Source organism: Eutrigla gurnardus, assembly GCF_963514095.1.
Source record: "Eutrigla gurnardus genome assembly, chromosome: 23".
Taxonomy (NCBI): Eukaryota; Metazoa; Chordata; class Actinopteri; order Perciformes; family Triglidae; genus Eutrigla; species Eutrigla gurnardus.
This window is the reverse complement of record NC_139934.1, coordinates 3,763,721-3,902,343: the sequence shown is the minus strand read 5'-3', so window position 1 is coordinate 3,902,343 and position 138,623 is coordinate 3,763,721. Positions and strand designations below refer to the sequence as shown.

At 44.0% G+C, this 138,623-nt stretch overlaps 13 protein-coding genes and 1 long non-coding RNA gene across 31 annotated transcripts in view; 8 read left to right on the top strand and 6 right to left on the bottom strand.

Moving 5' to 3' along the window:
* The window catches only part of LOC311009306 (RLA class II histocompatibility antigen, DP alpha-1 chain-like), an 18,652-nt gene extending 7,117 nt beyond the window's left edge, over positions 1-11,535 (top strand). The window contains exons 2-5 of one of the 2 annotated variants that reach the window (XM_084003390.1): positions 7,873-7,924; positions 8,014-8,262; positions 8,976-9,260; positions 11,312-11,535. In XM_084003390.1, coding sequence (XP_083859516.1) covers positions 7,873-7,924; positions 8,014-8,262; positions 8,976-9,260; positions 11,312-11,427 — 702 coding nt within the window. In that variant the 3' untranslated portion in view covers positions 11,428-11,535. Of the gene's footprint in view, positions 1-7,790; positions 7,925-8,013; positions 8,263-8,975; positions 9,261-11,311 lie in introns of those variants that run through there. The other variant, XM_084003391.1, reaches the window with a different exon arrangement.
* LOC311009300 (H-2 class II histocompatibility antigen, I-E beta chain-like) lies at positions 48-3,772 on the top strand. Its single transcript, XM_084003382.1, has 6 exons — positions 48-195; positions 282-554; positions 1,505-1,718; positions 1,935-2,002; positions 2,197-2,310; positions 2,513-3,772. The coding sequence occupies exons 1-6, from the start codon at positions 141-143 to the stop codon at positions 2,536-2,538; spliced, it is 750 nt and encodes a 249-aa protein (XP_083859508.1). The 5' UTR covers positions 48-140; the 3' UTR covers positions 2,539-3,772.
* Positions 7,747-36,985, top strand: LOC311009305 (H-2 class II histocompatibility antigen, A-U alpha chain-like). 3 transcript variants are annotated; one of them, XM_084003388.1, is made up of 6 exons: positions 7,747-7,839; positions 24,258-24,335; positions 24,389-24,473; positions 24,575-24,823; positions 25,332-25,616; positions 36,609-36,985. In XM_084003388.1, the coding sequence occupies exons 3-6, from the start codon at positions 24,404-24,406 to the stop codon at positions 36,728-36,730; spliced, it is 726 nt and encodes a 241-aa protein (XP_083859514.1). In that variant the 5' UTR covers positions 7,747-7,839; positions 24,258-24,335; positions 24,389-24,403; the 3' UTR covers positions 36,731-36,985. The 3 variants fall into 3 exon arrangements, with proteins under 3 accessions (XP_083859514.1, XP_083859513.1, XP_083859515.1); XM_084003387.1 differs by lacking the exon at positions 24,258-24,335 and having other exon boundaries at positions 7,812-7,884; positions 24,422-24,473; XM_084003389.1 differs by lacking the exon at positions 7,747-7,839 and having other exon boundaries at positions 24,255-24,329; positions 24,397-24,473.
* Positions 13,508-15,880, top strand: LOC311009302 (H-2 class II histocompatibility antigen, I-E beta chain-like). Its single transcript, XM_084003384.1, has 6 exons — positions 13,508-13,577; positions 13,646-13,918; positions 14,580-14,793; positions 15,268-15,335; positions 15,422-15,535; positions 15,737-15,880. The coding sequence occupies exons 1-6, from the start codon at positions 13,523-13,525 to the stop codon at positions 15,760-15,762; spliced, it is 750 nt and encodes a 249-aa protein (XP_083859510.1). The 5' UTR covers positions 13,508-13,522; the 3' UTR covers positions 15,763-15,880.
* A 2,695-nt stretch (positions 36,986-39,680) lies between the features above and the next one.
* LOC311009301 (H-2 class II histocompatibility antigen, I-E beta chain-like) lies at positions 39,681-43,294 on the top strand. The gene is made up of 6 exons (XM_084003383.1): positions 39,681-39,790; positions 40,507-40,779; positions 42,058-42,271; positions 42,540-42,607; positions 42,802-42,915; positions 43,118-43,294. Exons 1-6 carry the CDS (start codon positions 39,736-39,738, stop codon positions 43,141-43,143), a joined length of 750 nt encoding a protein of 249 aa, XP_083859509.1. The 5' UTR covers positions 39,681-39,735; the 3' UTR covers positions 43,144-43,294.
* A 1,822-nt stretch (positions 43,295-45,116) lies between these two features.
* Positions 45,117-61,372, top strand: LOC311008986 (uncharacterized protein). Of its 3 annotated transcripts, XR_014596596.1 has the most exons (18): positions 45,117-45,569; positions 51,210-51,246; positions 52,640-52,680; positions 53,175-53,256; positions 53,688-53,823; positions 53,910-54,060; positions 54,175-55,368; positions 56,911-56,976; positions 57,065-57,293; positions 57,425-57,713; positions 57,808-57,999; positions 58,076-58,134; positions 58,243-58,445; positions 58,559-58,587; positions 58,720-58,894; positions 59,099-59,187; positions 59,267-60,945; positions 61,308-61,372. XR_014596596.1 is itself a non-coding variant. In XM_084002955.1 (17 exons), exons 1-17 carry the CDS (start codon positions 45,479-45,481, stop codon positions 59,375-59,377), a joined length of 3,171 nt encoding a protein of 1,056 aa, XP_083859081.1. In that variant the 5' UTR covers positions 45,117-45,478; the 3' UTR covers positions 59,378-61,083. The 3 variants fall into 3 exon arrangements, 2 of the variants coding, with proteins under 2 accessions (XP_083859081.1, XP_083859080.1); XM_084002955.1 differs by lacking the exon at positions 61,308-61,372 and having other exon boundaries at positions 56,914-56,976; positions 59,267-61,083; XM_084002954.1 differs by lacking the exon at positions 61,308-61,372 and having other exon boundaries at positions 59,267-61,083.
* A 1,548-nt stretch (positions 61,373-62,920) lies between these two features.
* Positions 62,921-79,644, bottom strand: LOC311009298 (serine/threonine-protein kinase DCLK2-like). Its single transcript, XM_084003380.1, has 16 exons — positions 79,412-79,644; positions 77,711-78,873; positions 74,539-74,963; positions 72,530-72,656; positions 72,093-72,215; positions 71,912-72,000; positions 71,569-71,638; positions 71,382-71,487; positions 71,242-71,299; positions 69,849-69,968; positions 69,620-69,766; positions 68,887-69,020; positions 68,725-68,802; positions 68,530-68,626; positions 68,326-68,406; positions 62,921-68,122 (listed from the first exon to the last, which is right to left on the bottom strand). The coding sequence occupies exons 2-16, from the start codon at positions 78,138-78,140 to the stop codon at positions 67,997-67,999; spliced, it is 2,211 nt and encodes a 736-aa protein (XP_083859506.1). The 5' UTR covers positions 78,141-78,873; positions 79,412-79,644; the 3' UTR covers positions 62,921-67,996.
* A 3,294-nt stretch (positions 79,645-82,938) lies between these two features.
* On the bottom strand, positions 82,939-87,098 carry LOC311008687 (zinc finger protein 862-like). 2 transcript variants are annotated; one of them, XM_084002500.1, is made up of 13 exons: positions 86,519-87,098; positions 86,368-86,440; positions 86,214-86,279; positions 85,874-86,121; positions 85,611-85,786; positions 85,329-85,504; positions 85,070-85,254; positions 84,738-84,985; positions 84,410-84,661; positions 84,170-84,328; positions 83,859-84,095; positions 83,622-83,768; positions 82,939-83,537 (listed from the first exon to the last, which is right to left on the bottom strand). In XM_084002500.1, exons 2-13 carry the CDS (start codon positions 86,430-86,432, stop codon positions 83,436-83,438), a joined length of 2,061 nt encoding a protein of 686 aa, XP_083858626.1. In that variant the 5' UTR covers positions 86,433-86,440; positions 86,519-87,098; the 3' UTR covers positions 82,939-83,435. The 2 variants fall into 2 exon arrangements, with proteins under 2 accessions (XP_083858626.1, XP_083858627.1); XM_084002501.1 differs by lacking the exons at positions 86,214-86,279; positions 86,368-86,440.
* A 146-nt stretch (positions 87,099-87,244) lies between these two features.
* LOC311008686 (NLR family CARD domain-containing protein 3-like) lies at positions 87,245-106,812 on the bottom strand. 7 transcript variants are annotated; one of them, XM_084002493.1, is made up of 14 exons: positions 106,716-106,812; positions 106,054-106,174; positions 105,792-105,917; positions 105,586-105,666; positions 105,111-105,211; positions 92,335-92,455; positions 92,119-92,244; positions 91,913-91,993; positions 91,427-91,527; positions 89,491-91,261; positions 89,124-89,297; positions 88,809-88,982; positions 88,646-88,692; positions 87,245-88,571 (listed from the first exon to the last, which is right to left on the bottom strand). In XM_084002493.1, the coding sequence occupies exons 2-14, from the start codon at positions 106,158-106,160 to the stop codon at positions 88,051-88,053; spliced, it is 3,531 nt and encodes a 1,176-aa protein (XP_083858619.1). In that variant the 5' UTR covers positions 106,161-106,174; positions 106,716-106,812; the 3' UTR covers positions 87,245-88,050. The 7 variants fall into 7 exon arrangements, with proteins under 7 accessions (XP_083858619.1, XP_083858620.1, XP_083858621.1 ...); XM_084002494.1 differs by having other exon boundaries at positions 92,119-92,223; XM_084002495.1 differs by having other exon boundaries at positions 105,792-105,896.
* Positions 98,819-99,789, bottom strand: LOC311008688. Its single transcript, XR_014596549.1, has 2 exons — positions 99,747-99,789; positions 98,819-99,688 (listed from the first exon to the last, which is right to left on the bottom strand). It is a non-coding gene; the product is annotated as an uncharacterized lncRNA (long non-coding RNA).
* A 352-nt stretch (positions 106,813-107,164) lies between the features above and the next one.
* LOC311009295 (transmembrane protein 184C-like) lies at positions 107,165-114,395 on the bottom strand. The gene is made up of 12 exons (XM_084003372.1): positions 114,135-114,395; positions 113,229-113,366; positions 113,030-113,160; positions 112,852-112,888; positions 110,840-111,045; positions 110,685-110,759; positions 110,514-110,607; positions 109,732-109,844; positions 109,155-109,254; positions 108,863-108,940; positions 108,688-108,781; positions 107,165-108,050 (listed from the first exon to the last, which is right to left on the bottom strand). Exons 2-12 carry the CDS (start codon positions 113,343-113,345, stop codon positions 107,797-107,799), a joined length of 1,299 nt encoding a protein of 432 aa, XP_083859498.1. The 5' UTR covers positions 113,346-113,366; positions 114,135-114,395; the 3' UTR covers positions 107,165-107,796.
* A 645-nt stretch (positions 114,396-115,040) lies between these two features.
* Positions 115,041-121,683, bottom strand: LOC311009294 (endothelin receptor type B-like). The gene is made up of 8 exons (XM_084003371.1): positions 121,560-121,683; positions 120,070-120,839; positions 119,407-119,534; positions 119,107-119,305; positions 118,074-118,226; positions 117,846-117,979; positions 116,754-116,862; positions 115,041-115,774 (listed from the first exon to the last, which is right to left on the bottom strand). Exons 2-8 carry the CDS (start codon positions 120,694-120,696, stop codon positions 115,676-115,678), a joined length of 1,449 nt encoding a protein of 482 aa, XP_083859497.1. The 5' UTR covers positions 120,697-120,839; positions 121,560-121,683; the 3' UTR covers positions 115,041-115,675.
* ttc29 (tetratricopeptide repeat domain 29) lies at positions 120,487-128,105 on the top strand (the record flags this gene model as incomplete). 4 transcript variants are annotated; one of them, XM_084003375.1, is made up of 12 exons in its annotated part: positions 120,487-120,616; positions 124,616-124,742; positions 125,014-125,088; positions 125,195-125,254; positions 125,622-125,785; positions 125,957-126,133; positions 126,226-126,423; positions 126,515-126,600; positions 126,834-126,925; positions 127,273-127,396; positions 127,724-127,813; positions 127,905-128,105. In XM_084003375.1, the coding sequence occupies exons 3-12, from the start codon at positions 125,015-125,017 to the stop codon at positions 128,103-128,105; spliced, it is 1,266 nt and encodes a 421-aa protein (XP_083859501.1). In that variant the 5' UTR covers positions 120,487-120,616; positions 124,616-124,742; position 125,014. The 4 variants fall into 4 exon arrangements, with proteins under 4 accessions (XP_083859501.1, XP_083859500.1, XP_083859499.1 ...); XM_084003374.1 differs by having other exon boundaries at positions 125,011-125,088; XM_084003373.1 differs by lacking the exons at positions 120,487-120,616; positions 124,616-124,742 and having other exon boundaries at positions 124,878-125,088.
* A 321-nt stretch (positions 128,106-128,426) lies between these two features.
* On the top strand, positions 128,427-134,867 carry slc10a7 (solute carrier family 10 member 7; the record flags this gene model as incomplete). 3 transcript variants are annotated; one of them, XM_084003379.1, is made up of 13 exons in its annotated part: positions 128,428-128,814; positions 130,028-130,110; positions 130,204-130,340; positions 130,900-130,975; positions 131,060-131,098; positions 131,178-131,213; positions 131,288-131,371; positions 131,442-131,607; positions 131,684-131,735; positions 132,290-132,363; positions 132,636-132,781; positions 132,912-132,952; positions 133,365-134,867. In XM_084003379.1, the coding sequence occupies exons 1-12, from the start codon at positions 128,715-128,717 to the stop codon at positions 132,930-132,932; spliced, it is 1,014 nt and encodes a 337-aa protein (XP_083859505.1). In that variant the 5' UTR covers positions 128,428-128,714. The 3 variants fall into 3 exon arrangements, with proteins under 3 accessions (XP_083859503.1, XP_083859505.1, XP_083859504.1); XM_084003378.1 differs by lacking the exon at positions 132,912-132,952 and having other exon boundaries at positions 128,429-128,814; XM_084003377.1 differs by lacking the exons at positions 132,912-132,952; positions 133,365-134,867 and having other exon boundaries at positions 128,427-128,814; positions 132,636-132,823.
* Positions 134,868-138,623: the final 3,756 nt, after the last annotated feature.

Here is a 138,623-nt window from a genome sequence, read left to right as displayed (position 1 = left end):
ACTCTTGTCTGACTCGTCTGCCTGGTAACAGGTGATGATGATGATGATGATGATGATGATGCAGCAGGTCATGTGATCAGCTCCTCTGGTTGTTACAGCAGCTCTCAGTGAGACTGTCAGTTTGTGAGCTGAACAGGAACATGGCTTCAACTTTACTCAGCGTCTCCCTCCTCTTCATCAGCCTCTCCGGAGCAGGTAGGATCAATACCTGATCACTGATCAATACCTGATCACTGATCAATACCTGATCACTGGTTCAAACTGACTGTGTTTTCCTACAGATGGATACATGGAATGTAGAGTGTTCAGCTGTGAATTCAACTCTACTGATCTGAAGGACATGGAGTACATCGAGTCGTTCTATTACAACAAGATTAAGATCACCAGTTTCAGCAGCAGTGTGGGGAAGTATGTTGGATTCACTGAGCACGGAGTGAAGACCGCAGAGGCCTGGAACAATGATCCTTCTATACTGGCTGTCATGGACACTGTGAAGGAGACCTACTGTCTGAACAACGTTGGCAATGACTACAATAATGCTCTGACTAAAACAGGTGAGTTTGTTTTCATCACCTCATCATTTATTCATCATCAACAGCTGAAAGAACCAGAGATTCAACTTTAATCTGGAGCCTCAAGTCTCCACCTGCTGGTGGAACTCTGCTACTGCAACACACACACACACACACACACACACACACACACACACACACACACACACACACGCACACACACGCACACACACACACACACACACACACACACACACACACACACACACACACACACACCTGCTGGTGGAACTCTGCTACTGCAACACACGCACACATACATACATACATACATATACACACACATACACACACACTGATGGTAATACTACTAGTAGTACTGATAGTAATTCTGCTGATACTACTAGTACCGATAGTAATTCTGCTGATACTACTAGTACTGATAGTAATACTAGTAGTACTGATAGTAATACTGCTGATGCTACTAGTACCGATTGTAATACTACTAGTACTGATAGTAATTCTGCTGATACTCCTAGTACTGATAGTAATACTACTATAACTGATAGTAATTCTGCTGATACTCCTAGTACTGATAGTAATACTGCTGATACTACTAGTACCGATAGTAATACTACTAGTACTGATAGTAATTCTGCTGATACTCCTAGTACTGATAGTAATACTGCTGATACTACTAGTACCGATTGTAATACTACTAGTACTGATAGTAATTCTGCTGATGCTACTAGTACTGATAGTAATACTTCTAGTACTGATAGTAATTCTGCTGATACTACTAGTACTGATAGTAATTCTGCTGATGCTACTAGTACTGATAGTAATACTAGTAGTACTGATAGTAATACTGCTGATGCTACTAGTACTGATAGTAATACTACTAGTACCGATAGTAATTCTGCTGATACTACTAGTACTGATAGTAATTCTGCTGATACTCCTAGTGCCGATAGTAATACTATGTATTTCAGCGACGCCCTACGTCAGACTGCACTCGGTGGCGTCCCCTGGTGGTAAACACCCGGCCATGCTGGTCTGCAGCGTCTTCGACTTCTACCCCAAACAGATCCGAGTGAGCTGGCGCCGAGACGGGAAGGAAGTCTCCTCTGATGTCACTTCCACTGACGAGCTGGCCGACGGGGATTGGTACTACCAGATCCACTCTTACCTGGAGTACACGCCCAGGTGGGTCCACCGCCCATCCAGTTGGGTCCAGGTCCATTAGGTCCAGGTCCAGTTGGGTTAAGGTCCAGGTTCAGGTCCAGTTAGGTCCAGGCTCAGGTCCAGTTGGGTTAAGGTCCAGGTTCAGGTCCAGTTGGGTGGAGATCCAGGTACTGGTTCAGGTCCAGTTGGATTCTGGTCCAGGTCCAGATTACGGATGTGTTGTGTCGTGTCCTGCAGGTCTGGAGAGAAGATCTCCTGTGTGGTGGACCACGCCAGCCTGAAACAACCTCTGGTGACTGACTGGGGTAAATACCTGTCTCTCTGCTCACCTGTTGACCCGCCCCTTTACCTGTCTCTCTGCTCACCTGTTGACCCGCCCCTTTACCCGTCTCTCTGCTCACCTGTTGACCTGCCCCTTTACCTGTCTCTCTGTTCACCTGTTGACCCGCCCCTTTACCCGTCTCTCTGCTCACCTGTCTCCCCACCTGTCTGTCCTCAGACCCATCCATGCCCGAGTCTGAGAGGAACAAGATCGCCATCGGAGCCTCAGGACTGATCCTGGGTCTGACCTTGTCTCTGGCTGGATTCATCTACTACAAGAGGAAGGCCAGAGGTCAGATCAGGACCCTCTTTAGTTTAGGGTCCGTTTGGACTCACACCTCTTTTTCCAGACCGGGTTCATCAGAGTCTGGAATTATTTCATCTATACTAGTACTTCTGAAACCTGGTCTGGAACCAGTTTAGTCTAGTTTTAATGATGTGGTATCAGTATTTGGGCCTGACCCTGTCCTCGTCTCTGCTTTTGTTTTATCCAGGCCGGATCCTGGTTCCCAGTAACTGAGCCTGGACCTGGTCCCGGACTTGGTCCAGTAGCTGTTTGTGAGATGGAAGTAGAAACAGCAGCTGCTTGGACCTGCTTCTTGTTGTCAGTCATCATCATCATCATCATCATCAAAGTTTCCCACAGCTGCTTAGAGCACGGCAGAAACCGTCCTCATCATTGTTTTTAGGGGCCTGTTGTTTGGAAACCCCGAGTAGTTCTTCCACCTTCCTCCATCATCTTCTCTTGTCAAATAGTACTATTTTCTGTGTTGCATCATTTGGCATTCTACACACATGTGCTATGTACTTTAGAAACTGTATATTTCAATATACTTCAATGGGTTGCGATTTGGTCAGTTCGTACAGTTTACTGTTCGAGACCTTAAAGGCCCAATCCACATCACGATCGACTAGTGCTGCAGGATCAATCCCCTTTTTACGTTGGTTTAGGGGCGGGACATTCTTCCGTGCATCGCCGCCAGCTATCATCTTTCTCAGGAACCCATTCCAAACAGTACTCAGCTTTTGGAGTTCACTAGATAGTTCCCATGATTGTACACTATACAGTAGCCGGGACTGCACACATGCCGTTAGGATTCCCATGCGAGTGTTGAGATGTATTTCTTGGTCGGTCAGCACATGCTTCGGTTCGTTCCATTTTTCGTACGCTGATGCAATTTGGTGGTGTAGAAACTTTAATGACTTCCCATTACTGCTGATAAGATGACCAAGGAACCGGAATTGCCTTACATTCTTTATCTCGGCATTGTTGATAGTCAATAGGCTTGATTGTGCATGGGTATTTCCGTCCACATTAAAGGCCATCGTCTCCGTTTTTTTTATAGGACACCTGAAGTCCAAACCTTGAGAATGTTATCATATATTGCTAAGATCTTCCTAAGCTTGTCCAAGCTCTGGGAGAACACTACCACGTCATCCGCATATGTTGGAGCCATTTTTTGTTTGTTTCTAGTTACCTAGTTAAAGACGCTAGAAATGCCACCACCTGGTGTTGACCAGTGGTATTGACAGGAGGCCTTTATAATGAGGTCCCTGATTACACGCAGGTGTGCAAACCAACAGGTGAATGCTGAGAACTGAAGCAGCCAGTTAGAAAATGAGATTAGAAAAGCACAGGTTAATAAAGAAAGTGTAATCGCTGTATTTTTTGATGTTGAGAAGGCTTATGATATGTTGTGGAAACAAGGGTTAATGATCAAATTATATCAGATGGGAATAAAAGGAAAAATGTATAGTTGGATTAAAAACTTTTTAACGGATAGGTTGATAACAGTAAGAATAGGGAAAGAATATAGTAACAAGTATGTAGTGGAAAATGGAACTCCTCAAGGGAGTATAGTTAGTCCAGTACTGTTTTCAGTTATGATTAATGAAGTGTTTAGCAGTGTAGATAGGTCTATTGGAGTTGCATTATTTGCAGATGACGGAGTCATGTGGAAAAGGGGAAGGAATGTAGAGTTTATGGGTAGGAAAGTGCAAGAGGCAATAGGAAAAATAGAGTGTTGGGCACGGGAGTGGGGCTTTAGATTTTCAATAGCAAAGACAAAAGTAGTATGTTTCACAAAAAAGAAAATTCAAGATCAGATTCAGCTTAAAATGTATGGAGAAAATTTAGAGAGGGTAGAATGTTTTAAATATCTGGGTATTTGGTTCGACAAAAATCTTACTTGGAAAGTCCACATAGGAAAAATTATTGAAAAATGTAAAAAAGTACTGAATGTTGTTAGATATCTGAGGGGTAAAGAGTGGGGAGCAAATAGAGTGTCACTGAAAACCTTTTTACATTGGGCTAATCAGGGCAGTTCTTGACTATGGATGCACAATATACCAGTCTGCTTCAAGAACATTACTAAATAAACTAGACACAATTCAATATCAGGCATTGAGACTCTGCTGTGGAGCTATTAAAACAACCCCAGTGTCAGCCTTACAAGTAGAAATGAACGAAATGCCATTAGAAATGAGAAGAAACCAGATTTCACTTACATACTGGGCAAACTTAAAGGGCCATAAGGACAGTCACCCCACTCAGGACGTTTTTAAAAAATGCCAAGAAAAGGAAAAGAGACAGCTGAAGAGCTTTGGTTGGACGGTAGGAGATGCGGTAAAAGAAATAGGGATAGGGGAACTAGAGATAAGCCCCACTGTACTTTTTTCCACTGTTCCACCTTGGCTAATAGGGGAGATAGAGGTAGATATGCATATGTTAGAGAAGAAGAAAGGAAAAAGTATAAATAGGGATCAGGTAGATAGATATATAGAGAAACAATACTCATCATTTACTAAAATATACACAGACGCTTCAAAGACAATTAGTAACAAAGTAGGAGTAGCATTCATCATCCCAGAGTTAAATAGTATGTCAAGTAAAAGAATAAATGACAATTTATCAGTATATACGGGAGAAATGATAGCTATTCTGTTAGCTCTTGAGTGGGTAGAAAGAAATAGACCAAACAAAGTAATAATCGGATCAGATTCAAGCAGTGCATTAATCAGTCTCAAAAATATGAAATCAGAGTCAAGACAAGATATTCTGGTAGAAATAGCTCAAAGTGTATTTAGAATGACCAAAGTAGGAGTAAAAGTGAAGTTCACTTGGATACCAGCCCATATAGGTGTAGATGGAAATGAAATGGCAGACAAATATGCAAAAAACGCAACAAAAAAAGTAGAAGTTAATATGATAGTTAAATATAGTAAGGCAGAGGATAAAAGCATAATTAAATTAGAAATGAAGAAGAAGTGGCAGGAGTGTTGGAATAAGGAAAACAAAGGTAGAGTGTACTACAGTATCCAAAGGGAAGTAGGAAAGATGAGAGAAAATTGTCGAAATAAAAAAGAAGAAGATATAATATCAAGAATGAGATTTGGGCACACTGGACTTAATAATACAATGAAATTAATAGGGAAACATGAAACTGGCTTGTGTGAACACTGTAATCATACAGAAACTATTGAACATGTAATTATAGAGTGTCCTAAGTACCAGTATCAAAGAAGGTTTGCGGAAATGCACAAAAAGTTGTTTGCCAACCGCCATTAAAAAGAAGAAGAAGAAGAAGAAGAAGAAGAAGCAGCCAGGCTGAAAATGGCTGCTAATGACCTAACAGGAAGTGGAATGAAGATGGGGGGAAGGGAGGTGATTGGAGGAACACCTGGGAGCTGCAGGACAGTCAGTCAAACAAAGAGAGTGGAAGAGGACACAGAGAGGAGAGAGAGAGAGAAAGGATCCTCTTTCTTGGTGTCTTTTGCTGCAATAACTTGAGTGGAGATATAATTAAGAGAAGATGGGATCTATTGGACTTTCGTGGCTCAGGATCCAATAAGGCCAAGAAGGAGATGATCTGGCCTGGAACGGGCTTTGGGGTTTGGGTTCGGCCTACAGCACCGCCTGGACCTGGTTGGTTCCGGTCGTGGTCATCTCACTCGGGATTCGGACCTAATAGAGCTAAGTCACAGCAGTCTCTAGGCTCCCCTTGTACTGTGGCCTTCCACTTACACTAAACTTTTGACACATACACCCTCTCACACACACACACACACACCCTCACACCTCTGCTGTGCAATACTATTTGATGATTTACTTTTTACTTTACTTTACTTTATTTTGATTGAATTTTGACTGCATTGGGAATATAATAATGATTTTTTGTTGTGATTGATGCATTGTTATATCATTAACTTTTCCTCTTGAGTTGACTTGATGCTGATTTAAGTTATTTGAAAAAGAGAAGACAACTTGATGATGGTTGATGAATGTTTTTTCTTATTGTTTCATTGTAGCTAGGCGGCAGCTATCCGGGTAATGTTGAATTTAATTATGTACTACTTATTGACAGGGTGGATTCTCCCCTGTCTGGCGCCCACTTTAATTTTGAATCTGCGGATGTGAATGTATAAATAAACCTACGCTACAGAACGCACACAGATTTTACTGCTCCGTTTTGTTATCCGTTTTATCTCGATACCGACACACTTAGAACGCTACATTTTAGATATCGCAACGGATTGTGATATTAGCGTATGTTTTGTTTACTTGTACTTTTTAGTTTAATTCAATTGGTGCATGTTAGAGCTGCGAGCCAACACATGCACACACTCACACACAATCCACCCATAACCAACCGGACAGACTACAAGCAAAATCAACAAACAAGTAAGTGCTAACTTGAAGCAAGTAAGAATCTCTCGACAGCATAAAGGCTGACTCACTATGAGACAATATGTGAGGTGTGTGTATGATCAGAAATGCTGGATAGGAAGTATCAGAGATGTTTCAGATGAAGATGAAGATGTACTGGTTCAGTTCATGCACCCACATGACCCTGCCAAGAGATTCTACTGGCCAAGAAGAGAAGACATGTGCAATGTCCCACTGCAGCATAGAACTGCAAGATTTGATGTTCCCTCTACAGAAACTGGGCGCATGTATGCCATCAAAAAAGATGAGCACAACCGAGCAGAGATGTACATTAGACTATTTGTAAAGTGACTGCAAAATTAATGAATGTGACGAAGGAATTGGATCTAAAAGATGAAAAATGTGTGATCCCTCATAGTGAGCATAGAGACAAACTGTTATTCAATATCAAACTGGAGACTTTTCTACTGTAATGTAAAATCTTATGCACAAATTAAGATTATTATTTGATTTGGTTGTGTAATGTATGTACTTTAAGTATGACAAAATGTACAGTCTTCAATATTATGCGATGTTTGTTCATGGTTTAAGACATTAAAAGCTGCTTTCAGCATGTTTAACTCACATTCAAGGACTTATTGCCTCTGTAACTACAACTGTGCTACATTTTAATGTTTTCGTAAAGGCTAAATTTATCAGTAGCATTTAGGCACATGTAAGTCTTTGGTAAATGGTAAAAAACACAATTGAATTGCCCTCCTGTGATGTTAACTAGTAGGATATTAGGACATGCAGTACCAAAACCAGCCACAAAACCCCACCAATATCAGGATTTTCATCTTAAATAATTATAATAATACAATCTGCTGAAATATGCAAATCAAATGTGTATAAAAGAACATTTTCTTCCTCAGCAAAACATGAAAGAGACAAATATTATAAATATTTACATCTGTCATATTGTCCTCCGATAATCATACTGATAGATAAACATGTTTTACTGACGCCTGTCTACCTGGATACCGATGACATCACGCCATCCCTGCTCTCTGATTGGCTGTTGTCAGACAGGTTCAGGTCTACAGAGAGTCAGACGGGTTCAGGTCTACAGAGAGTCAGACGGGTTCAGGTCTACAGAGAGTCAGACGGGTTCAGGTCTATAGAGAGCTGATGAAGACCATGATGAAGACCATGATGGGGGTCCTCATACTCTCCAGTGTCTTCTGTGTCTCAGCTGACAGTAAGTTTGTCTGTCTGTCTGTTTTCTGACTGTCTCTTTACTGTCTGTCTGCCTGTTGACTGTCTGTCTGCTCTGGTGTTTCTCTTCAGGTCTCTATTCGGAAACTGCTTATGCTGGCTGTTCAGAGACTGATGAAGAGGCGGTTGATGTACTAGAAGGGGAAGTGAAGTGGTACGCAGACTTCAAGAACAATACAATAGTCGAGCCTCAGCCCAGTTTCATAAATCATATCATCCATCCGGATGACAGTTTTGAACTGGCTGAGGCTGAGCTACTGCTCTGCAGAATTTTCCTGAACATTGATCGTAAAGTCTTCAAGGACCTCCCATTGGAGCGTGGTAAGTATTCCCAGTGTTTCACTCAGCTTTCTGTTCTCCTGTTTACTTTGAACTCAACAGAAGGTTCTATTTGGACAAGAAGACGGGTTCCTCTCAAAACAACAACAACAACAACAACAAGCTTATTGTCTCTTCTTGTCAAACACACTGACGGTCTCAACAACTAACAGTGCAGTCAACCCCAGTCCAGGGACCAGAGTTCAGGGTCCAGTGTCCTTAGTCCAGGGGCCAGAGTTCAGGGGCCACAGTCCAGAGTTCAGGGTCCACAGTTCAGTGTCTAGAGTTTTATGTTGAACATGCTGGGTTTTCCCACCAGGTTACATTAGGATTAGTTAAACCAGATAACCTGGAGATGATCTGGATATGTCAAACTCACTTCCTAGTCCAGGCCTCTGTTGTGCAGCACCAGTTACCATGGTGATCTACCATAAACCACTGTCTTAGGCCTGAAAACCCAGTTAAACCTGAAGTTACCTCACTAACCCCAAATCCTGGTTTGAAGGACAGGACCCTGGACCCTGGACCCTGGACCCTGGTCCCTGCCTCATAGAGAGAGTACAACAGACTTAACCTGAATTCTAACTTGATTAAACCTGAACTGACTTGATGAAAGATGTGTTGCATTAAATTACTCGATGAATAGTTGGATAAATGAGTTTCACTGATAATAAGATATTATATGAAATATTAATAAGAGCTGTGTTTCTGTTCAGATCTTCCTTCTCGTCCAATCATCTACACCCGAGACGCCCTGGACCTGGGGGAGAAGAACACCCTCATCTGTCATGTGACTGAATTCTTTCCTGCTCCTGTAACGTTGTACTGGACAAAGAATGAAGAGAACGTGACCGAAGGAACCAGCATCAGTGTTCCCTACATCAACAAAGACGGGACCTTCAACCAGTTCTCCAGACTGGACTTCACCCCACAGCCGGGGGACGTCTACAGCTGTACAGTGAGCCATCTGGCCCTGAAGCAACCGCTGACCAGGATCTGGAGTGAGACACCTTAGAAACCTCGACACAGCAAACCCACAGCCAGCGCTTTACCTGCTGTTTGTCTCCAGATGTGCCGTGACTCTTAACTGTGTGTTTTCTGTCTCCAGATGTGGACGTGACTCTCAACTCTGTTTTCTGTCTCCAGATGTGTCGTGACTCTTAACTCTGTGTTGTCTGTCTCCAAATGTGGACATGACTCTTAACTCTGTTATGTCTCCAGATGTGTCGTTACTCTCAACTCTGTTTTCTGTCTCCAGATGTGGACGAGACTGTTAACTCTGTTTTCTGTCCCCAGATGTGTTGTGACTCTTAAATCTGTTTTCTGTCTCCAGATGTGTCGTGACTCTTAACTCTGTTTTCTGTCTCCAGATGTCTGACTTCTTCCCCCCGACGTCTCGTAACAACAACAACTGCGGCCTACGTGCTCGTAGCAGATATTCTGCTCGTAGCAGATATTCTGCTCGTTTGTACAACGCCGTATCAGGGCCACTGTATGAAAACAAACGGTGCCGAGAGAGGGGGGCGATATTCCGGGGGAAAAGTCACCGATATGCGACTTTATTACGATGCTAACAAACAACCGCTAGCTAACTTCCCATGAATGTAGGCATTTATTTGTCTAATTAATCCATCCCAACGTGTGACAACGCCTCATCAAGGTCCTTAGGGTGACGGCTGTTGATGCTTATTGTTGGTTTTATTTATACGGGCCAAATTGTCATCTTATGGGTGTTTATTGATCGGGTGGTCGGGCGGAGATTAGCCGTAACTCTCACGTGTTGCCATAGCAATGGCAAACATCCAGTCAAGCTCCGTCTCTTCTTCTGCGTTTTTGTAGCAGAAACAGCGCCGCATAAGGGCCTGGAATATGTACTACAGCGCGCTGAGTCGTTTTCAGTGGATTCATCTGGACGCGAATGTTCTTGAAACGACGCCAAGGCAAAACGGAGAAAAAAAGTTTGTTTTGCTTCGTCTGGAAGGCGCCTTATCCTGCATCAATGGGCTTGTCTGGCGACGCCCCTGGTAGCAAATGGTCCTGCAATACGCATTGAGGACAGACAGCCATTTGCCCACAGAAATACATGATTAAACAGGAATTTCCCTCACAGTCAACATTGGTCAAGATAGGGCTATCAGCCGAATGGCTTAGTACTGGCGTGATGGTACATTATGTATATCTGGAAAATTACCCCACTAATAATGCATGGAATGTTACCAAACTTCTGCAGTAGTACACATAGGGTCTGTACTCACAAAACGAGGCATTTGAAAGTTTGTAAGTACACCAGGAGTTTATTTAAAAGAACACTTAATATATAGCCTGATAGCTTCTATCCTCGGCTGCTAACGGTACCGCTGCATCAACGCCACTTCCGTGTTTACCCAGCTGTTTCCGCTGCTTGTATTATCAGGTCAACAAGTGTTGACAAGTGTTGACCTGATAAAACAAGCATTTATAAAAATGTGTTGACCTGATAATACAAGCATTTATAAAAATGTGTTGACCTGATAATACAAGCGTTTATAAAAATGTGTTGACCTGATAATACAAGCATTTATAAAAATGTGTTGACCTGATAATACAAGCGTTTATAAAAATGTGTTGACCTGATAATACAAGCATTTATAAAAATTCAGCAAAACTTTTTCATACTTTTGCGTGAAACTTGCGTCACAGAAACAGCTGGGTAAACACGGAAGTGGCGTTGATGCAGCGGTACCGTTGGCAGCCGAGGATAGAAGCTATCAGGCTATATATTAAGTGTTCTTTTAAATAAACTCCTGGTGTACTTACAAACTTTCAAATGCCTCGTTTTGTGAGTACAGACCCTATGTGTACTACTGCAGAAGTTTGGTAACATTCCATGTATTATTAGTGGGGTAATTTACCAGATATACATAATGTACCATTAGCGCTAGTACTAAGCCATTCAGCTGATAGCCCTATCTTGACCAATGTTGACCATCGCTAAAAATGCTTCTGAGGGGGTATTTGTTGTTTTTCTGTCTCCAGATGTGTCATGACTCTTAACTCTGTTTTCTGTCTCCAGATGTGGAGAAGCCCGGTATGGGACCCGAGGTCTTCTGTGGACTGGGTCTGACCGTCGGTCTCCTCGGCGTTGCTGCTGGAACGTTCTTTCTCATCAAAGGAAACGAGTGCAGCTGATCGGATTAATGATCCTCACATGAACTAATCCAGGCTAAACTGATCCTGCTAACTCTCATTGTGCATGCTCTTATTTTGAAATAAACACAACATGATGTTTTTCTCACAGTTGTGTATCCTGTAATTATGACTCAGTGCTTCATATATATATATATATATATATAGGGCTGTCAAAGTTAACGCGTTAAGGCAGCATCCTCTTAACGCCGTTAATTTTTTTAACGCGCGGAAGGTGCGTGTCCACAGGGGCGATTTTAAACGCGTGTGGACGCGCCGCTTCCCAGTATTGCACGCTTGGTGGGCTGCCACTAGAGGATGATTGACAGGCGCTCTCCTTTAAACAACAAATGTTTGCGAGCGTTCCCGAGGCAGCGAGTCGAGCCCGGCGCCTCTGATTAGCATAAAGTAGCTTTGACTTCAACTTTAGGCAAATGAGGAGCGGCCAACTCGCGCGCCGTCTCTCGACATTCGCCGCAACGCCACCAGAATGCATTGCACGGCTTTTCACATATGGTGCGTGTCCACAGGCAGCGGTGTTTCCCCGCGTCCCATTCATTGTCTAGGGACGCGGGGAAACACCGCTGCCTGTGGACACGAACCTTGAAGGTGCGTGTCAACAGGGGCGATTTGTGAACGGCAAATTCACCTTCAAAAGACTGCCAGATGGTTCAGTCGATAAGACCAAAGTCATCTGCGCGTACTGTGGGTATGAAATGAGCTACCATAGAAGTACGTCCAGTCTGAGATATCACTTGCAAGCCAATGCACTTATATCCTAACTGTACTTATCTCCTGTTACACTATCTCCTGTGACATGTTCACTTTAACTGTTTGTGATATATTCTTATAACCCTGTTTTGATCCCATGTTTTGGTAAGGGGATATTTGAAGTGTTAAATAAACATTTTCATAAATCAAGTATATTTGCCCTTATGTTGTTAAAAGTATTAAGAATATAAAAAAAATACATTAAGGTACATTTAGAAGAAAAAAAAGTGCCAAAAAATGCGATTAATTTGCGATTAATCGCGAGTTAACTATGGACAAAATGCGATTAATCGCGATAAAAAAATCAATCTTTTGACATATATATAAATATATATATATATATATATGAATTGAATGACGTGTACAGCTCCATGAATCTTAATAAAGTGTGTGATCAGTGAGATGGTGTCGTGGCTCCCTCTGATGTGTCTCTGAAACACTCAACAGTAGGTCATCCTCTGGACTCCCTGAGACTGGTCAGGAAGTCCTGGTTCTGAGGAGACACCATGACGGCCCCCCCATGTCTCCAGCAGCTAACACTGACATCAGGCGGTAGTTGAGACGGCTGGTCTGGAGTCGGTAACCTCAGAGAAGCTGGTGCTGCCGGCTCAGTCCTGGGGCCCGTTGCACAAAACTAGAATCAGTTATACACATTAAGTCGGGCTGTAAATGTCCGCCACAACAACTATCTCTACTTTGATGCAATTACTTTGGTCTGCTTTCTAAGGGTGAGCTTGTTTTCTACATAAACACTCAGTAATATCTAATAACTCTCCCGGTTGCCATGGTGAATCGTAGCATCGAAGCTCCATTGATGATGGCTTTGTAGAGTCGGCAGGCACGCGCGTAGCTCAGAGTTTACATACTCTTTGCCTTTGAGTCCACTATATAGTGCCCTCCATAGAACTACCCTATATAGGGAGTAGGGAGTAGGGAGTAGGGAATGATTTCAGACACAGCTACTGTTTATTGAACTAATTCAGAACTGCTGTTCTGGAACCGAAAACTCAGAGTTGGTTGAGCCTGCTTTCTGGAACGACCCCGTTCGCAAAAAATCTAAAGAGCTCTGCACAGAATCTGGATCATGTCCGCGATATGAAATGTTGAAAATGTCGGAGAATATATATACAATAGTAGTAGTAGTACTAATAGATGATTTCAGTGTGTTTGTGCTCCAGCAGCAGACTCTTGTCTGACTCGTCTGCCTGGTAACAGGTGATGATGATGATGATGATGATGATGATGATGCAGCAGGTCATGTGATCAGCTCCTCTGGTTGTTACAGCAGCTCTCAGTTAGACTGTCAGTTTGTGAGCTGAACAGGAACATGGCTTCAACTTTACTCAGCGTCTCCCTCCTCTTCATCAGCCTCTCCGGAGCAGGTAGGATCAATACCTGATCACTGATCAATACCTGATCACTGGTTCAAACTGACTGTGTTTTCCTACAGATGGATACATGGAATGTAGAGAGTACAGCTGTGAATTCAACTCGACTGATCTGAAGGACATGGAGTTCATCCTGTCGTACTATTACAACAAGTTGAAGTACATCAGTTTCCGCAGCAGTGTGGGGAAGTTTGTTGGATTCACTGAGTACGGAGTGAAGACCGCAGAGTCCTGGAACAATGATCCTTCTATACTGGCTGTCATGGACACTGTGAAGGAGACCTACTGTCTGAACAACGTTGGCAATGACTACAATGATGCTCTGACTAAAACAGGTGAGTTTGTTTTCATCACCTCATCATTTATTCATCATCAACAGCTGAAAGAACCAGAGATTCAACTTTAATCTGGAGCCTCAAGTCTCCACCTGCTGGTGGAACTCTGCTACTGCAACACACACACACACACACACACACACACACACACACACACACACACACACATACACACGCACACACACACACACACAACACACACAGACACACATACAAACACACTGATAGTAATACTACTAGTAGTACTGATAGTAATTCTGCTGATAGTACTGATAGTAATACTACTAGTATTCATAGTTATTCTGCTGATACTACTAGTACTGATAGTAATACTGCTGATGCTACTAGTACTGATAGTAATACTACTAGTACTGATAGTAATTCTGCTGATACTACTAGTACTGATAGTAATACTACTAGTACTCATAGTAATTCTGCTGATACTACTACTGATAGTAATACTGCTGATGCTACTAGTACTAATAGTAAAACTACTAGTACTGATAGTAATTCTGCTGATGCTACTAGTACTGATAGTAATACTACTAGTACTCATAGTAATTCTGCTGATACTACTAGTACCGATAGTAATACTACTAGTACTGATAGTAACACTGCTGATACTAGTAGTACCGATAGTAATACTACATGTGTATTTCAGCGACGCCCTACGTCAGACTGCACTCGGTGGCGTCCCCTGGTGGTAAACACCCGGCCATGCTGGTCTGCAGCGTCTTCGACTTCTACCCCAAACAGATCCGAGTGAGCTGGCGCCGAGACGGGAAGGAAGTCTCCTCTGATGTCACTTCCACTGACGAGCTGGCCGACGGGGATTGGTACTACCAGATCCACTCTCACCTGGAGTACACACCCATGTGGGTCCACCGCCCATCCAGTTGGGTCCAGGTCCAATAGGTCCAGGTCCAATTGGGTTAAGGTCCAGTTAGGTCCAGGTCCAATACATTCAGGTCCAGTTGGGTTCAGGTCCAATACATTCAGGTCCAGTTGGGTTCAGGTCCAGGTTCAGGTCCAGTTGGGTCCAGGTCCATTAGGTCCAGGTCCAGTTGGGTTAAGGTCCAGGTTCAGGTCCAGTTGGGTTTAGATCCAGGTACTGGTTCAGGTCCAGTTGGATTTAGGTCCAGGACCAGTTGGGTTCAGGTCCAGGTTCAGATCCAGTTGGGTTAAGGTCCAGGTCCAATACGTTCAGGTTCAGGTCCAGTTAGGTCCAGGTCCAGTTGGGTTAAGGTCCAGGTTCAGGTCCAGTTGGGTTTAGATCCAGGTACTGGTTCAGGTCCAGTTGGATTTAGGTCCAGGTCCAGATCACCGATGTGTTGGTTCGTGTCCTGCAGGTCTGGAGAGAAGATCTCCTGTGTGGTGGACCACGCCAGCCTGAAACATCCTCTGGTGACTGACTGGGGTAAATACCTGTCTCTCTGCTCACCTGTTGACCCGCCCCTTTACCCGTCTCTCTGCTCACCTGTCTCCCCACCTGTCTCTCCTCAGACCCATCCATGCCCGAGTCTAAGAGGAACAAGATCGCCATCGGAGCCTCAGGACTGATCCTGGGTCTGACCTTGTCTCTGGCTGGATTCATCTACTACAAGAGGAAGGCCAGAGGTCAGATCAGGACACTCTTTAGTTTAGGGTCTGTTCGGACTCGCACCTCTTTTTCCAGACCGGGTTCATCAGAGTCTGGAATTATTTCATCCATACTAGTACTTCTGAAACCTGGTCTGGAACCCGTTTAGTATAGATTTAATGATGTGGTATCAGTATTTGGGGCTGACCCTGTCCTCGTCTCTGCTCTGTTTTATCCAGGTCGGATCCTGGTTCCCAGTAACTGAGCCCGGACCTGGTCCCGGACTTGGTCCAGTAGCTGTTTGTGAGATGGAAGTAGAAACAGCAGCTGCTTGGACCTGCTTCTTGTTGTCAGTCATCATCATCATCAAAGTTTCCCACAGCTGCTAAGAGCACGGCAGAAACCGTCCTCATCATTGTTTTTAGGGGCCTGTTGTTTGGAAACCCCGAGTAGTTCTTCCACCTTCCTCCATCATCTTCTCTTGTCAAATAGTACTATTTTCTGTATGGCTTCATTTGGCATTCTACACACATGTGCTATGAAACTGTATTGTTACGGAACAGCTTCGGTGATGATACGCTGGCTGCATATATACTGGCCTAATCCTCCGGTCAGAGAAGACGCAGCAACTTCTCCACGTGAGATGACTTTATTGACCTCCAACTGCACAGGACACTGTAGTACACGGTAGTTTGTGCTTATGTGTGTGGTTTGTGATGTCTGCAGAGGACAACAATAATCAACAATATTAGTAATAATTAACCTACTATACGGTAGCATTAATAATAGAACAACCTGAATTACAATAGACATAAATAACGTGTCATACCGCAAATCAATGACAGGGGTCAGTGTAGGATCGTTAAACAACACTACAGCTTGGCGCAACAGGCAGGTCACGTGACCAAGCTAACATGAGACAGCCACGTCGGCTACTGGTCGGGCCAATTTGACACGCTAGCAACAATATGATAGCCGCCTCAATGAACGACAACTACATTGCTAAATAAACAGTCACAGAAGGAAATCAAATGTACGGTAATTAAGTTACATGTCGGGCCGTCCATGTTTCATGGGGTTCAGTAAGACATGCTAAAGTAAGCTAACAAAGCAAACCGAGCTCATTAACGTGGTAATATTAATAGCTCTTGATACATACAAAATATAAACAATATCCATTCATTAAGTAACTTACATCATCACCGACGCACACTGTTGTACAAAGAAAAAGAAGAGCGCTGACGATCGGTGGAATATTAACTAGACTATTTAACTGCACATAAAGTTTTTCGAACACACTGCGCATGTGCAAACAGTCCGTCAGTCTCTGGATGAAGCAGTTCGCTGTGACGTGTACTCCTCCCAGCAGGGAATTCACAACATGTATGTTTCAATATACTTCAATGGGTTGCGATTTGGTCAGTTCGTACAGTTTACTGTTTGAGATCTTAAAGGCCCAATCCACATCACCATCGACTAGTGCTGCAGGATCAGGGGCGGGACATTCTTCCGTGCATCGCCGCCAGCTATCATCTTTCTCAGGAACCCATTCCAAACAGTACTCAGCTTTTGGAGTTCACTAGATAGTTCCCATGTACACTATACAGTAGCTGGGACTGCACACATGCCGTCAGGATTCCCATGCGAGTGTTGAGATGTATTTCTCGGTCGGTCAGCACATGCTTCGGTTCGTTCCATTTTTCATATGCTGATGCAATTTGGTGGTGTAGAAACTTTAATGACTTCCCAGTACTGCTGATAAGATGACCAAGGTACCGGAATTGCCTTACATTCTTTATCTCGGCATTGTTGATAGTTAATAGGCTTAATTGCGCATTTCCGTCCACATTAAAGGCCAACGTCTCCGTTTTTTTATAGGAGTCCAAACCTTGAGAATGTTATCATATATATATATATCTTCTTAAGCTTGTCCAAGCTCTGGGAGAACACTACCACGTCATCCGCATATGTTGGAGCCATTTTTTGTTTGTTTATAGTTACCTAGTTAAAAACGCTAGAAATGCCACCACCTGGTGTTGACCAGTGGTATTGACAGGAGGCCTTTATAATGAGGTCCCTGATTACACGCAGGTGTGCAAACCAACAGGTGAATGCTGAGAGAGCACACAGTTTTTACTGCTCCATTTTGTTATCCGTTTTATCTCGATACCGACACTAAGTAACACTTAGAACGCTACATTTTAGATATTGCAACGGATTGTGATATTAGCGTATTTTTTGTTTACTTGTACTTTTTAGTTTAATTCAATTGGTGCATGTTAGAGCTGCGAGCCAACACATGCACACACTCACACACACAAAATCCGCCCATAATCAACCGGACAGACTACAAGCAAAATCAACAAACAAGTAAGTGCTAGCTCGAAGCACGTAAGAATCTCTCGACAGCATAAAGGCTGACTCACTATGAGACAATATGTGAGGTGTGTGTATGATCAGAAATGGTGGATAGGAAGTATCAGAGATGTTTCAGATGAAGATGTACTGGTTCAGTTCATGCACCCACATGGCCCTGCCAAGAGTTTCTACTGGCCAAGAAGAGAAGACGTGTGCAATGTTCCACTGCAGCATAGAACTGCAAGGATTGACGTTCCCTCTACAGAAACTGGGTGCATGTATGCCATCAAAAAAGATGAGCACAACAGAGCAGAGATGTACATTAGACAATTTGTAAAGTGACTACCAAATTAATGAATGTGATGAAGGAACTGGATCTAAAAGATGAAAAATGTCTCATCCCTCATAGTGAGCATAGAGACAAACTGTTATTCAATATCAAACTGGAGACTTTTCTACTGTAATTTAAAATATTTATGCTCAAATGAATAAGTATGACAAAATGCACAGTCTTCAATATTATGCTATTTTTGTTCATGGTTTAAGACATTAAAAGCTGCTTTCAGCATGTTTAACTCACATTCAAGGACGTATTGCCTCTGTAACTACAACTGTGCTACATTTTAATGTTTTCGTAAGGCTTAATTTATCAGTAGCATTTAGTCACATGTAAGTCTTTGGTAAATGGTAAAAAACACAATTGAATTGCCCTGCTGTAATGTTTACTTGTTGGATATTAGGACATGCAGTACCAAAACCAGCCACAAAAACCCCACCAATATCAGGATTTTAAAAAATCACTGCGACAAAATGAGGCAAAACACCCTCCTGATTTTTTAATATGATTTTAACAAGAATATGACCTTTCAAAAAAAGTAAGTTTGGACCTGATACTTGTTGTCAGTTTTTTGGAATATGACTCTGAAGTTGGGCAAAGATGTGTTAACTTCCATTTTTGAGCCTTAATATCTGTGAAACTAATAATCTAAGAGAAACCATATTTTGTAGACTGTTTAAGCTAACACCAGAGATAGAGGCAGAAATGATAGAAGTCTTTTATCTGTAAAAATGGGAGCTCAGCCACTCTTCAAATGTACTACTTTATTTCAAAAAGCCTCATTTTAAGTACCTACCATACTAGGTTATCATTGAGGTACACCCCTGTTATTCCATGTCTGGAGGCGTTTAGTAACAGATATACACTGTAGAAATTTGAAGGCCACAGGTGAGATAGTTTTCCAGATATTGCTGTTTAAAAATGGCTTTTCAGAGCATGATGCCAAAAAACGTCTAAACTACCCTTCATTCAATGAGGTTTCATGAGAAAACTGTTGACAGTAGAGACCTAATATTTTGGATTTGTCCCATTAACAAGTGTGTCTCTGTACTAGAATTTTTACAGGACATTCTGAGATGGTCAGGTGGGAGGCATTTGATGAAATGACACGGAATGACCCAGCAGTGACCTCTCCTCCCTCAGTGCCGACACCTTCAGTTCCTATAAACAACATATACAAACGCTTCTCATAATCATGTTTTAGCTAAACTATTCACCACTACTCATATATTATAATATGTACAGTAATACTGGCTCCACCCTCCATCCATGTTCTTTAAGAAACATCCTGTATGAAGGGGATCAGTGTGATGGGAATTTTTCATTTAGTAGTTCATTATAGTATAATTCGTAGTTTGAGTAGTTTTAACTCACACTATTCCAAGTGTCATGAGGTAACCTGTATTCTGCACTTATGTCATGTCATGTGTTACATGAGTTGTAAAATGCATCTTGTGACACCAGCACAGCTGGCAAGTCAATATGGATCTATGGACACTGATGAGTGGTTCAAACACCACATTCTGGACAAAGTTCTCCGTCTACACAAACAACGGAACAATGCTTTCTGATGACACATCACAAACAACTGTATAAAAAGCCCTTCTCAAGACTGAAGACTTGGTCAGACTCTTAAGGAGTCTGCCCCTATCTGGCCAGATAGTTTGCTCTGAAGCTGTATGTCGGTGATGCGGTCCGCTTGGACACCCTGTTTGCAAGGGCTTTGACTTATTAGACTTTCTCTGTTTACAGTCTGTCTGTAGCGACTGCTAGCCTGTTTTTGGACTCTTTATTGAATAAATTACTGAAAGCTCTGTTGGGAGTTGTTTTCTTATTTCTCATCAGGTGATCATAAACTGATTTCCACCACAATCAGCACATAGAAAAGTGTTACAGCTACATTAAAATACAAGTACATCCGTGAAGCCTTTCATAGCAGCATTCCTCCTGCCGGTGAACTTCTCATCTTTCCCACCGAATGAGGTCTCGGTTCTTCTTCCGTCCCTTTATCGGACAACGGTGCACCGCGTTATTAATCACCGTTAGTAAATATATAACCACATTTTAAGAGAAGCACGATCTTCTTGGTTAACGTCGGGAAAAACGGCACATTTGCCACTTTGCTTACGCTTGCTAACCACTATGGTAAATTAGCGTCAGTAGGCTAGCTGACCAACAGGACCTTCGATTTGTAACGTTAACGTACAATTCCAACAACAAAGAAGTAACGTTCATTATCAATATGATTTAAAAGTGAGACACAGTCACACTTTTACCCTCTCGTTTATACTCTAGAACAGCACTTATAAGAAACAGTCATGGGGACATTGATCCTGCCCCAGACCAGTGATCCTGCCCCAGACCAGTGAACCTGCTCCAGACCAGTGAGCCTGCCCCCAGACCAGTGATCCTGCCCCAGACCAGTGATCCTGCCCCAGACCAGTGAGCCTGCTCCAGACCAGTGATCCTGCCCCAGACCAGTGATTCCATATTTCTCAATTAAGTGTTTCAGATCATCAAACTGGTTTTAATATTAGATCGTTTTAAATGATTCTTTTATTTATTGAAGGTAATAAATCGATCCGACCCGACCGGCCCTCTGTGCCCCCCTTTGTTCCTCAATCAACCAAAAGACCAAAGTTGATTTCACAAGACACACCAGGAAGGATTCCTGCCAGACCGGTTCAATCTGAACACTTATAAAGAACCTGTCTGGCAACGTGAAGCTGAAAGATCTGAACCAGAAATCAGAAGTATGAGGAAGAAACCATGTATCGGTCTGGAAAGGGTCTCAAAGACCTTTCTAAGGGTCTGGGACTCCAGAGAACCACAGTGAGAACCATTATTCACAAACAGAGAGAACATGGAACAGTGGTGAACCTTCCCAGGACCGACCGGCCACCCGAACTCCACCAAGACCACATCGGGGACTCATCCAGGAGGTCCCAAAAGAGCCCAGAATACCATCTAAAGGACTGCAGGTCTCACTTGCCTCAGTTAAGGTCAAAGTTCACGATTCTACAGTAAGAAGGACACGGGGCAAAGATGGCACCCATGGGAGACCTGTGAGACCAAAACCACTTCTGTCCACGAAGAACCAAAAACATCTTGATGACCCCCAAGACCTTTGGGATCAGTCAGACCTGTTGGCGTCTCCCAACCACCACCTGGTCCTCTGGGGATGGATACACTACCCTGCAGACTGCTGGTCCCAGGATCCAGCACCACATGGAGCCAGGTCCCTACCATCCAGGTGGTCTCTAGTGGACTACGAGTGTGACTGGAACGTTCTCATATGCTGAGGTATCTTTATATGTTTATTAGAAGTTGTCTCATGATGAGGGTCTGTGTTAGGATCCTGGTTCTAGATGTAGATCCAGGCTTCACATCCAGTCTGCTTCCTGTGTTTCCTGTTTAGCATATTTGATTCTGGACTTCCTCGTTGGTTTCATCAGAACCTGCTGCTCACTTGGTGAAACGTCTGCAGCAGTAGACCTGGGATCCACATCCAGGTCTAGTTCAGACCGGGTCCTCAACCGGACCCGGTCTACGTGGACCCTAGGGGACCGGGATGCTCTGAGGGGACGAGGTCTAGCCTCACTTCCTCTCTGATCCTGATTTGTGGTTCTGCTGTCTCTTGAGATGAAGAGTGTAAAAACTAAACACATAATATTCATAATAATAATAATTCCTCGTCATTTTATTAATGAAGGAATCCAGAGAATAAATGAATAAATGTTCATCTTAAAGGAGACATATTATGCTCATTTCTGCTTGTTGACATGGGTCTTTGATGTCTAAATGGAATGATAGTAACATGCTTTGGTCGAAAAAACCCAAGGATTGAGCACAGCAGGGTTCTCAACATACCAGTTTCACAGCCCTGCTTTCAGCGGCCGGATTCAGTGACTTTCCCTTTAAATGCTAGTGAGCTACTGCGTGCGCCGCCCAAACGGTCTTGGCACCGCCCACCTCTTCCTGCCGGGCGTAAGACGTGAGGACGCCATTTTGTAACCATAACAACGGTTGATTCGTGGGAGAAATGGCTGCCGGACTCGCCACCGAGAATCCTGCCCGTATACAGGCAATCGAACCGGGCCGGAATGTCGGGACCCGTGCCCTCAGACCCGGGCGAAAAGCCCTTGCAGCTCAGTCACGCTCCGGCCGGTCCAGGTCCGCGCCAAGCCACAATTACGCACCGCGAAGCCGGACTTCTGCTCCGCCGCAGACCCGTAGACCCTCGGACGCGTTGCGGGGAATCCAGACGTTAAATAGAGACCTCAACCACGCCGAACTGTCGGGACTCTCACCGTCAGAGCTTGCTGAAAAGCCCTCGGACATCGGTCAAACACCGGCCCGCCCAGCCCCACGCGAGTCCACACAGGCGGACTCTCCGTCGAACGCGAAACGCCAAGACGCGCAGCACGCAAACCAGCCGGGAGACAGACAGCTGAACACGGCCGAACTCGGGCCACTTGTGCCCACAAGGCTGTGTGAAAAGCCCATGCACCTCACCCAAGCACCGGCCGGTCCAGCTCCGCGCCGCGCCACAATGACGCACCGCGAAGCCGGACTTCTGCTCCGTCCGTAGACCCGTAAAACACTCGGACGCGTCGCGGGGATTCCCGCAGGTAAATAGACACAAGAACCCAGCCGAACTCTCGGCCCTGATGCCCCCAGACCATGGTGAAAAGCCCGCGGTCCTCACTAACACACAGGCCCGCCCAGGTCCACAAGAGTCCACACAGGCGGACTCTCCGTCGAACGCGAAACGCCAAGACGCGCCGCACGCAAACCAGCCGGGAAACAGACAGCTGAACACGGCCGAACTCGGGCCACTTGTGCCCCCAAGGCTGTGTGAAAAGCCCGCGGACATCGGTCAAACACCGGCCCGCCCAGGTCCACAAGAGTCCACACAGGCGGACTCTCCGTCGAACGCGAAACGCCAAGACGCGCCGCACGCAAACCAGCCGGGAAACGGACAGCTGAACACGGCCGAACTCGGGCCACTTGTGCCCACAAGGCTGTGTGAAAAGCCCATGGAGCTCGCCCAAGCACCGGCCGGTCCAGGTCCGCGACACGCCACAATTACGCACAGCGAAGCCGGACTTCGGCTCCGTCCATAGACCCGTAAACCCTCGGACGCGTTGCGGGGATTCCCGCAGGTAAATAGACGCAAAAACCCAGCCGAACTCTCGGCCCTGATGCCCCCAGACCATGGTGAAAAGCCCGTGGTCCTCACTAAAACACCGGCCCGCCCAGGGCCACAAGAGTCCGCACCGGAGAACCGGGAACTCTGCCGGTAACCCCCCCGATTATAGGCTCAAAACCCCGGCCGAACTCTCGGGCCTGACGGACTCATGGCGAGCTCCAGACGACCCCGGCACCAGGCGGCCCCGTGGACCCATATGAGGACCCGTGCATCCGATGACAGAGCAGCAGTGCTTGGCTTTCGGCTTGTACATGGTGGCGGTTAGGCTGTCGAGTACAAGTGAAGCGAGTAAGAAAAAATGGCGGATCCTTGTTCAGGTAGCCGGCGTAATGTGGGTGGGGATATGCCATGAATATGCAATGACTATGCAAGAATATGCAAAAGACCGGATTGTGACGTCACAATACGGTCAAAATCCAAACGGCTCGTTTAGAGACTAAATTCCTGACTCTGCCAGTTACTAAATATTGACTTAGTTGTCAAAACTCATGTTTAAGGGGTCGGGAGACACCCCGGATACGCAAATATACAAACTAAAGCAAGGAAAAAGTCAGTTTTGCATAATATGTCCCCTTTAAATAATTATAATAATAATAATCTGCTGAAATATGCAAATTAAATATGAATAAAAGAACAATTTCTTCCTCAGCAAAACATGAAAGAGACAAATATCATAAATATTATAAATATAAATATTTCCATCTGTCATGTTGTCCTCTGATAATCATACTGACAGATAAACATGTTTTACTGCAGCCTGTCTACCTGGATATCGATGACATCACGCCATCCCTGCTCTCTGATTGGCTGTTCTCAGACAGGTTCAGGTCTACAGAGAGTCAGACGGGTTCAGGTCTACAGAGAGTCAGACGGGTTTAGGTCTACAGAGAGTCAGACGGGTTCAGGTCTACAGAGAGTCAGACGGGTTTAGGTCTACAGAGATTTCAGACGGGTTCAGGTCTACAGAGAGTCAGACAGGTTTAGGTCTACAGAGAGCTGATGAAGACCATGATGAAGACCATGATGGGGGTCCTCGTCCTCTCCAGTGTCTTCTGTGTCTCAGCTGACAGTAAGTTTGTCTGTCTGTTGACTCACTGTCTGTCTGTCTGTCTGTCTGTTTACTGTCTGTCTGTCTGTTGACTGTCTGTCTGCTCTGGTGTTTCTCTTCAGGTCTCTATGAGGAAACTACTTATGCTGGCTGTTCAGAGACTGATGAAGAGGCGGTTGTTGGACTACAAGGGGAAGTGCTGTGGTACGCAGACATCAAGAACAAGAGAGGAGTCGAGCCTCAGCCCAGTTTCATGGATCATATCACCTATCAGGATGAAGGTTATGAAGTGGCTGCGCGTGAGCTACAGGGCTGCAAAGCACTCCTGAACATTGATCGTAAAGTCTTCAAGGACCTCCCGTTGGAGCGTGGTAAGTCTTCCCAGTGTTTCACTCAGCGTTCTGTTCTCCTGTTTACTTTGAACTCAACAGAAGGTTCTATTTGGACAAGAAGACGGGTTCCTCTCACAACAACAACAACAACAACAACAACAAGCTTATTGTCTCTTGTTCTGGTCAAACACACTGACGGTCTCAACAACTAACAGTGCAGTCAACCCCAGAGTCCAGGGTCCAGAGTCCAGGTCCAGAGACCAGAGTTCAGGGTCCAGAGTCTGGGGTCCAGCATCCAGGGTCCAGAGTCCAGAGTTTAGGGTCCAGATTTCAGGGTTGAGGGTCCAGAGTTCAGGGTCCAGAGATCATGGTCGATAGTCCACAGTTCAGGGTCCAGAGTCCAGGTCCAGAGTTCAGGGTCCAGAGTTCAGGGTCTGGGGTTCAGAGTTCAGGGTCCAGAGTCCAGGGTCCAGGGTCCATAATAAATGAGTTTCACTGATAATAAGATATTATATTAAATATTAATAAGTGCTGTGTTTCCGTTCAGATCCTCCTTCTCTTCCAATCATCTACACCCGAGACGCCCTGGACCTGGGGGAGAACAACACCCTCATCTGTCATGTGACTGGATTCTTTCCTGCTCCTGTAGCGTTCTACTGGACTAAGAACGAAGAGAACGTGACCGAAGGAACCAGCATCAATGTTCCCTACGTCAACAAAGACGGGACCTTCAACCAGTTCTCCAGACTGGACTTCACCCCACAGCTGGGGGACGTCTACAGCTGTACAGTGAGCCATCTGGCCCTGAAGCAACCGCTGACCAGGATCTGGAGTGAGACACCTTAGAAACCTGGACACAGCAAACCCAGAGCCAGCTGGCTGTCTCCAGATGTGTCGTGACTCTTAACTCTGTTTTCTGTCTCCAGATGTGGACATGACTCTTAACTCTGTTTTCTGTCTCCAGATGTGCCGTGACTCTTAACTCTGTTGTCTGTCTCCAGATGTGTCGTGACTCTTAACTCTGTTTTCTGTCTCCAGATGTGGACGTGACTCTCAAATCTGTGTTTTCTGTCTCCAGATGTGGACGTGACTCTCAAATCTGTGTTTTTGTCTCCAGATGTGTCGTGACTCTTAACTCTGTTTTCTGACTCCAGATGTGTCGTGACTCTTAACTCTGTTTTCTGTCTCCAGATGTGTCGTGACTCTTAACTCTGTTATCTGTCTCCAGATGTGTTGTGACTCTTAACTGTGTGTTTTCTGTCTCCAGATGTGTGGTGACCTTTAACTCTTTTTTCTGTCTCCAGATGTGTCGTGACTCTTAACTCTGTTTTCTGTCTCCAGATGTGTCGTGACTCTTAACTCTGTTTTCTGTCTCCAGATGTGCCGTGACTCTTAACTGTGTGTTTTCTGTCTCCAGATGTGGACGTGACTCTCAAATCAGTGTTTTCTGTCTCCAGATGTGTCGTGACTCTTGACTCTGTTTTCTGTCTCCAGATGTGTCGTGACTCTTAACTCTGTTTTCTGTCTCCAGATGTGTCGTGACTCTTAACTCTGTTTTCTGTCTCCAGATGTGCCGTGACTCTTAACTGTGTGTTTTCTGTCTCCAGATGTGGACGTGACTCTCAAATCAGTGTTTTCTGTCTCCAGATGTGTCGTGACTCTTGACTCTGTTTTCTGTCTCCAGATGTGTCGTGACTCTTAACTCTGTTTTCTGTCTCCAGATGTGTCGTGACTCTTAACTCTGTTTTCTGTCTCCAGATGTGTCGTGACTCTCAACTCTGATTTCTGTCTCCAGATGTGTCGTGACTCTTAACTCTGTTTTCTGTCTCCAGATGTGCCGTGACTCTTAACTCTGTGTTTTCTGTCTCCAGATGTGTCGTGACCTTTAACTCTGTTTTCTGTCTCCAGATGTGTCGTGACTCTTAACTCTGTTTTCTGTCTCCAGATGTGTCGTGACTCTTAACTCTGTTTTCTGTCTCCAGATGTGTCGTGACTCTTAACTCTGTTTTCTGTCTCCAGATGTGTCGTGACTCTCAACTCTGATTTCTGTCTCCAGATGTGTCGTGACTCTTAACTCTGTTTTCTGTCTCCAGATGTGCCGTGACTCTTAACTCTGTGTTTTCTGTCTCCAGATGTGTCGTGACCTTTAACTCTGTTTTCTGTCTCCAGATCTGTCGTGACTCTTAACTCTGTTTTCTGTCTCCCGATGTGGACGTGACTCTCAAATCTGTGTTTTCTGTCTCCAGATGTGTCGTGACTCTTAACTCTGTTTTCTGTCTCCAGATGTGTCGTGACTCTTAACTCTGTTTTCTGACTCCAGATGTGTCGTGACTCTCAACTCTGTTTTCTGTCTCCAGATGTGTCGTTACTCTTAACTCTGTTTTCTGTCTCCAGATGTGTTGTGACTCTTAACTGTGTGTTTTCTGTCTCCAGATGTGTGGTGAACTTTAACTCTTTTTTCTGTCTCCAGATGTGTCGTGACTCTTAACTCTGTTTTCTGTCTCCAGATGTGTCGTGACTCTTAACTCTGTTTTCTGTCTCCAGATGTGGACGTGACTCTCAAATCTGTGTTTTTGTCTCCAGATGTGTCGTGACTCTTAACTCTGTTTTCTGACTCCAGATGTGTCGTGACTCTTAACTCTGTTTTCTGTCTCCAGATGTGTCGTGACTATTAACTCTGTTATCTGTCTCCAGATGTGTTGTGACTCTTAACTGTGTGTTTTCTGTCTCCAGATGTGTGGTGACCTTTAACTCTTTTTTCTGTCTCCAGATGTGTCGTGACTCTTAACTCTGTTTTCTGTCTCCAGATGTGTCGTGACTCTTAACTCTGTTTTCTGTCTCCAGATGTGCCGTGACTCTTAACTGTGTGTTTTCTGTCTCCAGATGTGGACGTGACTCTCAAATCAGTGTTTTCTGTCTCCAGATGTGTCGTGACTCTTGACTCTGTTTTCTGTCTCCAGATGTGTCGTGACTCTTAACTCTGTTTTCTGTCTCCAGATGTGTCGTGACTCTTAACTCTGTTTTCTGTCTCCAGATGTGCCGTGACTCTTAACTGTGTGTTTTCTGTCTCCAGATGTGGACGTGACTCTCAAATCAGTGTTTTCTGTCTCCAGATGTGTCGTGACTCTTGACTCTGTTTTCTGTCTCCAGATGTGTCGTGACTCTTAACTCTGTTTTCTGTCTCCAGATGTGTCGTGACTCTTAACTCTGTTTTCTGTCTCCAGATGTGTCGTGACTCTTAACTCTGTTTTCTGTCTCCAGATGTGTCGTGACTCTCAACTCTGATTTCTGTCTCCAGATGTGTCGTGACTCTTAACTCTGTTTTCTGTCTCCAGATGTGCCGTGACTCTTAACTCTGTGTTTTCTGTCTCCAGATGTGTCGTGACCTTTAACTCTGTTTTCTGTCTCCAGATGTGTCGTGACTCTTAACTCTGTTTTCTGTCTCCAGATGTGTCGTGACTCTTAACTCTGTTTTCTGTCTCCAGATGTGTCGTGACTCTTAACTCTGTTTTCTGTCTCCAGATGTGTCGTGACTCTCAACTCTGATTTCTGTCTCCAGATGTGTCGTGACTCTTAACTCTGTTTTCTGTCTCCAGATGTGCCGTGACTCTTAACTCTGTGTTTTCTGTCTCCAGATGTGTCGTGACCTTTAACTCTGTTTTCTGTCTCCAGATCTGTCGTGACTCTTAACTCTGTTTTCTGTCTCCCGATGTGGACGTGACTCTCAAATGTGTGTTTTCTGTCTCCAGATGTGTGGTGAACTTTAACTCTTTTTTCTGTCTCCAGATGTGTCGTGACTCTTAACTCTGTTTTCTGTCTCCAGATGTGTCGTGACTCTTAACTCTGTTTTCTGTCTCCAGATGTGGACGTGACTCTCAAATCTGTGTTTTCTGTCTCCAGATGTGTCGTGACTCTTAACTCTGTTTTCTGTCTCCAGATGTGTCGTTACTCTTAACTCTGTTTTCTGTCTCCAGATGTGTCGTTACTCTTAACTCTGTTTTCTGTCTCCAGATGTGCCGTGACTCTTAACTCTGTGTTTTCTGTCTCCAGATGTGTCGTGACATTTAAAGGAAAACACCACCGCATTTCCATACTGAACTATGTTCTGCCCTGATCTTAGACGAGGTGATACATACCTCCCTCTCCTCTGTGCGTGCACTAAAGGGCTCTTGAGCGCACTCCGCGCAGCGCTAATTTGCTAGCATGTAGCTTGTCCTTAGGATCCAAAGGGGGGTGAAGTTAGAAGCGACCAAGCACTTCCACGTTGTCCCTATTTAAATGCGGTTACGTGAGTAGTTACACGACCCAAGTTTGGTTACACAAAATGAAACATGCCAGTTTTTCTAAGCGGATAACAAGGATAACTATATAGTATGGCGGAATAACAACTGGAAGCACTTCGACGTCGGCGCAGTAATATCATCACTCAAAACATGACGGGACTATATACCTTCTGCTTGTTTTCACAACCCTGTACGATGCACGTTATAACCATGATGTTTGATTCTTCACAAACTATCTTACTACAACCTGATGCTTCCTCAACTGTGCACAAACTACTACAGGTAGTGCAGGCGACGGCGTGCAGGTCACGTAGGTTCTATTGACGGAAGTAAGAGGGGGAGCGGAGTGATGATATTACTGCGCCGACGTCGAAGTGCTTCCAGTTGTTATTCCGCCATACTATATAGTTATCCTTGTTATCCGCTTAGAAAAATTGGCATGTTTCATTTTGTGTAACCAAACTTGGGTCGTGTAACTACTCACGTAACCGTATTTAAATAGGGACAACGTGGAAGTGCTTGGTCGCTTCTAACTTCACCCCCCTTTGGATCCTAAGGAATATACTGGGACAAGCTACATGCTAGCAAATTAGCGCTGCGCGGAGTGTGCGCAAGAGCCATTGAGTGCACGCACAGAGGAGAGGGAGGTATGTATCACCTCGTCTAACATCAGAGCATAACATAGTTCAGTATGGAAATGCGGTGGTGTTTTCCTTTAACTCTGTTTTCTGTCTCCAGATGTGCCGTGACTCTGAACTCTGTTTTCTGTCTCCAGATGTGTTGTGACTCTTAACTCTGTTTTCTGTCTCCAGATGTGGACGTGACTCTTAACTCTGTTTTCTGTCTCCAGATGTGTCGTGACTCTTAACTCTGTTTTCTGTCTCCAGATGTGTCGTGACTCTTAACTGTATGTTTTCTGTCTCCAGATGTGACGTGACTCTTAACTCTGTTTTCTGTCTCCAGATGTTTCGTGACTTTTAACTCTGTTTTGTCTCTAGATGTGTCGTGACTCTTAACTCTGTTTCTGTCTCCAGATGTGTCGTGACTCTTAACTCTATTTTCTGTCTCCAGATGTTTCGTGACTCTTAACTGTGTTTTCTGTCTCCAGATGGGTCGTGACTCTTAACTCTGTTTTCTGTCTCCAGATGTGTCGTGACTCTTAACTCTGTGTTTTCTGTCTCCAGATGTGTCGTGACTCTTAACTCTGTTTTCTGTCTCCAGATGTGCCGTGACTCTGAACTCTGTTTTCTGTCTCCAGATGTGTTGTGACTCTTAACTCTGTTTTCTGTCTCCAGATGTGGACGTGACTCTTAACTCTGTTTTCTGTCTCCAGATGTGTCGTGACTCTTAACTCTGTTTTCTGTCTCCAGATGTGTCGTGACTCTTAACTGTATGTTTTCTGTCTCCAGATGTGACGTGACTCTTAACTCTGTTTTCTGTCTCCAGATGTTTCGTGACTTTTAACTCTGTTTTGTCTCTAGATGTGTCGTGACTCTTAACTCTGTTTCTGTCTCCAGATGTGTCGTGACTCTTAACTCTATTTTCTGTCTCCAGATGTTTCGTGACTCTTAACTGTGTTTTCTGTCTCCAGATGGGTCGTGACTCTTAACTCTGTTTTCTGTCTCCAGATGTGTCGTGACTCTTAACTCTGTGTTTTCTGTCTCCAGATGTGTCGTGTCTCTCAACTCTGTTTTCTGTCTCCAGAGGTGTCGTGACTCTTAACTCAGTGTTTTCTGACTCCAGATGTGTCGTGACTCTTAACTCTGTTTTCTGTCTCCAGATGTTTAGTGACTCTTATCTCTGTTTTCTGTCTCCAGATGTGTCGTGACTCTCAAATCTGTGTTTTCTGTCTCCAGATGTGTCGTGACTCTTAACTCTGTTTTCTGTCTCCAGATGTGTCGTTACTCTTAACTCTGTTTTCTGTCTCCAGATGTGTTGTGACTCTTAACTGTGTGTTTTCTGTCTCCAGATGTGGACGTGACTCTCAAATCTGTGTTTTCTGTCTCCAGATGTGTCGTGACTCTTAACTCTGTTTTCTGTCTCCAGATGTGTCGTTACTCTTAACTCTGTTTTCTGTCTCCAGATGTGCCGTGACTCTTAACTCTGTGTTTTCTGTCTCCAGATGTGTCGTGACCTTTAAAGGAAAACACCACCGCATTTCCATACTGAACTATGTTCTGCCCTGATCTTAGACGAGGTGATACATACCTCCCTCTCCTCTGTGCGTGCACTAAATGGCTCTTGAGCGCACTCCGCGCAGCGCTAATTTGCTAGCATGTAGCTTGTCCTTAGGATCCAAAGGGGGGTGAAGTTAGAAGCGACCAAGCACTTCCACGTTGTCCCTATTTAAATGCGGTTACGTGAGTAGTTACACGACCCAAGTTTGGTTACACAAAATGAAACATGCCAGTTTTTCTAAGCGGATAACAAGGATAACTATATAGTATGGCGGAATAACAACTGGAAGCACTTCGACGTCGGCGCAGTAATATCATCACTCAAAACATGACGGGACTATATACCTTCTGCTTATAACAAGCCTGTACGATGCACGTTATAACCATGATGTTTGATTCTTCACAAACTATCTTACTACAACCTGATGCTTCCTCAACTGTGCACAAACTACTACAGGTAGTGCAGGCGACGGCGTGCAGGTCACGTAGGTTCTATTGACGGAAGTAAGAGGGGGAGCGGAGTGATGATATTACTGCGCCGACGTCGAAGTGCTTCCAGTTGTTATTCCACCATACTATATAGTTATCCTTGTTATCCGCTTAGAAAAATTGGCATGTTTCATTTTGTGTAACCAAACTTGGGTCGTGTAACTACTCACGTAACCGTATATAAATAGGGACAACGTGGAAGTGCTTGGTCTCTTCTAACTTCACCCCCCTTTGGATCCTAAGGAATATACTGGGACAAGCTACATGCTAGCAAATTAGCGCTGCGCGGAGTGCGCGCAAGAGCCATTGAGTGCACGCACAGAGGAGAGGGAGGTATGTATCACCTCGTCTAACATCAGAGCATAACATAGTTCAGTATGGAAATGCGGTGGTGTTTTCCTTTAACTCTGTTTTCTGTCTCCAGATGTGCCGTGACTCTTAACTCTGTTTTCTGTCTCCAGATGTGCCGTGACTCTGAACTCTGTTTTCTGTCTCCAGATGTGTCGTGACTCTTAACTCTGTTTTCTGACTCCAGATGTGTCGTGACTCTCAACTCTGTTTTCTGTCTCCAGATGTGTCGTTACTCTTAACTCTGTTTTCTGTCTCCAGATGTGTTGTGACTCTTAACTGTGTGTTTTCTGTCTCCAGATGTGTGGTGAACTTTAACTCTTTTTTCTGTCTCCAGATATGTCGTGACTCTTAACTCTGTTTTCTGTCTCCAGATGTGTCGTGACTCTTAACTCTGTTTTCTGTCTCCAGATGTGGACGTGACTCTCAAATCTGTGTTTTCTGTCTCCAGATGTGTCGTGACTCTTAACTCTGTTTTCTGTCTCCAGATGTGTCGTTACTCTTAACTCTGTTTTCTGTCTCCAGATGTGCCGTGACTCTTAACTCTGTGTTTTCTGTCTCCAGATGTGTCGTGACCTTTAAAGGAAAACACCACCGCATTTCCATACTGAACTATGTTCTGCCCTGATCTTAGACGAGGTGATACATACCTCCCTCTCCTCTGTGCGTGCACTAAAGGTCTCTTGAGCGCACTCCGCGCAGCGCTAATTTGCTAGCATGTAGCTTGTCCTTAGGATCCAAAGGGGGGTGAAGTTAGAAGCGACCAAGCACTTCCACGTTGTCCCTATTTAAATGCGGTTACGTGAGTAGTTACACGACCCAAGTTTGGTTACACAAAATGAAACATGCCAGTTTTTCTAAGCGGATAACAAGGATAACTATATAGTATGGTGGAATAACAACTGGAAGCACTTCGACGTCGGCGCAGTAATATCATCACTCAAAACATGACGGGACTATATACCTTCTGCTTGTTTTCACAACCCTGTACGATGCACGTTATAACCATGATGTTTGATTCTTCACAAACTATCTTACTACAACCTGATGCTTCCTCAACTGTGCACAAACTACTACAGGTAGTGCAGGCGACGGCGTGCAGGTCACGTAGGTTCTATTGACGGAAGTAAGAGGGGGAGCGGAGTGATGATATTACTGCGCCGACGTCGAAGTGCTTCCAGTTGTTATTCCGCCATACTATATAGTTATCCTTGTTATCCGCTTAGAAAAATTGGCATGTTTCATTTTGTGTAACCAAACTTGGGTCGTGTAACTACTCACGTAACCGTATTTAAATAGGGACAACGTGGAAGTGCTTGGTCGCTTCTAACTTCACCCCCCTTTGGATCCTAAGGAATATACTGGGACAAGCTACATGCTAGCAAATTAGCGCTGCGCGGAGTGCGCGCAAGAGCCATTGAGTGCACGCACAGAGGAGAGGGAGGTATGTATCACCTCGTCTAACATCAGAGCATAACATAGTTCAGTATGGAAATGCGGTGGTGTTTTCCTTTAACTCTGTTTTCTGTCTCCAGATGTGTCGTGACTCTTAACTCTGTTTTCTGTCTCCAGATGTGCCGTGACTCTGAACTCTGTTTTCTGTCTCCAGATGTGTTGTGACTCTTAACTCTGTTTTCTGTCTCCAGATGTGGACGTGACTCTTAACTCTGTTTTCTGTCTCCAGATGTGTCGTGACTCTTAACTCTGTTTTCTGTCTCCAGATGTGTCGTGACTCTTAACTGTATGTTTTCTGTCTCCAGATGTGACGTGACTCTTAACTCTGTTTTCTGTCTCCAGATGTTTCGTGACTTTTAACTCTGTTTTGTCTCTAGATGTGTCGTGACTCTTAACTCTGTTTCTGTCTCCAGATGTGTCGTGACTCTTAACTCTATTTTCTGTCTCCAGATGTTTCGTGACTCTTAACTGTGTTTTCTGTCTCCAGATGGGTCGTGACTCTTAACTCTGTTTTCTGTCTCCAGATGTGTCGTGACTCTTAACTCTGTGTTTTCTGTCTCCAGATGTGTTGTGTCTCTCAACTCTGTTTTCTGTCTCCAGAGGTGTCGTGACTCTTAACTCAGTGTTTTCTGACTCCAGATGTGTCGTGACTCTTAACTCTGTTTTCTGTCTCCAGATGTTTAGTGACTCTTATCTCTGTTTTCTGTCTCCAGATGTGTCGTGACTCTCAAATCTGTGTTTTCTGTCTCCAGATGTGTCGTGACTCTTAACTCTGTTTTCTGTCTCCAGATGTGTCGTTACTCTTAACTCTGTTTTCTGTCTCCAGATGTGTTGTGACTCTTAACTGTGTGTTTTCTGTCTCCAGATGTGTGGTGAACTTTAACTCTTTTTTCTGTCTCCAGATGTGTCGTGACTCTTAACTCTGTTTTCTGTCTCCAGATGTGTCGTGACTCTTAACTCTGTTTTCTGTCTCCAGATGTGGACGTGACTCTCAAATCTGTGTTTTCTGTCTCCAGATGTGTCGTGACTCTTAACTCTGTTTTCTGTCTCCAGATGTGTCGTTACTCTTAACTCTGTTTTCTGTCTCCAGATGTGCCGTGACTCTTAACTCTGTGTTTTCTGTCTCCAGATGTGTCGTGACCTTTAAAGGAAAACACCACCGCATTTCCATACTGAACTATGTTCTGCCCTGATCTTAGACGAGGTGATACATACCTCCCTCTCCTCTGTGCGTGCACTAAATGGCTCTTGAGCGCACTCCGCGCAGCGCTAATTTGCTAGCATGTAGCTTGTCCTTAGGATCCAAAGGGGGGTGAAGTTAGAAGCGACCAAGCACTTCCACGTTGTCCCTATTTAAATGCGGTTACGTGAGTAGTTACACGACCCAAGTTTGGTTACACAAAATGAAACATGCCAGTTTTTCTAAGCGGATAACAAGGATAACTATATAGTATGGCGGAATAACAACTGGAAGCACTTCGACGTCGGCGCAGTAATATCATCACTCAAAACATGACGGGACTATATACCTTCTGCTTGTTTTCACAACCCTGTACGATGCACGTTATAACCATGATGTTTGATTCTTCACAAACTATCTTACTACAACCTGATGCTTCCTCAACTGTGCACAAACTACTACAGGTAGTGCAGGCGACGGCGTGCAGGTCACGTAGGTTCTATTGACGGAAGTAAGAGGGGGAGCGGAGTGATGATATTACTGCGCCGACGTCGAAGTGCTTCCAGTTGTTATTCCACCATACTATATAGTTATCCTTGTTATCCGCTTAGAAAAATTGGCATGTTTCATTTTGTGTAACCAAACTTGGGTCGTGTAACTACTCACGTAACCGTATATAAATAGGGACAACGTGGAAGTGCTTGGTCGCTTCTAACTTCACCCCCCTTTGGATCCTAAGGAATATACTGGGACAAGCTACATGCTAGCAAATTAGCGCTGCGCGGAGTGCGCGCAAGAGCCATTGAGTGCACGCACAGAGGAGAGGGAGGTATGTATCACCTCGTCTAACATCAGAGCATAACATAGTTCAGTATGGAAATGCGGTGGTGTTTTCCTTTAACTCTGTTTTCTGTCTCCAGATGTGTCGTGACTCTTAACTCTGTTTTCTGTCTCCAGATGTGCCGTGACTCTGAACTCTGTTTTCTGTCTCCAGATGTGTTGTGACTCTTAACTCTGTTTTCTGTCTCCAGATGTGGACGTGACTCTTAACTCTGTTTTCTGTCTCCAGATGTGTCGTGACTCTTAACTCTGTTTTCTGTCTCCAGATGTGTCGTGACTCTTAACTGTATGTTTTCTGTCTCCAGATGTGACGTGACTCTTAACTCTGTTTTCTGTCTCCAGATGTTTCGTGACTTTTAACTCTGTTTTGTCTCTAGATGTGTCGTGACTCTTAACTCTGTTTCTGTCTCCAGATGTGTCGTGACTCTTAACTCTATTTTCTGTCTCCAGATGTTTCGTGACTCTTAACTGTGTTTTCTGTCTCCAGATGGGTCGTGACTCTTAACTCTGTTTTCTGTCTCCAGATGTGTCGTGACTCTTAACTCTGTGTTTTCTGTCTCCAGATGTGTCGTGTCTCTCAACTCTGTTTTCTGTCTCCAGAGGTGTCGTGACTCTTAACTCAGTGTTTTCTGACTCCAGATGTGTCGTGACTCTTAACTCTGTTTTCTGTCTCCAGATGTTTAGTGACTCTTATCTCTGTTTTCTGTCTCCAGATGTGGACGTGACTCTCAAATCTGTGTTTTCTGTCTCCAGATGTGTCGTGACTCTTAACTCTGTTTTCTGTCTCCAGATGTGTCGTTACTCTTAACTCTGTTTTCTGTCTCCAGATGTGCCGTGACTCTGAACTCTGTGTTTTCTGTCTCCAGATGTGTCGTGACCTTTAACTCTGTTTTCTGTCTCCAGATGTGTTGTGACTCTTAACTCTGTTTTTCTGTCTCCAGATGTTTCGTGACTCTTAACTCTGTTTTCTTTCTCCAGATGTGTCGTGACTCTTAACTCTGTTTTCTGTCTCCAGATGTGTCGTGACTCTTAACTCTGTTTTCTGTCTCCAGATGTGGAGAAGCCTCAGCCCAATATTGGACCCGCAGTCTTCTGTGGACTGGGTCTGACCGTCGGTCTCCTCGGCGTTGCTGCTGGAACGTTCTTCCTCATCAAAGGAAACGAGTGCAGCTGATCGGATTAATGATCCTCACATTAACTAATCCAGGCTTAACTGATCCCGCTAACTCTCATTGTGATTCCTCCTTTATCTTAATACCAGCATGCTCTTATTTGGAAATAAACACTACATGATGTTTTCTCACAGTTGTGTATCTTGTATTATGACTGTGCTTCAGATTACATGTCATAGTGATATATATAAATATATATATATGAATTGAATGACGTGTACAGCTCCACAAATCCTAATAAAGTGTGTGATCAGTGAGATGGTGTCGTGGCTCCCTCTGATGTGTCTCTGAAACACTCAACAGTAGACCATCCTCTGGACTCCCTGAGGCTGGTCAGGAAGTCCTGGTACAGAGGAGACACCATGACGGCCCCCCATGTTTCCAGCAGCTAACACTGACATCAGGCGGTGGTTGAGACGGCTGGTCTGGAGTCAGTAACCTCAGAGAAGCTGCTGCTGCCGTCTCAGTCGTGCTCATGAATGAAGAGACTTTCACTGATGTCATGCTTCAACCACAGACAACGCTACGTCATTCGTAACCCCTACTTAGAGTACCTACTTTACATTTCACGTGTTTCCCGAAACCTTCTTTGCTACTGTAGCCGCCAGAGGAAGGCGGGGTTATAAATTAGGACAGACAGATTTAAGGAGGCCCTAATCAGGCAGATAGGCAGCTGTCTGTTTGGAGTCCTCACCAGCTAATTTGCTGCAGGCTGGTGAGGAGGATTGTGAGGGCACTGTTAGGAGCTGTTCCTGGAGGTATGTTTATCGCTATGCTTAAAGAGTGTCCACTGTTCACTCGGCATGTTGTGTGTGTGTGAGTGTGTGCATATGTCAATGCTGACATGTTTGTTTCAACCACTCTCCCAACCATTGATCAGGTTAAGCAGTCGGCTTTAAATCCCCAAGTGTGCTCAGCCTGCCTTAAACCGAGGGGCCTTGGGGGGTTTGCTGTGTATAGGGTTGCCCCTGACCAAAATGGGGCCCTAAGCGAAAACATTTCTTCGGAGGTGATTGAACTAATTCAGAACTGCTGTTCTGAAACCGAAAACTCAGAGTTGCCCATCTTAGAGTTGTTCAACTCAGAGTTGGTTGAGCCTGCTTTCTGGAACGCCCCCGTTGGCAAAAAATCTAAAGAACTCTGCACAGAATCTGGATCATGTCCACGATATGAAATGTTGAAAATGTCGGAGAATATACACTCAACAAAAATATAAACGCAACACTTTTGTTTTTGCTCCCATTTTTCATGAGATGGACTTAAAGATCTAAAATTCATTCCAGATACACAATATTACCATTTCTCTCAAACATTGTTCACAAATCTGTCTAAATGTGTGATAGTGAGCACTTCTGCTTTGCTGAGATAATCCATCCCACCTTACAGGTGTGCCACATCAAGATGCTGATCTGACATCATGATTAGTGCACAGGTGTGCCTTAGACTGTCCACAATAAAAGGCCACCCTGCCACCTTTTTGCTTTATTGGGGGTCTGGGGACTCAGAACCAGTCAGTATCTGGTGTGACCACCATTTGCCTCATGCAGTGCAACACATCTTCTTCGCATAGAGTTTATCAGATTGTCAATTGTGGCCTGTGGAATGTTGGTCCACTCCTCTTCAATGGCTGTGCGAAGTTGCTGGATATTAGTGGGAACTGGTACACGCTGTCGTATACGCCGGTCAAGCACATCCCAAACATGCTCAATGGGTGACATGTCCGGTGAGTATGCTGGCCATGCAAGAACTGGGACATTTTCAGCTTCCAAGAATTGTGTACAGATCCTTGCAACATGGGGCCGTGCATTATCTTGCTGAAACATGAGGTGATGTTAATGGATGTATGGCACAACAATGGGCCTCAGGATCTCATCAAGGTATCTCTGTGCATTCAAAATGCCATCAATAAAATGCACCTGTGTTCTTCGTCCATAACAGATGCCTGCCCATACCATAACCCCACCACCACCATGGGCCACTCGATCCACAACATTGACATCAGCAAAGCGCTCACCCACACGACGCCACACACGCTGTCTGCCATCTGCCCTGAACAATGTAAACCGAGATTCATCCGTGAAGAGAACACCTCTCCAACGAGCCAGACGCCATCGAATGTGAGCATTTGCCCACTCAAGTCAGCGACGAGCTGGAGTCAGGTCAAGACCCCGATGAGGACGACGAGCATGCAGTTGAGCTTCCCTGAGACGGTTTCTGACAGTTTGTGCAGAAATTGTTTGGATATGCAAACCAATTGTTTCAGCAGCTGTCTGAGTGGCTGGTCTCAGACGATCTTGGAGGTGAACCTGCTGGATGTGGAGGTCCTGGGCTGGTGTGGTTACACGTGGTCTGCGGTTGTGAGGCCGGTTGGATGTACTGCCATATTCTCTGAAACGCCTTTGGAGACGGCTTATGGTGGAGAAATGAACAGTCAATGCACGAGCAACAGATCTGGTTGACATTCCTGCTGTCAGCATGCCAATTGCACGCTCCCTCAATGCTTGTGGCATCTGTGGCATTTTGCTGTGAGACAAAACTGCACATTTCAGAGTGGCCTTTTATTGTGGGCAGTATAAGGTACACCTGTGCACTAATCATGATGTCAGATCAGCATCTTGATGTGGCACACCTGTGAGGTGGGATGGATTATCTCAGCAAAGCAGAAGTGCTCACTATCAGACATTTAGACAGATTTGTGAACAATGTTTGAGAGAAATGGTAATATTGTGTGTCTGGAATGAATTTTAGATCTTTAAGTCCATCTCATGAAAAATGGGAGCAAAAACAAAAGTGTTGCGTTTATATTTTTGTTGAGTGTATGTATGCTAATAATAATAATAATAGATGATTTCAGTGTGTTTGTGCTCCAGCAGCAGACTCTTGTCTGACTCGTCTACCTGGTAACAGGTGATGATGATGATGCTGATGCAGCAGGTCATGTGATCAGCTCCTCTGGTTGTTACAGCAGCTCTCAGTGAGACTGTCAGTTTGTGAGCTGAACAGGAACATGGCTTCAACTTTACTCAGCGTCTCCCTCCTCTTCATCAGCCTCTCCGGAGCAGGTAGGATCAATACCTGATCACTGATCAACACCTGATCACTGATCAATACCCTGGGGCCCGTTCCAGAAAGCAGGCTCAACAAACTCTGAACTTAACCCTGAACTCTGAGTTTTCGGTTCCAGAACAGCGGTCCTGAATTAGTTCAGTCAACTCTGAGGATGTAAACTCTGAGTTACACCTGCCGACTCTACAAAGCCATCATCAATGGAGCTCTGATACGAGTCACCATGGCAACCGGGAGAGTTATCAGATAAGAGCGTTTATGTAGAAAACAAGCTCATCCTTAGAAAGCCGACCAAAGTAACTGCAGCAAAGTAGAGATAGTTGTCGTGCAAAAAAATCTAAAGAGCTCTGCAAAGAATCTGGATTATGTCCGCGATATGAAATGTTGAAAATGTCAGAGAATATTGTTTAGATATGTGATCGGTAGGAAAAACGGTAATTTCCTTCAAAGTAATTAAAATCCTCTCCCGACGTAAAGCTGCTAGAATCACTTTTATTTCCATATCGATGGTTGACGAGGAAAGAGTTGGTTCGATTCTGGAAAAAGGCGGAGACATGTAGGAGAAACTCAGGGTTTGTTGAAGCAAACCTGCCAGCGAGCAGGTTAGGTTCACAGAGTCGGTTACTATGGTAACTGACCTAAAGGTTGAGTTACCTCTCTTTCTGGAACGGGCCCCTGATCTCTGGTTCATACTGACTGTGTTTTCCTCCAGATGGATACATACAATATACTGTGTACAGCTGTGAATTCAACTCTACTGATCTGAAGGACATCGAGTACATCCAGTCGTACTATTACAACAAGTTGAAGTACCTCAGTTTCAGCAGCAGTGTGGAGAAGTTTGTTGGATTCACTGAGTACGGACTGAATATCGCAGACTTATGGAACAGTGATCCTTCTACACTGGCTGGGTTTAAGGTTCTGAAGGAGTCCTACTGTCTGATTGCCGTTGGCCTTGATTACAATTCTGCTCTGACTAAAACAGGTGAGTTTGTTTTCATCATGTTGTCATTTATTCATCATCAACTCTGCTACTGCATCACACACACACACACACACACACACACACACACCTGGTATTAGTAGTTCCTGGTGGAACTGCAACACACACTACTACAAGCAGGGCCACATACACACATACATACATATATACACACATACACACACACACACACACATACACACACGCTGTAATTCTGCTGATGCTACTAGTCCTTACAGTAATACTACTAGTACTGATAGTAATTCTGCTGATGCTACTAGTCCTTACAGTAATACTACTAGTACTGATAGTAATTCTGCTGATGCTACTAGTACTTACAGTAATACTACTAGTACTGATAGTAATTCTGCTGATGCTACTAGTACTTATAGTAATACTACTAGTACTGATAGTAATTCTGCTGATGCTACTAGTACTTACAGTAATACTACTAGTACTGATAGTAATTCTGCTGATGCTACTAGTACTTATAGTAATACAACTAGTACTGATAGTAATTCTGCTGATGCTACTAGTACTTATAGTAATACTACTAGTACTGATAGTAACTCTGCTGATGCTACTAGTACTGATAGTAATACTACTAGTACTGATAGTAACACTGCTGATACTACTAGTACTGATAGTAATACTACTAGTACTGATAGTAATACTGCAGATGCTACTAGTACGTATAGTAATACTACTAGTACTGATAGTAATTCTGCTGATGCTACTAGTCCTTGTAGTAATGCTACTAGTACTGATAGTAATTCTGCTGATGCTACTAGTACTGATAGTAAAACTACTAGTACTGATAGTAACACTGCTGATGCTACTAGTACTTATAGTAATACTACTAGTACTGATAGTAACTCTGCTGATGCTACTAGTCCTTACAGTAATACTACTAGTACTGATAGTAATTCTGCTGATGCTACTAGTCCTTGTAGTAATACTACTAGTACTGATAGTAATTCTGCTGATGCTACTAGTACTGATAGTAAAACTACTAGTACTGATAGTAACACTGCTGATGCTACTAGTACTTATAGTAATACTACTAGTACTGATAGTAACTCTGCTGATGCTACTAGTACTTATAGTAATACTACTAGTACTGATAGTAATTCTGCTGATGCTACTAGTCCTTATAGTAATACTACTAGTACTGATAGTAATACTACTAGTACTGATAGTAATTCTGCTGATACTACTAGTACTGATAGTAATTCTGCTGATACTCCTAGTACCGATAGTAATACTACATGTGTATTTCAGCGACGCCCTACGTCAGACTGCACTTGGTGGCGTCCCCTGGTGGTAAACACCCGGCCATGCTGGTCTGCAGCGTCTTCGACTTCTACCCCAAACAGATCCGAGTGAGCTGGCGCCGAGACGGGAAGGAAGTCTCCTCTGATGTCACTTCCACTGACGAGCTGGCCGACGGTGATTGGTACTACCAGATCCACTCTCACCTGGAGTACACGCCCAGGTGGGTCCACCGCCCATCCAGTTGGGTCCAGGTCCATTAGGTTCAGGTCCATTAGGTCCAGGTCCAATACATTCAGGTCCAGTTGGGTTCAGGTCCAGGTTCAGGTCCAGTTGGGTTAAGGTCCAGGTCCAGTTGGGTCCAGGTCCAGGTTCAGGGCCAGTTGGGTTTAGATCCAGGTACTGGTTCAGGTCCAGTTGGATTTAGATCCAGGTCCAGTTGGATTTAGGTCCAGGTCCAGATCATGGATGTGTTGGTTCGTGTCCTGCAGGTCTGGAGAGAAGATCTCCTGTGTGGTGGACCACGCCAGCCTGAAACAACCTCTGGTGACTGACTGGGGTAAATACCTGTCTCTCTGCTCACCTGTTGACCCGCCCCTTTACCCGTCTCTCTGCTCACCTGTTGACCCGCCCCTTTACTTGTCTCTCTGCTCACCTGTTGACCCGCCCCTTTACCCATCTCTCTGCTCACCTGTTGACCCGCCCCTTTACCCGTCTCTCTGCTCACCTGTCTCCCCACCTGTCTGTCCTCAGACCCATCCATGCCCGAGTCTAAGAGGAACAAGATCGCCATCGGAGCCTCAGGACTGATCCTGGGTCTAACCTTGTCTCTGGCTGGATTCATCTACTACAAGAGGAAGGCCAGAGGTCAGATCAGGGCCCTCTTTAGTTTAGGGTCCGTTTGGACTCACACCTCTTTTTCCAGACCAGGTTCATCAGAGTCTGGAATTATTTCATCCATACTAGTACTTCTGAAACCTGGTCTGGAACCAGTTTAGTCTAGTTTTAATGATGTGGTATCAGTATTTGGGGCTGACCCTGTCCTCGTCTCTGCTTTTGTTTTATCCAGGCCGGATCCTGGTTCCCAGTAACTGAGCCCGGACCTGGTCCCGGACTTGGTCCAGTAGCTGTTTGTGAGATGGAAGTAGAAACAGCAGCTGCTTGGACCTGCTTCTTGTTGTCAGTGCTGCCACCTGCTGGACTGGACTGGCTCAACACCTGATTCCCTCATGATCTGTTCTGATACTATTAGGGATTGATGACGGTGTAGGACACAGCGGGATTCTGGGTCGGGCTTGGGCTTCAGACTCGTGGAGTGAGCTGGAGCGGAACCGGACCGATACTTTTACCATAACAATGATCTCTGCAAAACGTTGCCCGCTTGTGGCCACTTGCTCGTTCAGCTCCGCTCGTATTGACTACAAACATGTGCGCACACCGGAGGAACCGGACGGGAACCGGACCGGTACTTTTATAATACGTCGCTCAGCTCCACGCGGGAAGCTGTAATTAAGCTGACGAACAGTTGACGTTCTTCTTCAGTCAACCTGTTTAGGGTCCATATCGGAGCATCCCTAGATACTATCCAAACCCTGATCCAGGACTTAGTCTGGACTCTGGTGTGATGCTTTACTGTGTGAAATCAATATTTAACACCCATATCAACAAAATAACTGAGTTTTAAAATCAAATATCATGTATTCTAATCATCTTGCAGGTCGTGTGATTGTTGGATTTATATATTTTTACTGGAGTGAAATGTTTTCTAACACAATAAACCACCAGAACTCTCTGACTCACTGTGGACTTATTGGACCAGCGTTAATACCAGGAACCATCTACTCCATGTAAAACATAATGCTGACTTCTCAAAAGGGGAAACGTGTCTGATCTCTCCTGACAGAATCCAGTCACGCTTCCAGGATCTCTATCATCGAGACAGAACTCTGTTCTGGACTCGGTCCTGATGGATGCAGCAGCAGTGGAAGACAGTCTGTAGACCTGATGACCATGATCTGGGTCTTTCATACTTTCATATTTTGAGATAATAAGTCATTATTTTGATAGAGTTTCTCATTATTTTGAGGTTCTAAGTCATTATTTTGATAGTTTCTCATTATTTTGAGATTCTAAGTCATTATTTTGATAAAGTGTTTCATTATTTTGAGATTCTAAGTCATTATTTTGATAAAGTGTTTCATTATTTTGAGATTCTAAGTCATTATTTTGATAAAGTTTTTCATTATTTTGAGATATGAAGTCATTATTTTTGATAGTTTCTCATTATTTTGAGATTCCAAGTAATTATTTTGATAGTTTCTCATTATTTTGAGATTCTAAGTCATTATTTTGATAGTTTTCATTATTTTGAGATTCTGAGTCATTATTTTAATAGTTTCTCATTATTTTGAGATTCGAAGTCATTATTTTGATAGTTTTTCATTATTTTGAGATTCTGAGTCATTATTTTAATAGTTTCTCATTATTTTGAGATTCTAAGTCATTATTTTGATAGTTTCTCATTATTTTGAGATTCTAAGTCATTATTTTGATAGTTTCTCATTATTTTGAGATTCTAAGTCATTATTTTGATAGTTTTTCATTATTTTGAGATTCTGAGTCATTATTTTAATAGTTTCTCATTATTTTGAGATTCTAAGTCATTATTTTGATAGTTTCTCATTATTTTGAGATAATAAGTAATTATTTTGATAGAGTTTCTCATTATTTTGAGATTCCAAGTAATTCTTTTTGATAGTTTATCATTATTTTGAGATTCTAAGTCATTATTTTGATAAAGTGTTTCATTATTTTGAGATTCTAAGTCATAATTTTGATAGTTTCTCATTATTTTGAGATACGAAGTCATTATTTTGATTAAGTTTCTCTTTTTTTTTCATTAGACAGCCAAAATTATATATAAACCCACATAAATGTAAAAGTTTTGCAATTGTTTTGTCCTCCATTTTTTTTTTGCTTATCCCATTGTTTTTCCCCTGCCTCTCTCCCTCTCCCTCTGGTGACGTCACGCAGCCGGAGCGCGTGTGTGCGGCTCCGTATCTTGAGCTCGCGCGACCCCGGGGGCAAACAGGGAAGCTCGCGGACAGAAACCAACCGGCCGAAACGCGACGACGACGCGCAGTGTTGTTTTTAAAGACCAACGGCGACTTTTAACCGCGTTTACCGGCCCGGACGCCGAGCCGAACCCGGTCCACCGGCCCTGGAAGCGGGTTCCGGGCTGCGGGAAGTTAAACCGTGTTGAATTCGGGGGTGAACTTGTTCCCGGGGTTGGACGTTAGCGACGACTATGTCGCCGCCGCCGCCGCCGCGTCTGTTTTGACTCCATTTTCTCCGGACAGACAGGCGGGCAGACAGACAGGCGGACCGGAGAACCGGGGGGAAAGTGAGGTGAAAGACGGAGGAAGGAGAAATGGCCGAAGCCCGGTCGGAGGAAGACGAGGACACCGTGATGAGGGACGCCCGGGAACAAGTGGTCCGGCGGCAGCCCAACAGCTCCGGAGGTAAAACAGCACAACGCGACCGTCATCTCGCTGGTTTCCAACCGTTTCCACCTGATATCGATCCGGCCGATCGATACCTGTGTGAACGATAAGTTGTCACCAACCCTAAACTCAGTATAGACGACACACGTAACGAGAAAACTCACGTTACATCGCGATATCTAGGAACGGGTACTTCTGGTGCTTCAAGGTGTATTTTGATGCTAACAGGTAGTACAACTTTGAACGAGTATTTCTACATTCATACTTCAACTCATCCGAGTACTTCATATTATCTCATAGATAAGATACATGTATTTTTAAATTAGGTTAAAGATACTTCAAATACTTCTTCCGGGCTCCTCCACCTCTGATATTTGTAGTACCCCTGCCAAATCTCTCACAGTACTGGTACGCAGCGTGTACTGGGGCAGAATGGACCTGGAAATAACCAGTAACACACTGGTTTCACATGCAAAATGCCATAAAGAGTATTTACTGAGATGTGTTTTCAAAGTGCTGACATTTTGATAGAAGTCTGGTGACTCAAGATGAATACTTACTCAAAGTATTTTCACAGTCATTTCTGTACATTTGTAAGTAAAAACTTCTTTCATACTTCAACTCAAACATCTGGGTACTTCATATTATCTCACAGATAAGATACATGTATTTTTAAAAAGATACTTCTACCACTTCAAATACTTCTTCCGGGCTCCTCCACCTCTGATATTTGTAGTATTCCTGCTAAATCTCTAAGTATTTTCTCAGTCATTTCTGTACATTTGTAAGTAAAAACTTCTCAAGAGAGAATTTGGTTAATTGTCTACTTTTTTATGCACACACACGTGTTTTTAAATAACTGATAAGATTCAAATTGTAGGCAAATCCCTGTGAGTGTGGGTGTAGCTCCCCCCCCCCATCAGCCCAGAAGCCATAAATTCTTGTCTCGACATGTGCACATTTGGGTCAAAGTTAACACAATGCGGGGCGTAAAAACACACAAGAGTCCCAGTTGAAGTGAACATGCGACGGTGCAGGCCTGTGCCAAGGCGTTTAGTTTAATGCACAAAGCTCCCTCTTTGTCTCGCCGTCTCATTGGAACCCAAACACAAGTTATAATTTAACGTGTCTCTTCAAGGCTGTTATTGTGTGAGTCAGAAATGTATAATCCCACGGCAGCCTCTCGGATGACACCCTCCAGGCGAGGGCTGGGTGTTCATTTAAAAAAACAAAAAGGAGTCTGAGCACCTGTCGGATCACCTGAGTGCTCAGTCAACACATGAGCTACTCATTATTGGAGTAATCGAGTAATTCGTCTGCCTAAAAGCCTATTAAGGCAGGTTTTTTCTCACCACTTTAACTCTGCTCCTGGCTGATGTTGGGACTTTAAAAATGTTTTAAAAATTGAATTGGATAAAACACAGTTTCTCCTTATTAAAGAGCAAGTAAATGTGCTAAATCAGAAATGTCTATAAAAATGAACAACTCATTCTTCCATTTTTTGAGGAAAAAAACATTTTTATTGCTATTAAATTGTATTATTTAATTGCATTTCACAAATTGACCGCAGCTTTTTATGTTCTGTGGTCATTTTCTTAACTTAGGGGCATCATAACGAGCCATTTACGTTCTTAATTGAATAAATCCATAATTAACAAATATCCTTCACTAGCCTTGGTCTCACCCAGCGTTCATATTGTTGTGGTGAAATGTCAGGAAGGTAATGGAGACCTGAGTTTGCGGTGGGATTTAAATGACAACATAACAGGAAAGAGGTTCTGCTTTCAGTGCAGACAGGAAGTCGTGTTGCCTGCAGACACACCTGATTTTTTCCTGCATACTTTCCCCTGTTTTGTATCCAGTAAATAGACGGTCACATGACCCAGCAGAGTCGTTTCATCTTGATTTGGTTTCGGTGCCCGTTGAGCCGTAGGACGCTGTGTAATATGGTGGTTTTGGGTTTTGGATGGTCATCATTTGTACGTGACTAAAGTTATAAATAACTCAGGATATTGAATTCTCTGAGCCTGATTGCCTTAACAATAAGAGTTGAAAGTCTTCAAATAGCTGGGTTTGTCTGAAAAGTCGCTCAAATCCAGAGAAACTGGAACCAGTTTTGCTTGATATTTCTCTTAAACAATTAATTGATTGCTTAATGTTGGCGATGAAGTTTCTGTCAACCATTAAATTGGAATAAAAGCAAACTTTTCCCAGAAAAGTTATTTTCTTTTAGAGAATTTGCTCCGTCGTGATTCCTATTGGATGTGAAATTCAACACATCAGAATAACAATATGATCCTTTATCTCCGTTGTTTGAAAAGGAAGTGATGCATTCGACCGTTGACAACTTGTTTGGAATAAAGGGAGGAAGTAGAAAGAGGAAGTTATAGGTGATTTTACAGGGAAATCAATCATTAACACCACGGCAGTAAAAACAACAACAATAAAGTCACTTCTGTGTCTTCATAGACCAACGTGAGGAAAGAGGCTGAAACATAAACACAGGGATCTGGGTCGTTGCTCAGTCAGCTGGTGTTGTGCAACCTCGACCACGTGAGCGAGAGTCACATATCGACTCCTTCAATCCCAGTATTCAATCACAAACGGGGGGGAAATGTCGTCGGTAATCATGGGAAGCATTTACCACGTTGATTCACAGCTGGTCTGCGTTTAAAGGCGATCTGCGATTCATTTCTCTGGCATCTGAAGTTTTGTTGTTGGTGTTTCAAGCCTCTCCCTGAGCTCGGGGAATATCTCAGCCCAATTAAAACAAAACACAGCTTTCTGCTTTTTCTCCCCGAAGCCGAGTCGACGGCCTCGGTTTCAGAAGAAGAAGAAAGACGTGAGAGATGTAGAGATGTCGGATGTTTCCACGCCTACGTCTGCTCTGCTGTAAACATACTTTTGGCCTAACGACACGATATTATTGCCAATTATTTACTTCAAATACTTAATTTCTCCAGATGTTAGTGTCTATTAAGCTTTATTGTTGGGTTGTTTTTAGGTAGATTTAAATGACAATGTTTTTAAAATGACTTAAATACTTGTTATTATACAGAACCCAGAATATAGTAATAATTCCTAAAAATATAAATTTATAAAGCACTTCCAAAGTGCTTTTACGTGGTTGAATCGAGATTTAAAATAATAAATGTTCCCAAAAAACAGAAAATTAAAAATCAAGTGATTTTTTAAAAGGAATCAAAGAAGACGAGATGAAATAACGTAGATGATTAAGATGGATGTGGGGAGGATTTGTTTCCGTCTGGTTGCCGTGATACGGAATATCTTCGGAGTTAAAATGTTGACACAAGGTGGAGCGCTTGTTGTGGATGAAGGTTGAAGCCTGCCGTTGTATTTGTATTCATTCCTCCCAGCCTACATGTAGGACAGTTGGTCTTTGTGGTATTTGTCCCGCCCCTCCTCTATTGTCATTGGACGGTTGGGTAAAGCCCAGCTGTGACACGTGCAGCAAATACCCAAAGTAAATACACATTTATGTATATAAAAAGAGCCGACAGATGTGTGATTTTTGTAGCCGATTCCGATATTATGTCGGAAAACAATTTATCAATATATAGGACAATATTCATACTTCTAAGGTGACAGTGCACTCTGCTGGCCAAACTGTGCAACAACACCATGATTGAAGTTCCCCCTGAAGACGGCAACAACTCAGGCTCACTAAAGGTGGCTGACCTTTTAAGGTGGACCAGTGCTATTCTCCTTTTAAGTGGCAGTAGCATTTAAACATTTTACACAGAGTTGAAAGATTAAAATGTTGTAGATTTAATTGTGATGAAAATAAATGGGGTTATTATTATTTACTCATAAATAAATACTTGTACTTCTACAAGTAACAATAGATGACGAGTGCTGAGGAAACATTTTGCTGCGGTGGGCATTTGCGTGTTTGAACGCAGCACAAAGCTGAGCCAGCAGCAGCAGCAGCAGCAGCACAAACATCTGGAAGTGTTAAAACTCCTGATGACTCTAGCAGAATACCACAGCGGCCAATCACAGCCTCACTTCCTGGGTGCTCTCTGCCAATCAGGAAGCTGCACAGAGCAGACAGGCGGTCCAGTTACAGTTTTGGAGACAGACGGGGAGAGAGAGAGATCTAGCGGGGAAGATTTTTGAGTTTTTCTATAGCGGAATAGGATTTTTCAGAATATTAAAGAAACATTTAGTTTCTGTGGACGCTACAGGAAGTCACGGCGACCTGATTATCACTTTTCTGTGTGAGGAGACGCAGAGGAAAGGAGGTAGGAGATGATACAATGCACACACATACAGAAAAGTCCAGCTCTACCTCAGAAGGAAACCAGAAGCTACCTTTTTTCCCTTCACCTCCTTCTCTTCTCGCCTCCTTTCCTTTTGGAGATTCAGGTGACAAAACGTCACTTATCACTGTGGCGTTTCTAGACTACACTTCCCAGAAATCACCTGTCAATCGGGTTTGGACAACAGTGGGTGCATCCGTACCAGACGGCAATCTGATCCGGTTCTGAGGCTGAAGTGCCTTAAACTTGCATCCTCCCTGCTGGCCACCAGGGGGCGACTCCTCTCTGGTTGTATAGAAGTCTATGAGAAAATGGTCCTACTCCTCTCTGCTGGCCACCAGGGGGCGACTCCTCTCTGGTTGTATAGAAGTCTATGAGAAAATGGTCCTACTTCTCTCTGCTGGCCACCAGGGGGCGACTCCTCTCTGATTGTATAGAAGTCTATGAGAAAATGGTCCTACTTCTCTCTGCTGGCCACCAGGGGGCGACTCCTCTCTGGTTGTATAGAAGTCTATGAGAAAATGGTCCTACTTCTCTCTGCTGGCCACCAGGGGGCGACTCCTCTCTGGTTGTATAGAAGTCTATGAGAAAATGGTCCTACTCCTCTCTGCTGGCCACCAGGGGGCGACTCCTCTCTGGTTGTATAGAAGTCTATGAGAAAATGGTCCTACTTCTCTCTGCTGGCCACCAGGGGGCGACTCCTCTCTGGTTGTATAGAAGTCTATGAGAAAATGGTCCTACTTCTCTCTGCTGGCCACCAGGGGGCGACTCCTCTCTGGTTGTATATAAGTCTATGAGAAAATGGTCCTACTTCTCTCTGCTGGCCACCAGGGGGCGACTCCTCTCTGGTTGTATAGAAGTCTATGAGAAAATGGTCCTACTTCTCTCTGCTGGCCACCAGGGGGCGACTCCTCTCTGGTTGTATAGAAGTCTATGAGAAAATGGTCCTACTTCTCTCTTGATGTTTTATCTCAGTAAACATTGTAAACATGAGTTTATGGTCTCAATCTCTAGTTTCAAGTCTTCTTCAATCCAGCATGATGTTCATTTAGTACATGATGGTCCATTTAGAGTCCACCAGACCAGAAAGCAGGGGATGCTTTAGGGGGCGGGGCTTACCTGCTGATCGACTGGTCCATTTAGAGTCCAACAGACCAGAGAGCAAAAAGATTGATAATGGAAATTCACCAAGATTATTGTGTTTTTATCCCGATTCGCAGTCTCTTTTGTGTGTTTTTTATCTGTCGGATGGCACAGAAAATATAGAAAACGTTGTCTATAGTGGAAAATAAGAAGTGTGTGATCAAAGACCAAGTAAAACTTTTATTTCCTGACACGGCCACGTTTCCACCAACGAACCTCTTTGTCTCGGCAGGTCGTCCAGACAGACGTAAGCCCGAGCATCGTCACAGGTAAGAGATTTATCTATTATTTATTCCCCTCTTCTTTCCCTCTTTGTCTCACCTGGCTCTTTGCCAGGTGAGTAACTGCTACCAGGAGCCTTTTTAATGTCGCCCACATTGGAGGTGCGTTTGATGTTGAAGTCCAGATGATCCAGAAAGCTCTTTGAAGTCGTTTTGCTGAAGATTAAATCAATAAATCAAACATTTTCTTGCCGTTTCACGCCAGTTTGGGACTCTTTTTTTTTTCCTCCATCAACTTCTTTCCTCCCCTTCGGTCTCGGGGTCTGACACACTCCTGAAAGTATTTCTGCTGTCGGCCGGTTGGCATGGCAACCAGCCAGCGGAGTCACATAGTTGAAGGAGCGTGTGTTTGTCGGGGGAAACGGGGCCTCGGTTTGAGTCTCAGACGGTAACGAGAGAAAGAGAACTGATTTTGAGACGGTTGGGAAACATTTTGAATTAACGGCAGCCTGTTCATATTAGAGACTGGTGTTTGTGGCGTTTGCAGAGAATGAAGTCATCTCGTTCATTTCCTCCCCGAGTGTTGTGTTGATGTTTTCTCTCCATCTCCACCAGAACACGTTTGAATCTGCTACCAAAGAAAGCCGAGAGCTTTCCCCCCAGTTACTTCACACTTCCTGCAGCTGCTTCAAATTAAAAGTCATCATTGTTTCCTGAAATGCTTTTTGAAAAGTTATTATTGGGAAGCAGCTACAGGAAGCGTTGAATTAGCTCTAAATATAAGCTATATATATAAATATAAACTAACGTTGTCATGACAACTGATCGTGCATCGTTTGCATTCACCTCAACCAAAGCATGAATGCTTAAGAAAATACCTATGTGTATGATTCATGTGTGTGTGATTTATCCGCCTCGTCCCTCCTATGATGGCCGACCTTTGAACCCTCCTTCGGGCGTGGCTGCTCATTATCTCGTTTCTTGCTGCCTCTCTAGTTTTAACCCACATCATTCTCTGCCTGAACCGCTGGAACCCAAAAGATGACGTAATGGAGGAAACAAGTCTTAAATGTTTCCCCAAACCCAGAAAAACGACATCAGCAGACAAAAACACAAACTAGTCCACCTCCGGCCGTCCAGACTAAATGTAAATCTGCAGTGATTGATTGAATATGGGCACCAGGCTGTTTTATCGTTTGTCATCTAATGCCGATGTGCCCTGGAGCAAGGCGTCGAACCCTCAGCCGTCTGAACGGGAAGCAGAGAAACCGTGTGGGACGGCCGAGCTATGTTTGATACTGGAAAAGAGAGAGAGAGGTGAAATAAGGTGACTCATGTTTTCCTTTTTGTCTCATCCCCCCCCCTCTCTCTTTCTCTCTCTCTCTCTCTCTCTCTCTCTCTCTCTCTCTCTCTCCCCCTCTCTCTCTCTCTCTCCCTGTAGCCACGGGCCTCTCTCGTCCATCAGAGCAGCCATCAAGAGAAGTGAGTCGTCATCCTCTCCCTCTTTGTGTGTTAAATGTTAAAAGAGAAACATAAAGTCATGCTGGAAACGACACATGGTCATTTGTGGAACAGAACTTTTTTTAGAGCTGTGGCCTGGAAATGTGTTCATTTATAAAAATGGAAAATATTCTCCTTTTTTTTTTATTGTGGGGCAATAAAATCCAGCATGGCAACGACGGCAGCAACTCCCAACACTGGACTGTCAACACATCTACGATTTAAACACTGGAAACAAAGGAATTATCATGACGATTTGTGTTTAATTTACTTTTTACCACTAATTTAATGTCAGCGTTACTTTAGTTGCTCCGTCGCCTTGGAAACGGAGAAAACCAGGCGTCCATTCACCTGCAAGCAACATCAGAAACGTTTCGACGTCAGAGAATATTCAGCTAAAACACATCCTCGTTGATCTCCATGACGTCTGCAGGAAGTGATATCACGCTTAAACTGTTTCCTGTCTGTCTCCTCAGCCTCCACCAGGTCCACGTCTGTCTCCGAGGCACCCAGAGAACGAGAGCGAGACAGGGAGAGAGACAGAGAGAGAGACAGGAGGTACGATTTAATGAAGCTGCCAAGTCAGGAAACAAGAGAGAATATTTCAAGTCAATAATAAGTGTTTACAGTAAATAAGCTCCATGCACGTACTTTTACAGCCACCTCCTTCCCGTCTCACATTCAACCAATCATCATCTTGTGTTTTTCATCCTGTTGTTACTCAAACACTCAACCGGAGAACCTTTTGACTGGGAGGCTTTAGCATAAAGATGTTGCCGTCTCATGCTGTGAATTTGATGCACGCTGAAGATCAATGACTTATCAATAAACTGCCCTGTGTGTGCAGGAACTTTTTCTTTTGCATATTTTGTTGGTAAATCAGTTACGATCGCTGATATTTTTGGATGATTTATCAAAATTAGTAGTTTGTTTCGGCCGAATAGACTGACTTTCTAAGGGTTTCTCTGTTGCCGACGTCCCGTTGCTAGGCGACCGGAGATCACCATCCTGTCTGCAGAGCCGCTCTCCTCCACATCCTGGTTCCCTGGAGCTTCGGGAGGATTCCCGCCTCCCCCTCCTCCTGCAGCGCAGATCTGGGGAGCCACGATCCCTCCGTCCATTCAGGTTCACTTTGGAACACGGATCCAGCCGTTAAAGTGTTGTTTAAGATTAGTTTAGAACTTAACGTTGTTCCTCCTCCTCCTCCTCAGCCTCCTCCGTCCTATGAGGAGGTGATCAGGGAGAAGACACAGGAGCAGGTTCTCCTTCCTCCTCCAGCCACCTGCCCCTCCTCATCCTCATCACGTCCAGCTTTGAAAACGACCATCGCCACGCAGACAGACCCAGGATCTGCCCCGGAGGGTGAGAGGGGGCCCATATTTTAATGTTTATATATATTTATTTATTTTTATATATATATATATATATTTGTAAATATATATATATATTTGTAAATTAATTTATATTTGTGTGCAGTGAGAAGACCGGTGAGACCACCACGGCCGTCGCTCTCCTTCCCTCCCAAACCATCTCACTTTGATGACATCACCTTCGCCGCCAGCCAATCAACACCCGACAGTGACGGCGTGCTGCTGAACACGCAGTGCTGTGACCTCCTCGCTGAACTCTGCTCACCTTTGACCTCGACCACCGGTGCTCAAACTGACCTATGGGAATATTCCTTCGCCGCTCTTGACGTGGCAACTCCTCCCACCGCCTCCCTGAACGAGTGTCCCAGGCCACGCCCCCGCACCCGGCTCAGCGCTCTGCCGATTGGCGCCGACGTCAAAGTTCAGACTTTGGTGAAGCTGCGCGAGGACGGTTTGGCGACGCTCGCTGCCCGCGCGGGAACGCCCCCCAACCAGGAAGTGAGTCAGGGGAAGTACCTTCAGGAGCTGCTGGAGGCGTTCAGCTCAGACGACTGGGGCTTCCCGGATCGCCGCAGCGACAGCAGCGGGCACAGCCAATCAGAGAGCGAGGAGGGAGACGAGGAGGACATGGCGACTCTGAAGGCGAGGATTCAAGCCTTCGAGCAGCAGGTGGCTGATGGGAGCTGTGGAGACGGGAGCAACGCAGACTTTGTTGTCTCAAAGAGACCTGAACCCCGGCCACGTCCTCGTCTCCAACCGGCCAAATCTGCCCCACCCACTGTCGCCCCGAAACCCAAAAGCTTTTCACACGCACCCAAACCATCCAGCAAGGTATTCTGGGAGGACGGCGGTCTGACGGACTCTCCGTCCATAAACTTGAACCCTCAAACTGCGGCCGAACCCACAGCTTCGTGTTCCCCACAGCCTTTGGCTCCATCTTTGGTACCACAACCCTGTAAAAACACGGAGAAACCCTCAGTATTCCCAAAACCACAGTCTGCCACAGAACCCGTCCCATCCGGTCCATCAGTCCCGGTCCCGGCTCCCAGACCCCCTCCACCCAAACTCACCCCCTCCGTCAGCGACCCAGCCAATCCCAAACCTCCCCCAAGACCCACGGTCGCCCCCAGGGCCAGCGTAGGGGCTCCACACCAGGAGAAGAGCCCCACGGTTGGGCACGCCACCCCGGCTCTGCCCCCGAGACCCTCGGTGGAGGGTGGTGGCGGTGGCGGCGGTGGTGGTGCCCAGACAGAGACCTTGGCTGGAGGCGATGAGACGCTGGATGCTGCAAACCAAACTGGTGAGAGCTTTTCTTTTCTTTAGTCTGTGAGCTTTACCGACCCCTGCTGGCAGCGTGTAGGAACTACAAAAACAAACTCAAAATAATATATATATTTTTTATCTTGCAATGTTGGCTTCTAATATTGTGACACCAAAGTGATGGAGCTTAAAAGATGAATGAATTAGTTGATCAACCGTAAATCAATAACTTTTTATAATCTAATTATTGTTTGAGTCATTCTTCAAGCTAAAATTATGAAATTAATTAAGTTTTTCCAGCTTCTGATTATTATTTTTTTTGCAGTTTAAATGTGCAGGTTAAACATTTGATTCATTGATTTTCACTTGATTTTCATCCGTATTAAATATAGGCCGTGTTGTATAAATGGTCGTTCGGACTGTGTGATATGTAAAAGCCTGATGTCACATGTAGAGGTTACAGCTGTTTCACCGTGGAATAAACCATTTACAAATACATTCTGAGGAACACAACACTGGGCGTTAATCTGCTGATCTCATCATTCAGCCGCTGAACTCAGTTCAAACTCAGTTCAGTCCGCTTCTCAAATATTGACATAGTTTGGAGGAGGCGGCTTATCTGCCAGATAACCTGAATGTGTTGCGATGAGCTTCAGTGCAGCTCGTTGGCCGAAGTTCACACTTATCTGCAGCTGATAATGGAGCTGTGTGCATTTATGTAAATAACTATAGATTACAATGTTTGGAGTTTTTATTTCTTTGTTAAAGTTGGTCTGGAGTCTGAAACCTAGACTGTAACATTTAAAGGCACTAAATAGGTTTAGTTTATTAATATAATATGCAATTAAGCAATATGTTAATTTGTTTTAGTTATTTCTTCCATCTTATTTTCTAATTATTTTTTTAATATCCAATTTTCTGATGTAATAATTGATTGCTAAACTAATCAATAGCTACATCTCTAGTTGGTAATCTTGATTATTATAAGTTATCACTCCCGTGAGGCTTCGTAACGACTGTTTAGCAACATTTATCATAATTCAATCATAATTAAGTTGAAAAATAATTTAGACATCACAGTCAGTCAAGTGAATAAGGGATAATAAAATCAGGCAAACTTTGGGGAACCAGCATGTTTTCACTCCAGAAGGAGGCGTCATGAAATAAACTGGGCCAATATTTAAATAAATGTGTTTGAATACATAAAGGAAGGAGGCCATCAGGCAGACTCGGGGTCCATACTGACATTTGAAATCCTGAAATGTCTCTCTGTCTCTGATTGGCTCCTGATTGAGTGCTGAAGACTTTCATTGTGATGTCAGACTGAACGAGAGGCGTCTCCGCTCTCACGGGAAGAAGTGACTCACAACAATGAAGTCTGCAAATAAACCGGCTGAATCTACTTGTTGTCGACTGAAGCATGAAGCTCGGACTAGTGTCTGCACTTACAGCATAAATAGTGTATGACGTCATACACCTGCACTGATAATCACATCTAGTTACAAGTAAAATAGATCCTTTTTTATCACCCCAGTAATTCTTTTTTTTAAAGATTTTTTTGTGTTTTTTGTTTCTATGAAAGTAGGAAGAGTTCGTCCAGACGTCCCGACCAAACCTGCATCACTGTCCTCACCACGCAGAGCCAGCGGTGAGAGTTGCTCTTCAAATCGTTGGTCTGTAAAGTGTCTTCTTATTTAGATAACATGAGTAAAACCTGCTCTGCTCTCCACCTCCAGCTCCAAATCTGGCCCCCAAACCTTCTGGAGCCTTACCAACGCCTCCAGATCCAAACCCAGTCCCTCCGAAAGCTTCATCTGCTGCCCCGGCAACAGCCCCCAAACCTTCAGGTCCCACCCCGGGCCTCAAGCCCTCAGTCCCGGCCCCGGCTCTGAGGAAAGGCCCCGTCAACCAGACCAAACCAGAACCTGCGACCCCAACCTCCTCAGACCCTCCTCTTCCTCCGCGGTAGGAACGAGACTTAAGATACTTAAGAGTTTTTACCATCATCCATCGCCACAGACAAACTGCAGCTCTGTTTTATTTTGAAAAGCAGCTTTGCTTCCTGTTTGGTACCAATAATCTTGCCTTCTCTCCAGGCCTTCAAGTGTGAAGCTCCTCCCCCTTCGTCCTCCACCAATCAAAGCCATCCCTGGGCGTCCGCCACCTCCAGCCGTCAGCTCAACTTCCTCAGCCAACCAGGCGACTCCTCCTCCTCCTTCGTCCGAAACAAGCCACGCCCCCTCCGTTTCCTCAACCAGCCAGTCTCCGCCCACGCTAACCGCTCCACCGTCTCCTCCTGGATCGGCCAATCAGAGGGCGCCAAAGAGAGGACCACCTCTGCCCCCGCGACCAAAACCTGGACACCCACTCTATAGCAGCTATGTGGTATGAACACACACACACACACCACACACACACACACACACACACAGGCCTCTCATAGACTTGGATTATCTTGATTTTCTTTATTTTGTCTCAGAAACAGGAAGTCCTGATCGTCTTGGACGACCCGAGCCCCTCGGAGCCCCTCTCAGGTGAAGGGAGGAGTCACACAAGTGTCATCAACCCGTCACAGTCTCTCCTGGACCTGGACACCCAACCAGAGCCTGTCCCGGTTCAGGACAGCCAATCAAAGCCTGGCTTGGAGGGCCTCAGCCTATCAGACTCCCAGGTACAGGAACAGTTCTTTTTCCAGGTTTAGCTCCAGGAACCGGATATCAGTTAACCCGTTTCCCTTCGTCTTCTAGTCCATTCTGCCTGTGCGGCCCAGCGAGCACAAAGAACAGGCCGACCCCCCTCCTGTGAGGTCAGTCCACGTCACAAACCGCACGCCGAGCTCACAGGCAGCAAACAGGAAGTGCTTCTAGAAGTAATTTCTTTTAATTTTGTGTGTATTTCATTACCGTGTCCTCAGCGGTCCGCGCTGCGTCGCCTTGTTCGACTACGAGGGAGAGGAGGAGGACGAGCTCACCTTCTCCCAGGGTGATGTCATCGCCCTCCTGGAGCTCATCGGGCAAGAGTGGGGGCGTGGCCAGATCCACGGGCGGGTGGGAATATTCCCGCTGAACTTCGCCGAGGTGGTGGAGCCGCCGGTCACAGAGATCGCAGTGACAGAAAGTAGGTCCTTCGCTGAATGTCTTAAATCAGGGAAACGTTTTTCCAAATAATTTTAAATCATTACTTTTCTCTCCTTTATATATGAATGTAAGAGTATTTTTTGTTCTCAACAGCACCAAAGAGCTCTCAGGACCCCGACTCAGTGAGTGTGGGTTTTAGATTTCCCTCTTTATAGTAGTTTTAACGTTCCTTTACTTGTCATGTACTTACTTTCCACGGCAATCCGTTTGCATGCTTCCTTGAATTAAATAAAATGATTTGTATGTGTTTGCAGGCGAAGCAGTGGGCCGTGGCTCTGTTCGACTTCCCGGGTCAGACTGCAGACGATCTGTCCTTCCACAAGGGGGCGCTCATCCAGGTGACAGAGCACATCGACTCAGAGTGGCAGAGAGGAAGACTGGAGGGCAGGGAGGGGATCTACCCTGCTGCCTTCACTCAGACCTGCACCGGTAAGACATAGTACTATATGCATGTACTAATACCATGCTGTAAAACTACTCTGCTGCAAGTTAAAGTCCTGCAACATTCAGATACTTTACTGAGGTAAAAGTATGAATACATGTTGTAAGAATACTCTGTTACAAGTTAAAGTCCTGCCGTTTCACTCTCATTCGTCAGTCTCTCACCGCCACTTCCTCTTCCTGTTTCTCCAGCTCAGCAAATCCCGGGACAGCAGTCGGCGGTTAAAGCCGTGGCCAAGTTTGCGTTCACGGCGGAGAGCGAGGACGAGCTCACGTTAAAGGTGGGTGGAGTCAAAGACCAGTTTATTCCCAATGAAAGTACGATGCCTGTTGTGTTGATGTGCCGTCTTCCCGCTGCAGGTCGGTGACATCTTAACGCAGGTGGAGATTGTGGATGAGCAGTGGATTCTGGGAGTTTTGGGCGGGAGGAGTGGGATTGTTCCTAAAAACTACATTTCGCTTCTTCTCTGATGAGGAAAACGATGAAAACAGACAATGAGGGGAAAAACGAGCCACTTTCTAAACGCTAACTTTTCAGCCCATTTTTTTACCGAAACAAAAGCCTCCCGCTCAGTTTTTATTGGAAGTTTGGATGCTACGTTGTAGAAACTGGAGCTGTGAGACATGATCGGATCGTCTCTTTGATTGACGGACCTGCAACTCGGATCTTTACACCGTTAATTAAGAATCCGAGGATTATTTCCTGGACTGGATTATTTTTTTTCTTTCACCGACCGTGTCGGCCGATGGACTCCCAAAAAAATCCAAAGCTCCGATCGAGGTCGAATATCTGCTGTTAAACCACTTTTCTGCAACACTTTCTAAGATGTCTACGATGCATCACAAACATACTTATAATCCACTCATAAATATCCATAAATCATATCATAAAGCCTTTAATAACTGCTTATAAAGTCAAGTATCATAACGCTTCAGATAGTTGTTTTTTTTTGAGGATCATTATTATAATTCCTAAAGTTGTAATACATTATCGTCATTTTAAACTGCATCATAATGTTATACATTTTATAGATGTATTTAAAGTTTTCACTTAACGCGAACAATGACCACTTAGATTGTTATTATTGTACATTAAAAGTGATTATAATGTATTGCAACAATAGGAATTATAATACACTGATGCTTGAAAACAGCAGTTGACAAATATTTTGACTTTGTACGTCATTATAAAATGCTTTAGAACTTTAATTATCCTGCACTGGTGAAATTTAATAGCCAAAAAGGTTGAGTGATGAATACAATAACAGCATATTTTGTACTTGTATACATATATTCACTTATTGCACTGGATAGTTGGTGTGTAGCATTTCACTAGAGAGAAAAATCTACACAGATTAATGCATTGTAGAGAAGCTAAGTCCCGCCCCTTCAAGTGTTTCTACCAAAAGGGGGCGGGGCTTAGCCTCTAGACAGAAAGCGGTACCAACTTTTTGTTTAACGTCGGCGGTTAAAAGCATTTATCGTGTTGGATACTTTTTTCAAAATCAGCGCAGTATTAATACTTCAACACTAAAATATTTGTCGACGTTTTTTCCTCCTGAGCCGGAGGAGATTAGAAAACGTTTCAGTTCAAATTAACATTTAGTGACACTGTAGGTACCGTCGGTTAGTTAGTTTTTGTTTTGCACATGTTTTCACTTTAAAACTTTTTTTGTACGTTGATGTGTGAGCCGGATCACTTTACACGAGGAACACTACGGCTGGTCGTCTGTTCTATACACGTAGACGATACATCGGTGACCGGATCTACTTTTTGCTTTTCGCTGAACATTTCTGGCCTTAAAAGTTTGCTGGGAGAAGAATGACGTACAGGAGACGAGTCGACTGTGATGGAAAGTCAACCGGAAGCTGCTGAAAGGGGAACTAAACAACTTGAACGTGCACATTGGTTCACGTTTGATTTTCTGCAGTTGAGCTTCAGCTGTAGTTTTATAGAATGGACTGTACCTCCGCCTGTTAGCTAAAACACGACATCGCAAAAACATTTCCACATTTTTAGACTGAAAACTGTACGAGCCGTACTCTTGGACTGGACGTACGAGCCGTACTCTTGGACTGAACGTACGAGTCGTACTCTTGGACTGGACGTACGAGTCGTACTCTTGGACTGGACGTACGAGCCGTACTCTTGGACTGGACGTACGAGTCGTAGTCTTGGACTGAGCGTACGAGCCGTACTCTTGGACTGGACGTACGAGCCGTACTCTTGGACTGGACGTACGAGCCGTACTCTTGGACTGGACGTACGAGTCGTACTCTTGGACTGGACGTACGAGCCGTACTCTTGGACTGGACGTACGAGCCGTACTCTTGGACTGGACGTACGAGCCGTACTCTTGGACTGGACTTACGAGTCGTACTCTTGGACTGGACGTACGAGTCGTACTCTTGGACTGAACGTACGAGTCGTACTCTTGGACTGAGCGTACGAGTCGTACTCTTGGACTGGACGTACGAGTCGTACTCTTGGACTGAACGTACGAGTCGTACTCTTGGACTGAGCGTACGAGTCGTACTCTTGGACTGAGCGTACGAGTCGTACTCTTGGAATGGACGTACGAGTCGTACTCTTGGACTGGACGTACGAGTCGTACTCTTGGACTGAACGTACGAGTCGTACTCTTGGACTGAACGTACGAGTCGTACTCTTGGACTGGACGTACGAGTCGTACTCTTGGACTGGACGTACGAGCCGTACTCTTGGACTGGACGTACGAGCCGTACTCTTGGACTGAGCGTACGAGTCGTACTCTTGGACTGAGCGTACGAGTCGTACTCTTGGACTGGACGTACGAGTCGTACTCTTGGACTGAACGTACGAGTCGTACTCTTGGACTGAGCGTACGAGTCGTACTCTTGGACTGGACGTACGAGTCGTACTCTTGGACTGAACGTACGAGTCGTACTCTTGGACTGAGCGTACGAGTCGTACTCTTGGACTGAGCGTACGAGTCGTACTCTTGGACTGGACGTACGAGTCGTACTCTTGGACTGGACGTACGAGTCGTACTCTTGGACTGGACGTACGAGTCGTACTCTTGGACTGGACGTACGAGTCGTACTCTTGGACTGGACGTACGAGTCGTACTCTTGGACTGGACGTACGAGTCGTACACTTAATATAGCAATTTGATACGCGCTGTCGGCAAACTAGCAGTGATGATGATGAATTTCTCTCATTAAATTAACATTTTTAATTGTTTTATCTGACAATTGGAGTTCCGACATTTTCACTGTTCTTTTCCGACAGACTGTGAAGGCAAATTTAGCTTTTATTTTGGGGGGGGGGGGGGGGGGAAGGCAACCAGATGCCGATGTATGACCTTCGTGACATGATTTGAGTCGTGAAGATGAAACTGTCACGTGTTTATTTAGTCAAGTAAACGTCTTTTTGTTTGTTAATGAGCAATAGAAGATCTGCACTTACTGCAGTAGCTTGATAGTTTATTGTATTATGTGATGGACGAGTACGAGCCGTTTGTAAGTCTGGGGAAGGTTTGCACTATGGATTTGTAAAAACACTATTGCAGCATAAGCTCACTCCTTGCATTTATCTGTCGGTTCTGGTGATTCAATCGAGGAAAGAGTGAACAGTTTGGGTTTTGTTTTTTTTGTTTGTGCGTCCATGTTTTTGGGAGGTAATCGTACGTGAGGCATCTTTAACCTTTTTAGACTGCAGACTAATTAGCGTGAGTGAGAAAGACGCACAGTGAACGAGATGGATTGATTTTAAGAGAGATTTTGTGTATAACCGAACATTCCAAACTTTTTAATACAAATAAAACTTGCAGACATTTCAATAACAAGTTAAATTTGGGTTTTTCTTCATTCTTTTTGTATTAATTGTGTCACCAGAGGTCAATAGGTCAGAAGTACGAACCAAAATATGGAATGAGGAAGGAATAAAAGAAAATAAATTGGTAGTGATAAAGCATAAATTAATTATTCTAAATGTTTAACATGATGCATTAAACTCATTTAGATGAAGTGGATCGTCCCAGCAGGAAGACAACAACAACAACACGATGCCGCTGCATCCCAGTTTTTATTTTCACAGTTGAATGCATCGTTTCCGGATCCAAATCAGGGTTTTTATTTCCAGCCAATGGCCGCCGCACCCTGATCCAATCAAACGTACAGGTTTCACATTAGCACACATCACATTACAGATCATCGTTAGCATTAAAACATGTCTACAACATGTCCTCAAAACTTCTCCTTCCACTTCAACGCGGGACTAGTTTTCCTAAAAGCAACAGCCGGGCTTCGATTTAGATTTAAAAACACCTCAAAGTGCATCTTAGCTTAGTTTTCTAACAACTTTGATACAGTTTTTAAACAAATAAGAGCAGCAAATGTTTTTTAGTTCAAGGTCCAAGTAGATTGTCTTCAAAATGAAGCTTTTCATGTTTCAGCTGATTGAACGGAAAATATATCAGAGATTCCTTTTAGGAAAACCAGCCCAGTTCGGTTCAAAATCCTAACTTCTTCTTCTTCTACTGCAAAAAAAAAAGTCACTTCCTGTCTAAGATGAAGCGTGATGTGAAATGATCAAACATACATACGCATTCTGCCTTTTACAAACACGGAGGGCCTGATAACTGCAGCCACACTCATCAAATCCACTCGCCTGCCAATTAAAGCTGCATTCAAGTACCCATGAAGTTTGTGGGAATTAGAAGAATTTGTTCCAGTACACTTAAACATTAAATTAAATAATAAAGTCAAGTTTATATAAAAGACAGATATAGTCGGATGGTTCCCAAATATTACTGACGTCTGGGATTCTTAATGTGCAATTTTTTTCTCTTTTTTTTTCCAGGGAAGTGAACGCAGCACAAAAAACGGAAAAGACGAACGAACAAAAACAAAAAAGTGCACGTTTAAAGTGTCGCTACAGGATTTGTCCTCCAATGTAGAATTCAGTTGAGTTTACAAGCTGCGTTCAAGGAAACTCGTGCAACACAGCATTCACCAAAACATGTCACGTGATTGTGTTGTCTGGCGGTGGATTAATAATAATAATAATAATAATAATAATAATAATAATAAATGAAGTTGACCAGGTGTGGCTGCATCTCTAACATCGACAGAAGGCTCCTTTTGGTTTGGTATAAAGCAACGAGAACAGAATTAAGACTACCGGGTTCATAGCAGGCATAGAAGGTCGAAGGCCGAGCTGCCGATTCGAGGAGTTTGACGGTGATTCAGCTGAGTCATCGGTGTGATGACGACTCATGGCCGTTAAGAAGCCCTTGTTTTTTTACCTTTTAACACTGAGGGTTGGCCTCCAAACGTTCACATTCCTTTTCATCCGTCTAAGAAACTGTATTTTGAATTTGTGAGAATGCGATTAGTTCCCGCTAGCCATCTGGAATCATCGCCAAACTCTTAATCGGCGTCTCTCCGGCCAAAAGGTCAAGGCCATGGAAAGGTCGTGCTAAATTCAAAGGTCACGGTTGCATCACATCAACTTTTTTTTCTTCTAAAGACTAGCCCCTCCCCTTTTCCTGTTACACACACACACCAAACCTCACACACACACATGATCCTTTTTTTTCTGTACACACATCTTCTCCTCGCCTCCTCGGCGAGTCTTCTAACCAGTAACATCGACAGACCACATGACGGATGGAGCGACATGATTGATGGGTGACCCGCTAACGTCACGCCTCACAGACACGTGACCATATAAGGAAAGAGCTCCTGTCCGGTCGTTTCGTTGCCAAGCAACAGTTGCTACCAGATCTATAAGGGGAACTTCAAGGTGAAGAACTCTTTCATTACAGCTCGACGACATCCCTCGGAAAACTTGTTTTTTTTTTTATATGGAGTGAAAATACATTTTCAGTGGTGGAGGAAGTGTCTTTACTAAAGTAAAAGTACTAATACTACGCTGTAGAATACTCAGTATTATTAGTCATGCATTAAAGAATGAACACATTTTATTTTGCAACTAAATGCTGTTTCTTTGTCAGCCGGATTACGGGAAAAACTCCAGGCCAGATTTTCATGACCCTCTGTGGAAGAACCCGTTACATCATGGAGCAGATCAAAATCCCAGGAGGAAACACTAATACTTTAAACTGCTTTTCTCATCGCTTTTCACAGATTTCTCTGCGGACGTACTAGTTGTAAGATTAAAATAAAAGTGAGGAAATGCTGCCACGATTACCCAGAGCTCAAACTGTCCAAATCTCAACAAAGAAAAGCAGCAAATCGTCACATTTGAGAAGCTGAAATAGTGAAATATTTGGCATTTTTGCACAAAGAAAAAAAGACTTGACAGTCACCAATTCATTTTTAAATTGTATATACTGCAACAGACTAAAAACTACAATATTTCTCTGTAGTATAAGTGTAAAGTACAGAAATGGGACGACTCAAGTAAAGTACTCGACTCTAAGACTTGAGTAAATGCACTTCCACATTCCACCACTGTACATTTTTAAATGTTTCACTACCAATCTTTTTTTTTTTTTTTTAAACATTTGGGTCTTGAGGGGAAAAAAACAAGTTTTCTTCGGGATGCCGACACATCACGCTATGATGACGTTGTTTCTTTTTCATTGGAGTATTTACTTTTGTTCAAAACTGCTACTGTTTCCCTACTTCACAACTGACACACAAACAGACACCAACAGATATTTACAGTATTTACAACATGTCCTATCCTCTCGACTGCAGGCGGGAGGCGAGGCAGCGCTCGGAGGCTGTGCCCCGTAGCTTCAGTCACGCTGCAGGTAAGAAACCTGTTTGTTTGTTTTTTTAATGGTGAGGTTTAGAAGTCACTCAGTTAATTAGAGTTACAGTACGAAGGCTGGGGAGTAGGTGAAGGTCCTTCAGTGGAGTCCATGTAGACGGGGCTCATTATTTTGAGGTTTTGGAAAAATCAATATGATCAAAAATCCAAGTGGAAATCGGGCTGTAATCTTGCGTTCACACCAAATGTGAAGCTTATTTTTCTCACAGCGTGAATGCTGTGATTTCTTGGTGAGCAACAGCTAAATGTGCTGTTTTTTACATTTCTTTTTGTGTGAAGATTACAGGAGGTTAACTAGCGAGCCTTGGTTGTGCTGGTAGGCGGATATTGGAGCTGCCTTTAGGCTAAGCTAGGCTAATCGCTCCATGCTTCATCTCAGGATGGGAATGTTATGATGTTCTTAACCAACTCTTGGAAAGAAGGCATATTTCCTTAAAAGTCAAACCAAGGGTTTAAAATAATCTGCTACTTCTTAAAAACCAAGGTATATTTCAGGAAAAATCTGTAAAAACCCAAAAAACAATGAGCCTTATCCGTCTATAGCCAAAGACGAGTGCTATAGTCTGAAGAGGGGAACCTATGAAAGGGCTGACATTTACAACGTTAGGAGGAATTCGTCAGCAGTGTAAACAGGCACAGGACTCAAACATCTACTTGGGTTGGTTGGCGCCAAGTAGACCAAATGAGAAATGTCCTTCAGGTCAGCGAAAGGAGAGCTGGAGGGTCAAGGCAGGATAAATGGGACGTGTCCCAGAACAAATGGAAGACTTCCTCGTTGCAAGCAGCAGGGACTTCTGAGAAAATCATCCCTAAACCAGAGGGAATCAGTTGTTTATGTCCCTATGAAAGTGGTTTGAGGCCTTTTTTCAAACCACGCAAGTCCCGTGAGACAGGATGGGTCCAGTAGCACTTTCATGGTGTCCCGGTGTTGCTATGATCCTTCAACTAGCAGTGAGGCGATTTCATTAGTGTCCAGCCGAAACAAAATGGGATCCCGTCTCTTGATGGGCTTGTCAAAGAGGACGTAAATGCTTTTCCAGTACAGCAGCAGAGACGGGACTTGTGAAGTCTTCAGTAGATTACACCGGTCTTGACCGTCTACTTGTTTGGCTTCCAGTGGACGAAAGGTTCTAGAGTTCTAGAGCAGAAATAATGATACTTGTTTGGTAAATGGGGATGAATTCTGGACCATATTTGAGGGAACTTGTTTGGTTTCCAGTACATAATACGAATGAACTAGAGCAGAGATAAGAATACTTGTTTGGTTGTGATGGAAGTGGTGAGTTCTGGACCATACTTAAGGGAACTTGTTTGGTTTCCAGTGCAAGAAACAGGAGGGGTTCTAGATCTGAATGAGAATACTTGTTTGGTTCCCAAGTAATGGAAGGGGTGAGTTCTGGACCATACTTAAGGGAACTTGTTTGGTTTCCAGTGCAAGAAACGGGAGGAGTTCTAGATTAGAGATAAGGATACTTGTTTGGTTTCCAGTAAATTAAAGATGTGGATTCTGGACCATATTTGAGAGAACATGTTTCCAGTGCATGATAAGGAACCAGAGGTTTGGGAACTCCTGTTGTTTCCTTTGAAAGGGGGGACATACTCAACTAGATTTGAAGGAACTAGTTTTCAATAAATGCAATGGGATGAATTCCAGACCAGAGATGGGTGACTTATTTTGTCTCCAGAAGATGAAATATGATGATCTATACACTAGGTGAGGGACCTTGATGGTTTTCAGTAGTTAAAAGGGGGGACTGATTCTAAACCAGATTTTAGGGAAGTCCTTGGGTTTCCAGTTTATATAAAGGGATGTATTCTAGACTAAGAACAGGACCAGTTCTAGACCAAATATTTGGGACCTTGTTTGATTTCCAGTGGACACAAGGGGGACTGATTCTAGACCAGAGGTGATGAAACTCACTTAGTTTCCATTAAATTGAACAGGATGTGCTCCAGACCCCAATGAAGGGGAACTGGCTCAGTTTTCAGTAGGATGTGGATGTGTTCTAGACCAAGGTTGAGGGAACTAGTTTGGTTTCCAGCAGAAAAAACAAGGAGTTGTTCAGATTTAAGTCCAGTAGGTCCAACAGGTCCTACCCGAGACCGGATATTGGTGGACTTGTTCCAGTAGATAAAACTCACTTGGTTTTTCCAAAGAATCAAACAGGACCTGTTCTAGACTCAAGGTGATGAGGGAACTTGTCTGGTTCCCTGGAGAAGTCCAGAGTTGGGGAAACCTTTTTTGGCTTCCAGTCGATCAAACAATCAGTGTTGTTTGGATTCCAGTGGATTAAAGGGGGCGAGCTTTAGACCATCGGTGAGGGAACTTGTTTGGTTTCCAGTATCGGGGAGTCCTGCTCTGGTTCCAGTGGGTCTCCACTGGTCTGGTCTTCAGTGCTGCTCACAGTGTTGGAGTCTGGGGGAGCCTCATCCTAAACACACCAATGACACGTTTTAGTGTGAAAGTCTGAGTACTCAGATTACTTTTTAAATGTCGGCTCCAGCTGTTTTGAGGAACACAGTGTTTTCATGAAGGAACCTTAGAGAATATTTACGTCTAAAATATGGATTTCCGTAAATGCGTGTCAGTTTCCCTCTGTGTGTGTGGTATCGGTGCTATGTTCTGTGCTCTTACCGTCACCCAAGGGTGTGACAGGACCTCCTCGGCGGTGAAACGAGTGTCCACGTTCACCTGCAGCATCTGGCTAATCAGCATCTGAGGAACGGGGTCATGTGACTGTTACTGCAGTGAATCCATGTTATGAATATCATATATTTGCGCTGCTAATCGTAGAAATTCTCAAACATTCCTAATCTTGTTTGAGCGTCTGAGCGTTACCTTGGCCGGGAGGCTGATGGTGTCCCAGTCCGGAGACGGAAACTCCAGCTTCCCTCTGAGGATCTGATCAAACAACTCCTCCTGGACGTTATTCTCACTAAACGGGGGGGAAATGTGAATTAATATAATTAATTAATAATTCTCTCAGCCAATAGAACGACGGATCTAACAAAGCCTGACTTTGTATCCACCGACCTTCTGAATGGAGGGAATCCACACAGCAGGATGTAGGTGATCACGCCCGCCGCCCAGATATCCACCTTCAGACCGTATCTACATACACACACACACACACACACAGTTCAATACCAACCCTCGATTCTCCACAAACTAATGCCCACTAACGGATTTCCTCACCCGGTCTCGGCGATGATCTCCGGGGCCACGTATGTCGGCGTGCCACAGACCGTGTGCAGCGGTCCCTCCACCACCGTCGCCAAGCCGAAGTCACCCAGCTTCAGAGACTTGGTGCCGTCGGGGTACTCACACACCTGCCGCACACACATTACACACAAGTAACACAACTTGATTCATTGTGATGGCCATTCATTCAGTCCACAAGTAGTTTGCATTTATTTATATTTGAGCATAGCTTCAGTGATGTATGAATATTATCGGTTTTACCTAACCGGTCTTTATGCTAAGCTAAGCTAACCAGCTGCTGGCTGTGGCTTCATATCTACTGTACACTAATGTCCAAAACTATTCCTTCATTGTATTTATAACGTTTGTAGCTGGTATTCATACTTGTACGACCGATATTCCAAAGTACGGTGGCCCTGAGAGTCAGAACACGACATTCAGCAACACACAACTGAAATATCTGAAATGTTTTTGGACCCTCAGGGCCACCGTATCCCCAAAGTATCCAGTATTAAGAAAGTATTTTTTGTGCTGCATTTGTTTGAAGAGTTTCCCCAAAATGTACAGGAACTTGCCAAAATAAAAGCCCAACTCCCAAACAAGGTGCTTTTATTCTATATATCTTGTGGTTGGACTCGTATTTGTGTGTGTGTGTGTGTGTGTGTGTGTGTGTGTGTGTGTGTGTGTGTGCGTGTGTGTGCGTGCGTGTGTGCGTGTGTGTGTGTACCAGCAGGTTCTCTGGCTTGATGTCTCGGTGGACGATGTTCATCCGGTGCAGGTACTTGACAGCGCCCGCCAGGTTGAACACCATGGCGCTGGAGTCGCGCTCGCTGTACTTTGTGGAGGAGGTGATGGCGTCGAACAGGTCGCCGCCCTGAAGGAGGCGAGGCATGAAAATATAGATATATATATATTTTTTTAAATATTTCTTTATATATTTAGTGGCAAAGTCAAACCTTGACGAGCTCCATGACCAGGAACAGCTGACTCGGCGTTTCATCCACCTCGATCAACTGGATGATGCTGGGATGTCGAACCCGCCGCAGCACCGCCACCTCGTTCTCTATCAGGTGCTCCTGTGTACACACACACACACACACACACACACACGTGTACAAACACTCAGCGGTGAGCTTTCTACAGTCTACGCATTCAAGGTATTTGTGGGTAATTGTCTGATTTCCCAGCCCCCCCTGAACTACACACGGTAGGTTTCTGCACTTGATTTCATTCCTCCATTAAAACTAAGGAGTTGGAATTGTGATCAATAAATAAATATGGATTTAACGCTAATCACATGATACCTGACAAATCGCACCTTTCAGGTCACATGGAATGGCTCTATGTCCAAACCCTGTTCTCTGGACACGGGTGTCCCTCAAGGCTCAGTATTAGGACCTGCATGGACCTAATACTGAGTCACTGTCAGTATTAGGTGTCGAGGGCATCACAGTATTGCCGTCGTCAACTGCGAGGAACCTGGGTGTAATCCTCGATGACCAACTATCCTGCACCCCCAACATCACTGCTGTGGCCCGATCCTGCAGATTTGCCCTCTACAACATCTGCAGGATTCGGACCCTCCTCACAAAGGATGCAACACAACTCCTGGTCCAAGCACTGGTCATCTCCCGCCTTGACTACTGCAACTCTATCCTGGCCGGACTCCCGGCCTCTGTGATTAAACCATTGCAGCGTATCCAGAACGCTGCAGCACGCCTTATCTTCAATCTACCCAAATTCTCCCATGTGACCCCCCTCCTCCGTGACCTCCACTGGCTCCCCGTTGCAGCACGCATCCAATTCAAGACGATGACACTGGCCTTCAGGGCCATCAATGGAACGGCACCCATCTACCTTCAAACACTGGTCAAACCTCACGCCCCGAAGCGAGCACTTCGCTCCTCTACTTCAGCTGGCCGGCTGGTACCACCATCGCTGAAATCAAACAAATGTGGCTCAGCAAAGTCCAGACTCTTCTCTGTTCTGGTCCTCAGTGGTGGAACGAACTCCCGACTAATGTCAGGACAGCTGAGTCATTTGCCATTTTCCGAAAAAGGCTCAAGACTCTCCTGTTCAGACTTCACCTCGACTAGCATGACCTCCCCCCCCCCCCCCCCCCCCCCCCCCCCAAAAAAACCACCCTTACCTATAGCACTCTAGTTTACTCAGATGAGGACCTAACACTTGTTCTACTTTTAGCTCTTACTTTATCGGCAATGATTCGTTGTGGTTTCCTTGTTTCTTTCTTTTGACAAATGTACTTATTGTAAGTCGCTTTGGACAAAAGTGTCTGCTAAATGACCTAAATGTAAATGTAATATCAAAGCGATCTTTCAGTCGTGTTACCTTCCCGCAGCAGCGAGCTTTATCAATGATCTTCAGAGCGTACTCCTTTCCCGTCGACCTGTCAATGAAAACAGAACCGTCCACACCAGCCCATCACTTATTGATTGTTGATCGTCTTTCTCCTGATTGATGGGTCTCACCTCTCCATGCACTCCTTGACCACGGCGAAGTTCCCGTCTCCGATCACTTTCCCCACTTTGTACTTGTCGTTGATGATGGAGGAGGAAACGGACCGGTTTCCGTTCACTGCGAGGACGACAGGAGACGCGTTTAAACGTTTTGTTTTTTAGACTTTTACATTTCTCACGTTTTAAACGACATAAACACCTTCGACGGCGTCGTCCGGCTGCTCGGCTTCTCCGTTTACGTCCGTGGAGGAAGCGCGACGAGGAGACACCTGGGGAGAAAAATACGTCTTATTTTGAAATTCACATTTTGAAAGAGGATTCAGGAAGTCGGGGGATGAATCGGTTGTTTAGTATTTTTCAGTATTTTACGACAATTTACGTTATGATAATAAATTATATATATTTTTAATCTTTAATTCAAGCTGTTTTATTGAAATTAGTGAAATAATAAAAAAAAATTGAATTTCAACTTCATCTTTACGAGCTTGAATTAATTAAATCATAATTAACATAAAAACTGTGAATAAATCAATGAATCAGACCTTGAGGCTGCGTCGTGTCCCGGGGCTGGTGGGGGAGGGGCTGGACCGTGACGACTTCCCAGCTGACTGCGATGCTGAAGCCTCATTGGCTACACACACATAGGAGAAAGGAGCCATCTGATTGGTTAAAATAATGTCATTACCACACCGGCGTGAGGGCGGCGTGGAGCAGCGGTCCTACCTGGGCCGGGAGACTTGGCTCTGGGGGGGCCTTTGGGCGGAGCCTTGGAGGAGAAGCTGGAGCTGCTGGGAGTTTTGGGAGTTTTGGGACTAGGGGTGGGGCGAGACACCTTGGTTTTGCATTCTGAGGAGAGAGAGAGAGCGGACGGTTATTTATTGCCAGAACCGGCACTACGCTATGATTTAGCTGTTTAACACGTAAAGTGATTTTTAATTATTACATTTTTTTGGTGGGTTTTTTACAAAGTCAATGACATAATTAGAGCCTTTTTTATTAATTTTTTTTTACAATCACATTTCACAACTCTTCTAATGACATCTGATTTGTTACCGTATATTTTTTAAAATAGCTTCCAGCCTTCAACCTTCATCGGACGTTTCATTTAAACTCTTTTTCATTTTTAAATCAGTAAATGCATTAAAATGTGTGTGACTCACCGTTCACGAAGGCCGATGTTTTGCTGGTGTGTGTGAGCACAAAGTCGTCCTGGGCGTAACGAAACTTCTCCGGCCCGCACGCCATGAACACATCGTCGTCGCCAAAGAAATCCTGCAGACAGGTCAGCTGCACACACACACACACACACACACACACACACACACACACACATTGATTAAACTCGTGTGTGTGACTAAGCAGACGACAGCTGGGATATTCAGCTTCACTGGACTCACACACACAAACAAACACGCTGTCTGTCTAAGAACTGTCTTGAGGATTAAATACAAATCATCATCCAACCAAACGGACGGACAGACAGACAGACGGAGGGAGGTGAGACAGGTGAAGATCAACAGAGGACGAATTAAACGGATAGAGGAGGGTCGGATCAGACGGTGGTGGAAGTAAAAGCACCAAAACACCGACGTGGAAAGCAGATAGTCTAGATTATCCCGACCAAAGTCATTCAGGATTCATGATATTATCCAGATAATCATCATCATGCTTAGAAATCACACTTTAACACTTATTACGTAATATCGTGAAGAGCGGATGAAAGATATTCTCTTTCTGATGATTCCTGCAGAAATCTATTCTCCTTAAACAGCTTTTCAAGTCACCACTACAACTTACTGTGAGGCAAAATCACTCTCTCTTCCTCCTCCTCCTCACCTCCTCCTCCTCCTCACTTCCTCCTTTTGTCCTTAACTTCACCCCTCACTCCTCTTCTGTCCCATCAGCCCCCCTATTTTACTGTTTACTGTGTGTGTGTGTGTGTGTGTGTGTGTGTGTGTGTGTGTGTGTGTGTGTGTGTGTGTGTGTGAGAGAATGAAGGACGCGGTTGTTATTAGATCGCTGGTTACCATGGTGACCACACTGCAGTGTCAATGTGTGTGTGTGTGTCTCCCCTAGTGCATGAAGTGACTGCACAAAGTGAAAGGACGAAGGGAGGACACACACACACACACACACACACACACACACACTGTTTCTGAGTCTGAGAGCGAACTGAGAGTATAACCCTTCATTAAGACACACTGCCTTCAAAATAAGAGCCTCCATGAGGTCCAAAAGCTCCTTTAAAATGTTGATATTGATGTGTTGGGTTTGACCTCTTAAAGCGACGCCGTTTTCTTCTGTTTTAAATATCGTTTGCTTTGGATTTATTGTACTTAATCGCTTCAGCGTTAAATTTAAAATGGAAGATGATCTTTCAGTTTGTTAAAAAACTTAAATTAAACACAAATTAAAATGTATACAAACGCCAAAACAGGATTGGAGAAGTTATGTTGGACACGAGCTGAATATTTATCAGCACAGACTTTTCTAAAAATAGAATGTTAATAAAGCCAAAGTGATGTAATGTGATGCTTTCATTATGAAGTGTACTTTGAGCCGTTTGTGTGCGTTTCAACATATCTGAGCTGCGTTCGCTGCAACAACTTTAAACCGTCTCATCTGTAACTTCAAAGCGATGCGTGGTTGAAAATAGCCCGTGAACCTGCGATATGTTTAAAAAAACAAAAAAACAAAATCCTCAACTCGATGCGCGTCGCACAAAAGAGCTTCAGCGAGGATCAGAGCGGATTTCAGCTGACAGTCAAACAGACGCTTCAATGAAAGTAGAAATATTCAGCTTCAAAAGAGACTCGACGTCCCGACACTTCAAACTGAAACCCGGCTTCTACTTTGGTTGGTTTTTTGGCCGTCGCCATCTTGGTTTCTGGCCGTCACCATCTTGGTTTTTGGCCGTAGCCATTTTGTTTTCTTGCAACCAGCAGTGACATGAGAGGGTGGAGCTAAGTGCAACCAACCAGATGGGAATCATTAATTTTGTACGAGAACATTTCTATATAACTTTGATCAAGAAATGTTTTATTTAAGTTTTAAACTACAACTGTTCCAACATTTCCCAGCATGCATTTCAACCACTCCTCACCTGAACGTATTCCTTCAACACCTTTTTAAAAATAGGAATAACAACCAACAACCAACGTCCTCTCACCTGTTTCCCGTCCAGCGTGTACAGCCTCTTCACGGCGCCGGAGTCCAGCTTGATGGCCTCCGTGATGTCGGCCAGCACTTGGTCGAAGGAGTGAGCCGTCTTCTTGTTCAGCAGGATCCTCACCGCCTTGCGAGGCTTCACGCCGCTGCGGATCACCGTCACCAGTTTGGGCTTGATGAAGTCTTTGCTCTCCCTGCCCTCCCTGACGTCGGGCCGTTCCCTGGAGGAGCTGGCGGCGGCAGCGGCGGCGGCGGCAGCAGCAGTGGCGGCGGCGGTCACCGACACCCCGGTGGACGCCGTCGAGGGCCGACTCGAGCTCCCAGTTCCCGCCCCGGCGCCGGCGCCTGGCTTCCAGCTTGGGACGGAGGTCTTGTTGTAGTCGACCTTCCGGTAAGGCTCGTTGGAGGCACAAATGTAGCATTCGCCTGAGAGAGGGTGGGAAGCACGAGTTACACTGCTGCAGTAAAACACCGTCAAAACTTCAAGGACACCAAACAATTTAAATGCAAATAAAAATCATTCTTATTCAGGCATCCAGAGATGGTGCGTTCAAGGCCACCAAACAGCTTACATGAGCACAAACTAGTTTATAGATGTAGACTCTTTATGTAGCTCTCAAAATACAACCAAATCATGCATTTAACTAAAAATAAAATCCTGTATTTTATCATATTGCTGGGGAAAAAAAATATTGCATTTTCACCCCTTCAATCAAAACCAAACAGCAGGAGTCCACAGTAATGCTCATTGTTTATCTTCTTTTAGGTAGTTTGAGTAAATGTACCATCTTGTATTACAATTCCTGTTTAAATATCTCCAGCAGCTTACAGCCAATCACATGTCCGGTAGCCTGCAGTCACTCTCCCGTTTTACCTTATATGGTTGCAAATGGCTCCCCTCTCTCCCTCCCTTCATATATCCGCAGGGAGAACACATTATCCCCTCACACTACCTCGTCAGCCTCTGTTACCCTCAAAAACACACCTCCACTCTCCTCTTATGTTCACACGCCGCCAGGGGTGACCTTGTGTCTCCAGGTGTGACCTCGTGTCTCCAGGTGTGACCTCGTGTCTCCAGGTGTGACCTTGTGTCTCCAGGTGTGACCTTGTGTCTCCAGGTGTGACCTCGTGTCTCCAGGTGTGACCTTGTGTCTCCACGTGTGACCTTGTGTCTCCAGGTGTGACCTTGTGTCACCAGGTGTGACCTTGTGTCTCCACGTGTGACCTTGTGTCTCCAGGTGTGAGCTTGTGTCTCCAGGTGTGACCTTGTGTCTCCAGGTGTGACCTTGAGTCTCCAGGTGACCGACTTTCACTTTGCTATTCAAACCAGCTGGACGGGACTAATCTGTGGTTTTATTCAAATACCTGACTGTCTGAAAACACACAGCACCTTTCAGTGTGAGCAGCAGAGCAAGGCAGCAACGCCAACTGTGGTTGCAGGTTCAATGCCGATTGAAGACAAGTCCACAGCAGGACGCACAGGACCCTGAACAACTGAGTTTAAACACGCATACCTATATTTATTTGGAGCATTAGGGGAACGAAGTGATGCAAGATATTGCGATACTTAAGTCACGATATGATACGATATTTTCACGATACAATATTATCACAATACTTCACTCACTGTACAATATTATCACGATATTTAACTTACAACTCAATATTATCACTATACCCACTAAACTCACAATACCTTATTGTCACGATACAATATCACAACAAGATATTGCAATACTTAAGTTACGATACATTATTGTCACGATACAATATTATCACTATACTTAACTCACGATACCATATTGTCACGATACGATATCACAACAAGAAGTTGCGATACTTAAGTCAGATACAATATTATCACAATACTTAACTCACAACACCATATTATCACGATACTTTTGTAAAATCTTGTCAATTATTTTGTGTTTTTATCATTTGGATTTCTTTGGAAACTCCAATACATCCAACTTCTTGCTTCATTTTACAGCCTTGTCTGACAAAATGTAACAAATAAATAGATGCTTCACACAAGTGGCCATTAAAGGTTATTTAATTGTATTTTTTTATATCATGTTATATCCATGGCCAACTAACCAATCATACAAGCTTCTTGAATTGATGATGTCAACCCTCACAAATCTTTAAGTGTTTCCCACTTTGGCGATTCGCTCTGTTTGTTCTTTCTTTTCACCGCCTAACGAGCGCCGCCGCCGTCCTTTTAGTGCATCTCCGGCTGAGCAGCTTCCTGCCTCCGACACTCACCAGATGACATTACAAGCAGTCGCACATCAATATTGATGGTAAGTGATGTTACTCAGCCGCTGGTCTGTTTCCGTCTAAATGACTTTAGACGGACAGGAAGAGCAGATGGACTGGACATAATGCTGAATATTATTATTATTATTATATGTGAGTACATTTATATCCGAGATTCGGATTCACTTTTCAGGACTTGACTTGCGAATCACAGGTGGATGGTTTGATTCCCTATACCTCACTGTTGGACGAAATGTTGGTTTTTAGGTCTATTTGTTAAATTCCCAATGAAAAGTCCTATAAAGTGTATTTTTATGTCGTCTTGACTTTAATCAACTAAACACTGAACTGTGTTTATCTGCTTATGATGTGCAGAAATAAATAATTCAAGTGTATTGTTTGCTTAACAAAGACGGAGAGCAGAGAGGAAGGAGGAAGTTTAAGGCGGACGGATCGATTGATTGATCGACAGAGAGAGTGACCGGAGGTCTGGGCGGTTTCGACTTATTAGACTGTGATGTTAACGCTCAGAAATCCATATATTCCTATGAGAGAGAAGTTGGGCACTCCATAAAAATGAAACGGACAGTTTTACATACAATGAGCGATTATTTTCTCCACAATAAACCATGATCCCCCCAGTTTTTGCTCCAACTTTGGTACTCTCCACCTTCTCTAACTGGCTTCACAAAATAAGCTCGTCCACCAGACGGGGCGTGAATTAGCCTTTCTATACGAGAATTCAAATATAAACACAAAATTCACAGCGACAAGCTATAGTTTTCTGGCCAGCAGGGGGACCCTTTGTGAAGCTTCATATTCAGCATATATTTAATAATAATAAGCATATTTCCCACAAACTGAACCCTGACTTTCAGTAGGGTGTGGGTCAAGAGAAAGCTGCTAAATCCTACCTTCCACCAGCTCGTCCATGCTGGTGATCTTCTTGCTGCCATCCATGGTGTAGATGGTGCGCACCCCTTGAGGCAGATGCAAGTTATCCGCCAATGAGCGCGTCAGCTCCATCAGCAGCGCGTCGTAGGAGCGGAACCGGTCGCTGGAAACGGCGTAGACCAGACCCTTGAAGTAGCGGTCTCCGTTGCGATAGAAGCGCACCTTTTTGGCCCGTTTCTCCGAGGTGAGCGCCTGCAGGGTGCGGGTGCGGTAGTAGCTGCAGTTGGCGCTGTGGGCCGGACTCGGCACCAGGCTGCTGCCCCGGGAACTGGGGCCAGACCCGCCGGCGCTGGCGGTGGAGTCATCTCGCTTGGTGCGGGTGGAGCGTCCGCGACGAACCTTGTCGCGCTCCTCAAAGTGCTCCAGCTCGAGGGTCTTACTCAAAGACATGGTGAATACTGGCCGGGTGGTGTTCAACAGAGTCGCTGCTACATGAGGCTCATCTTCCAACAACCATGAATAGTGAGGTATCCTGGTGAGTAATAGATGGAGCTTGGGTGACCCGCTTGTAGATCCAGTATCTCGTATCAGGATACCTTTACACTCACATTAAGAAGTACTGTAGAACCAGTATCCTTTTTGTTGACAGTAAGTAGTCCTCAAAATGTGGTTTTAGATTCTCAAAACCCAGCTTCTGGACTTCTTCTAGTCCAGTTTGTCCAATGAACCAGTACGAATTAAAAGTAGGGCCAAAAAGGTCCTTACAGTTTTGGTCCCGCAGGTGTAATAGAGGTTACCTGGAGATCAGGTAACCCTGTCGTAAATCCAGTGGTATCCCACTCAAACTTCGTTTAATGCTACGAGATTCTCCGCGAGAAGAATCCTAAAATACTTTTTATGGATGCTTTAATCCAGAAGGATCGCGTGGAGGTTCCTGCTCAAAGGCTGCTACGAAGATCCGATGTGTGCCGACGGACACGATCCAGGGAAGTAAAATTCATACTCTCTAGTCGATGATTTGAATGTGCCCTCGCGGTGACCCGGCGGCGGTGACCTCCGTACGTTATCGTGCAGACCGAGTCCCGGCAGTCCGGCTTCACACCTGGCACGCTGGTTTGTAGTCCGCTGCTAATCCGCTAGCTTTTGATGTTTCTGTCCCGGCATCCTCAACACCGCTCCATCACTGACAAACAAAGAAAAAAAAGATGACAATCGCACGCTTTACTGACGACACAGATCTGATATTGGACATTCAGCCTTGCAGAAAGAGAGCAATATTTCAGGATGCTGCACACAGATTTGCATGAATTAAAAGGTTTTTAATTGTGTGCACAGACTTACCTCCATCAACACCCATGCTCCCTGTGCTGCATTCATTTTTATTAATGTATCCTGGTCGAGTTACATACAAAAGAGGTTGTAATATTTCAGTTAAATTACATTTCCAGCAAAGGCCAGTCAGACATTTGCATTGATTTTGCAGTCAAATTAAATGTACCTGCAGCCAGGAGCGAAATATGAGCTCGTGCGTCAATTTGGTGATGTAACAAAAAAAAAACCTGTGCCCTGTTTTGTCTGGTTATCTGATAAACGAATTGACTTTATCCATCAATCCGCCCCAAACACTGCTAAGCTGTGCTGACATTCAAACACACACACACACACACACACACACACACACACACACACACACACACACACACGGAGAGGGAGGCACCTACCAATAATGCCGTGAAACCGGTTTGTTGCTATGGAGGCTTTTTCTCCTCGTCCGCCCCGCTGCAGTGCTCGGGGGTCCGATCCGGTGGATTGAGGCTTCTACGACCGAGTCGACCTGGTCCGAGCCGAGCCGGTCCGCTAACCCGGGATTCAGGGATGCAGCGGGGGGTGGGGGGGCAGGCTACACCGGCGGAGGACCGGGATGCACCGAGACAAGCATGGCCGCTGCAGCAGAGGGAGGAGAGACCGGCTAAACTCCCCCTCCCCTTCCTCTCTCCTCCGCGGATGTACGTGATGACAGCGTCCCTCCCTCCCCTTTCTCTCTCTCTCTCTCTCTCTCTCTCTCTCTCTCTCTCTCTCCCGGTCTTTGTCTAGCTCGCTCTACCACTCCCTCACTCTGTCTTTTGTCTGACTCTCTCTCTCAAATTCAGTTCTCGTTAGTGCTGCTGCAGTTAATCAAATCACTCATTACACCCACGTCATACACTTAAATAACATTGAAAACAAATGTACATAACATCGCTTTACTCATTTAATTAAAAATGTACATAATATTGAATATTAATAAGTAAAAAAAAATTGGGTCATTATTTTGCTTTGTTTTTGACAAGATGCTAACATTGACTAAGCCAGTTAATTCAATACAAAGCTTAAGCTAGCTAGGAGAGCCTTAGCTTAGCTTAGCATAAAGACAATACCCAGGAAGACTTTAGCTTGCACTTGACCACGCAACTGTTATCTTAGCTTAGCATAAAGACTGATATCATGAGGAAAATGCTAACGTTAGCTTGTGTTTGGCCAGGAGAACTTTAGCTTAGTGTAGTATAAAGACGGAAACCAGGGGGAAAATACTAGCATAAGCTTGAGCCCGACCAGGAGACAGTTTAGCTTAGCATAATGACTGATATCAGGGGGGAAATGCTAACGTTAGCATGTGTTTGGCTAGGAGAACTTGAGCTTAGTGTAGTATAAAGACGGAAACCAGGGGGAAAATACTAGCATAAGCTTGATCCCGACAAGGAGACAGTTTAGCTTAGTATAATGACTGATATCAGGGGGGAAATGCTAACGTTAGCATGTGTTTGGCCAGGAGAACTTTAGCTTAGTGTAGTATAAAGACGGAAACCAGGGGAGAAATACTAGCATAAGCTTGATCCCGACCAGGAGACAGTTTAGCTTAGCATAAAGACTGATATCAGGAGGAAAATGCTCACCTTAGCTTGTGTTTGGCCAGGAGAATGTTAGCTTATGTTAGTATAAAGACGGAAACCATGGGGGAAATGTTAACATAATCAACCTTGAGCCCAACCAGGACACCATTTGTTCAGCTTAGCATAGAGATTGACATCAGGAAGAAACAACTAACATTAGCTTGTGCCTTGCCAGTATACCGTTAGCTTAGCTTAAAGACTGAAATCAGGAGTAAACAACGAATGCTGACTACTGCAGGAGACAGTTTTTATCTTAACAGGAGACCATTTGCTAAACTTGGCATAAAGAGCCAAAACTAACTAATAAATAAATGATGATAAATTACTATAATGGCTGAAGTCATAAATAATTCTTCTCTTTTAGTGAGCTAAATATTTGATGAGGCTATGATGGGCGGGATTAAATGTGTGTTGGGGGGCGCGGCTGTTGATACGTCACAATTGTCAATTTTTTCTTGAAAATTGGCTATATGAGCTTATTGCAGTTATACAATATTAGCATGTGGTTGTATGAATGGTGAGAAAACAAAACATTGAAGAACAGAAATGCAAAATTTGGTTTGGTTAAATTCAATTTAATAAAAAAATTGCACTGTAATGTAAAATTAACACATTGTAAACATGAAATACAACAACATTGGTATAGGTGATAATATTATTAACAACGACGACAAAAGTTGGAAACAAAGGATGTTATGTATGTTGCTTGGTAAATACAATGTGCTTTACATTAAATCAGTGAGTACTGGAGAAAGCTTGCAATGATAGGCTTATGTTCAAATTGAACGCTGTCTCTCGATCTCTGGACCAAAGTGAAACTACAAAATCTTAAATTTGCTCGGTAATATTATATTTCACATGCATGCTCTTCTCTTTCTTCCTTTGTAGAAGTCTCTGATTGAGGCACATTGAGAAAGAGCCCATGGGTGGTGGGGGGCGACAGCTGGGACCTGAGGCAGCCCCGCCCTTTACTGTCCACCAAACCAGTGAACCATCCATCCCAACATGACAAGGTGGACCGGCCATTATGTTCTGGTAAACATGAACTGATACAGATTCTACTGATAAAACAATTGAGAATGTCACAATGGTCATTTCGTTTGGTGTACATAGTTGAGTTTTAAAAGGGTTCAAGGTTTTTTTTTCCTAAACTTTTTGAATAAAGACTAAGGAGAAAACACAAAATATAACATTTACATTTTACATTTACATTTAGGCAAGGCAACGTTATTTGTGTGTGTAGCAAATTTCATACACAAGGCAGTGCTTCACGTCATAACATGTCATACAATAAAGTGAAAAAAATAGAAGAATTAAAAGAAAATAAAGGCAAAATTAAAATGCATTACAGAAAGACAAGGAGAATAAAAACATATTACTTTTTTTTTTTTGGTTTATTTTTATTCGATTTACTACTATTTTTCTAATTTTTATTTGTATGCTCGATGCCCAGTCTATCGTTTTTTCTCTCTGACATACTCCCGTGTCACGTCTGTTGTCTATATGTACACTTTGTCTAGGCTGTGGACTGCTGAACTGAATTGCCCTTTGGGATCAATAAAGTTGTTTGAAGTTGATATTTGCAATACAATGGACAATTAATTGGATGTTAAAAGATTTAGCAGAAAGCTATGGTGAACATAAGAGTTTTCAGTCTAGTTTTAAAAGTGGTCAGAGTTGGGGCAAGTCTAACATCTTCAGGAAGTTTATTCCAGCCATTTGTTGCATAGTGACTAAATGATGCTCTCCCGTGGATGTTGTTTACTCTGGGAATCACTAACAGATTGGTCTCAGAAGATCTTAGTGGTCTAGAAGGCTTATGTAGTGGGAGCATATCAGTGATATACTTCGGTCCTAGACCATGTAGTGATTTATATGTGAGCAGGAGGATTTTGAAATCAATCCTCTGACATACAGGGAGCCAATGTAAGGATTTAAGAATTGGTGTAATGTGCTCACATTTTTTGGTCTTTGTAAGAACTCTAGCAGCAGCGTTCTGAACAAGCTGTAGCTGCCTGACAGTTTTTTTCGGAAGACCTGCGAGGAGACCATTACAGTAGTCTAGCCTACTAGTAATAAAGGCATGTACAAGTTTTTCTAAGTCTTGAGCTGACATTTAGGGCATTTAGCAGATGCTTTAGTCCAAAGCGATTTACAATAAGTACATTTGTCGAAAGAAAGAAACCACAACATATCATTGCTAAAAAGTAAGAGCGAAAAAAAAATAAATAGAAACGGATGTTAGGTACTCGTCTGAGTAAAGTAGTAGCTGTTCAGCAAGTATAACTTAAGTTTATAACAATTCAAGCCTCTATATTTACAGGGTTTTTCCTGGCTCAAATTGAGGCAGAGGTGGTACCATCCTGACCATAGATCCAGTCGGCAACCTGGGAACGCCCCCGGGAACGCCCAATTCACGTCGGCATCTCGTCATAATTGTGGTTTCTCCGCCCCCGAGGGGGAAAACAAGCTGGAGTGAATGGCAAAATCGTGTGCTTTCTTGCTGTTTTCCCCCTCGGGTATCACGTGAATTGGGCGTTCCCGGGGCGTTCCCAGGCTTGCCGGCTGGATCTATGCACGTGCATGTATTCTGTGCATTCAACTGACTCACTTTTTTACAGGCAACATTTTTTAGTTAAGAGTTCTAATAAGAATGACAATTGTAATTTTAAAGCATTCTTTTATTAAAACAATAAACATAGAAAAATAAGGTGCCAACTTTAAATTGAAAGTACATAAGTGGGGATTTATCTACAGATCTCGCAACCAGACAGAGAACATTTCAGCCTCCTGTTTTTCATTTGATAAAACCTCCTCATGCACTCCTTGTAGTCCAAGGCCTCCTGGTCTGGTCCATCGATGGCCACCTTGCAACAGATTGCCTCTCTTTCAATCTGTTGTGCAGAGGTGTCTTCACCTTAAACAAAATAATTCATGCATTAAGTATTTTTGTATTTATTCTGATACAGACATGAAGAGTGTGTTTTCAATCATATATTACAATTTTGAGTGCAGAGAAGAGCCTCTCCACATCCGCAGTCTGGACAGGGGCTGTGAGGGCGATAGCAGCTGCAAGGCTTAGGGTGGGATACAGCTCAGTAGATTCTGCAGATACAAGCCACAGAAGCACCTCCTCCAGGGATTTGGTCTGAATAAAAGCAGAGTGAAACAAAGATTAAATTATTCAGTAAAACCAGACTGTTGTGGTGGTGATACAGTTAATGTAAATTAATAGTACCTTCAGATCAGGACTCCCCACTCTCAGTCTGTAGGAGCTCCACTCAAACAACAGGTCAGACTCCCTTAGTCTTGGAAACTGCTCAGCCAGTGTCCTCATCTCAGCATCCCCATACTCTGTACTAGAGTTTGCCAAAATTTGTCTGGGAGAGAACACACTGAAGACAGACAAACTGCCGGTGTTTGGGAATCTGTTTTCGATGTTCTCAGTCAGCGCAGTCAGAAATGGCTCCATCACCTGTAGAAGATTAAAAAAAAAAGGTAAAAACAGTCCTTCTGTCCACATTACTCAAATACATTCCTAATACATACAGTGTTCTTGAAGCTCTCCCACACATCATCTTGGAAATATGCAGGGACCTCTTCCTGCAGAGGCTTCAGACCAGCATCAGACTGGAGCCATGCCTGCCAGCAGTCTTTGACCTTGTTGCTCTCTTTCAGCTGTGCCAGTGATGATTTCAGCACTGTGACCTGAGATAAAACACAACAGCTCAGCTAGTAACAGCATTTCAATTAACAGGAAACCCAAGGACTATGGTATTGATCTCGTACCTCCTGCTCCACCTGAGAAAAAAAAAGGTTTCTCTTTTGAAAAACCAAAAACTGCCGGTGGATCTTATGATGCACAAGTTGCATTAGGCACAGGGCAGGGGGGAAGAACTTGTCCTTTACAAAGGAATACAGTCCTTTTGCGGTTGGCTCATTCCGGGCTTGGAGTGAGAGGTCCGCGATGAGAGCAGGTAGAATTCGGCGCATCACATCTGTTGCTTCCTTATTAGATTCCCATCTGGTAGTGTTTCCTCCCTACAAAAAAAATAATTAGTAAATGACAAAAAAAGCAAAAATGGATCTGAATAATCTAGCACTGAGTATTGCTAACCTGCAGTTTGATTTGGGGGAGTTCAAAAAGCCTCTCCATGTCCTTGAGACTGCTGGTCCTATTACTGGAAGCCTGGTAGAACCAGAAGATAGTTCCAACAGTCCTGGCATATTTGGTGAGATATTGAACTGCCCTCTGCCCCTTAATGCAGTCTGACACTGCCAGATTGAGTCGATGTGCCACACAGTGTACGGTTATCAGGCCAGGGAATAAGTCTTGGAGTCTCTTCCCAACTCCAGTTTTTCTCCCTAAAATAATAAAAAACTCAATCTTATTAAATCTTATTAAATGTTAACGAAAAGGTAAATGCAAAAAAAAAGAAGAAAACTCACCTATCATGACTGCAGCTCCGTCACTTGCAAAGGAGGCTAGCTTGTTGGTTGGCAGCATTTTGTCATCTCTGATGACTCGCAGGATGGTGTCATACAGAGTTGCAGCATCCCCAGCAGACACTGCACCCAAATGCAGCACCCTGGTTTGGACTACAGTGCTTCCCACATGGTTGGGTCCTAAAAAGCTAAATATATATATATATCTAGTTGAAGTAATTTTTAATACACAATTTTATTTAGTTGTACAAAGTAATGTTACCTCACAACTAGACCCAGTTGCTTTGTGACAGAGATGTCAGTGGTCTCGTCAACCATTAATCCCCACACTGGGGATTTTGACAACTCTGCCACCAACTGGTCGTCCAAAATCTGGCCAATGACCTCCACCATCTCATCAATTATATGGCTGCTGGTGTATTTGGTATTGGCACTGACCTGGGGGGAAAACAAATAGTAATTAGGTTGGCCTACTTCATTTTAAAATAATTATGTGAAAAACATTCAATATACAATTATGTAATTAAATAACTTAAGAATTTACATTCAAACCATTGAAATAAGCACAGCCCAAGCGCTTGCATAAGAGAATGATGGGCTCATAGCTTGTGTGGTGGGGCCACTTTTGCTTGAGACACTCATAAATGATTTTGAAGCAGCCCTCAAGTGCTCTGTGGTCCATGTCCACCTGTGCTGCAATAGCACGCTGCAGTGTCCTCCCTAAAAAACACAACCAATTATTTCTTTAAAAAACTATATTATTTTAGTTTTTTGTAACTTTCATAGTTAAGTGTTTTTAGGTACTACCTTCTTTCATACACTTCTCCTTCTCTTCTGCTGCTTTATGATTAGCTGCCACCTCGTGTCTTTTTAACGTGTCCAGCCTGTAGTTGGTAGATGGCTGTCTCACAAGGGCGGCAGCAATTGCCTGCTGCGTTGGGGTACAGTGCTTTTGGCATAAATAACAATACATGCCTTCCTCAGTATGCCTGAGCCAGGTAAATTGATTAAGCCACTGCTTGTCAAACCCACTGGCTCTGTGTTTTTGAGAAGATCTGGAAAGATGAATAAAAAATTATGTTTAAATCACGTACACGTTGGCTTTGCATTGTTATGCTCCTAATGACTTGGAAACGGACCAACGTACCCTTGCCTCGCCGACTCGTCCTGTCGTGCATTCTGACCCTCGCTATCGCCAGTCCCTGTCTGTGAACTACTTTCAGATATTTCCACATATTGTCACCACCATGAATTATTACCTTTAAACTGACTGTTACGTTCATTTGTCTGCACTGTTTCACCTGTACTCCTGACTCTCCTCCTCGCGAGGTCGCTTTTTAAAGAAAAAGCTGATTTTCCCTGCCATCTGCAACGCTAAAAACCAGTAACGTTACTCAGGAAACTTTTTTTTAAATAAACACGACATGCTTGGATGAAAAAAGCAATATTTACCTGTTTGAACGAAGCCCCCGGGAAGTGCGCCAAACTTTGAAGGAAAAATCCTTAGACAGTAAAAGAAAAATCAGGATGCCGATACCGCCAAAAACCGTGAAAAAACTGCTTCTTTTTTGGTAGTTGTTTCAGGCCTTCCGCTGCACTGCTGTTGATACAGCGCCCCCATAGTGGCGCAATGCAGCAACTGCAGTTAAAATGACATCCATAGCTGGGGGCAGAGCGATATGGCGGCACAAAATTAAGAAAAAAGCTGGGGGCGGCACGAAATTAGCTGGAGGCGGCCGCCTCGCAATTTTGAACGCAGGAAAAACCCTGATTTAGTTGAGTCGTTAATATGCACAAGGGATTTTCTTTTGGAATGAAAGCTATATTCTATTGAACAGGTGGTATCCTCAAATTTACAATACCTGAAGAAATAATAGTTCGTCTCTAGAAGATGAAGTCTGCCTTTCTAATAATGAAACTCAGGAGATCAAAGCGTGGCTATAATAAAGAAACATGGATCACGTCCATTACACATTATAAACTCACCAAAACAAAAATATTTCATACATAAAATCCCCAGTTCCCCAGCACTTGTGCAGTCCACAAAACTAACAAAACCTGCGCGCAACACAGTCACAAATCCAGGAACTCTCGAGAAGGCCGCTGCCTCGGAATAATCCAATGTCCAAGAAAACAACGAAAAAATATTATCCACAAAAAAAAAAAAAAAAAAAAAAAAAATTGGCAAAAAAGATGGCATGCACGCTGCCGGGTATACCCAACTCAAAAAACACAGAAAGTATGATCCTACCGGAGCCGAAGATGCAATACTGGAAACACAGTATGATGCACCTGCTTCTTGCTAGCGCACCAAATCAGGAGAGACAAAAGTAAATTAAAGTAAATTTCAGTCCATCATTCCCCAGACGCGATTGCGGGTTTTACGCAATCGAAGGAATGTTTTTTAATTTATCAGTAGCTGCAAAATTAAAACGCTGGCACCACTCGCTCATACCACTCTCACACCCTCTTGCTACTCCTTTGATTCTGGTTTTCCCCCCCTACTGGCGAACCCCTCCATAATTTTTTTCATAGACGCACGGGAAAACAGGAGCCTTAAAGCCTAAAATAACCACCAGCATCGCATACTTTTCAGAGGAAAATTAACTGGACATAACGGGAAATATATACATACGTTTGTAAAGATATTTTGCATAAAAACATTGCATGTATGTTTCACAACTTTCATGACTATTTCCCGCTATGTTTTTTCCTATGGTATAAATTGAATGTGACGTGTCACAAGTTAGTCGAGGTGAAGTCTGAACAGGTGAGTCTTGAACCTTTTTCAGAAGATGGCAGTGACTCCAGAGGCACCAGAACAGTCAGCGATGGTGGTACCAGCCGGCCAGATAACTGAAATACTTTTTTATTGTAAATTGTATGTTGCTATAATAGATAAACATATGTAGAATTTCTTTTTAGGTATTTTCAGTCAAGAGGCTACAACTATCAGTCGGACATTGGATGCGTTGAAACGTGGTTTATATTAGCTGACAAAATGATGCTGAAGACTGAGCACGTTCAAGTTCAACAGCGGGATAGAGGGGCTTATCGAACGTTGCTTTGTAGGTGTGAAGGCGGGTCCGACTGTCGGAGGAAACCCTGTAGAAGGACAGAGTGCCAGCCACCCAATCCAGATACACCCCCACCCGAATGGAGCGCAACCCCACTGAGGACACATCTACTTTGTTGTTGCTATGCAAAACGTAATTACCCTCATTAGAGCAGACCAGACACCAAGACTTGTCATCGCATCCCATCTTGAGCCCGTCTGTCTTTCCTTTATTTGCAGCTCTGCTGTATGTGACCCCAACGCTTAAAGGTCCGGACACCTCGACCTCCCAGTAGCAGCGCTGGTCCAGACCCTGTTCACACAGCACCTGTTGGCAGCGACCGAACCGGTCCGGAGGCTCGTCCCCCAGCCAGGCCACCTTCCTGTTCCCCTCCGAGAGAACCAGGTTCCTGTGGGCCACACTGGGGTCCAAAGTGAGCTCAAGGGCATCTGGAGGTAAGAAGTGAGTAATTACTCATTTAGAAATGTTATAAACATTCCAGATCTTGATTACAGATACTTACATTTCTTAAAGCCTGGTTTCATCCTGTGACTTCCTGCATGCTCAAAACTGTGGAAAATATGTTTGAATAGAATTTAGTCTGCAAACTTGCTACCAGTTAATTGGTGGTAAATCTGCTAGTTGTAAGCAGTAACTATTTATTGTTAAGGAAGTTTTTTCATTACTTGAGTATGATGAGCTTGCATTGCGGATCGTCCCTCAGCTTGCAGAGCAGCTTCTCCCCTGCCTCTCCTGGATTGTTGTAGCTCAGGTCCAGCTCTCTCAGATGGGAAGGGTTGGACTGTAGAGCCGAGGCCAGAAAAGCGCAGCCTTCCTCTGTGATCTGACAACCTGACAACCTGAGAGAACACAGTGTTTGGTTTATCAGCATGCAGCTTTGAGATCGAGTGAGTCTAGAAGTAGAATCTGAAGCAGGAAGCATTGTGGTCCAGCTGGGCCTGAAAGAGCAGCAGTTCAAAAGATGAAGGTCCCATAAATACCTCAGGTTTTCTAGTCTGCAGCAGTGACTGGACAGTCCATCACAGAGCAGCTGTACTCCTGAATCCTTCAGGTCATTGTTGCTCAGGTCAAGGTTTCTCAGAGGTAAGTCAGGGAATTTGAGACCAAAGGCCAGATGTTTAACCCACTCCTCAGTCACATTGCAGTCTGCTAGTCTAAGGGTGGACAACAAGGTATAATATGATGAATAAAAAGGCACAATTGTGTCATAACGGTACACATATTGGTATCGCCAATTTTTAGTAAAGGGCGTTCGTTTCGGTATGCCTTTTCAGTGTGCCCTGTACCGTTTGTGTACCCAACTGTAAATATACTTACAAAATGAAGATTAACATACACTAAACTTACATGGCCTTTCTGCTACTCCGGACCGCTGGTATCAGCCTCCTTCTGCCTTCCTCTGAGGTGTTGTAACTCTTCAAGTCCAACACTTCCAGATCATCCTTTGATACCAACAGCATGTAGGCCAGCGCAGAGCAGTGCAGGGGAGTCAGCTCTGGTTTTGGACGATCTGATGACTTGAGATATTCCTGAATCTCATCTTTGACTTTGTAATCTCTCATCTCAACCATATTCTGGAAGAGGTTGATGCAACTGTCTGGAGGGAGGGCCTTTCTTCGAATGGCTTTGAGGTAAGTCAAGATTTTCTTGTCTGTATCTTGGCTTGGGTCGGGCGATGTCAGGAGACCCTGAAGGACTCTTCGATTGTGTTCTACCATGAGGCCAAGGATGAATCGCAAGAAGAAGTCTAGGTGGCCGTTCTTCTTCTCCAACACTTTGTCAACTGTCATCTTTAGAAGATCAAGTAAAGTATGTTCTTCATCCTTCAGATTGAGGAAGTTGCTGAGCTCCTTTGTATTCTTGGTTGTGAAACAGTCGTAGACGAAAAGAGCTGCAAAGAACTCCTGTACGGTCAGGTGCACAAAGAAGAAGACTTTCTTCTGGGAAATGACCTCTTCTTCCCTAAGAACTGTGTTGCAAAATCCACAGTAGATGATTGCTTCTTGTATGTCAATACCACACTCTTCCAGGTCTTCATCATAGAAGATCAGGTTGTTCTTCTGCAGCTGAACAAAGGCAAGCTTACCGAGCTTCAGAAGGAATTCTTTGTGCGTCCCCAGAAGGCTCTTGTGTTTCTCAGTCTTCTTCTCATATTTTCTGCTTCTGCGTTTTGTCTGGGCAAACAGGAAATGTGCCATCATCTCTGTTAGAGTTTGAGGAGTTTCAGCTTCCTCGTCGACCACAAAGATCTCCTGAAACAATACGAAAGCAATCCAGCAGAAGATCGGGATCTGGCACATGATGTCGAGACTCTGCGAAGAGTGAATGTGTGAAATGATCCTGTCAGCAAGACCGGAGTCATGACTAAACCTCTTCCTGAAGTAATCCTCTTTTTGTGAGTCACTGAACCCCCTTATCTCCGTCACCATGTCGACAAACTCTGCAGGGATCTGATTGGCTGCGGCTGGACGGGACGTTATCCAGAGGTTGGCATTAGGAAGAAGGTTACCCTGGATGAGGTTTGCTAGGAGATTACTCACAGATGTTACCTCACTGACGGATGTAACCGGCTTGTTCTGGAAGTCCAGATGAAGTCTGCTTTCATCCAGACCGTCCAGTATCACTAAAACCCTGGTTTTGGTGAAATCTTCTGAGTTTTTCAAACTTCGAAGTGCAGGGTGGAATTCAGTCAGGAGCTTGTCCAAGCTCTTCATATCTCCAATCAAATGCAGCTTTCGGAAAGCAAGATAGAAGACAAAGTCAATGTGCTGGATTGTTTTCTCCTCGGCCCAATCAAGCATGAATTTCTGCACAAAAAACGATTTTCCAATTCCTGCAACGCCTTTTGTTACGACTGTTCTGATGGGTTTCTCTTGGCCAGAAAAAGGTTTGAAGAGGTCACCGATTTCAACTGAAAGCTCAGAAAAGTGTTGCTGTTTTCTGTGTCTGAACGATCGCTCTTCGTGTGATCCTTCACTCTCTCCAGTAGTGATGAAGACTTCAGTGTAGATGTTCTTCAGGGTGTTCTCTTGGTCACCATCACCTTCAAATGTCAAATTGCATTTCTCCAGTGTTGCTTTTATAAGATCTTTCTTTGCTCGCAAAAGATGGCCGCGCCCTGAAACGATCAATAATAATTAATGCTTGACATCAAATCATTCAGCTAAGCGAACACAAAATTTTTGATGGCAATAACCATTTTGGCGATGAAGTATTAAAGTGCTACTGCCATGAGTATGAGTTAGTACAGTACAGTAGTAGTACTTCAGATAGTCAGACTTACCAGTGTCTTCCTCAGGATCTTCCTGGTTTTGGAGATCTGCTGGTAAATCATCAGCTAGATCCTTCGTACACACTGCAGAGGACGGTTCCCCAGTCTGTTGGCTGTAGGATGATCAACAAATGACTACATTAGTCCTGCCAGATACAACTTTATACTTTTACATACTATATAATACTTTTCCTAACCTTTCCTAAACCTCTGAGTAATAACTTTTAAACCTGCTATCAGTTACACAGTTAAAATAAATATTAAAGATAAAAAAGCTCAGAGGAGCAGCTTGTCACTGAAAGGAGAATAGTGCTGGTCCACCTTAAAGGCCAGAGTATTAAAAAAAAAAAAAAAAAAAAAAAAAGTTATACCTGAGCCAGAACTGTTGCTAATGTCTGGATCTCTCTCCTTCTCCCTCCACCGGACAATGTTACGTCGTTTATTGATTGTTCCATCTTTTTTTATACTCACTAAATAGTGTATAAAGTTAATGTTCACCGTTTTGATTCCACACCAAATACAACCGGCCTCCACATGGAGGCATCACTCTTCATGGACAGGGGGCTGGGTGCTGTCGACCTACAGATACAAACATATCGTAATGATTTCTTACAATATATGGTGAAATCATCGTTATCGTGGGCAGAATATCGTGATATTATGGAATCGTGAGCTAATTAATAGTGTATAAAGTTAATGTTCACCGTTTTGATTCCACACCAAATACGACCGGCCTCCACATGGAGGCATCACTCTTCATGGAGAGGAGGCTGGGAGCTGAGGAGGACTCGGCTGCATCCATCTGTGAACTATCAGGAGAGGAGAGTGATCTACTCAAATAAACACAGTCTTTAATGAACTTTAAGATATTATACACATATATATATATATATTATATATTTTTAACTTTAATATATTACCTGATCGGCTCACTGCTGGAGCTGATTGGCTTTTCAGACAGAGAGGGATTCGTGGGGGATGAAGAACTGGATCGCTTCCTCTTCTTCTTCATCTTCCTCTTTTCCATTTCTACTGTTGCAGCTGAAACACAAAGAACTGATTATTTGATCCTTTTCCATGAGTTTATTATTATTAATTCTGGCCTCGGCAGCACGTGGGTGGGCCCTGCATCCGGGGCTGGCCTGGCTTTGGGTTTGGCTGTCTCAGGGCTTGCAGTAGGGATATTAATATAATTATGAGTCAAAGTGTTAAAAGAACACAAGATAAAATAGATAAACTTGACTCTAATATGTCAACATAGTGAAGCAAGAATTTTGAGCCTGGCTGTTTTGTGGTTTTAGTTCGACTGGCTTCCTTCCTGTTCAGATCGGCTTTGTTTCCTAACTCTTAAGTAGAATGTGGTGTCTGGTCAGTGGCGGCTCCAGAGATTTTCTGTTGCAGGTGCTATGGGGATGCTCAACACTTAAGAGAAGGTGCTTTGAATTTCGGGGCATTTCATTATGGCGGTGGCATCGGACCACCCTTGGTATATATAGCTACACACGCGTACACGCATTAACTATACTCGTTCCACGACTATAAGCAATATATGTAAAAGTATTCAACACAAGGGCTATAGATACAACATACATGACATCAAGGACACAATTTTGATTTCAGAAGTGGGGGGGACACAAGTATTTTTAATAAAACTCTAACTCTTTCAGTGTTTTCTAGTAGTTCTTCTAGTTTTCTATCGCTACTTTTAAGTCTACTGTTCCCTTTTTTGGTTTGACTGGTTGTAAATCATGTAGCAAAACATTATCACCCAATTCTAATCCAATAGTAATAATAACAACAATAATAATAATACATTTTATTGATCAGATTATTAAGAGCTTTGTAGATGATGAGGAGGATCTTGAAGAGGATATGCTGCTTTATTGGGAGTAACTTACACGTCGACTTCTAAAGAAGTCTCTTATGTCCACTTCTCTTTTTTTAGACATCCTGGCTGCGTCTAATTACCAAACACACACGCACGCGCACACATGCGCGCGCGCGCACATACGCACACGGACACCGATTCAAACGTTAATGTAAATGAAACCTCTGATATTAACATCCATCTAGCGGACGTGAACTAACTTCCAGTAGCGGACTCCTGTAGGACTCCTGACTGCAGACTAGCAGACCGTCGGTGTGCAAGATGGAGTGACAGCGGGGACGGCCAATCACACAAGACACGACAGAGCCAATCGAGGAGCTTGTGGGCGGTCTAGACTAAGGGAAACAGGCTTCAGCTTGAGCGGACGTTTTCCGCTTGGTCCTAGTGCTTGCCTTGTCTCTGTTTACTATAGCGTAACATTGTTTTTGGACGGTAAAAAGTGCAACGGACCAAAACGGCTTTTTGAAAAAGTGCAGGGGACATGTCCCCTGTGTCCCCCCCCCCTAAATTACGTCCATGCATGACATTAAAATATAAATATAAAAAAACTACAGACATTTCTTGGGGGTGCTGGGCGGGTGCTATGGCTATTATAGGGGGAGCTACAGCACCACCTAGCGCCCCCCTGGCGTCGCCACTGTGTCTGGTGGAGAGAAATATTAATAAACAAATAAAAGGCTCAGGTTGACTGAAAAACATGCGTGTTTTTCAATCCAGCATCAGAAACCTTGAACACTGCGTTTTTAACGGACTGCAGGAAGTATTGGTTCAGTAAATGTGCGTGTTTTTTTTATTTAAAACTTCTTATTTGCGCTTTAAAGTGGCGCACTAACTACAAAGAACACGCAGACAGCAGGAAAACACGCAGGATAGAAACATTTCTACTCACGTTTAAAATGTAGCGCTGTGGTGAAAATAGCAGGCTGCCGTTGAGAAGCTCCTGCAGACCCGTGTGTACCTGTGTGTGTGAACGTGTCCTCTTATAGTTGGTGCGCAGTAATAAAATGGGGACTGTCCTATCACATCTTTACTTTCGGTTTCTCTGAAATGGATACTCAGTTGATCACGTGATCCTGCTGCTTCTTGTTTATAAACTAAAGGTTCGTTTCCTCCTCATACATACATTACATACATTTCTATTGCATTTTTCTATTTTAAATCCATCTTATTGTGGAAGCTCATTTCTCAAATAATAATAATGATTTAGTTTTACTTTCATTCATTTGAGAAACTAAATTAGTATTCCAAAAATAATGAGTTCATTATTTTCAGGTACGAAAATGTTATGTTTTAGATATTTTAAGAGATTATGAGATTGTGATAATTTTGAGAGTGTCAGAAAGTAAGAATAGTGGTCGAATGGTTTTATCGTATAACTTTTGTGGTTGATGAAAAAAATATTAGAATAAAACAAATGTAGTGTTCACCCCTGCTGATATATATATATATATATATATATATATATATATATATATATATATATATATATATATATATATACATACATACATACATACATACATACATACACTAGGACCAAGCGGAAAACGGTGTTGTGCCAGTGTAGGTATCCCCGACAGAAAGTGTTTCCCCTGGCTGCGGGAGCTACTTCCTCTGTCTATTTTGAGGGGGGGATACAAATTCTGGCAGACAGGTAAACGTCTGAAATAATCTGTTTCCCCCCCATAACTTTGTGTATAAGATAAGAAACGTGCTCATAATCCCAGAGGTTATAGAGTAGTATCTAAAGAACACACAAAATAAATCATTTGATGCCCAGACTTCATCTGTCTACTATAGTACATTTCGAGTGAAGTAGCTTAAATAAAAGTAATTGAAGCCAGAAAACAATCACAGTGGTCTTGATTTTGGATATTGACGTATATTTAGTTCGACAAATTCCATACCAGGACTTATTACAGCGTGTTATATGTCAAATCACATGAGGAAATGATTACCTTCGTTTTGCCGTTCAGTACTAGCACGACGTTACGACGTACAAAAGAATACAATCATAACGCTGTTGCTCCGCCTGAATGAATGCTCGCTCCCGCAGCCAGGGGAAACAATTTCTGTCGGGGCACAACACCTGGCACAACACCTGCCGCTCAAGTTGAAGCCAGTTTCCCTTACACCCACCCACAAGCTCTTCGATTGGCTCTGCCGTTTCTTGTGTGATTGGCTGTCCCCGCTGTCACTCAATCTTGCTACAGGGGTCTGCTACTGGAAGTTAGCTCACGTCATCTAGAAGGATGTTAATATCAGAGGTTTCATTTACATTTACGTTTGAATCGGTGTCCGTGTGCGTATGTGCGTGCGTGCGTGCGTGTGTGTTTGGTAATTAGACGCAGCCAGGATGTCTAAAGAAAGAAAAGTGGACATAAGAGACTTCTTTAGAAGTCAAAGTCTAAGTTACTCAAAGGAATGCGTTACACCCATCCTGCAACACCTTCACTGGCTCCCAATAAAGCAGCATATCCACTTCAAGATCCTCCTCTTCATTTACAAAGCTCTTAATAATCTGATCAATAAAATGTATTATTATTATTGTTGTTATTATCACTATTGGATTAGAATTGGGTGATAATGTTTTGCTACATGAATTACAACCAGTCAAACCAAAAAAGGAACAGTAGACTTAAAAGTAGCGATAGAAAACTAGAAGAACTACTAGAAAACACTGAAAGAGTTAGTTTTATTAAAAATACTTGTGTCGCCCCCACCTCTGAAATCAGAATTTCGTCCTTGCCTCCTCTCACACATTCATTACATACATTTCTATTGCAAAACAGTGGAGGACAAAAAACTTTTTTTTTTTAAATCCATCTTTTTGTTATGGAAGTCCATTTCTCAAAGTATAATAATGATTTAGTTTTACTAAGTCATTAATTTAAGAAACTAACTTAGTATTTCAAAATAATGAGTTCATTATTTTCAGGTATGAAGTCATTGGGCCCTAGTTTCGTAGACCAGGCGCAGTGAGCTTTCAGCGCACCTGCGCCGCGCCGACGGGGTGTGTCCGCCTGGACTTTGCAAGTTTCGTGCACCGGGCAGGCCGGCGCAGGCTCGCGCAGGCACACCTCCCGTCTCGCCCACCGGCGCAAGTGGGAAAGAGGGAGGGGAAGAAGGCGTGAGTGGGAGACGAGGAGGAGACGAGGCGTGGACTGGGATAAACACAGCCGATTCAGATCTTCACCAATCAAATGAGCTCCTCTCCTCTCCTTTAATGCGTTAGGGGAGGTTCAGTGCAAGTTCCGTCACTTGACAACCCGATGACAGAAGCAGCGCCGCCGCTGTGCGCGCGTATCATAATAATAACAATGCCGATATTATAAAAAACAGGAGAGAGAGAGGGAGATGTTTTGGTCCGAGAGTTTCCGTTACGCGTGCCATCCGCCTTTGATCTGACGTCAGATGTGACGGGACAATCTATATAGATATAAATTGACGTGTTGATTCAGTTAGTTGCATTAAATAGTGTTTGTTGTGATTATGTATTGCATTTAAATGTGCCTGGAACTGTGGAAACCTGCCTGTGAGGTCTCGGTGACGTGTGCGCACTGCGCGCCGTCAGCCAAACTTCCACTGCGCCAGCTGTGATTCGCATTGAATGAATGGACTTTATTTACGCCTTACGCCTTGCGCCGAAAGTAGACCAGAGGCCTGTACTACGAAGCGGGATTTGGGCTTAGCGAGGTAACTTAAGCGTTAACTCTGGGTTTTCCATCCTACGACGCTGGTTCACTTCTTACCGGGGTAGATCGCCATGGTAACTTACGCTGTGGAGCTAACCTGCTCCGGAGCAGGTTATGTTCCTGATAAGAGATCAACGTGGAGAAACACACCGCCGACTGACCAATCAGCTGTCTTGGTGCGCCGACATAAAAAAAAATAAGCTCGGTGGATCGTGAGAGGGTCTGGTAGGAGAACTATAGAGTGTACGGAGACCGGCAAAACCCTTTTTCTGTCCCTGACGATGTTTTATATGAGAGATCCAGATTCTCATCAGAGGGAAAGACTTTTCTGTGTCAGCGTACAGCCTACTGACCACTATGAATCATGTTTTTATATTTATTTGATTTGCTCCCAAGTCCGTTTTACACCGCCGGGATTGCAGCTGAAAGAATGAGGCTGATATTGTCATAAACCACGTTATAAGAATACATCCAAGCAACACATTCATCATTTTAAAGTTATATGTTTGGCCTTTTATTGCTGAAGGACATCATAAGAGTTAAAGGGACTAAAGAAAGAGTGACGACATGATTTAAAAGACGGCCGCAGGGCGGATTCGAACCAGCGCCGCTGCAAGGAGCCTCGTAACACGGGTCGGTAACTCTACCACTAAGGTATCAGCGAAGTTACCGTTGGAGTCAAATCAGTCAGATCTACTAGTGTCCTTATGATGGCGTAGTCATATTATACTATTAATACTATTAATACGACTTCCGCATCCACACAGTCGGTGAGTTTTTGCCAGCTGTCCTTACAGCATTTGGCAGATGAAACTGTTGCCTTTTGCCTGCATTATATGTTTGTTTAACTTCTTCGTATTTCTGTAAGATTATGGTTTCCTCCTCGTACGTGAAATACGCCGCTCCGCTGCCGTAGACTGATCCATGTTTGTGATTGGTCAAATGCTGCAAACGCCGCCTCTTTCATGTGCACGCGCTCATAGCTCGATTGGAAAACCCTGGGTTGAGTTAACGAGTTGATAACCAGCTTCGTGTGACCGCTTATCTCCGATCTCCTTTGTTAGGGTAACTCAAGCTGGATCTCTGAAAGAAACCCTGGGCATGTTGAACTCGCTTCGTAGTACAGGCCCCAGGTTGGAGCTGGCGAGCTTTCAGCGCAGTCTCGGCGAGGCTTTTTGCCACGAAACTTCCGCTACGCCAAGCTGAATCTGTGACGCCTCCCCCTGCTGCGCCGCCACACCCATCTTGGCGCAGGCGATCCACCAAACTGCCAAACTGACGGTGCGCAAAGGCTGCGCGGGTCGAAACTTGCACTGCGCCGGCTCCGCCACCCTGCGCCGCCCTGCGCTGGTCTACGAAACTAGGGCCCATTATGTTTTAGATATTTTAAGAGATTATGTCATTATTTTGAGAGTGGCAGAAATGGGCTTCCATAGTTTGATCGTACAACTTTTGTGCCTGATGAAAAAAATATTAGAATAAAACAAATGTAGTGTTGACCCCTGCTGCAAATATGTATGTATGTATGTATGTATATATATATATATATATATATATATATATATATATATATATATATAGTATATCAATTACTATAATGGCTGAAGTCATAAATAATTCTTCTCTTTTAGTGAGCTAAATATTTGATGAGGCTATGATGGGCGGGATTAAATGTGTGTTGGGGGGCGCGGCTGTTGATACGTCACTATTTTCCATTTTTTCTTGAAAATTGGCTATATGAGCTTATTGCAGTTATACAATATTAGCATGTGATTGTATGACTGGTGAGAAAACAAAACATTGAAGAACAGAAATGCAAAATTTGGTTTGGTTAAATTCACTTTAATAAAAAAATTGCACTGTAATGTAAAATTAACACATTGTAAACATGAAATACAACATTGGTATAGTTGATAATATTATTAACAACGATGACAAAAGGTGGAAACAAAGCAATGTTATGTATGTTGCTTGGTAAATACAATGTGCTTTACATTAAATCAGTGAGTACATGTATGTAGTACATGGATTGGAAAGCTTACAATGATAGGCTTATCTTCAAATTGAACGCTGTCTCTCGATCTCTGGACCGAAGTGTAACTACAAAATCTTAAATTTGCTCAGTAATATTATATTTCACACGCATCCTCTTCTCTTTCTTCCTTTGTAGAAGTCGGGGCTCTGATTGTGGCACATGGAGAAAGAGCCCATGGGTGGTGGGGGGCGACACCTGAGGCAGCCCCGCCCTTTACTGTCCACCAAACCAGTGAACCATTCATCCCAATATGACAAGGTGGACCGGCCATTATGTTCTGGTACACATGAACTGATACAGATTCTACTGATAAAACAATTGAGAATTGAGACCCTAAAAAAGTGTTAGGGTCCTCGTCTGAGTAAAGTAGCGGCTGTTTGGCAAGTATACCTTAAGTTAGCGGGTCATTTTTTACGGTTTCGGTGCTTAAACGGTACTTGAACCGGTATTTAAATACCTCAAGATGCGCACACTTTGTAAAAAAAACAATGACCTTTGAATGCAATTAACATAAAACAAGTTATAAAATAACATAATTGTTAAAACAAAATCACATGTTGGAACCGGTGCCATACTGGTACTGGATTTCGGTACCCAACCCTACTCCTCTCCCCCCTCTCACTCCGCTCACTCAGGTTCACTAAGCCCCTCCCCTCCTCTCCCCCCTCTCAATCCGCTCACTCAGGTTCACTAAGCCCCTCCCCTCCTCTCCACCTCTCTCACTCCGCTCACTCAGGTTCACTAGGCCCCTCCCCTCCTCTCCACCTCTCTCACTCCGCTCACTCAGGTTCACTAGGCCCCTCCCCTCCTCTCCACCTCTCTCACTCCGCTCACTCAGGTTCACTAGGCCCCTCCCCTCCTCTCCCCCTCCCCCGCTTAACAAACAAAATATTTTATATTTAAATTTTCATTTCTCAGTTCTCATGTTTGCAACTTGGGTTCATAAATATTAAAAGTACAAAATCCTTCAATGATAAGGAATTTTCAAGTAAAAAGTATCGGTATCGGCAATACTGGCCCTGTAATTACTTGGTATCGGATCCATACCAAGTAATTGCATGGCCGTATCGCCCACCCCTACCGGCCAGATAACTGAAATACTTTTTTATTGTAAATTGTATGTTGCTATAATAGATAAACATATGTAGATGTTCTTTTTAAGTATGTTCAGTCAAGAGATTACAACTATCAGTCAGACATTGGATGCGTTGAAACGTGGTTTATATTAGCTGACAAAATGATGCTGAAGACTGAGCACGTTCAAGTTCAACAGCGGGATAGAGGGGCTTATCGAACGTTGCTTTGTAGGTGTGAAGACGGGTCCGACTGTCGGAGGAAACCCTGTAGAAGGACAGAGTGCCAGCCACCCAATCCAGATACACCCCCACCCGACTGGAGCGCCACCCCACTGAGGACACATCTACTCTGTTGTTGCTATGCAAAACGTAATTACCCTCATTAGAGCAGACCAGACACCAAGACTTGTCATCGCATCCCATCTTGAGCCCGTCTGTCTTCCCTTTATTTGCAGCTCCGCTGTATGTGACCCCGACACTTAAAGGTCCGGACACCTCAACCTCCCAGTAGCAGCGCTGGTCCAGACCCTGTTCACACAGCACCTGTTGGCAGCGACCGAACCGGTCCGGAGGCTTGTCCCCCACCCAGGCCACCTTCCTGTTCCCCTCCGAGAGAACCAGGTTCCTGTGGGCCACACTGGGGTCCAAAGTGAGCTCAAGGGCATCTGGAGGTAAGAAGTGAGTAATTACTCATTTAGAAATGTTATAAACATCCCAGATCTTGATTACAGATACTTACATTTCTTAAAGCCTGGTTTCATCCTGTGACTTCCGGAATGCTCAAAACTGGAAAATATGTTTGAATAGAATTTAGTCTGCAAACTTGCTACCAGTTAATTGGTGGTAAATCTGCTAGTTGTAAGCAGTAACTATTTATTGTTAAGGAAGTTTTTTCATACTTGAGTATGAAGAGCTTGCATTGCGGATCGTCCCTCAGCAGCTTCTCCCCTGCCTCTCCTGGATTGTTGTAGCTCAGGTCCAGCTCTCTCAGATGGGAGGGGTTGGACTGTAGAGCCGAGGCCAGAAAAGCACAGCCTTCCTCTGTGATCTGACAACCTGACAACCTGAGAGAACACAGTGTTTAGTTTGTCAGCATGCAGCTTTGAGATCGAGTGAGTCTAGAAGTAGAATCGGAAGCAGGAAGCATTGTGGTCCAGCTCGGCCTGAAAGAGCAGCAGTTCAAAAGATGAAGGTCCCATAAATACCTCAGCTTTTCTAGTCTGCAGCAGTGACTGGACAGTCCATCACAGAGCAGCTGTACTCCTGAATCCTTCAGGTCATTGTTGCTCAGGTCAAGGTATCTCAGAGGTAAGTAGGGGAATTTGAGACCAAAGGCTAGATGTTTAACCCACTCCTCAGTCACATTGCAGTCTGCTAGTCTAAGGGTGGACAACAAGGTTATAATATGATGAATAAAAAGGCACAATTGTGTAGTAACGGTTCACATATTTGTATCGTCAATCTTTAGTAAAGGGCGTTCATTTGGGTATGAGACAACTTTTCAGTGTGCCCAGTACCGTTTGTGTACCCAACTGTAAATATACTTACAAAATGAAGATTAACATACACCAAACTTACATGGCCTTTCTGCTGCTCCGGACCGCTGGTATCAGCCTCCTTCTGCCTTCCTCTGAGGTGTTGTAACTCTTCAAGTCCAACACTTCCAGATCATCCTTTGATACCTGCAGCATGTAGGCCAGCGCAGAGCAGTGCAGGGGAGTCAGCTCTGTTTTTGGACGATCTGATGACTTGAGATATTCCTGAATCTCATCTTTGACTTTGTAATCTCTCATCTCCACCATATTCTGGAAGAGGTTGATGCAACTGTCTGGAGGGAGGGCCTTTCTTCGAATGGCTTTGAGGTAAGTCAAGATTTTCTTGTCTGTATCTTGGCTTGGGTCTGGCGATGTCAGGAGACCCTGAAGGACTCTTCGATTGTGTTCTACCATGAGGCCAAGGATGAATCGCAAGAAGAAGTCTAGGTGGCCGTTCTTCTCCTCCAACACTTTGTCAACTGTCATCTTTAGAAGATCAAGTAAAGTATGTTCTTCATCCTTCAGATTGAGGAAGTTGCTGAGCTCCTTTGTATTCTTGGTTGTGAAACGGTCATAGACGAAAAGAGCTGCAAAGAACTCCTGGATGGTCAGGTGCACAAAGAAGAAGACTTTCTTCTGGGAAAATACCTTTTCTTCCCTAAGAACTGTGTTGCAAAATCCACAGTAGATGATTGCTTCTTGTATGTCAATACCACACTCTTCCAGGTCTTCATCATAGAAGATCAGGTTGTTCTTCTGCAGCTGAACAAATGCAAGCTTACCGAGCTTCAGAAGGAATTCCTTGTGCGTCCTCAGAAGGCTCTCGTTGTGTTTCTCAGTCTTCTTCTCATATTTTCTGCTTCTGCGTTTTGTCTGGGCAAACAGGAAATGTGCCATCATCTCTGTTAGAGTTTGAGGGGTTTCAGCTTCCTCGTCGACCACAAAGATCTCCTGAAACAATACGGAAGCAATCCAGCAGAAGATCGGGATCTGGCACATGATGTCGAGACTCTGCGAAGAGTGAATGTGTGAAATGATCATGTCAGCAAGACCGGAGTCATGACTAAACCTCTTCCTGAAGTAATCCTCTTTTTGTGAGTCACTGAACCCCCTTATCTCCGTCACCATGTCGACAAACTCTGCAGGGATCTGATTGGCTGCGGCTGGACGGGACGTTATCCAGAGGTTGGCATTAGGAAGAAGGTTACCCTGGATCAGGTTTGCTAGGAGATTACTCACAGATGTTACCTCACTGACGGATGTAACCGGCTTGTTCTCGAAGTCCAGATGAAGTCTGCTTTCATCCAGACCGTCCAGGATCACTAAAACCCTGGTTTTGGTGAAATCTTCTGAGTTTTTCAAACTTCGAAGTGCAGGGTGGAATTCAGTCAGGAGCTTGTCCAAGCTCTTCATATCTCCAATCAAATTCAGCTCTCGGAAAGCAAGATAGAAGACAAAGTCAATGTGCTGGATTGTTTTCTCCTCGGCCCAATCAAGCATGAATTTCTGCACAAAAAACGATTTTCCAATTCCTGCAACGCCCTTAGTTACGACTGTTCTGATGGGTTTTTCTTGGCCAGAAAAAGGTTTGAAGAGGTCACCGATCTTAACTGAAAGCTCAGAAAAGTGTTGCTGTTTTCTGTGTCTGAAGGATCGCTCTTCGTGTGATCCTTCACTCTCTCCAGTAGTGATGAAGACTTCAGTGTAGATGTTCTTCAGGGTGTTCTCTTGGTCACCATCACCTTCAAATGTCAAATTATATTTCTCCAGTGTTTCTTTTTTAAGAACTTTCTTTATTTGCAAAAGATGGCCGCGCCCTGAAACGATCAATAATAATAATTAATGCTTGACATCAAATCATTTTAGCTAGATCCTCCAAATACACAAGCAAACACAAAATTATTGATGCAAATAACCATTTTGACTATGAAGTATTAAAGTGCTACTGCCATGAGTTAGTACAGTACAGTAGTAGTTAGGGATGGACCGATACTATCGGCCGATGCAGACTGTTGTTTTGGCCGAAAGTTTTTCCTGGCATTTACAGTCAGGCGCCCGCAGGCAGCTGCGTGTTGCTTGGTAGCGCTGACACAAGCCCGGACATTCCCCTCCCCCGCAGTAGTGAGAGCATGGTCTTCAAAACAAAGGTGAGTTTTAAACTTTCTTTAACTGTTTTGCTTAGCTGAAATGTTGCCTTGTGCTTTGAAAGTGGAAACACTAAATGTAGAATACATGTTCCGTTTCCCTTGAAACTATAGGTAAAACCAGGACTCTCTAACTGAGTTCAGAGTGAGATTCAAAATGTACGTTTTATACGTAGTTGAATATTAATTTGCGACGTTCATCATGTACCAGAAAATCGCATCGTGATGGCCATACGAGTGTTTGTACACGTTAGCTTTAGCAATCCAGTGTGTGTGTGCCATATATGAGCTGACTGAAGGAGAGCTTTAACTTTGAGAGAATGTTTGTATACTTTGTTGAATATGTATGCATGTTAACGTTGTGCAGTGTAGAACAGAAGCAGTTTGTTGTTTAATGTGCAGCTGACATCAAGTTACTTTCTTCTGCTACTTAATGTGCTGAGGTTGTTGGCAGCTTTTTTTTGGCTGACCGGATTCTCTAGGTTACGTCTCGGTCACTTGAGCGCCAAAGTTTAACCCACAAGCTAGCAAAATGAGTAAGAAACAGACGTCTTTGGAAAATTTCTTTGGCGTTATGGTGAGTTAAAATTTTCTTTCACTTTATATTCGTTTTTGTGGTGTATCTGTATCAGATTTTGAAACGTTACCATGGCGACCAGAGTCAGCGAGTGTTAAGGCGGGTCCACACCGGAACGACTGCCCGACTCGCGTCGGTAAATGAAGCATGGCTACTTAATATGGCCGACTCGAACAACGACATGGGCGGTTCACACCAACGGAATTACAGCCGACGCCATACGTTCCACGCTTGCGCGAGATGTAATGTCTCCAAAACAACAGGCGGCGCTAATCTGTATTGTGGGCCAAAAAACACGAAAACCGGAAGTAGGCGGTCCTCTCTAGACCACCTTCTCCGATTCCACTGGTTATCTGGTATGTTTACCATCGTCACTTCCGGGCTCCACTGATTCGCTAGTCAAGCTGCTAGCCTCCACCAATCAGAATGGTAAAAGAGTGACCGACTCGCTTGGCGGATTACACATTTGAATCGGCTGAAATGAACGCCGACGTGGGCCGATTCGAGCGACCACACCAAGGAGACTCATGTCACGGACGCCGACTCTCTTAAAGATGCCGATTTTCGGTCCGGTGTAGACTCGCCTTTAGGCTGACTGTTCAAACTGCCAAACTCCAAATATCAGCTCAAGAAAATCGGCAGGCCGTATCGGTCACCGGCCAAGGCTGATGATCAGAAAAACGGCTTCGGCCCTAAAAAATCTATATCGGTCGATCCCTTGTAGTACTACAGGTAGTCAGACTTACTAGTGTCTTCCTCAGGATCTTCCTGGTTTTGGAGATCTGCTGGTAAATCTTCAGCTAGATCCTTCGTACACACTGCAGAGGACGGTTCCCCAGTCTGTTGGCTGGATGATCAACAAATGACTACATTAGTCCTGCCAGATACAAATTTATACTTTTACATACTATATAATACTTTTCCTAAACCTTCCTAAACCTCTGAGTAATAACTTTTAAACCTGCTATCAGTTACACAGTTAAAATAAATATTAAAGATAAAAAAGCTCAGAGGAGCAGCTTGTCACTGAAAGGAGAATAGTGCTGGTCCACCTTAAAGGCCAGAGTATTTAAAAAAAAAAAAAAGTTATTGCTGAGCCAGAACTGTTGCTAATGTCTGGATCTCTCTCCTTCTCCCTCCACCAGACAATGTTACGTCGTTTATTGAATGTTCCATCTTTTTTTTTATACTCACTAAATAGTGTATAAAGTTAAGATTCACCGTTTTGATTCCAGATCAAATACGACCGGCCTCCACATGGAGGCATCACTCTTCATGGAGAGGAGGCTGGGAGCTGTCGACCTACAGATACAAACATATCGTAATGATTTCTTGCAATATATCATAATATCATCGTTATCGTGGGCAGAATATCGTGATATTATGGAATCGTGAGCTAATTAATAGTGTATAAAGTTAATGTTCACCGTTTTGATTCCACATCAAATACGACCGGCCTCCACATGGAGGCATCACTCTTCATGGAGAGGAGGCTGGGAGCTGAGGAGGACTCGGCTGCATCCATCTGTGAACTATCAGGAGAGGAGAGTGATCTACTCAAATAAACACAGTCTTTAATGAACTTTAAGATATTATACACATATATATATATATATATATATATATATATATATATATATATATATATATATATATATATATTATATATTTTTAACTTTAATATATTACCTGATCGGCTCACTGCTGGAGCTGATTGGCTTTTCAGACAGAGAGGGATTCATGGAGGATGAAGAACTGGATCGCTTCCTCTTCTTCCTCATCTTCCTCTTTTTCATTTCTACTGTTGCAGCTGAAACACAAAGAACTGATTATTTGATCCTTTTCCATGAGTTTATTATTATTAATTCTGGCCTCGGAAGCATGTGGGTGGACCCTGCATCCGGGGCTGGCCTGGCTTTGGGTTTGGCTGTCTCAGAGCTTGCAGTAGGGATATTAATATAATTATGAGTCTAAGTGTTAATAGAAATATTAAAGACAAACTTGACTCTAATATGTCAACACAGTGAAGCAAGAATTTTGAGCCTGGCTGTTTTGTGGTTTTAGTTTGACTGGCTTCCTTCCCGTTTTAAGTAGAATGTGTTGTCTGGTGGAGAGAAATATTAATAAACAAATAAAAGGCTCAGGTTGACTGGAAACATGCGTGTTTTTCAATCCGTCATCAGAAACCTTGAACACTGCGTTTTTAACGGACTGCAGGAAGTATTGGTTCAGTAAATGTGCGTGTTTTTTTATTATTTAAAACTTGTTATTCGCGCTTTAAAGTGACGCACTAACTACAAAGAACACGCAGACAGCAGGAAAACACGCAGGATAGAAACATTTCTACTCACGTTTAAAATGCAGTTGTGGTGAAAACACACAGCAGGCTGGCGTTGAGCAACGTGTGGAAGTCGGTGCGCAGTAATAAAATGGGGAATTTCCCTTCACGTTTTTACTTTCGGTTTCTATCAAATGGAGACCGAGTTGATCACGTGATCCTGCTGCTTCTTGTTTATAAACTAAAGGTTCGTTTCCTCATACATACATTGCATACATTTCTATTGCAAAACAGTGGAGGACAAAAAACTTTTTTTTTAAATCCATCTTTTTATTATGGAAGTCCATTTCTCAAATAATAATAATGATTTAGTATTACATCATTTAGTCATTCATTTGAGAAACTAACTTAGTATCTCAAAATAATGCACCATGTTGATTGTAATCCGGCATGCGATGAATATTTGGAAAAAGATGAGATGAGAAGGATCATCTGAATCCGGGAAAAGACGCCCACGTTTAAATCGAGGCTGCCTCGACGCCGCCGCCGCTGTGACCTTTGGGGTTATTTTGTGAAGTCATTCTCAAGCTTCTCCTCTTCTTCAGCGTCTTTGGTTTTCGTCCCAGGCGCTACATCCACGTTTAGATATGGGTTCATTTATTATGAATCAGAAGAACTCGAGGACACTTCAGCACCGTGGGAACGTTAAAGGGGACACATCAAGCTCATGTTCAGGTTCTTACTTGTATTAAAGTGGGGTTTCTACCAGAATACAAGCTTTAATATAAAAAAAACAGCTTATTTTCCTCATACTGTCTGTCTGAATGTACCTTCACCATCTGAAAGGCGCCTGTCTCTTTAAGAACCCCTCCCCATTCTGATCAGATATGAGCCCCCCAAAAACCAGAAGTGAAAAAGTGATGTGTCACCTTTAATCCACTACAACAAGCTGCTTCCCCTCCTGGTGAATCCAGAAAATATGTTCTCCTTTCAACAGCTCGACATACATTTATCAAAATGACATCATTACACACCAAAATACAGATTTCAACCATTTAAAACCGGGTAATTATTATCTATAAAATACTCCACAAACATGACTCTTCTCTGCTTTTAAAGATGACCACGACCTGGATGACCCCCGACCCCCCCGGCTATGAGCTGGCAGCGGAGTCGTCGTCCCAGGACGAGGAAGTGAACCCCTCGGGGGCGGAGATGGAGTGCGGGGCGGGGGTGTGGCCGAGGCCTTGGTACCGCCCACTTGAGGAAGGGGAGGAAGGCATGGACGTGGTTGCCACGGCGACGGGGTCCTGGGAGGACGCCGCGAGGAGGCCGGTGTGCTCGGTGTGTTCGGGGCGAGCCACCGCACCGAAGTACATCTTGTTGGGGCGACCGAGGAACGTCCGACCTGAGGAGGGTGAGAGGAATGTACCACATTATTATTATTATTATTATTATTATTATTATTATTATTATTATTATTATTATCATTATCATGATCATTATTATTATTATCATTATTATCATTATTATTATTATTATTTCAATCTGTGTGAGTATTTGTGACTTCCCCGTTCCATATCATTGTTATAGCACACAAAATCAAAACAATTAGTATTTATTGTTATTCATAAAGCACCTTCCATAACACAAGTTACAAAGCGCTTTACAATGAAAACTGAACACATTTAATGAAATGAACTGAAAACTCATAAAACAGAAAGTAAAATGAACCACAATGTCACATTAAACATAATTAAAATGAACCACAATGTCAAAATATACACTGGTTTCATAGACATTTAGTCAAATTAAGATGTCAATAAAATTAAGATTAAATTAAAAGTAGTAAAGAAATCAATTATTATATATACTACTCTTAATAATACACATAGTATTTATATTAATAACATATTTATTTAAAAAAATAATATGAAAAAAGTACTTAAATCTCTTTAGATAACAGAAGCAAACTATGCACACATTTCCTATCACTGATCAATTGAAGAGACTCGGTAAATCAATAATGTGACCAGGACACTCACCGGCGTGGCGGACCTGCTCCGTGACATCAGCTCTGATGTCAGAGAAATCCCACATGGCCAGAAAGCTGTCGAAACACGACCCCTCCTCCGCTTCCTGGATGGGTGATCAGATTAGACCGGATCACATGAGATCACATGAGATCACATGAGATCACATGTGTGGAGGGAGGTTTACCTGTACGTATGGTTTGTAGGTGAAGGTGTAGTGATGAGCAATGGCAGCCAGGAACATCTCTATGCAGATGATGAAGTCCTGCATCAATCAGACAATCGGTCGATCAATAATGTCATGTTTTACTCATGAGAAGTCATATTTTTGACTTTTAATCTGAATATCACAGACGGTTCCTCAGACGTGGCTCCAAAAGAATCAACCCGTCAATACATATATTTATCCTTTGGCACCGACGTGGCAAACACATGCAAAGAGAAAGGTCACATGACCGCGAGGCGGCGTGTGTGCGTGCCTGCAGTCCGGTGGCCACGGCCTCCACGCTGTCCCAGTCCCAGGTGTGTGTGTCGGAGATCACGCCGACCTTCACCAGGAACGCTATGAAGACCGCCTGCCTGCAGGGGGACGAGGGAGAGGTCAGAGGTCATGGTTATAAGAGGCAGAGGTCATGGTTAGAGGTCATGGTTATAAGAGGTCAGAGGTCATGGTTATAAGAGGTCATGGTTATAAGAGGGAGAGGTCAGAGGTCATGGTTATAGGAGGTCATAGTTATAAGAGGGAGAGGTTATGGTTATAAGAGGTCAGAGGTCATGGTTATAAGAGGGAGAGGTCATGGTTATAAGAGGTCAGAGGTCATGGTTATAAGAGGGAGAGGTCATGGTTATAAGAGGTCAGAGGTCATGGTTATAAGAGGGAGAGGTCATGGTTATAAGAGGTCAGAGGTCATGGTTATAAGAGGGAGAGGTCAGAGGTCATGGTTTTAATAGGCAGAGGTCATGGTTATAAGAGGGAGAGGTCAGAGGTCATGGTTATAAGAGGTCAGAGGTCATGGTTATAAGAGGGAGAGGTCATCTTGACGGCTGAGGACTCACCAGAAGGAGACGAACACCACCAGTTTGACACAGAGGAACTTTCCCACCGGCCGGATGGGAGTCAGCTCTTCTCTCAGAGATCGGTAGAGCAACAGCAGACAGTACATGGCAAACTGGGGGGAGAGAGAGGGGGGGAGAGGGGGGGAGACGGGGGAGATTCTATTTGAGCATTTCTACGTCACACTTTCTCAACTTAATATTAAACAAACAGGAAGATTTATATTTTTTTATTATAGGTTGTATTCATGTTGAGGGTTATTTTTGTATTTTCACGTTTGTATTGTGTGTGTGTGTTTGTGTGTGTGTGTGTGTGTGTGTTGTGACGGCCTGGGTCTGCTCCTATCTTTCTTCCTGCCCTCCCCCTGCTGCCCTCTGTTGACTCTGTAGTGTGTTGATGACATCATAACCTGTTGTCCTTCTTCCTCTGCAGCTGATTGCTAATCATGAGCACCTGGGCCCGTGCTCCGCCGGGGTAAAGAGCTGCCAGTGGCCGCGCGGACGCGCTCTCTTCCTTTTCACCTCCTCCTTCGCCAGCATCCGGGCGTTTTGGGCTTTTGCTTGCTTTCTTTTATTGTATTGCACCTCACAACACCTCACACCTCACATGCTCATTCCATCCACAGGTACACCACTGACATCCACACCTCATTCCTTACGGGTTCTGTTATGTTGCCTTATTTAAATAAATGTTATTTGATTGGACCTTTATGTCATTGCCTTGAGCCGGGTCATGACAGTGTGTGTGTGTGTGTGTGTGTGTGTGTGTGTGTGTGTGTGTGTACCAGCTGGGACATGTTGTTGATGATCACCAGGTAGGACCAGGCGTTCCTGAAGCTGAAGTTGGCCTCATCGTAGACCCCACACAGCTGGCAGATCCTGCACACAGACCACGTCGTCACACGGCGCTACCGAAACACTCGACCGCCGCCGCCGTGTCACCGCGGGATACTCACAGTGCTATCACCGTGGTTACGGGTCTGACCACGGTGTACTGCAGGACGCCCAGCTTGCACCTGAACAGCAGCACCCTGACAGAGAAGGAGACAGGCTTTTTAAAACCGCCGCCCCAGGCAGACAGCCCCTCCCCCCCACCTGACCCTCCTCGTACTCTCCCATTGGCCACGGCGGGCAGCAGCACAGCGGCGGCAGGTGAGGCTGCTGCTGCTGGACCTCCAGCATGAGGACCAGGCTCGGGTACTGGTTGCTGAGGAAGCTCAGCAGGAACACCAGGAAGTTGTAGATGACGTAGGCCTCGTAGCACTCCCGGCACGTGTCCACGTAGATGGCCAGGCCGGGATACCGCAGGGCCAGCCACTGGGGACACACCAGAGCACAACGGAGAACCGGAGAACCCACAGAACCAGAGAACCAACCACACACATTTGTGAGATCACACCGGATCAAGAACCGGACGCAGAATGGTTAAACCGATGATTCGTTTTTATGGCTGGAGACATGAGGATGCATTAATTATTAAAGATGATGGGATCACATGGAAGAAGGACAGGATGAAGGAAGGAAGACAGACAGGAAGCAAGCAAGAGACGCACACTGAAAGACAGGAAGGAAGGAAGAAATGAAGACAGACAGACAGACGGACGGACAGACAGACAGACAGGAAGCAAGCAAGAGACACACACTGAAAGACAGACAGACAGACAGGAAAGAAGGAAGGAAGGAAGAAATGAAGACGGACAGACAGACAGACAGACAGGAAGGATGACATGTAGACAAACAGATAGACAGATGGACTGACAGACAGACTGACAGACAGACAGACAGACAGACAGACGGACAGGAACAAGAAATGAAGACGGACAGACAGGAAGGATGACATGTAGACAGACAGACGGACGGACAGACAGACAGACAGACAGACAGACAGACAGGAAAGAAGGAAGGAAGTAAGAAATGAAGACGGACAGACAGACAGACAGACAGACAGGAAGGATGACATGTAGACAGACAGACGGACGGACAGACAGACGGACAGGACAGACAGGAAAGAAGGAAGGAAGGAAGAAATGAAGACGGACAGACAGACAGACAGACAGGAAGGATGACATGTAGACAGACAGACGGACGGACAGACAGACAGACAGACAGACAGACAGACAGACAGACAGACAGGAAAGAAGGAAGGAAGGAAGAAATGAAGACGGACAGACAGACAGACAGACAGACAGACAGGAAGGATGACATGTAGACAGACAGACGGACAGACAGACAGACAGACAGACAGGAAAGAAGGAAGGAAGGAAGAAATGAAGACGGACAGACAGACAGACAGACAGACAGACAGGAAGGATGACATGTAGACAGACAGACGGACAGACGGACAGACAGACAGACGGACAGGAAGGATGACATGTAGACAGACAGACGGACGGACAGACAGACGGACAGGACAGACAGGAAAGAAGGAAGGAAGGAAGAAATGAAGACGGACAGACAGACAGACAGACAGGAAGGATGACATGTAGACAGACAGACGGACGGACAGACAGACAGACAGACAGACAGACAGACAGACAGACAGGAAAGAAGGAAGGAAGGAAGAAATGAAGACGGACAGACAGACAGACAGACAGACAGACAGGAAGGATGACATGTAGACAGACAGACGGACAGACAGACAGACAGACAGACAGACAGACAGACAGACAGGAAAGAAGGAAGGAAGGAAGAAATGAAGACGGACAGACAGACAGACAGACAGGAAGGATGACATGTAGACAGACAGACGGACGGACAGACAGACAGACAGACAGACAGACAGACAGACAGACAGGAAAGAAGGAAGGAAGGAAGAAATGAAGACGGACAGACAGACAGACAGACAGACAGACAGGAAGGATGACATGTAGACAGACAGACGGACAGACAGACAGACAGACAGACAGGAAGGATGACATGTAGACAGACAGACTGTATAAGAAACACTGACTTGTCCTCTGGTCTTGTGACATTGTCCCATTGCCTCCAATTAAGGTCTGTTGCCACGGCAACATAATGTAATTACATAGAGTGGACGGAGCTGTCGCTCCCTCTGTGTGTGTGTGTCTTAGTGTGTGTGTGTGTGTGTGTGTGTGTGTGTGTGTGTGTGTGTGTGTGACTCACGCTGTCCAAACTGTAGATGGGAACCATCCATAGTATTCTGGAGGATAAAACACCAAGTGGATTCACTCAGAAACTGAAGACCACAAAGAATCTGGTCTGGGTCCGGCATTAATGTAAATGGGAGCCCATCGCTCACCATTAATAAATGATAATAATAATGAAGTGAAGTGCTGGTCACCTGATGATGGGCCTCTGCAGCTCCGGCTGGGTGAAGTGCACGATGTGCTGCAGGATCCCCCACAGAGAGATGGGGATGGTGAGGAAGACGAAGACGCCGGCGATGAACCAGGCCTTACTGTGAGTCCCGACCTGGAGACACCAGACCCGTTACAGCTTCAAAACGCTGCAAAATATGTGAAAAATACACAAAAAATCACCTTGTCTTTCCGCAGCTCCCAGATGCAGAGCGGCATCACGGCTACCAGCAGCAGAGCGTACAGAACCAGAACCAGCGGGCGGATCCACCTCCTCCACTCGCCACAGGAACACGGCATGGCGGCGGCTACGGGCGCATCCTACACCGGGCACAGGTACGGCATCATTACCGGTCAATGACAAATTATGATATATGATTAAAGGCCTTAAGATCAGCCCATATTTGCATAATTTAAGTGAACAAATACACATATTATACATATATTACACAAATATTATGATTATATTAATATAATAGTATACTTCAAATGTAGGAATTTAACTTCTTTAATTCTAAATATATTACATTTATTGTGAAATTTCACACCAAATACAATAATAATATCAGATTAAATTAAAATATATTTATTTATAAATATAGTATTTAAAATGTTAACTGTTGAGAAGCTAAATCTAGCTAGCTACATCACAAGCTAGCAAAAATATAAAGTTACTGGTTGTTTACATCAAAATTAACAATATTTAATGGGCAATACTTCACTGGCTGTGACGTCAGCACATTTGAAGTGTTTATTGCTCATTTTTTTCATCCATTAAAGTCGAATATTTCCACCAAGGACTTCTTACTTGACTGTATTTCAGTAATATTTCATTGTAGACAGAAAAATTTGACATTAAATGGCAGAGTTGTACAATATCGAGATGTCATGGACTTTAAAATGTCATAAAATATTCAATCTATCGACGTCATTGTCAAAAACAATGATGTCACTATAAACACACCGCTAAAAGACGACTTTTTTCCGCTCATAACATCGACCTGACGGAGAAAACAGGCAGTGAGAGATAAACCACGTGATCATCAAATGTCGACTTGACGTTAAATATTAAAAAATAAAGATTTGGACCGTTAGAGACGAAGACGTTCACTCGGACTGACGCTCGGCCTGCTTTCCCCTCCTCGGTCCTGTCTCCGTTACTAGGCAACGCATCCCGATCCGTAGGGGGGGTTGAGTGGGACCGTTAAATCCGGATCAGACCACCGCCCTGATCGTGAAACCAGCGGGGATCGATGGCATCCACACCCCGTTTATGTGTGAGGATCCGACGGCTTCGGGCCGCAGCAGCCGCCCCCCCCTTGTCTCCCCCCTCGTCGTCCACGCGCACCGCGTCACGAGGAGGAATCTCAACCCCCTCGCTCTCCATCAGTCACGTGACTCAGATGGGAAACAACAAATCTAATTAGCTTCATTAAAAAAAAAGAACTTACTACGACACTGAACGCACCATGAAAGCAACACTATAAACACAAATTAAATATGATAATTCATCTAAAAATGGAGTAAAAATTGCAGATATTATACATGTCTGATTAAGTTTATTTGCACGTTGGACATTTTAAAATATAGCAACATAAAAATATACAATAATTAATAATATATGCAGGAAGCATCAATTTGAAGCATCCACCTAAATAACATGAATACATAATTATAATAGTTCGTATGGATGGGTGGATAGATAATGCATCAAATACATAATAGCAATAATACTCAAATATAACAAAAATATATTTAAAAAACAGGATTATAATTATTGATGCATTCACGTGTACAGCTTTAATGATGTATCAACTTTAATTTGTCAAATACTTTGATTTAATATTATTTATTTCACATAATATTTTGCATGGGCGTCACCACCATATATTGAGGGGGGGGGGGGGGGGGTCACACACACACACACAACTTTTGAGAATATAACTTTATTGATGAATACAAATATATAATTTAATTTAAAACAAAAACCCTCAGTAATAGTCGTGATGTCTTACCTTACCTTTGAGCACAACACTAGTCTCTAAGAACAGAAATATGACCAGCCGTTTCATATTATGGGATGTAATGACAACTTCAGCCTCCGGGGGCTCCGAGTGCTGTTTTAAACTAAAGTCACAATAATTAAGTCACAATATGATATTATCACGATGCTAAAGTCACGATAATTAAGTCACAATATGATATTATCACGATGCTAAAGTCACGATAATTAAGTCACAATTCAACCAAAGGGTTTGAAATTATAATAAAATATTTTAAAAAATAAAATAAGAAATGTACTGTATATCGGCAGTATTTTATTTAACAATGTGGTCTGTTTAGGTGCACGATATCACCATTTATACTACTCCATTCTATTATTTTCTATTTCTATTATCCGCATAAATAAATAAATAAATGAAATGAAGTGAACCAAAAGTACAAGAAAGGATGTTGACATTGTTGTCCACATACTTTAAGCCATATGTATCATAATAATATCACTATACAATAATTAATACAATATTTAGAGTTGAATAAATACAAAAGTTTAAAACTATACATTAGATAAGTCTCTCTCTCTCTCAGTGACGATGAGTTTCTTTCCTGATGAAGATTCAGACTCTTCCTCAGTGGTCAGTGTGTTTGTACTGCAGACTCGTCCCGTGGTGGAGAGGCAGCATGCTGTTGGAGAGAGAGCCAGAATAACACCAACAGCACAGACAGGACTGGACAGAGACAGACAGACAGGCAGAGAGACAGACAGACAGAGAGACAGACTTTGATTAAAGGGGGACTCCAGCGGTTCAGCATTGCACCTCCATAAAGTCGAAGGAGACAGATTTAAAGGTAACAGATGCTGAGATATCCTGATATTTAATCCCTAAACACCCGATACTACATTTCCCACAATGCCACATCAAGTTTAGTGACCTACACAGAAGCACAAAGCCAGAAGAGGAATGTAAACAGAGATGATGACCACGTAGCAACCATTATATGATCTATAAACATTGAGTTTGAATTTAAAACAAAATCAGCAAATAAACACAAACCAATAATCTATAAAAGTCAAAGAAATTAATTTGATAAGGAAATTAAAATGTGTCATTATTTAAATACTAAAAATATCTATATAAATGTGTGATTCTGGGCACCATTTAAACAGGATTAAAAAAAAAATAATAAAAAATGACTACCCCGTTTATTACCAATCATATTGTTTTTTCAAACTGAGGTCCAATGAGAGACACTGGAAGGGGCGGGACTTGGCCTCTCTAAGCGAATCAATTGGCAGATGAAAAACACTTTTGGATCTGCATGAACGTGACTCGTATGTCGTTACGCAAACAGACAACACTTATTATTGTTTATTACAAACGATCAACGTAAACCACACGGGCCGAGATAAACCCTGGTGACATCACCGTGACATCACAGGGGTCACTTTCTCAGACGAGTTAACTGACCTTGGCGTGCCGAGTCGATGGAGTGCCCCCTTTAAAACAGTCGCTGGTCACGTCCCACAAGTCTGTTATCTGAAGGTCGTGACCTTTTCAATGTTTATCACTCCCCCCAAATAAAAAACATTTAGATAGCGTCTTTCTGTCCGTCTCTGTCTCACGCCCTCTGACCCCCCCGTGACCTTTCCCTGTGATGTCACGCGACACACTCGGACCACAAAGCCCAGCGACTGTCTGTGTTCACCTTGAAGCAGTTTTTGAACTTCTTGGAGACGAAGAAGAGGATTATGGGATTGATGCAGGAGTTGACGGTCGCCATGTTGATGCTGAAGTAGTCGAGCACCAGCAGGAAACTGTAACCACACACGGAGGGAATATTCAGATTACTCTCCTGCAGTAAAAGTACTGCATTCAAAAGTATAATCAGCAAAATGTGCTTAAAGTAAAGTATAAATATCGATGTTCCCTGTTTTACTATTATATATCTGTATTAATATCACTGCTGCATTAATGTGTATATTTATATACTGTTTGCTAGTTTAATCTACATGAGGTGTACTGGATGAGAACTAAAGGGAAGTAAAAGTACTTTGTTTCATACCATCACTTTGCACCAGATCTGTGCAAATATTGAGCATTTAGTTTGAATATGGTCAATTTTCACACAAATATTTTTGCAAAAACATAAAAATAAATAATTAACTTTAGTAGTATTTTACTGTGGTCCAATTTGTGTTAATTGAGACTGATGTATTTCTACTATGGGAGTACCATGTTGGAAATAACATATCGTCACTTTAACATGTTATCCAACCAACCGACTGACCGACCAACAAACCAATCAACCAACCAATCAACCAACCATCCAACCAACCAACCAACCAACCATCTAACCAATCAACCAACCATCCAACCAATCAACCAACCATCCAACCATCCAACCAACCAATCAACCAACCAACCAATCAACCAACCAACCAACCAACCAATCAACCAACCATCCAATCAACCAACCAATCAACCAACCATCTAATCAACCAACCAACCGACCGACCGACCAATCAACCAACCAACCAACCAATCAACCAACCAACCAACCAATCAACCAACCAACCAACCAACCAACCAATCAACCAGCCAACCAACCAACCAATCAACCAACCAACCAACCTGTGACAGAATACATGCTATGTGTATCCCTAAATACAGCAGTATTGGTATTTCCCTTGCTCTGAATGTGTGTGTCTGTGTGTGTGTGTGTGTGTGTGTGTGTGTGTGTGTGTGTGTGTGTGTGTGTGTGTGTGTGTGTGTGTGTGTTGTGTGTTTCTTCGCCTACTTCAACAGCTGGCAGCGATGCACGTCGTGAGATTTGTAGGCGGTCCTCTTCAGCAGGCGACTCAGGTGAAGCGGGAACCAGCACAGAGCGAAGATCAACACCAGGCTGAACACGGCTTTGGCTACTTCTCGACGCTGCAGAGAGGAAACCCATCATCGATCATGCCTCGAGTGTGTGTGTGTGTGTGTGTGTGTGTGTGTGTGTGTGTGTGTGTGTGTGTGTGCGTACCTGTCTCAGGTGTTCGCTCAGTGCGATCCTCAGACTTCCCTTCTGGTGTCGGAGCATCTCGCAGGTCATCAGGCCGTAGAAGACGGCAGAGCAGACCAGAGGCACGCAGAAGTAGAAGCCGAACAGCCACCAGTCCTTGGCGTCGCGGTAGAACTGCAGCGAGGAGGAGCACGCTATAAAAAACTAGAACATCTGGAAATATTCTCCAGAACCTCTACAAACATCTCTACGAGACTTGGTGATGCTCTGGTTGTTGCTACGACCATGTTAGGGGGAGTTACCATGGTTACTCGCCTCCAGCTGGCATGAAAACATCCAAGAACCACCAAATAATATATTTTTGAACAGTTCTAGAATCTGCCGAAATCCTCAAGACCTTCTAGGAATCCTGAATAACAGTGGAACCCTCATACGGTTCTACAAGCACGTCATAACCTCCCAGATCCTAGATTGGCATTAAAACCTTTGAGAACACCGTAGAACCACGAGACGTTTCTGGCTCAAGGTATCATCCGAGAACAAGATCTAGCTGCCGGATCAAGATCTCTGTCTGGACCCGGTTTGCCCTTTAGGGACCTCAAGATTCACTGGCTGCAGTTACGACTGAGTTGAAAGCCTGATAGCGGGGTCATGTGACCTCCCCAGGGACTGTGTTTTAGTGCGGTCTCGACCTGCAGATGTAAACAGGAAATGAAGTTCTAACCCATCGGATTATAAAGAGACCTCGCCTCGAAACCGGCAACAACAAAGAGATGATGGAAACGGACCAGAGAGCTCATTTATCGCCCCCCCCACAGAGACCCTCCATCATACGGATCAGACCCCCAACACGGTCTAGACCTTCACCCCACAACCCGTTGAATCATGCTACAACTTCGTGACCTGGACATTTGCTTTGAGATGACGTTAAACTGTTTGTTTCCAAAGCTATAACATTCTCAGGGTACACATAGTACTATCGAAATACCTCCAATGTGTACTTGTAGTACTTGAGTTAATGTGTCTGATGCATTCCTGACACAGAAACACTCACGGTCATGAAAGGCGTCTTGGGCTGCAGCATGCAGGTCGTCATGGTGACGTTGTTGTAGTCGAAGGTGACCATGTTGAAGCCGATGGCCTCCGGCACCGCCAGCACCAGAGACAGCAGCCAGATCACCACGATCTCCACCGCCGTTACCGTGGGAACGCCCGTCCCCTGCACCCGGGACCAGGACGCCACCGCACGGTACCTGAACGGGGAAGGTTCCATTATTAGTCATCATGTTATTTACACACCTGGTTGTGTGTGTGTGTGTGTGTGTGTGTGTGTGTGTGTGTGTGTGTGTGTTACCTGTCCACACTCAGAGCACACAGGTTGAGGACGGTGATGCCGACTGAAGCTTTCTGCAGGAAGGGAAACAGCTTGCAGAGAAACAGACCGAACACGCTGTCGGCAAACGGCCACCGCATCGCCAGGAGCTACGCACACACACACACACACACACACACACACACACACACACACACACACACAGGGGTTAACAAAATATCAGTGTGTGTGTTGGTGTGTTATCTCAGTCAGTGGGATATTTTAGTGCTGTTATCAGTGTAACAACCTCCTGACACACACACACACACACACACACACACACACACACACACACTGCTATCACAGGAAGGTTGTTTTATTCCCATGATGCATTATTTACAATTATATTGATTTATTTAGTTGTTTTCTGAGTAAGAAAGAATATAGCAGTAGAACAGGATACCGAGCTAACTAGCCTCCAAGCTAACTAGCCTCCGAGCTAACTAGCCACTGAGCTAACTAGCTACTCTCCATCCACTCTCTTCCCATCCAACACTTTTCGGCCTCACTAATGTGCTGTCACCATAACAACTAAAAACAACTGCCATTTTAATAACTGAATATCTGTTTATTAAGTCGTGGACTAAAACATTTTATTAACTTTTTGACTATGTGGTTGTGTAAAAACATACTGAAGCTGTGTACCTTGTAGACGTTGATCGGGATGTCGATGGCGATGTATATCAGGTCTCCCAGGGCCAGACTGGCTATCAGAGCGTTGGGTCCATTCCTCATGCTTTTATTTTGGTAGATAATCCTCAGTAGGGTGGCGTTTCCGATGATCCCCACCGCGAATATGAGGCAGGACAGCACCGTGTTGATGTACTTGAAGGCGGTCTCTATGGACGTGACCTGCAGGCACCGGGGGGGCGACCCGGGTCTCGTGCGGACCGCCAGGGACGAGTTGGCAGAAGGCGAGTGTGACGGCGGTTTCCTGTCATGTTTGTGTTTCAGCTTGTTGGCATGTTTTGACGTCCCTTTCTCCAGAGAGGACGGGTGCTCGTTCAGGGTCTCCTGCACCAGATGTGGATCCCCGTCCGAAGTCTGGCTACGACGGTCCGGTCCTGGTCCCAGAAGCGCCTCGGTGCCATGGAGGTCCGGCAGGATTGAGAGGTCTGATGGCTCGGATGAGGAGTTACTATGGCAACCAACTGGCGCGACAAACGCCAAACAGCAGACAGCCAACAGCACGGTAAACATCCCGGGTACGGAGGGGATCCTGAACCCCAATCTGGGTCCCATCCTGGGGACTCCTTTGACTCCTGGACCCATTCGGTGCACACCTGGCCGTGGCTTCAGAACCCAGATTAGAACCCGCTCTTATTCCAGAACGTATTCTCTGAAACCTCGATGATGTTTGTCCAAGAGGCCAAGAGAAGTTTTCCAGGTTGATTTAGTAGAGACGGTGTCGTGGGCTGTGGAGAGAAAACCGGGTTGATCAGGTCAGAACGTACGTTTTCTGTGGACGCCGTCACGAAATGCAAAATCAAAGCATCCAAACCTCCATCATCTGAGTTGCTGAACTGTTGGGGGGCATCAGAAACGACACTGACATATCAACAGTTACTTACTTACACACCCCGCCGATACAGAACCAAAATAAACCCTTCCTTTTAGCTCCGTTTTTGGTCTCCACCACCAGAGAAATATACGTTTATACAGTTTTTTCTATGAAAACTGTGCTATTTGAGCAGCGAGAGTGACCCAGAGCTTAAAGGCGCTACGCCCCCCCCTCCCCCCTTCACATAGTTACATTTTCATCCACTGTTAATATAAAGATATTGATCATAGCAGCGTTGAATAAGCTCACAATCATAAATACACTGTACGTTTGCCAGAGAGCTCAAAAGAACTTATCTGGGTTACTTATACAAATACACTGATGTCTCAGACATTACTGCTTTTATTTGAGCTATATCTATAAACTGTACTTTATAACTTACTGTGATTTCTTACAGTGAATTATAGTAAATATATTTCAGCTCTAACTCAACTTTAGACCGCTTGGTGTGAAAGAGAGACTAAACTGTTACCATTCAAACAGCTCTCTGACATAAATCATTATTTCTGGAAAATTGTGGATAAAAAAAAAAGAATCTCAAAATTCAAAAGTGAATGAATGTTAAAAATCTCACCTGTTGTGTTTTTCTGTCTTCTTCTGTGTTTTTTTATTTAGTGAAATGAAATGAAATCCAAATTCTTCCCTCCAGTGTGAACGCTCCTCTTCGTCCAGACAAAACTGAGGAAGTCAAACTGCCTGAGCTCAGTTTTGACTCTGCTGTTACTCCCCCCCCCCCCCCCCCCCCTCCCTCCCAGGTTACAGTGGAACATCTCATAAACACTCTGACATGAAGTGACTGAAGTTTTACAATCCGACACACTGTTTTTTAATTTGGAGAGTTGGTTTATGAAACCACGTTGTGGAGATTGAAGATATTACTGCGTTCAAACATGTGAGTTTACTGCAGCGTTTGAACACGTGCGATGCAGACTCCAGACCCGTTACTTTAAACAAGAGTTATGTGGAAAGATTCACCGCCAATAGAACACACAACCAGAACTTCCTTTTGTTTTTTGTACGTTTACTCAAGTGCTCAAGCTTAGGTCGGTGTACTTTTACAGCTTCACTTACGTCACGTTACCACGTATCTCCAGATGTGTTGATGGTGCATGATAAACTGAAGGATGAAGAGAATCCTTCTTCTCAGGACAGAAACGCATTCAAAAGCCTCTCAGGGCTGTTTGTTCTGTGCAGAGATACGAGGTTGTCGCAGGACAGATGATGAGCTTATAGAATAATTATATATATACATATATATATATATATATATTAGATATGATGCATCGCTGCAGATTAAACTAAAGCATCCAAATACACAGTCGTACATCCAGAATCACAAAAAAAACATTTTAATGAAATACTTCAGGAGGGTTTTCAATGCAGGACATTCACACTATATATGAGTACTTTTACTTGTAGTGGAGTATTTTCACAGTAGTTTTACTTGTAGTGAAGTATTTTCACAGTATCAGTACTTTTATTTATAGTGAACTATTTTCACAGTATATAGAAGTACTTTTACTTGAAGTGGAGTATTTTCACAGTATAAGTACTTTTACTTGAAGTTGAGTATTTTCACAGTATATATGATTTTACTTGTAATGGAGTATTTTCACTGTATATATACTGTACTTGTAGTGAACTATTTTCACAGTGTATATAAGTAATTGTACTTGTAGTGGAGTTTTTTCACCATATATTTACTTTTACTTTTACTACTTGTAGTGATGGAGCTGAGTACTTCTTGGTGTACCTGAATGGAACAGTTGTGTTGACACATCTGTAACACACGTGCGTCAGTCTGAACCAGACGTACAGCTGTTCATCCCGTCGTCATGGCGACCTCTGACTTCCTGTCAGCCTCCACTTCAGTCTGTTTGTGACAGTGAACGCTGAGATAAACAGTCGAAGGCTGTACGTGACCGGAACCACGCAGCCTGATCACGGGATCTCACGCTCACACACTCTGCTGACGAGCCCTCGAGCAAGGCATTCATAACGTATGAATATGAACGTGAGGGAAAACATTTGAAGGGTGTGAATTTAAAAACAGTTTTTCTTCTCTTTTACAAAAAATGTTACCAAGAGACTTCAATTAAATTTGAATTGCAACAATAATATAATAATAATAATAACTTCATTCATTTTTAAAGCACCTTTCAAAACCCAAGTAAAAACCATTAAAAAAATAATTAAGATCAATATATAACAAAATAAAAATAATAAAAAAATAATGCATTCAGGGTTGTTCAGTTTTAAAATGGAATAAAAAAATCTGTTATTATTAAGAATTATTTACCCCCCCCTGCACAACTGTACACTTTAAATAAAGATGCTTTAGTATCTTACATATTTAAACATATTATTGCACGCATGCAGTTTATTTTTCCTATTCTATTGTACATTTTAATATTTCTATTTTTTTGTACTGTATTTATTGTTATGTACCAATCATATCCTTATTCTAAAAATGTTTCCCATCAACAATTGGTTGCTGTACTTGTAAGCGTATTGGTAAACTTTTGGGTGTTGATAAAATGATTCATGTTTTTTATTGGACTACTTCCTGACCACAGAGATGAAAAGGAGACATATTGTAAATGTACAGAAGCTTTGTACATGTACAAAAACTTTATGATGATGAGTTGTGTTACGAGGTACTGGTGGAAGTAAAAAGCAACGGTTTAAGAAAGACAGAATTGCTGGTTGATGGACAAATTGCACTTGAGGCTCATTAGAGCGAGAAGAACAAACAGGATTCTGATTTGACAGTAAATCAAAAGCCAGACAGGAAACAGCTGCTGGTTTCCAGCCGCAACATGAAACTTTATTAGAAAACATTCACATTCGCCACCGCGGGTCACACACGGAGCCGAGTTTCCATCCCACATGTGAAACTGTCCAAAATCCTGCTTTACTTCAACAGGAAGTATTCTCTCAGTCCTCAAGCATGTATTGTTGATTTATTCTAAGTTTCACTGATGCTTGTTTACATTTATTTTGTAATGTTTGCTCATCCTCTATACCCAAGAAAATTAATAATTTCTACTTTTGCTACATTTCAGAGGCAAATATTCATGGATTATTTATTGTCATGGTGAAAATGTACAAGTACATATTCTTACAAAATCTATACATTGCAACCAATCAGTCGAATAATGGAGAAAATAATCAGCAAATTGATCCATAATGAAAATAATAATTAATCAAAATGAGCTCCAGTTCCAAAAACCAAACCAGTTAAATCCTAATTTTACATTAATGCAAAGTAATACTATTCTTAGTTAGAATATAATAGAAGAACAGACACCGTTGAATACTTAAGTTCATTTTTGCTGTGTGGTATTAGTATTTTTTTTCTACAGTGTGGTAGAATATGTTTATTTGTACTTTTTCTGGTAACAGAGTATTTTTATTCATACTTTTACTTGTAACAGAATATTTGTATTCATACTTTTGCTTGTAATAGAATATTTTTATTAGTACATTTACTTATAACAGAGTATTTTTATTAGTACTTTTCCTTGTAACAGAGTATTTTTATTAGTACTTTTCCTTGTAACAGTACCAGAGTATTTGTACAGTGTCTATGTGGTGAAACAATCTCTCATCACCTCTGAATGGAACCAGGCAGCAGCGTCCAGTCACCAGGATGTTACTGTTGGAATGCGGCCTGACCCTGTTGCCATGGTGACGCGCAACCCGTTCAGGCAGCAGCGGTGGAAACTTTAAAAAACAGAGTTTGTTCCAGCTGTAGGTAAGTACATGTACACATATATGTATTGTATGTATATTTCTACTCTTGTCCGTGTATTTGAGAACGTCATGTTGGTAGAAAACACGCATACTTTACTGAAAATAAAAGGTTTGTGAGTACTTTATATCAGACCGTTATAAGGGCTAGTTAGCATCTTTAGCTTAGCCTCCTTTGAACGCAGAGAGTCCAGTCAGCTGTCGGTGTGGAACGCTACGTAAACAATACCTGCTGATGGTTTTATAACCCAATCTGATGAATGAATGTTCAGCAGGATGGAGGCGTCTCTCCAAACTGGATCAGCATCCCATAACTCGGCTCAGATTCTCTCCAAGGCAGAGATTTCACTGTGAGTTCACCACGTGATCAGATTATTATCTCCAATCAGAGTAGTTCTTTACTTTGTTATCTGTGTTCAAGCTCCTCCTCCTCCTCTTCCTCCCCCACGTGTCCAGGTTCAGAAACAGTGTGAAGCAGAACATCTGTACGGAGCTGCTTCGAGAAGGCTTTCACAGGTATCTCAGATAATATAATAAATAATCTAACTTACTGTCCGTGGTGTTTTATTATTTCACATGTATAACATGAGATGGAACTTAATTCATCATGATGCAGTACAAAGTAAAAAGGAGTGCAAATAATACACAAACAAAAAATTATTGTATTATTATTATTTATTTATTTTAAATTTGATTTATTTATCAATTATTCTTTGTTTTATTATTTATTCAAACGTCTTTTTCCCTGAGGGAGACCTGGTCGAGACAGCACACCGGTTACAGTTTAACTAGAGATGAAACACAAGGGAGAGACAAATACTCTCACATAAACACATACTACAGTTAATTAATTAATTAATCCTCTCCATCGGTTCCCCCTCAGGCCGTTCTCGGAGATCTTCTCTCTGCTGAGATCTGATCAGGATCGGAGGGCGGCGGCTGAACCCGGTTCGGATGTCAGGCTTCAGACTCCGCTGGAGGAACAACGGGACAAACTGGAGACCATGAGTCTGTACCTGAGGCGGGCCGAGAAGGCAGAAAGAAGCTGTACGCGACTCCCTTCAATACAACAATTAAATGCTTAATTAGTTAGTCAGATTAATTGGTGTGCATGTCAGTAAATTCATTTCAGGACCTCACAGGACAGGATGACGTGTTTCCTGTGTGTGTGTGTGTGTGTGTGTGTGTGTGTGTGTGTGTGTGTGTGTGTGTGTGCAGTCTGCTGGACGGTGGTGTGCGAACAGCGTCTGTTTTTGGGTCGCTACTTCTCGGCGCCGGAGGATCTCTGGCTCAGTTTGCACTTCCACCACAGCTGTGCAGACCGAGAGCAAGGAGGCTTCTCCAGACCGGCCGCCGAGGCCCGGGCGTGCATGGCCGAGATCTACCTGCAGCTAGGTGGACAGCACACACACACACACACACACACACATTAGTATTGGAGGTGAAACACACCAATGAGCTCACGGTGATGATCTGATGTCCTGCAGGCGAGCTGACGCAGGCGAGGCAGCAGGCGGAGTGGTGCATCCAGCTGGACGAGGACGGCGGCTGGCTGGACGAAGAGGGCCGGCCCCTGAGGCTCAGGGCCCGCCGAGCTCTGTGGAGGATGTACAGCCGGCAGGCCGGCGCCGACTTCAAGGAGGCCCTGACGCTGCTCCACAGGGGCTCCAGCATAGCTGCTGAGTGTAGGTACAAAGGCAATGACGGGAAACAAAAACGTTGTTTTGATCCTGTTTTGATTTGTACCATGAATTAAACACAGGAAGTCTGTTTCAGGTGAAGACAAGCGGCTGGAAGTGGAGGCGTCCTACCAACTAGGACTGACCTATCAGAGCGCAGGAGACCATGACAATGCCAAACGGGTACGTGGGAGTGTAAAGCTCTACCTTATCAGCTCTGAATGCAATCAAAACCCATGAAGCCAATAACGTGTTAGTCCATCTCAAAACTCTCTGACTTCCTGTCTGTGGCTCTCAGCTCCAAGCTCATTGGTTCCTGCTGAAAATATAGATATTTAAAAACCCCAATTAAATGTTCAGTAAGTGTGTCCCAAATCGTCTTTATGTATTGGTAATTTAACTGTGTGTGTGTCCAGTTCTTCAACACTTGCATGCAGAGTTACAGCGCTCTGCAGGATGCAGACGGGCTGGCAGCGTCCTATAAGGCTATGGCCAAGTCTTTAGAGAGGTATACACACACACACACACACACACACACACACACACACACACACACACACACACACACACACACACACACACACACACACACACACACACACACACACACACACACACACACACACACACACACACACACACACACACACACTGTATATACAGCCAAGCTTCATACAGTATTTCTGTGTCCTTTGTGTATGTGTCTGCAATGTTCAATATACATGAATCTGTTTGTGTGTGTGTGTGTGTGTGTGTGTGTGTGTGTGTGTGTGTGTGTGTGTGTGTGTGTGTGTGTGTGTGTGTGTGTGTGTGTGTGTGTGTATGTGTGTGTGTGTGTGTGTGTGCACATATCAGTCAGGGAAACACAGATGACACACTCCAGTGTCTGGAGAAGTTAGCTGACATCTCCCGTAGCAACGGGCTGCAACACAACCTGGCGGAGGCCCTCCTGTATCTGGGCAACGTCTGCTATATGAAGGTATGACACACACACACACACACACACACACACACACACACACACACACACACACACACACACACACACACACACACACACACACACACACACACACACACACACACACACACACACACACACACACACACACACACACACACACACACACACACACACACACACACACACACACACACACACACACACACACACACACACACACACACACACACACACACACACACACACACATCAATCAACGAAACAGGTTAATAGTTGCAGATTGGTTTCCAGGTGATCAACAGGATGTCTCTAAATGGGTGTTGTTTGTCTTCCCCTGCGTAGGGTGAGGACGCCCGAGCCCGTGAGTTTTTCCTGCAGGGTTATGACGTTGCCTGTGAGCTGGACGATGCATCTCTGCTGCAGAAAGCACAGGTATCCTCTTAGTTTTACAACAGAACGTCGGCTGCACTTCCACGTCAGCGTTGATCCAATCGTCGACCATCTTCGCCGTGTTTCTTGCCAGGTGCTGGTGGCCGGCGCTCACGCTCGCTCCCTGATCAGGAAATACAGCGGGGACGTGGAGTCGGCGTCGCCCGCCGCCCTGCGACGACTGATGGCCTGGAAAGAGACGAGGTCCCTCGGTACAGATAGTACTGCTACTGCTGGTACTAAGTCCTTATCACATAGTGGTGAACACTACCTGATGGATACAACACACGAATAAACAAACATGATACATGCAATGCTTAGTGTGTTTGATTTGTTATATGTATCTTATACACTGTAGATGTGTTACATGATATAATTCACTTTTATGATGTCTTATTCCTCCTTTTTGTTCACACATTTATTTTTATTTTTTGTTTATTTTATTTTGTAAACTTTTATTTGATGTGGTCCATTAAAAATATATATAAATATTATTTCTAGTATTTTACAATAATGTTTTTATTCAGTCCACTTGTTTACATTCATACATTTAAAAAAATTTAAAGATTAGGTAGAAAATTATAGTCTGTTCATTTTTTTCTTCCTATTTTTAAAACATCATGTTTTTACATTGCCTGTATTGGCTAGAATGTCATATAATGTCATATTTGTAATGTTTTACAAATTTACGGTGCGTCGCTTTTACGTGTGGTACGGTAATTTAAAGCGTCGCTGCGCCTCTCCTTCCGTCTTTACGGTCTCGCTGTAGCCCATGTGTCCGGAAGTGGCTCAGGTTGTTTCGGCTTCTGTTTTTTGACAGAAAAAAAGAGAGAGTTGTAAAGCTTCGGTCCGGCTGATGTGACCGGGCCCAGGCGGGGTGATCCGGTGAACCCCGGGCTGAAACATGGGCCTCCTGGCCAGGGTACGGAAGGAGTGGTTCATCATCGGGATAGTGCTGGTCATCTTATCGGCCAAACTGCAGCCCAGCGTCGGCGTCAAAGGAGGTGAGTGAGCCGGGACTTTGGGTCTCCGAAGTTCACGACACTCGCTGGACAACATCTGCGTGTTTAGTCCAGAAAACACGCCAGATACTGCGTTACAGTTCCCCACACGGAGGTGGCTGCTTTTACGTGCGTTGGTGCCAAACTTCCGAAAGAGTTTCCGCTATTTATTTTAACTGTTTGCTTATAATCGCACGCAATCTCTTAAAGGAAGACTCGCGACTTTAAATTAACCGTTGAGAGTCACTACGAACATCGGTGTGACGTGTGTTAACCAGCTCGTATTTCACTTTAAATAAACGGCCAACTTTTAGATGTTTTTAAGTCTGTTTCGCCCTTCGACCTCCGGGACGTTGCGTGTAAGGATTACTACAAAAGTGATTATATTTGTTTAAGTACCACTAAAATACGCGTTACTTCACGTTCAAGATGTACGCCGAATTAAAGGTCGGGTATTGTTGATTAAGTCGAGCTTTAGCTTTATTGTATAACTAATGGGCGTATTGGTTTGAAACAAAGGGAACTCTTAATTCGAGATTTTCTAATGGAAACACGTTCTTCGCAGAAAAAGAACGTGTTTCCCTTCACAGTGGTTGCTCTGTATTTGTATGAATGCGTGTGTGTGTGAACCTCCTTACCTGGCCCTAGTGACACGTTGCATTCAGCAGTAATGTCAACACACACGCGCACACCCCCTCTGCACACCCGGATGTGCGCGTGCACGACGACCCCGTCCATACCGGCTCCCATCATGTTTAACTTGTAGCTGTGGATTCCGAGAGTCCCTTATATCGCCTTAGCTGACCTGTGACCGGCCCGGTGACACGTGACTAGAGAGGAAAGCGTGTGACGTAGATAAAGCAGCAGTTATTACCACCTCCGTTGATAAGTGACGCGGCGTCACGCCTTCACGTTATCCTGTAGATTAGATGAGCTCCTGTGCTGCTGCTACTGTGCTGCCTTCAGGTGCTCCTCGTAAACGCCGGCATCAAACAAGTCGCAGCCAAGTGCTTTTGTTTTAGACATAATAAACAGAGTTTTTGCTTTTATTATCATTTTAAATGTATTTATGTTTGATTATCCTCCACTCTATCTAGCAGATGTGTGTTTTATTATTATTTAATTTTATGTAACAAGCCCTTTGATGTTATAGGTAAGGGCTTGTTACGTATATGTTATGATGTAATAAGGTAAAAGTGTTGTTTCTCTCTCTCAGGGCCGTTAAAGCCGGAGATCACCATCGCCTACGTCGCCGTCTCGCTCATTTTCTTCAACAGCGGCCTGTCCCTGAAAACCGAGGTAAGAAGCAGCGGGTTGCCCTCGTTTGGACGTCATTAACAGCGACGCACGCAGGCCGATGAGTGTGAGCAACCTTGATGTGATTGTCCGTAGGAGTTGACCAGCGCGTTGCTTCACGTCCGGCTGCACCTGTTCGTCCAGTCCTTCACGCTCATCTTCTTCCCGCTGGTCGTCTGGCTGCTGCTTCAGGTGCTCGCGCTCACCGCCATCGACCAATGGCTGCTCAGAGGGTAGGCTGAGTGTGTGTGTGTGTGTGTGTGTGTGTGTGTGTGTGTGTGTGTGTGTGTGTGTGTGTGTGTGTGTGTGTGTGAGAGTGAGAGTGAGAGTGAGAGTGAGAGTGTGTGAATGCCATCCTTTATCCCCCCTGCCTGACTGTACCTGAGGGCCCCATATGTACCAACACAAAGACCCACATTCACTGCTGCCAGGTGTGTGTGTGTGTGTGTGTGTGTGTGTGTGTGTGTGTGTGTGTGTGTGTGTGTGTGTGTGTGTGTGTGTGTGTGTGTGTGTGTGTGTGTGTGTGTGTGTGTGTGTGTGTGTGTGTGTGTGTGTGTGTACTTGTACATGTATCTTTGTGAGGACCGACTTCAATGTTAGACGTAAAGAGGACACATTCAGTTTGTGACGTTTGAGGGTTCAACACTTCATCTACATCTACAAAGGGAAAACATCCTGACCTCTGACCTTTTCAAAGGAAGGTGGCAGAGGAAAGAGAGTGATTCTTTCAAACACGTGATGATGATGATGATGATTCTTCTCCTCCTTCACGCTGTGACTGTGGTTGCCTAGGTTACAGACGGTGAGCTGCATGCCCCCTCCGGTCTCCTCGGCTGTTATTCTCACCAAGGCTGTCGGAGGCAACGAGGTAACTCTCTCACTGTAACTCTCTCACTCCAGTAACGATCAGTGTGTTGGCATGTTGTCATAGTAACCGTGTGTGTGCTTGCAGGCTGCTGCCATCTTTAACTCGGCGTTTGGGAGCTTCCTGGTAAGACTGCTGATGGAAAGCTGATGGTTGTGATCGTGTCGTGTTTAAACCTGAATCTTTGCATCTTGGTGTCCTGCAGGGAATCCTGGTGACTCCGCTGCTGCTGCTGCTGTTTGTAAGTCACACTTTATTCTCCTCCTCTGATCGTAGATTATTATATTTCATTTCTGTGGACGTTCTCTCCTCCAGCTGGGCTCCTCCTCCTCCGTCCCCTTCTCCTCCATCTTCTCCCAGCTCTTCATGACCGTGGTGGTTCCTCTGATCCTGGGTCAGGTAGGGACAGATGTTATGGGAACGACTTCCTCTGTGACATCACCACTTGACGTTTGGCGTTCTCCTGCAGGTGTGCCGCGGTTTCCTCAGGGAGTACCTGGAGCGGCGGAAGCTTCCGTTCGGCGCCGTCAGCAGCGCCGTCCTCCTCATGATCATCTACACCACCTTCTGTGACACCTTCAGCAACCCCAACATCGAGCTGGACCCCACCAGTCTGCTGCTGGTCGTCCTCATCAGTCAGTCACCGTCACTCAGACTCACATCATGGAGGTGGAGGACGTCCAGCTAACGTTAATCTGGTTTCTCTCTCAGTTTTCTCCATCCAGGTCAGCTTCATGCTGCTCACCTTCGCCTTCTCCTCCAGGTGAGACGCCTCCACCCCCTCCTCCTCCTCCCTCTCTTCCATCCTCCCCTCCTCCTCCCTCTCCTCCATCCTCCCATCCTTCTCTCCTCCACGATCATCCCCTCCTCCTCTTCCTCTCCTCCATCCTCCCATTCTCCTTCCTCTCCTCCATCCTCCCATCATCCCTCCCCCACTATCACCTATCATCTCCTCATCTCCATGCTTTCCTCCTCCTCCATCCTCTCCCCTTCAATCTTCTCCTCCTCTTATTTGTCCTCTCTTCCTCCACCACCATCCTCTTCTTCTCCTTCTATTCACACCGCTCCTCTTTCTCTCCGACCTCCTCCTCCTCCATCTCCTCTTATCCATCCTCTCTTCCATTTCTACTCTATCCTCCTCTCATCCTGCTATCTATCCCTTCTTCCTCCTCCATCCTCTCCTGCTCCTTTTTTTTTTTTTACCCGTGCTCTCCTCCTCGTCCTCCGTGCTCTCCTCTAGGTCAGAGGTCAGAGGTCACAGCACCCAAGCTGCGAGTGACGGAGGAGAGTTTTGACTTCCTGTTTGTCTCGTTGCAGGTCGGGTTCAGGATTCAGCCCCGCAGACACGGTCGCCATCGTCTTCTGCTCCACGCACAAGTCTCTCACTCTGGGTGAGACACACACACACACGCACACACACACACACACACACACACACACACACACACACACACACACACACGTTAGAAGATGAAGATCTGCAGGTGTGGAGTCAGAAAGACGACCCTCCTCCTCCTCTTTTGTGATATAATCAATGTAATTGATGTGTAACCTGGTTTTACTGTCCTTGTGGAGCCTGATGCTCCTACAGATGAGAGAGATGTGAGTGTTCTCGGTCTCTCTGTGACTGCGTGTTCACATCCCCTCCGTCTGCCTCCCCCAGGGATCCCCATGTTGAAGATCGTGTTCGAGGGCTACGAGCACCTCTCTCTGATCTCCGTCCCTCTGCTGATCTACCATCCAGCTCAGATCCTGCTCGGCTCCGTCCTCGTGCCCACCATCCGGAGCTGGATGACCAGCCGGCAGAAGGTACACACACACACACACACACACACACACACACACGAATAAAACTGACCACAAACTCACCTTTCTTCTTCCTGAGACAGCGGGCCGCGTTCCAACACTAACCACCTCCCCCGTTTCTCCTCCCCTACAGTCTAGTGTGCTGTTGCGATAGGTTCGACACGGCTTCCCCGAGTGAGTAGAGAACAGCTGAACAAGACGCCTGTAATTCTTCTTCTTGCGTTTTTGGGAATCAGCAGTAGGGACGCACCGATCCGAGTCCCTCGGTCCCGATACGATAGCTGATCTTCTGATTGTTGGATCAATAAGAAGACTGGAATCATTAAATACATGGATGTAAATGTTAAAACTAATGGTACTCGGTATCGGTGCATCTCTAATCAGTTGTGATCACATTTCAAGCTTTGCAACGGCTCCCTCTGCTGTCCATCTGCACCAGCTGCACTTTGTTTCCACCTTCAGCCACAGAATCACCCGTTTGAATGATTTGGGTTTTGTAGGCGGATCAAAACGCCAGATCTCCTCCTCTTCTGTTTATTGTCTCCGTCCGACTGTCTCACTCTCTGCATCTTGTCTCTCTGCCAAGGCGGCGAAGCTGTCGACCCTTCAGCCCGTCTGACGAGGAGGAACGCGAGCGTCTTCGGGCGGAGGGATACGTAGACGGCGGACCGTGCCTTATCACGACGACCTCACGCGGCGCACCAGTGGCCTCCACGTTCTCCGTTTCTACGACTTCATATTTACATCATATATATTCTTTTATATTTAAAAGAAAGGAAAAATAGAAGTTTTATTTTTATATGAAACCCATCCCAGCAGGAACATGAAGGGCTGAGTTACCGGGACCATTCTTTTCTATTTTTCTTGATATTTTCTACTTTTTTTCCTACTCTATCTCCTCGCTGTCACTGCCAGACAATAAGACATGTATGTTGTTGATTGATGCTGATGATCTGACTCTTGATGTGCAGTGGAGTGATGACATGTTGTTGTTTGTTTGTTGACAAGAAGCAGCCCAGTGGTTTAATGATGTGTCCAGATGATGACGCTATGACATCACCGAGGTAGGGAGTCTGATCGAGCAGGTAAAATCTCTCCTGGATCCTGAGATCTCTTTTCTTGCATTGTTTTGTCTTTGCTAATATCAAGAGGATCTCTTATTATTTTGTATTATTAATATTATAATAGAATTAATCGTCTAAACTGAATCTGATTCACAACGGCATCAAACAGTACATATGATATATGACCAATAACTAGGGCTGTATTCACATTCAGCATATTATTATTGATAATTTACAGATTCCTCTTTCTCTCACACACACAGCCAGCGACGTAATCTCAGTTAAAAATATCAGATCATAATCATTTCCAAATTCATTCATAATTATTCTGCATAAATCCATATCTGTTGACATTCAGCCTTTCAAAAACCCAACATTCTCTAACGAATGATGAATCAAATACATCCAATTGTTGAGATATTGGCAACAGCGAATGTGTATAAAATAAATGTAGTAATAACCCCTGTGGCCGCTAGGTGGTGCTAGAGGACCAGCAGGTTAAACTGGCTTCATCGTCTGGGCCCCATGTTTCAAACTCAAGAGAAATCCATCAACGGTTGTTGAGATATTCCAGAGGTGTTTAAAACATACAGTATTTGGTTGTCGACCAGGAATCACACTTTTGTTTTGGTGTGTTGTTTTTTTTTTTACTCTTTTTAAATGGATGACAGCCAATCACAACTGGAGCTGCAACACATGGCATCAAGTATTTTTAGTCAGTGTTGGCTACTTTTTCCCGCTCTTTCCCCGACTTTAACCATCCTGTAGCTAGCGTAGTTAAAAAATTTGTAATTTTATAAATCTGAGCATATCTGAGCGCGGTCGTCAAAAACGTTACTGCAAATAAAATTACAAAGAGTGAAAATGCTGTATTCTTCACGGATATCAGCATGCAAAACTTTGCTGAGAACATTTCTGATTGGTTTTCAGCCAGTGACATATATAATGAGAAGAAAGATATTGAGCAGTGTGTTCTTCTACTTGTTTACATTTTCACAGAAATAAAGAAAGTTTATGGAAATCAACCTTAAAGACTTCAAAAGACATGATTTGTTTTTCAGCTTCTTTCTATCTTTTGACACGATGGACATCAGGTTCAGTTCAGTTCAGTTCAGAGCTTTATTGTCCCTCCAGGGGAAATTTGATTTGCAGTGGCAATGCAACTTACACAACAACAGTAAATAAGACTAGACTGTTAGACTGTTATTTATCTGTAAAGGGAGGATAACGTGTACATAGGGAGGGTTTTAATCCTTGTTAAACTCCTACCTGCTGTTGGGCAAGCCAGCTATTTGTTTGCTTTATCATCATGCACACTATGGAAAACCAGAATTGAATCTGCACCTCCAGAGATTACAGTTGCTTTCTCTTGAAGTCATAACACCCTTGTGTCTTATCTTCCTCCCCAGAGCCAGTTTAGCAGCAGAACGTTTAGAATAAAACTTGTATTTGTTTAATCAAATGGGGAAAACTCAAGGAATTATTGGCAGCTCATTAATTTCCCTGACCCATCTTTTCTGGACAGATGGCTCAACCGTCACCTCATTTGGATGAAGCAATAATAAAATAACTGTATGAGTGTGGCAGCCCTGCCAACAGAACCCTAGAGGCCTTCTAACACACAACCAGACCCAGTGTTTTGAAATGACTAAGCAACCAGCACTGCTGCCCACAAAACCTCACAACACGAGCTCAAAACAACAAACACACAGGGTTTAATACTGAAAAATATACTTTATTATCAAGTCCAGACAACTTAACATGGCGATATATAAATAGATGAAGTATTAATGCTTAATTTTAGTGGTTAGCAGTTAAAGGTTGACCTCTTTGGTTAGTTATGCCCGTCAGCATGCAAAACCTGAATTTGTTCATCTAATTTTACAATTTCAGAGCTGGACTTGGGGCCCTTTTGTCAATAACAGTTTCTATTAATCTATCTAATGCATGCTAAAAAAAAAAAGTGTCCACTGAGTGGTGTATGTCATAAATATATGTATATCCTACTTTCTATCAGGACGCAGGTTGTATTTAAACTTCTCTAAACATGTTGGGGGGCCTTAATTTAGCTGGAAAACAAGATTAAATCTAGCGGCAGTTATACAAGTACTTTTTTGAGATACTTTGTCAGGCATCCAAACTTTGTTGGGAACCTTTTTAACATGATAGTCCTGAGGGATCCCCTGAGGACTGAATCAACACCAAAATCAAGGCAATCTGGGAACTTGTTCCACTCATGTATGACCATTATTTTCATGACTTTAGAAAACTGTAAGCCAGTTTGACTTAACTTGTGTCCCAATTCAGCTTCGGAGGACACGGCCTTCACAGTCTACGCACAGTCATGCTAGACTAACGAGTTATTCAGTTAGTAACAAAATGCTACGCTGCTTCGTTGGAATCTAATGTTACGAAGGGTATACCTTACCCATTCTAGTATCTAAACCTATCTCTACAGACAGCCTTCAGTCTCCAGGTGAAGCCAGTATATCATATTCTGCCAGGAGCACAAAACTGTTGTCTCTGATTCGCCGGACTCTAACCAAATCTCCACACTCCTGGACATGGAGCAGCCCTCTTTCTCCTCTCCCATACTCTCGTTCCCTGTCGTTGAGCGTCACCTCGGTCCGTTTTCCACAGGCTTGGCGGCACATGTACCTTACCCCGACCACCAGCACCATGCCCAAACCAGCTGAGCAACCCAGGAGCATGCCCAGCTCCCAGGCACTGTGTCTGGGGATAATGGCCGGATACTTCCCGTCCTTGTCTGGAGCTCCAGGGGGATTTGAGGGAAGTTTGGGTTTCGTATTGCTTCTGGGAAGGTTTGGTTTCAACTCATGGCCATGATTTAGTTTGAAGTTTGGGTCGAGGTTTGGGTCAATCACTGTTCTTGGTGTTGGTGCATTGAGGTGGGGCTCAGGATCAGACGATGCAATGTGGATCTGGATTGGCATCTGTGGAACTGGGGTGAGCTGTTGGGGAGGCGAAGGGGAGGAGGTGGATGTTAGAGGGTTGTTTAAAGAGCGACGGGGAACTGGAGAGGGTCCTGGGTGAGGGGAGGTAGACTGGGAGGACACCCCTGAAGAAGAGGTGACAGGCAAGGTTGAGGAGGTGGAAGAATCCTGTGAGAAGGAAGATGTTGAGGTAGAATTAGAGATGGATGAGGAGGAAGAAGAAGGCTTTGAAGAGGGAGAAGAAATGGAAGTTGCCGATGAGTCAATTAAGGAAAAGGAGGAGGAGAGGGCTGGAGAAATTTTGGAAGAAGAGGGTGTTGGATAGTTGGTGGAGTTTGAGGAAAGTATGGTAGAAGAGGTTAAGGATGATGGCTTTGGGGTAGTAGAGGAAGGGTGGATGGAGGGGAAATGAGGAGGAATAGAGATTGGGGAAGGAGACGGGAGAGCAAAAAGGGCTGGAGCTGTTTTGGGTTCCTTCTTCATGGAGGAGGAAGAGGGAGAAGATGACAAGTAGCCATGGGTAAAATGAGCTTGTGTGGATACCAGGGCTGGACCTCCAGAGGGATAATGAGGAGTGGTAGAGTGTAAGAGGGAAGAGGCAAGCAAAGTATGGATGGAAGTAAAGGATGAAGAATGAAGCGTAGTCTGGCGTGTGGGCACTGACATGGAAGGAGAAGGGGTGGATGAGGGAATGGATGCAAGGATTGGGCTCTCGGTTTTGAGCTTTGCTTGAGGAAGAGGATATTTGACGTCTTTACCCTGACTCAGCATGGACCTTGCTGTGAAATACTGAGATAGAGGATTTACTGAAGATTGAGTTGGCTTCCACCCAAAGGTATGGGCACTGGTTTGGGAATGTGGCCGTGACCATAGTTGGGGGGAGATACGCAGAACCTTAGGTGGTGGGTCAGATTTGGACTGCTCTGATTGGGGAAAACCAGCTCGACCCTGAGTTTGTGTAGTTTGGGGCAGGGCTTGGGGAAAACTGCTCACATGTTGAAGTTGTGGAGGGCTGCTCAGAGGTACAGTTGTTTGAAGCTGAGGGTCAGGTGGACTGGTTTGCCTTGGTCCAGTTTTGGGTCCATATGGACTATTTTCAGCCTGAGGTTTGGGTAAAGTGCTTATGGGGTTTTTGGGACGGGGCTGGGGTGATGCCTGAGTGATGGGTGTTGTACGTGACTTGAGAAAGGACTGAAGTGTAGGAGTTTTAGATGGGATTATGAGGTTTGGTGAAGAGGTTTGAGGTATGGAAAGTGGGTTAGGCGAAGATGCATGGGAGAAGGGAATAGCCTGGCTTGTACTGGTTTGGGACTGGAGGATAGGAGACGTTTGGGAGTGGGTAAAAGGCCTGAGGTAAGGATTTTGGGGCTGGGGGAGTGACTGACCACCCATTGCATCCTTGATTAGACTAATTTGGGACTTGATTAGACTAGTCCTCCAGGGCTGTGATGAGCTACTGTGGGTCACAAGCTTTACTGAACTAGATTGGTCATGAATTGGTTCTCTTGAATTCTGAGATGTGGGTCTTGGGGGATTTGTATTGTGGAAGCTGTGATTGGATGAAGTAATTGCTGTGGTAAGGGTTTCGGGATGTAATGTTGTATTCTTTGTTTTTGGAGCGGTAGGCAGCTTTGCATCCTGGACGTTTCCTCCAATCTCACCATCCATCAGAGGGGGGAGGGATGCAAGGGATCGCAGCAGGAAAAGGAAAACAGGACTGGTCGAGTTTTGCACTGTGGTGTTGGGAAAAATTGTGGTAGTAGCTTCTATGCCTCTAGCCTCAGCTTGGGAGAAATAGTCCATGGGGAGAAGGTGGTTGGATGACAA

Coding starts and splice junctions, on each gene's coding strand:
- LOC311009301 (XM_084003383.1), top strand. CDS start 39,736: ATGGCTTCAACTTTACTCAGCGTCTCCCTCCTCTTCATCAGCCTCTCC. Junction 42,272..42,539: donor CACCTGGAGTACACGCCCAG/GTGGGTCCACCG, acceptor CGTGTCCTGCAG/GTCTGGAGAGAAGATCTCCT. Junction 42,608..42,801: donor ACCTCTGGTGACTGACTGGG/GTAAATACCTGT, acceptor GTCTGTCCTCAG/ACCCATCCATGCCCGAGTCT.
- LOC311008986 (XM_084002954.1), top strand. CDS start 45,479: ATGGCCGAAGCCCGGTCGGAGGAAGACGAGGACACCGTGATGAGGGAC. Junction 54,061..54,174: donor CCCAGGATCTGCCCCGGAGG/GTGAGAGGGGGC, acceptor ATTTGTGTGCAG/TGAGAAGACCGGTGAGACCA. Junction 58,588..58,719: donor GCTCTCAGGACCCCGACTCA/GTGAGTGTGGGT, acceptor ATGTGTTTGCAG/GCGAAGCAGTGGGCCGTGGC.
- LOC311009300 (XM_084003382.1), top strand. CDS start 141: ATGGCTTCAACTTTACTCAGCGTCTCCCTCCTCTTCATCAGCCTCTCC. Junction 1,719..1,934: donor TACCTGGAGTACACGCCCAG/GTGGGTCCACCG, acceptor CGTGTCCTGCAG/GTCTGGAGAGAAGATCTCCT. Junction 2,003..2,196: donor ACCTCTGGTGACTGACTGGG/GTAAATACCTGT, acceptor GTCTGTCCTCAG/ACCCATCCATGCCCGAGTCT.
- LOC311008687 (XM_084002500.1), bottom strand. CDS start 86,432: ATGGCAGGGAAAATCAGCTTTTTCTTTAAAAAGCGACCTCGCGAGGAG. Junction 84,329..84,409: donor TTTCTCAGGTGGAGCAGGAG/GTACGAGATCAA, acceptor GTTTTATCTCAG/GTCACAGTGCTGAAATCATC. Junction 84,096..84,169: donor GGGAGAGCTTCAAGAACACT/GTATGTATTAGG, acceptor AATCTTCTACAG/GTGATGGAGCCATTTCTGAC.
- LOC311009294 (XM_084003371.1), bottom strand. CDS start 120,696: ATGGGTCCAGGAGTCAAAGGAGTCCCCAGGATGGGACCCAGATTGGGG. Junction 116,863..117,845: donor CATCGCTGCCAGCTGTTGAA/GTAGGCGAAGAA, acceptor GTGTGGTTACAG/TTTCCTGCTGGTGCTCGACT. Junction 115,775..116,753: donor AGTTCAAAAACTGCTTCAAG/GTGAACACAGAC, acceptor GTCTCTGTCCAG/TCCTGTCTGTGCTGTTGGTG.
- LOC311009302 (XM_084003384.1), top strand. CDS start 13,523: ATGGCTTCAACTTTACTCAGCGTCTCCCTCCTCTTCATCAGCCTCTCC. Junction 13,919..14,579: donor TGATGCTCTGACTAAAACAG/GTGAGTTTGTTT, acceptor TGTGTATTTCAG/CGACGCCCTACGTCAGACTG. Junction 14,794..15,267: donor CACCTGGAGTACACACCCAT/GTGGGTCCACCG, acceptor CGTGTCCTGCAG/GTCTGGAGAGAAGATCTCCT.
- LOC311008686 (XM_084002493.1), bottom strand. CDS start 106,160: ATGAAAAAGAGGAAGATGAGGAAGAAGAGGAAGCGATCCAGTTCTTCA. Junction 105,918..106,053: donor TCCAGCAGTGAGCCGATCAG/GTAATATATTAA, acceptor TTATTTGAGTAG/ATCACTCTCCTCTCCTGATA. Junction 91,262..91,426: donor AGATCCTGAGGAAGACACTG/GTAAGTCTGACT, acceptor TGATCGTTTCAG/GGCGCGGCCATCTTTTGCGA.
- LOC311009295 (XM_084003372.1), bottom strand. CDS start 113,345: ATGCCGTGTTCCTGTGGCGAGTGGAGGAGGTGGATCCGCCCGCTGGTT. Junction 108,941..109,154: donor CCGTGGCCACCGGACTGCAG/GCACGCACACAC, acceptor TGATTGATGCAG/GACTTCATCATCTGCATAGA. Junction 108,782..108,862: donor CCTACAAACCATACGTACAG/GTAAACCTCCCT, acceptor TCACCCATCCAG/GAAGCGGAGGAGGGGTCGTG.
- LOC311009305 (XM_084003387.1), top strand. CDS start 7,855: ATGAAGACCATGATGAAGACCATGATGGGG. Junction 24,824..25,331: donor GGACCTCCCGTTGGAGCGTG/GTAAGTCTTCCC, acceptor GTTTCCGTTCAG/ATCCTCCTTCTCTTCCAATC. Junction 25,617..36,608: donor ACCGCTGACCAGGATCTGGA/GTGAGACACCTT, acceptor TTCTGTCTCCAG/ATGTGGAGAAGCCTCAGCCC.
- LOC311009298 (XM_084003380.1), bottom strand. CDS start 78,140: ATGTCTTTGAGTAAGACCCTCGAGCTGGAGCACTTTGAGGAGCGCGAC. Junction 71,300..71,381: donor GTCAAGGAGTGCATGGAGAG/GTGAGACCCATC, acceptor TTTCATTGACAG/GTCGACGGGAAAGGAGTACG. Junction 68,407..68,529: donor CCATCAGCCTCCCGGCCAAG/GTAACGCTCAGA, acceptor CCCGTTCCTCAG/ATGCTGATTAGCCAGATGCT.